Source organism: Apus apus, chromosome 2, assembly GCF_020740795.1.
Source record: "Apus apus isolate bApuApu2 chromosome 2, bApuApu2.pri.cur, whole genome shotgun sequence".
Lineage (NCBI taxonomy): Eukaryota > Metazoa > Chordata > Aves > Apodiformes > Apodidae > Apus > Apus apus.
In genome coordinates, this window is record NC_067283.1 from 30,343,517 (window position 1) to 30,462,847 (window position 119,331).

The window sequence follows — 119,331 nt, forward strand, 5'->3', positions numbered from 1 at the left end:
TGGAAGCCATTTTCTGTGGCACCAACGTGGTTTGCAAGTCGCAAGGAACACATTACGGTGTAGGTCAGTTGAGAAAGTCACACGTTTTGTTGATCCGTGACATACGTACATGCGCATAGGACTTGTGCTTTAAAAGAAACCTAAAACAAATAAAACCAAACCCCAACGAACAAAACCAAAACCCCAAACCCACACAAGGAATGTAGTTTGAAACCACACTTTTTCAGGACTGTGAGGGAACACGACCCAGGAGGCTTCCCAGAGGTAAAGCAGCTCTCCCGCGTTTCCCGGGGCCTCCTGCCCCGGCTGCCCGCTCTGGGGAGAGGCCTCGTTCCCCGTGGGGCTCCTTCCTCCACCACGCAGCCTCGTCCGGGTTACCGCCCCGGTCCGGGTTACCGCCCCGGTCCGGGTTACCGCCCCGGTCCGCGCTGCCCAGCGGAGGCTCCGGCTCCCGCCCCGCCGCCAAGATGGCAGCGCCACCTGTAACGGAACGCGGGGCACGCGCTGCCCCGGCCGTGTCCCGCGGCTCCGTCCCTTCCCGGCAGCAGGACGCCAACATGGCGGCGGCGGCGGGCAGCGCCGCGGGGCAGGTGAGAGGAGCGGCGCTCCCCCGCTCCGCGCCCCGGCGCCGTCACGGCCTGCCCCGCTCCCCCGCCCCGCTCCCCCGGCGCGGCCCCTCGCAGCCTCCCCGCCCCCGCAGCGCCCCTGGCCCGGCCCGACAGGCGGGCGGCGCCGGCCTCCCCCTCTCGCTCTGCTGAGCCGGGGGCGCGGAGGCGAGGGGAGAGCTCGGTACCGCTCGCCGGAACGGAGCCCCGCTCGGCTGCTCCCGAGGCGGCGTAAGGAGCCAACTTCCCCCGCCGCCGTGGCGGCGCAGGCCGGCCCTGCAGCCGGCGTCCGCCCTGGGGCGGCAACGGGCGGCTTGGCTTCTCCGACAGCCAGCCCGGGCTCCTGCGCGACGGCCTGCCCGGTGTGGGGAGGAACCGGCCGTCAGGAGCCGCTCACCGGGCCCCCTGGGCTGCGGGTGGCCTGGTGGAGAGCTGGGCTGACGGGGAAGGAGGCTCCCGGGGCGGGGAGGGAACGAGGCGGTCTCAGAGAAGGGAGTTTGAGAAGTCCACATCCTGGGGCACAGGCTTCCTCAGTGTGACTGACGAGCGCAGAGTCTGGGATTTCTGTTCCTGGAGTGGGTGCGCGTTCCCCACCGGTGTGTCTGGCCGCCGCCCACCTTCTGCAGACCCCGGGGCACGCTCGGGGTTGTCACACAGATGTTTCTTCTCCAGACACCACCTCCCACTCCATTTAAAGACTTGTCTGTGTGGGAAGAAAGCGATGGCCGTTTGCCCCAGGTTTCTTGCCGGCCTGACAGCCGCAGTCAGGCCGCTGGCCACAGCCGGTCCCGGGGCCGGCGGCTCCTCTCCCACTCCCGCTGTGCGGAGCGACCCGCTCCTGCCCCGTGCCGGCTCCTGCCTTCCGGGCGGGAAGGGCACCGCTCCGGCGCCTTCCGTGAGCACACCCAGTTACCTTGTGTATATTAACTACACCCCAGAAATGCAGGAGTCGTTGTGCAGCCAATATAGGCCACTCTAGACGTGTCCATCAGTGCTTCCAAGACATTGTGTATTTGCGAAGTTATTGCAATTAAGCAGTAGTAACCTTAGTGATGTTTAAGCTTAGTAACTCATGCAGTAATATTTTCTGGTAGACGTTTTGCTTTTCATCAACCAGTAGTAACTGAAATCCATAATCTTTATGTTACTACTAGCACATCAGTTTTCTGGATACATAATTTTAAAACACCATGTTCCTAAGGTGAAGTTACATTAAATAAAGTGGCAACTGTGTTGCTAGGTAAGCAGTTTTCTTGTACTGGGTTGGCTGACCTGAGTAGGAAGCCCATTCCCCACTCAACAGACATTACTTTTATTTCATGTCTATGAACTATCTATCATTCTCCACAGGAAAAGAAAAACAGTGTTTAACATAATTGTTGGAGTATTTCTATCAATTTAAAATAGAGACTGCTAATTTAATATCTCTTTATCTCTCCTAGACTGTATTACAGTTTGTGAGATGTTGTGATACATGTATTAGTTTTGGTGTGCATATTAATTTAGCACTGAATAGGCATATGCTATAATGTAATGAATCTATAATTATGCAGTATGTTATACTGATAATGTACTGTATGCTACCAGGCAGTAGAAAAACAGCTGAAGATCTGTGGATTTAAGAGGAATATGGATGTCTTAGTGTTATATCTGGCTGGACAGTAAGTAAAATACATTTCTCTTTGAATTTTACTAGAAGTAGAACACACAGTAAATGGTAACCTTTCACAGTGCTTTCTGTATCAGATACTCTCTGACCATCATTTTTATGTGAAAAACCAGGAAATCATATTTATACCTAGCCCATACATGTTGTGTAGGACAAAATGGTGAAGATACACTGACATACACAGCAGAGCTGTACTCACAGTGAAGTAGTTGACTGCCTCAACTCTAGATACACAATCCTCCATCAACCCAGAATTGCTTGAGGGTCTTTAAGTTCACAGAGGTGTGCATGAACTTCTACCACAGCGAACAGAGGAGTGAGGTTTCATGAGCTGATCTCTGCCTGTTCTAACTGGCTCGTAAGGCTCGGTGGAAAGAGTATCACGAAGGTACATGGAAAAACAGAGGACCTGCCCAGTCTAAGAACTGCCAAATTTCTCACCTCCCTGAAGATGTCTGTTATTGCAACAGTGAAGCTCGCTGATAGCACCTTTGAAATTACCTGCATCTCTACTATTAAGAGTTAAAGGGAGGGCAGGGCAACATGAAGTCAGTACAAGAACACTTGTTTGGGGCTGACAGTACTGATCAGAGAACTGATCTCCTCTGAGAGCTTTATGAAACAGATTAAGATGTAGGGCAGATGAGGAGAAGAAACCGTGCTAAGTGAAGGAAGGCAGAGCTTTCATGAACCTGTGGGTGATCTAGGTTGATAGAGGTCTGTGTTGTAGAATGAACATGCTGAGAGGCCCCCATAGAAAGATGGATACATGACAGGGCATACTTCAAAGTTTTTGAAAAGCATACTTTGAATTTCTGGCCAGGGCATAATTCCAAATGTTGCATTCCTGTCTGCAGCCTCACAACTTCATCTAGTGTTTATACAGTTGATATCATATATAAATGTAGTTTAATAATTCAGGGGCAAGTGTTGTCTAGCCCTTTTTTAGTGGAAATCAGGTGGTCTTGAAAATCTTAATGTGCCCACTGGTATATTTAAATTCCTTAGCAAATCTCCTGATTTACACTCAGAAAGTATTTGTTGCTTTGTGAAAAGAAGGCTGTAAAAGGTGTGAGACATCTAGTTACTGTCAAATTTATTAAAATGTGTACTTTAGAAAGAAGAAAAAGTCTGTAAAATATAAGGGAGAAGCTTGAATAATGAGAAAATGGCAAGATCCACATAAATATTTTCTAAACAATACAACAAAATTATTATAATGTGTAAAAGTACTAAGACTATGTATACTGTTTTAACAGGCACATTTTCTGATTTAAAAGATTTAAATGTGTGTACTCAGTGGTGTGGGGGTTTTTTGTTGTTGTTTTGTTTGTTTGTTGGTTTGCTTTTTTGTTTTGGTTTGGTTTTTTTGTGTTTTGTTTTTTTGTGTTTTGTTGTTGTTGTTTTTGTATGGAATAAAAAGAAATGTTTAGATGGCAGATCTAGAAGAGATCTGTCTTCCTTTGCAACCATTTTGAAAAAGGTGATGCAACCTGGCTTCTTTGATGATTGGAGAGAAGTTAATTCCTTTTATTCTATACCAGCTTATATAAACCTTGAACCTCAGCCAATGTCAGTACCAGATTGTGCCTCCTTAACAGTTGCTTTTGCAGTATTCTGCTGGCTGAAACAGAAAATGAAAAAAATCATAATTAAAGTCAATAAGAAGGAATGAGGTGGTATTTTTAAACCACTACTATTAAGGGGACATGAAAAACTGTGTTTTTGGACATGGGAAACTGTCATCCTAGAAAACTGCTTAACTTAGCAGTAGGTACAAAAAGAGTGCTGCAGGGCAAGAAGGATCAGTTTGTAAGAGACATGAGAAGTCTGGAAGGCACACAGAAAGGGACGGGCTCTTTTAAAATGTTAGAGGAATTAAGCTCTATCGGGGGCAAATTAAATGCCTTAATACTAGAGAAAAAACAACAACAATAACAAAATGCCACCAAAAACCAACCACAAAAATCGAACAAAACCAACCCCCCCAAAAAAACAGATAGTCAAGATGAGGCTGTTACTAGAGAGGGAGTAAAGCAAATAAAAATGTAAAGCTCTAAACTAGGTGTGGAATGGCAGAGCAAAGAATATGAGGACATTTTTGCCTTTGCTACCTGAAACATAGTTCAGGGCTGTACAGGTTGAACTACACAAAAGAACTGCATAGTAGCTTTGTAAGAGCTTCTGTATGTCCTGTCAACTTGTATTTGCAGAATTCTTTTTTATGGTTATTTGAGGAAGCCAAATAGACAATTTAACAAAGCAGAGGCATGAGGCAATCTCATTTTCAGAAACAAAGATGAATCAAAGTACAGCACCTCAACTTTGTAGTGTTTGCTCTTGGCAGATGTTTTTTTTTCAAATGCAAGATGAGAAAAGGTGACCACGCCCCTTTTGTCTGTATCTGGAGGGTTTGTTAAACCAAACAAAATGACCATGGGAAACTAGAGACTAGGCTTCACAGTGGGAAAACAGGTAGATCATTTTAGGCTGATGATGTGACGTTAGTTTTTATCACTCTTGTTAGTTCTTTCTGAAACAGTGGCCCTCATCTTGCAACGTCTTCCACAAGGGAAGTTTTATTAAGGCAATTAAAATTTGTCATGTAAAGGTCATCTATAATTATTCTAGAGGAAATCAAGAATGTTTATTTAAAGCAATGAAAAATAAGGAGGTGCAATTAGTGAAAATTACTCAACAGCTCACTAATATTCTCTGGTTAGCAGGTATTTTGTTATTTATAGTACACTAACAAGCTCAAAGTGCTAGATACCTCTACCAGCACATAGAAGACAGTTCCAGCCTCAGTGGATATGCAGTCTTATTTTAAACAAGACTGTTATTGAATATAAGTAAATACTAATTTTATATGATGACAGGTGAGAAGAGGGGTCAAAAAATGGCCAAAGATTTGACAGTATGCACTAACACAAAAAATAATAAGACATGAACATGGTTGTGCTTGGTGTCTGACTTCTGTCAGCTTCTCTGGCATTGTGGCTGAACAATCCACCATGCACCTTCAGGCAATTTTGCTTTTAGGTTTGTATTCTCAGCATGCCAAACTTCTCCACCTGTGTTCTGAGCAGTTTCGACAAACTGCAAAGTACATGGGACTCATATGCCCTGCAAAAAAAAAGTCTTCTATGAAAAAAAAAAAGTATCACTTAGTTTGTTCCTGTTTCTTTATCACCTGCTTCTTTGTTAAACTTTCAGGTGTGTAGGATGCTTAAGCTGTCTCTCCCATCTTGTTCTTTGCTTCTTTCTCTGCTATGATTTCTACAGAAGTGTGGCGTTCTAGTGCTCATATAGTATTATAGAGTTTTTAAAGGGATTAAGTATGATTAATGTTGATACATTTGTTACTTTTTTTTTTTTTTCTTTTTTCCTTCCACTAGAGGACTAAGAAGTATCCCAGGTCTGTCACGGTTTCGTAGGTTAAGGTATTTGTGGATTAACAACAACAAGGTAATAAGGCATTAGTTTAAACAGCAGATCAGTGTGTCTACACTCCCTGATTATTATTTAGTATTTTTTCTAAAAAAAAAGTTAGAAAAGGAGGTGAAACTCCTTTTTGCCCTCATGGACAAAGAGTGATGTATAACTTTTAAATTGCTTCTCCCTTCACACAGAGAGTAGCACTTTAGAGCCAGGGGTTAATCTTCTGCCATTATGTGGGTTGTTGTGTCACCTAAACATGTTTGATTTAAGAGAGATTTCCAGGCGACTTATTGGAGTATGACATTGAGCCACATCAATTTCCCTTGTTTCCAATGCACTGTGTGATCCTAAATCAGTTATACAAACCATGTACCTTAGTTTCTCCATCTGTGCAAATCTAGATTATAGTATTTATTATATCCTGTATGGGGGTTCAGACAATGCTCAGTCAAAATCTCTGTACGCTACTGTTTACAGCCATATCTAAGCACATTGTATCTTACACGAAGTCATCTACTTGACAATAGAATTATCTGATTTAGAAATTTCCAAATACATAACCAACCATTATTAAATGGTTGAATTGAATCCAGACCTTCACTGTTACCACTGGTAATTAAAATGCAAGAAAAGTGATATAAACATTAGTTTCTAATCTGCTTTTAAATATCTTACTGTACAGTAGTTTACATTACTTGCAAAATGGGCCCAAGGTCTTAAAACACCAGAATTGCTTGCTTAGGTAAATAGGTAGCTTTGTGAGTGGCAGAAAAAATAAATTTACATTCCATGTCACTTCGGCATAAATGTATATCTACTGCCTCAGGCTAACATCAATTATATAGCATCTTATGTTGACGTCATTGGAAGACCTGTGGTTATCCAGCTATTTTCAAAAAAAGCAAATATATGGATACATGAAAAGGTTGAACTAAAACCGCAAGTATAATAAGACTTTCCTTTGTATTTCTAAATGATACTAATGAATGAGAAAATGGCCTGATGACTAAGCAGAACCAGTCTTGCTGACTGTAGAAGAGAAATAAGTCTGATTTTTACACAGATGTCACTTTTCTACCTAAGTAGTCACAAACAGCATTTTTATGTTGTTCTATATAACTCAGGTAGAAATGTAATTTTCTCTATAATTCATGTGAAGAAACTACTCAGAGGCTTTTCTTAGAAGTCTCAACTAAATGCTGTAATAGAGGTGGCATATTTTCAGAAGATATGAGATCTCTCTTTCCTTAAAAATGCATCACAATAATCTTATCACAAAAAAGTAAATTTCAGATGATCCTTAAAAACCAAACTTGTCACAGCTAGAGAAACGGTGCTATGTACAATAGGTATGTGTGGGCTTCACACTATACAAGATATAATAATCAGTGTGAAGAACAGTATTTTTTTATTTGTAGAACATTGCTGTTTTCACTGAACCACATTTTTCTGAGGTGAAGCAATCTCAGACAATGGTATTATTTTGAACTTTAAATTATCTTTTCTCAGAGGATTTCAGAAAACTTCAGGAATGGAAAAACCCCTGTCGTATTCTTCCAACTTTCAGATACTGTTAATACACAGAGCAAAGCACATTTGTTTTAAAATCAGTGGCACAATTCAAGGGCTGAAATAATTCCCCCACTAACAAATGACTTTGCATCACAAAAATCAAAGTAGAGTCAGGAATAAAGTTCTGCTTGTTTTTTCTAGTAGTTAGGCTGTAGGATACCATTAGTGGATACACCATTAGTGATCCCAGTTCTCAACTATTATAATGGTCAGCTGGGTATCCCATTGCATGCACTTTACCTTGCATTGAAGTCAAGACAATATTTGAACCGAGCTGCTCCAAGCACGGGAGTTAGATGTCACAGGGACTGAAGACAAATCTTTACTGGGAATATAGCCATACATACTTTTTTTCTGTATTTGTAATTCATTCTGTAAATCTTAATAAATGTAGTTTTTTGAAATTTAAAACAATTATGTACTCTTTGGATCTCCTGATGAAGAAATAACTTTAAAACTAGATGCTGGGATTATTCCAAGGATGTATTTCAGGAGTATTCTTAAATCAGCGTAGAATTACTGCATCCTACAAGGGTGTTCTCACGATAAAATATATTAAGGATGTTAATAGAAATAAAAGAAAATGTGAAGACCAGTAATTCAATGAAATCTGTTTCCAAGTACAAACATTGAGTTTGTAGTTAAAAAAATTAGGTAAGCCTGTGCTACATGTATTTGATGTGTAACTAGTGTTTCTAAAGAAGGTTCAGCTGTCAAGAGAATCCTTAAACCAAGTCATAACAGAAATATAAGAAATACGTATAGTTACTGTACTTCTCCAAAGTTAAATTTAGACTGACGTATAACAGTTTTCCTAACTCTAATTTCAGATCCAAGATTTAACCTTCTTGAAAAAAAACTATTGCTTGACTGAGCTCTATCTCAACAATAATGAACTGACAGATATAACAGGTACCAATATTCCCATTTTAGATTTTTGAGCAGAAGCCTATAGTTTCTTTTCTGTATATTAGCATTCAAATTTATAAAAGTGGATGACAGTGAGTAACTTGATGGTTGAAAGCGCCTATGCATGCATAAAAAGACATGTTAATTACTTTCTTAGAACTTTAATTGTTCTAGTGTACTTCTGTGGCAAGAAAGTGATATGTTTATCCTGGTCTAAGGGACGAAATGTCATTACCTTTAATGTCAGACGATTGTAAAATATTTTTGCTCTTATGTGACCATATTTAGTATTGAACGTGCAGAGCTCGTTTTACATGATGATTTGTAGTCCCCTTGCTGACCAGGTACTCTGTAAGCTGATAGAGGTACCTTCTGAGAGCCATTTATGTTTATATGATGAAAAACTGATAGTAGTGTTGACAGACTTCACATGAAAATAAAAGGGTAGTAAATCAGTAAGTCATGCCACCTATAAGGTAATCACTAAGGTTCTGAAGTTTCTTCATTATATAGTTACATTTATAATCAGAAGTATCTTGCAAAATTACTGCAAAACTGTTCTATTGTAAAATTGTACCTGTCTTAATTTTATATTTCAGTGTTGCTTGCTCGTGTAGATTAAAATGGTTGTACCAGAATAGTGATGAATGGAGAGACCAAAGCATAGTAAATTTGTGTATATTCTAGACATCTTAAATGTTCATATTTTCATTTAATCTATCCCTATAAAATCTTGAGATGAGAAATGATGCTGGTAACTTTCTGTGAGATTTTGGGCAAAATGAATGTTTGAAAGAAATATATTGGCACAAGAGACAATACAGAAGATAACAGAATATGGGTAAACAGCAAGGCAAATATCATTAATAGAGAAGTGTGGATGAGAAATGCTGTCTAGAATTTGGAAAATGAGATACCTGCCCCTCATGTGGTGTGAGGATGTGAACACATAGTCTGGGTCAGCCACAACAATATTTTGTAATCACTTTTTAATACATTAATAATTATTTGAAATGGAAATGTTTTTGCCGGAATTCACTCTTAATTGCTTCTGAGGCAAAGGTAATATTAGGTAAGGGTAAAAGGAGTGAAGAAGAATTAGTCAAGCATTACTGTGGTACTGGAGGGTGGAAGGTAGGAAGAAGAGGATGCAGTTGATGTCGTTTTGTTGAGGCAAGAGTAATGGGGACAAATGGAAGGAGCTGGAATGAAAAAAATTAGGCGTATATTCAAAGGATGTGACGAGAAAGATGAAAGGAGCAATGAAATATCTGATAATTTTTTCTTTCTTTTTACTCATCTTCTCATGTAAGTTGTTACCAAAAGGCAGGCCTAGGTGGATAGACAGAACATTGAATTCAGTGTGCAGTGCAACAAATGAATTCTCTAATAAAGGCAGTCAGGTATGTTGAGAATAATTAATTGTTTTTCGTTTTATTTCAGGTGCTCTGAAACACTTATGTTCATTACAGATTCTCTTGCTTCACAACAACCAATTGGGAAAACTTGGCAGAACAGTGAAGGAATTGAAAGGAATTACAAGCTTGCAGACCCTAAGTAGTACTTTTTTATCATTATTTTGCAGAATAGCGTGCAGTGGTTTTTTAGTGTTCCTTATCAGGATGTTTCTTGTCTGTATCCACATCATTTGCCAATAGCTTTTGAAGCTAGCTATCAATTTCCAGCAAATATGACAGAAGAAAGAGATCTCTAAGACATGAAAATTTCACAGAGAGAACCTCAACTGAAAAACATCTGCCAAATTACTTCAGAAGTTAACTCATTTTGGCTGCTGGCTAACCAGTCTCCTGAATTAATAGCTTGGAGGCAGTCAAATCTGTTTAAAGCTACCTTTTATTAAGGAATTATGGGAGTACAGTGAGATTTTCACAGAGGTGGAGGGAACTGAGAAAGGATGTTACTGCTGTTGAGAGTGTGAATGATAGGCTATAGAACGCAAATTGCTGCCTCATTGTTTCTATTATTCACAGAACTTACATTCTGCATCTTTTTGGCAGACTATGCATTTCTCCAGTCTAAGCATAACTATATTTCAGATATTAAGTATAACAATATATGTTAATTACCATGCTTAGAATCATAGAATCACAGAATCATTTGGGTTGAAAAAGACTTTTAAGATCACCAAGTCCAACCATTAACCTACCACTGCCAAGTCCAGCACTAAACCATGTCCCTAAGCACCACATCTACAAGTCTTTGTCACGGTTGGACTCAGGGTCAGCAGTTAAATCAATGACAACAACACTCTCAATCCCCTCTCCCTCCCACTGAGTAGGGAAAGGAGAGAGAGAACTAGGAGACAGACCTTCCAGATTGAAAACTAAGCTAGACAGCTTTAATTAAACACTAATGATAAAAGAAAATATGTACAAATATATACAAGTATGTGCAGGAATGTGCAAAACCCTATTGCCTCCCACAGCAACTCCCACAGCACTCTCCTGAGTTGTCAGCAGTTCCAAAATGTCTCAGAAATAGTGGCAGAGCAGACGGGAGCTGAGGGTAGAGTTATGAGGGTCAGGATTGCACAGACCTAGGGATAAACAGTGATGGATAGATGAAGTCCTCCCTGGACAGTGGCCATGACTAGAAGAGAAGGGAATGGAAGAAGGGCTTGACTTCTGTGATCCTTGAATTTATACCAAGACCTAGGTGGAATACTTTGGTTTGCCAATTTTGCAGTCTGTCTAGTCTGCTTCTCGCTACAGGAAGGTTGTAGATACGACTCTTCTGCTCCTTTAGTGTAGCAAATCCGACAAGTAGAGCAAAGTGTCCTTGGTCTCTCGGCAGTACCTATAAACTGAGTGTTATCAGTCCATTAGCTGGTAAACTTGCTGTTAGTTTCAGCAGGTGTGGTGCTTAAAAGAGGGCTCACTGAAGAAAAAAAATAACAAACAACAAAACAATAAAAGGAAAACTGGCTTCATCTTGGCTTAAACCAGGACAGTCTTTTAAAGGGATGGCAACTCAGCCACTTCCTTGGGCAGCCTGTTTCAATGCTGGAAAACGCTTTTGGTGAAGAATCTTTTCCCAACATCCAATCAACCTCCGCTGGGTCAACTTGAGGCCATTTCCTCTATTTTAATCACTTGTTACTTTGGAGAAGAGACCAAGACCCACCTTGCTACAACCTAATTTCAGGTAGTTGTAGAGAGGGATAAGGCCTCCCCTCAGCCTCCTTTCCTTCAGACTAAAATAAAACAGTTCCTTCAGCCACTCCTCATAAAGTCTATTGCCTTTTTTTTTTTATATGCTGGCTGGAAGTGAAAGTAGCATAGATCTGAAATTTTGAATTAAGTTATACAAGACAATGTTGACACAAATAAATTATAATGTAAAAATTGGCTTCCAGGGAAATTAGGATTATATGCTACTAAATTATATAATGTGAAAGTGTGAGCAGTCTTTTTCTGTGGTTCCTAAAGAATGTTGTCATAGGTCATACCAAATCCTCAGTGCTTAGAGAAAACATGACACAGGTTTCACACCTTAATGACACAGGTGTCAAGCCTTATGCATTCAAATTCTGTGTATCATATTATATTACTGTATCATATATTTGCAAGTTACAATATTCAGAAATGTGAAATGGGTGTGCACTGAATATGCACTGTGTAGCTTTGAAAAGGCCTGTGCTCATAATTCACCTTTATAAAACAGAAGCTGTATTGGGATGGAAGAATTCTCACTTTTGTGAAGTAGATTATTTTTTTTTTAATTCCAGACAATCCAATTAAAAATACTTGCTAACCTTCAACAGAACCTTCAATGCGTAATAACATTTTATTATTTTGTAGCTCTTGGGAACATTAGAACTATTAAGCAGTCTAATGCACTGTTATTGTTCACTTCAGAAGTAGCATGCAGCTGCCAAAATGATGCATTTATCTTCCTTAAGGCTCTCCTGTGATTTCTAGCCACTGCCCTGCACTGAATTTGTAGCGTAACACCATTCTTCATCAGGCATTTAGGGAAGGCTCTCAGTGTCTAAAGATTTACAGAGTGGGTTGCACACAATTGCAGCCTTTTGGGAGATGAGAAGGGTTTCTTTACAGACTCACCTTGTGCTCACATATCCCTTTTGGAATCCAAGATTTTTGTTGTGTACTCTCTAAATTGCCTCAATTGATTTATTATCCACAGCTGATAACATCTTGCTGCTATACCTCAGAAAACTCCTTTTGTTCTTCAATATGTTTCTACCACAGTAGTTCCTTTCTGCCCCATGTGGGTTAGGCACACTGTTTTCCTGCACTCCAAATAGAGAAAACAGACAAAACTGTGGAGGAGGAAAGCATTATCCCCAGTTTGTAGAAGTAAAATTGCATGACCTTGACAAGAAACTAGATAGCAGCACCAAGAATTGATCCCAGATGTTTTGTAAAATAATACCATCTTGATCCATACAATGGTTGAATTTATTGTAAGAACAAGCAGCAGAAAAATTCACGTGCTCTAAAACAAACCTACAAATCAGTGTTGATGAGGAGTGATGTGCTCCAAGTAGCATCCAGATTCAGAAGCACTTAGTATCAACCTCACTCTGCCTTGGAAAAATCTCTCTTGAATCTTCATTCCAGTTCACTACCAAACACACCTGCTTTTAGAGATCTTGCTGAAACATTTTTCACTGTGGAATGCTATCACATATCCTCTTGACTGAAAAACAGACTTAGCAGATATATACTTGATATTTCTGATAAAGTCTTTCTAGAAAAAATAGCTATATAATATTTTGTTTGGTAAAAATGGAACTTTGTTTTGCTGCCACCTTGTGGCACTTACTATTTCTAAGTACAATGGTTTTAAAAAATTGTTAAATAATTAAAATATGTTAAGTTCTCTGAATCCATGGATACTTGTTTTCTGTGTAGGAGATACCAAATGTCCACTCCAGCCTTACTCCACTGTAAAAATAGCTGCTAAATCACATCAAGCACTGAGCCCTCTTTGATGGTCACACTTATCCTGAAGAACATGAAATGGCATCTTGTATTTTACAGATCTGTGTGGAATCTTTCCAGACTTCTTCCTTCTTCTGGTAGTTCTTACTTGCTTCTTTAATACCATTTTGCCCTCCCTAAATGCTAAAGTTATATACATGATTTTTTTAATCTAGAGTGAATATTAACTACAGCCTCTCCTCAAAAAGAGAAACAGGCCAGTGTAGACCTTCATAGAAGTTGTCATTATTATTAATATAAGAAATTTTTTTCTGCTATGATCTCAAGGTAGCAGCCTCTTGATTATTTTTACCATCTCAGAAGAATGGCATTTGTATAAGGATTAAAAAAACATTATTATATTTTTCTTTTAGGAAAAAAAACAACCAAAACCAACCAACCAAAAAAAACCCCAAACAAACAAAAAACACCCACAAAACCAAAACAACCCACACCAGATAACACTTTTGGTTTGTTAGCTGATGTGGGACTGAGCCAGTTTCTATTTTAATCAGAAAGCACTTTCATGAAACAAACTGGTCAGGCATGTCAGCTGGGCAAATGTGCCACATCTGGGAAAGCAGCACAGCATTGATACCTGTCTCTGTGTTGCAAAGCTTTGGTTGCTTGGGTAAAGTGAACCTGAAATAAGTGTTTTAGTCAAGTTGCCAATGAGCTTTTGCAGCTTAGTACCTCAACTTTTAATGAAAGTTAGTGGGACCCAGATTCTCAGGGCTTTTTAAACATTTTACTCTTTCAGTTTCTTGAGTTTTCAAACTCGTCATCTGTCAAAACATCAGAAGACTGGGTATTGACATTTTATATTGTGTCTATGGGATAAAAGCTTTATATCAGCTATGATAAAGCCTTAGGTGTCCTAAGCTCATACGGTTTTAATTACTCTCTCCCCCTACAAATTTTATGTCTTACCTTTAAGCTGTCACACCTAAAAGAATACTAGTATTTAAAATAGGCATCACCTAACAATACAAAAGAAAATAAAATACAACCATTTAATGTTTTTGTCTGCATATAATAAAAAAACAACTTCAAAGATTTGGAGTGCATGATGGCACCTTTACTCAGTTCTTGCCTGTGGTATTTTGCATACTATGCAGGAAGCCAATTCTTGCAGTATCTGTTTAGTTGAGTAATTTTGCATGTGTAAAGAGACTTTGTTTACTCAGCATAAGAACAATTTGAATTTGATAACATTTTGTACAAAATCTTTGGTTGTTAGTGATCTTAACTTCCCTGCTTTGCTAAGTTTTTCTTTTACTGGGTGTGTTTTTTTGTGATGTTGTTTTTTCTGTATATATTTTACAGACCTCTTCCATAACCCTCTGGCACAAGACCAGAGCTACCGGCTTTATGTGATATACTTCCTTCCTTCAGTACAGCTCCTTGACAGGAAGTGTAAGGATTGCTTTCCTCTTTTCACAAAACATTGGAAATTACTTTTGATTTTAATCAGGTTGGAAAAATAAGTGACTTTATCTTGCCTGTTCTTTTGCATGCATTTGTTGATATAGCAAAAGACCAAATGAACGGATACCCATTTATTTTTTTCAAGATTCATCAAGCAAATAGAGTTTGTATGACGAAAACAGTTTATTTTGCCAAATGTTTTTTATTTCTGTCTTTTTCTTTTTAAATTGTGTAGGTTTATCTTGTGTCTTGGTCTATATATTTTTGGGTAGGGCAGATAAAAGCCTGTGCTTAGAAACATGTACCTACATTTGAGCATTCAAATTGGTATGTTCACATGAGTGAGCATGTTGACTTAGATATAGATAATGTCCTCAGCTATCTACACATTTCTGTACAGTTTAATTAGGTATATCCACAGTTCTTGATGAGGTGCATGCTGACCGAGCTTTCAAATACAAATCTTCATACATAATCGAGATCTTTTGCAGCTTGTCTACTGTGAATTCCACCAAAAATAATAAAAATTTTCTTAAGAGTAGCCAGATGATGAATCAGTCAATCCATAAATTTGCAATGGTAGACTCAGAAAATCAACTTTGGTTATTTTTGTCTCTGGGGTATGTGATTGGCAGGAGGACTGAAAATTACTGGAGAGCACTGAGAAAGGTGTTAATTCCTACCCCAGCTCTACCTCCTAAGAAAGGAGTAAGCCAGTCCCTTTTCAGTGGTGCACTGTGATAGGATGAGGGGAAACAGCACAAAGTTACAACACAGGAGGTTCCACCTCAACATGAGGCAAAACTTCTTTACTGTGAGGGTGATGGAGCCCTGGAACAGGCTGCCCAGAGAGGTTGTGGAGCCTCCTCTGGAGACTTTCAAGACCTGTCTGGATGCGTTCCTGTGTGATCTGCCCTAGGTGTTTCTTCTGCAGCAGGGGGGTTGGACTTGATGACCTTCAGAGGTCCCTTCCACCCCCTATGATTCTATGAGTCTGTTATTCTATGAAACACTGTAATCTTGAAAACCTGCTCCCAGTCTCTAGGATAAACAAGATGCAGGACTTGCATGACATCTGCAGGTGCTGGCAGACTTGGTAGCTCTGCCATGGAAAGCTCATGGAAGGGCCATAGCTTGTGTCAGGGGTTGATGAGAAGCTGCTGGATCTGACCCCATGGCCATTTGCTTACTCATTAATCTCGCACTTGTACCTCCAGTCTCTTGAATATTTGGTCTTGTGTTACATCTGTGCTTAGCACGTCTGTCAGGCTGCTTTACTAATGATCATTTTTGACTAGGAAGCGATGACTGAAGCTTAATGGGCTGGAAAATATGTGTTGCATTCACAGCTCTAGAAACATTTCTGTAAAACTTCCTGGACTTAATCTCCTGAATACAGTTATACTGTAATCAGTCCTGGATTAAGACTTGAGGCTTTAATTTGTATCGAGCTGTACCCTGGAATTTCTATTTAGTGAACGCTTTCTCTATGATTACAAAGCTTCTTCACCATCTGTGGAACATTACCACAGCATAGTCCTGGCTGTCTCCTTTACACCAGACATGTGCTCACACTTCTGTTTCCTCCAGGCATGACTACTGCAGTTCCTTCCTAATTGGTCCCCTAGACACCATGACTTAAAAATGTCCCTGAATTCAAAGTGCTCTGCCAGAGTTAGTTACTTGTCCGAAACCTGTACAGTTTTGTCTGTAATTGACCAATGGGAATTGAACTGACCTTGAACCAGGACTTGGTTTTGCTATTCATAAAGTTCCAAATCTTTACTGACTTCTGCAGTAGATTTCATTTAAGCAGTGTGAAAAATATTGGTTTCTAGTTTCTTGGTTTAAAACTTCTGATCCAATATTCTATTGGACAGGGCTTCAACCTAAAGCCTTGGGAAGTATCATTCCATCTTCCCATTTTGAATTGTGAAACTACACAGATTTACATTGCTGTTGGTACAAAACTCGGCACAAAAAAAAGTGAATCACCCTCTACATGCAGTATCAGCTTTTTCATGTGACAGAAAATAATTAAAATGTTTATATCCCTTTTAACAGCAGTTACACAAAGAGAAAGGGAGTCAGCGCTTCATTTTTATGACCACAAAAAGTCTTCTGTCATACACTCAATAGCTTTTGGAAAGAAAGTAAATATACCCCTGGGGTACACAGTGGGATCTAGCAGATGCAGTCAACTGGCAAGAAGACTGGTGATGCCCTCAGGTATTTATAATGATGTAAAGAAAAGCATACATTTTTAGGTGATCTGAATTAGAAAAACTTATTTTCATTTATCTGATAGAAAGTTACTCGCTTTGGTAATAAAGTATAAATGCACCACTTAATGAAATTGCTTCATAAAGTAAGTAGTAGTAGTAGCAACAGGCAACAAAAGAATCCTACAAACAGCATTGTGGCAAATAAGTTCTAGTCATTCCCTGTACTTACAGAGTTGTCTTTAAAGACAGACAGCTGAACAAACAAATTTTCATTTTTTTCAGTATGTTTCTTGTGACTGTTTGTTTTTACTTTTATTGAATGAAAAACATCTCAATACACTTCTAGGCTGTCTCAGGCAGTGATCAGCAACATAGAGTTTTGATGCCCTCTAGTGAATTTATAAAATAATCTTTTGAAGAAAGTATTTTCTTCTAAACAGGGTTTGAAATTGTACATATATTGTCTAGTTTTGTAAGCAGATTCCTTTATATGCTTTCCAAGCTGATAATATTTTAAATAATAATAAAATAATTTTTAGAGTTCTTAAAACATTCAGATCTGGAAGACAGGATGATCCTGGCACAAGAAAGCAAGTTAATACCTCCTGTAACCCTGTGACTTTTACTGTCTGACAATCCTAAACAAAGCGTGAGATCCCACACAATCTCACCTGCTTTTTATGTTTCAAAGATACTAGAAACAATATTGTGCATAAATTACTGAAATGGCAGTATTTTGAACAGTCCTGTAGGTGAACTTAGGAACAGTAATAAAATACCTGCTTTTTTAAATTTATATATCACAATAGTAAATCTCAAAGCAGTGCATTTAAGAACAATTTTTTAAAGATTGGGAGGGAAAAGGATAGTTTAATAATATTAAATAATTTATTTATTTTGCTGTTAATTGTCAAAGTATGCAATTGTCTTTATCTTCTACCTTGCAATCATTCATATATATAGACAGTGGCGTCATTTTTATGTGAAAGAAAAAAATGTATGTCTATAGGAAATAAAATACAAGAACTACATAACCCCAACAGATACTTGTTTCCACAGTAGTTTAATAAATTATGATCCTGAACATTTCAAATCAACTGTTAGTTTTCAGATCATTTGAGCAAATAATTTAGGATCAGGATGGTTATCCTTAGGTATTGAAAATGCTGAACAGCCATTAATGTCTTAATTTGAACTTTCTATTATAGGTTGTGAATTTGAAAATCGCACAAATAAGTAAGTTATTTATTTATTTATTTTGAAATTTTGCATCTCTGAAGTATTTACTTGGATTCCTCTTCTTGTGCCTAAACAATTGCCCTAACCAGAGAAAACATCCAGTAAGAATCAGCTTCTGGAAAAAAACTCTGATCTTCATATTTAACATAGTTGCAAATCTGTACTATTCTGATGCAACAACCTACCCTCAGCTGTTTGAAATTTAATATTGAAAGCTATTCCACATTTGGAAATGGATATATACAAATGCTCTTAATACATAAAATCATGTACTGGTCACTAGAATAAGCACGCTTTAACTATTATAGCACCAGAATAGCTGGTCTATATTATGGTCCAGAAAACTTTCTCCTGACTGGCTGTCCAAAAATACCTGATCTCTGGAAAATATTATTACTTCTGAAATGAAAAATTTTTAGCCTATACTTGATGTTACTTTTATTCTGTTTGGTGTCAAAACCATACAAATAAATGTAAAACTTATCGCTTGCGGCTGGATTGATACAGTGTAAAGGCTGTATTTTAATGTGATGACATTTTTAGATGCTATCTTTATAAACTTTGTAAACTTGCAAACTTCAGATATCAGGCTTGTGTTTACTTTCTAGCTTTACATATTAAATATTTGAAAAAATTATTAAAGGAAATAATAAAAGCTTATGTATGATGTAAGGGAAGAAGAACTGATGTCCTCTATCTGCACTTGTGCAAAAAAATTGCTGCTGTCCCACATGACATCCTTGTATCGATATTGGAGAGACATGAACTTGGTGGATGAACCACTCAGTGGATAAGGAATTGGCTGGATGGTCACACTCAAAGAGCTGTGGTCAAGAGCTCAATGTCCAAGCGGAGAGTAGTGACTTGATGTTCCTCAGGGGTCAGTATTGGCACTGGGGCTGCTTAACATCTTTATCGGAGACATGGACAGTGGGATCAAGTGCACTCTCAGCAAGTTTGCAGATGGCATCAAGCTGTGTGGTGTGGTCAGCATGCTGGAGGGAAGGGAGGCCATCCAGAGGGTCCTTGACAAGCTTCAGAGTTGGTACCATGTGAATATTCTGAAGTTCAACAAGGCCAAGTGCAAGGTCCTGCACATGGGTCAAGGCACAAATACATGCTGAGAGGAGAAGGGATTGATAACAGCCCTGAGGAGAAGGACTTGGGGGTGCTAGTTGATTAAAAGCTCAACAAGAACCTGCAATGTGGAGTTGCAGTCTAGAAAGCCAACGTGGGCTGCATCAAGAGAATGACCAGTAGGTTGAGGGAGGTAATTCTCCCTCTCTACTCTGCTCTCATGAGACCCCACCCGGAGTACTGTGTCCAGTTCTGGGGTCCCCAAGATAAAGACAGGGAACAGTTGGAGCAAGTCTAAAGGACAGCCACAAAGATCATAAAGAGAATCACAAAGATCTTGCAGGAGCATCTCTCCTATGAAAACAGGCTAAGAGATTTGGGATTGTTCATCCTGGAGGAAAGAAGCCTCTGGGGAGACCTTAATTGCAGCCTTCCAGTACTCGAAGAGGGCTTACAGGAAAGCCAGACAGGGACTTTTTATAAGGGCTTGTAGTGAGAGGAAGAGGGGTAACTGTTCTAAGCTGAAAGTGGGTAGATTAGATGTTAGGAAGAAATGCTTTACTGTGACAAAGTGTGTTACACTTGGTGAAAATAGTCACATGGTTTATATTAGGTGTGGGTTGCCACAAGTATATATTAATGAAGTAAGTTCTTATGAGATCAGATTTCATTATTGTATCAGAGTTAAAAAGTTTTGATCTAACATGAAGTCTTTGTCTATATGTTGAGTTAGCCACTTATGTCTCCCAGACCTCAGCTGTGGCAGGGTACATGAACAACATAAACTCACAGTATTCTGGATTCAGAACTTGGAAAAGGTATATTTGCCTTGTGGCTAGTTAAAAGATCTGTGTTGAAATACATGTGCATTTGCATTAATTAATTAATTTTTACAAGGGCGTATAGTGATGGAACAAGGGGTAATGGCTTTGAAGTAGGAGAGGGTAGATCTACGTTAGCCATCAGAAAGAAATTCTTTGTGTGAGTGTGGTGAGACACTGGAATAGGTTGCCTGGGGAAGTTGTGGATGCCTCCCTGGAAGTGTTCGAGACCAGGTTGGATGGGGCTTTGAGCAATGTAATCTAGTGGAAGGTGTCCTTGCCCATGCAGGGTGTTGTAACTAGATGACACTTGAGGTCCCTTCCAACTCAAACCATTCTATGATTAATGGGTATCATATCACTATGAAATAATAACATCAGTTTTATTATTTCCATTGACTCAAAGCATGAAAAGTATACAACAATTATATTTTTTTGGGAAAAAAAGAGCGGTGAAAACAAAGTAGCATTTTAAAGCCTACTGTAAATGTATTTTAAATATTTTAAGGTATATTTTGTGTTAGAATCCTGTGATTATGACCTTTTTTCATATTGCTTTGCTTTCTTATATTTATTAACAAAAGGAAGCCTTCCAAATGTTTAAAATTCCCATATCCTCACCATTAGTGTCATTAGGACTTCTAACTTCACTTTCTACACAGAGTGGGTCAAATAAAGTAGCTCCAAAATAGTCTGGAAACCTTCAGACAATGCACATTTGCTTTGCTCTTTTTGCAGAGTACCATTTGAGAACCCTGAAGATGCCATCTTAGTACGGGCAGTGACAAGATCTCTGATGGAATTTTCCTGTCTTGACTGGAACAAAGTAGCCACTTGTCAAGAAAGACGGCTTGAAAGCAAAGCAGAAAAACCTCATGAGAAGCTGACAGTCCAGTTTAGATGAGTGCTTTCTGCCTTAAGAAAAAAAATCATTCCTCCCTTTAGTGTGAATATAAGCTTCCTAAGTAAGTTAATATCTCTAGAAAACATATATGCTAAAATGTGCATCTAATTAAATGAACTTCCAGCAAAAAAAGTAGTAGCGTAACCCTCCTTTTATCATCAGATATTTAATGTGGAAAGTGAAGAAATTAAGTAAATAAGTGATAAATAGAGGCAAGGTTACAATAAAAGCTGTTGGAATGCAATTCTTACCATATTTTTGGTATCAGAAATTGTTAAAGATAAGCAGCAAATTAATTTTTAAGAAACTAAGGATAAACGTATTCCTTATAGTTTCCACTGCAGAATTAGACTTAATGTGTTCACTAGCAGTAATTTATTTTTCTTCCTCAAAATGAAGATATGAGAAAGCAGCCACTAAGCTTTTCTCATTTCTGAGATCTAAATTTCAATCTGCTAATCTGTGTGCTACATGAATGCACTGAAACTCTTCATTTGAAGAGCATATTCCTTTAGTCTCAATGCAATGGAACCATGAGCTCTCAAGCATGCTGGTACCAACTCTTGCCCGTGGCTGCTAATACTCTGCCAGGATTCAGTGCTCTGCTTACTGGTCCGTTTGGAGATGCAGGGTTTGCCATTCATGCTGAACTGCCCCAAGGCAGCTGACAGGTTTTAACACACTCTCTTCTATCATACAACACTGTAGCTCTACAGCTGACATCTTCAGCTTTTAAAACCTGTTACCACTAAGGAAGCTCAGCTTAGAGTCAGTGCTGTCTGATGTATCAAAGCCCTTCTTCAGCCTATGGCTTGTCTTCTAAATTTCTTCTTTCTCTCCTAAGTTAGCACAGAGCCACTGGACAGTCAACTTGGCAGGGATCTTAGTCCACCTTCTTGCTGAAAGCAGGTCCGAGTTTAGCTTATTCAGTGCCCTGTCAAGGTGAGTCAAGTATTCCCAGTGAGGGAAGTACCTCCACTTCTTGGCAATCTCTTTCCATGTTTAAATGAGCTCCAGAGCATTTTTTCTTACATTCAGATGGAATTTCACCTGCAACAACGTGGGCCTGTTGGCTATTGTCCTGTCCCTGGGCATCATCCATCCTCTTTGTAACTACCTCTCATTATTATAAGACTATGATTAGATCTCCCCGAGTTGTCTTTTCTCTGGGCTGCACAAACCAAATTCCTCCAACCCTCTGACCATCACGGTGGCACACTTGCTGGACCTCTTATTTTTTTAATGTCTCTCTTGGACTTAGTTGACCAAAAGGGGACGCAGTATTCTGGTTGTGGCCTAGGAACTGCCAAGTGGGGTAATGACACCTTTGATCAGCTGGCTGCACTATACTTTTGTGTTCACTGACCCATAGCACCATTTACCTTCAGTGCTTGTTGCCCACCAGGACCCCCAGGTCCTTTTCAGCAGACGCAGACAGATCCCAGGCTGTACTGCTGCTTGGGATTACTCTATCCCAGATTCAGGGGACGGAATTAAATCTTTGCTAAATCTCATCATTCCTTTAACCTTTTTTATGTTAAGATTCCTTCCTCACCACCTTTTTTATTTCAACTCCCTATTTTTCTTGCTTAAAGGTCCATGCATCTGTAAATGCCCTTGTATTAGCCACATCTTTGTGGCTTTCAAAGGTAGATCAACACCTCGGTTTTGATTAGGTTTCAAGAACGCTTAATTTCTCAAATTGAATCAGTCTACAGAGAAGCAAGACCAAACTGAGCATTGACTGACATGTTTTCTTAAAGAGGTCCTCCCCAAACAACTGTCCATTAAGATTTAATAAGTCTAATCCCTAGTTTGTCTTCAGTCTTTTAACTCTGACAGTTGACTTTGCCTATGGAAGTAAGTCTATGATGTAATGTAAGTCTATGATGTAATCATATGATGCAATTTCACAATCCTAGAATCTGTAGATTTTACATGTCATAAAGCTGAATTTATGAGAGTTAATCTGAAAGTAGAATGTATCCCACTTGGAACTAGACTAAGGTAGTAAGCAATGTAATTTTAGAGTAAATTCCTTGGGTTTTTTTCCAATTTTTAAAATCAAATTAGAGGCACAGTATTTCTGGCCTGAAATATTTTTCTGTCTCTCTCTTGATTAAAAAAATATTACAGTGAAAAGATTGTTTCAATTTTCTGCTCAAGAGAATGCTGCAATGTAATGTTAAAACATAAAGAATTTTATTATAGAATCTTTTTTAACAACTAATATAACTTTTTTTTTTTTCAAATAATGTAATTTTGAAAAGAAAATATACATTTTACAGGAGTGACTGTTAAAGAACTTAAACATTATTTCTTGTAATCCTTTGAGCATACAGATGGGCTCAGAGGAGAAGACAATGTGTTTATACATATATAATTTTTGATGGTGAAGTCCATCAAAACCTCTTAGATTTTTTGTCCCTCCCACTGTTCCACACAAGTGTCCCATAGATTAAACAAAACCCCAAGCCCCCATACCATGGGATCCAGAAGCTCTTTTGGAAGAGCAGTTGCTATGTTCTGACATCTAGCAAAACAGCTGAAGAAGTGAGAACTCCATTTTTCCTAGTGGAGGGGAAAAATCACACCCTTGAAGGTGCAGGTGTGTCTGTTGGCTTTGCACTCCACAGCTGTCCTGTCACTAAAAACCTTGCTTAAGGAATCAGGCAATTAAAGTAGAATGAAAATTCATCTGCAAGTTCCTTTTAAGTAACACATCACACAAGATGTTTCCTCCGATACATGATATGCAACAGCTAGTCATTACCACAAGTTTATGGAGGAGCTATCAACCATGATCTTCCAATGGAAGAGCTGTCACTGGTTCCAGCTGAGGAAGACAGAGGTAGCTCTGGAGCATCATTGTGCACCAGCACCCCAACGTGGATTGCCACTGCTCTACTCTGAGACTCAGTGCAGAGATGAAAGTGTGGCAGCCTCTGCTCACAGTGACTTTGAAGGCTTTTCAAATTAGAATGAAAACGCAAGTTCATAATCTGTGTCAATGATCCCACACTTCAGACATATTTCTAATGTTTGTACTTTCTTCTATTGCTTGGGCTTTTCTTCTCTATCAAGAAAAACCCTAAGCTGGCAAAATGAAAGCAGGATTTGTGCTGTGGGTCTTACCACACTTCTGAAACTGTGAATCATTTGTCCAAGAAACCTCAGAGTAACACATCCCAGTGACACCGAAATGCTATGTGTGACTAAAGAACCAGCAGCGCTTCTGCAGTCCCAAGAGTGGATGGTGACTACATCACTACTCTGTTTCAAGTTCCAGGCATGAATCTCTTGCTTGCCAATTGTCATGAAATTAAACTTGTACACCTGAGCTGCAGGAGGCCCATGCATGTCAAATGAGAATGTCCCAGCAGGCATTGACAGATAAGGTAAACAAGAATTGCCACCCAGTTCCCTTCTTTTAAAAAACTTCACTTTATTCTTCACAATTTATTCTTCTAATCCTTGAAATTAAAACACAGGTACATTCCCTGCACAGATACATTTATGTATCATCACTCTTACAGTTTTCAGAATATTAAACAAAAACTTTCGATATATTAAATGGTAAAAAATTGACAGCATTTTTTGAGGATGGTCCTTATTTCTCCAGGTTCAAGGATACTGTCATGTTTAAAACACCACTTATTCAGCCAACAATTAGGGAATCTCAAATTTTGCCATCCTTTTGCAGCCAGCGATTTTTTTGGTTGTGGCATTCCCATTGATTTCATGAGACACAGTAAATCTGAGTGAAAACAGCATAGTTAAGGGGAGCTATGTTCTAGATAATGGTATTTACTTGAAAACATAAATGAAATCCCAGTTGTACCAACAAACACATGAATTTTCCCATTTAATTCACTGTGACCTGGTTCAGCATAAGCAATACTAAGCATCCTTTATGTTTATAAAACACTCCATAAGCAACAACCCAGTGTGCTCTAAGACACCTTTACCTGAAAACTGAGATTTAGAAACCAGTATTCTTGTCAGTCAAAATGTTTTAAATCCCTCTGATCTTCCCTTCATTAGACTCTGACAAACTTGGAATATTTCTGACCAAACCAATACTGGAATAATTCTGTTGAAACACTCATTTCACAGTCAGCTTGCGACATCTGAAATGGTAGTACCATTTAATAAAATTGCTACAATATAGACACTATTGTTTTGCACTCACTAGTAAAAAAATATTTAGTCATGTCAGGAAAAATTGAGAATTCAGATTACTAGTTTGGAAATTAAACTGCTCCTGAATTCCTTCATATAAAGCTTCATGAAGTGATGTAGAAAAGCAATTTAACAGTTGGCTTCCCAATGCTTTTAACTACAGTTCTGTGTACTTGCAGAAAAAGTATGTAAGTTATTTTAAAATAGATTTTAGGTTCTGAAAACCTTAATAATGCAAGTAAAATGCTTCTTATTTAATCTGGAAGTGTTCAAGGCCAGGTCAGACAGGACTTTGAGCAACCTGGTCCAGTGGGAGATATCCCTGCAGATGATGGGGAGTTGGAACTAGATGATCCTTAAGGTACCTTCCAACCCAAACCATTCTATGATTCTGTTTTTCACTAAGTGGCTTATTAACCACAGATACTCATAGATTTTTCCTCTGTTTACTGTTGGTATACATACAGATGGATCTTTGACACTATTTTATATCAGATAATAAATACCTAATTTGACAATCTACAACAGAACCTGAAGGATTTATAGACAAATGAGTCAGTATTTCATCTGATGATGAACAGAGACATGCTGTCTTTCAAAGGGAGTCTTGCATAAGCTATGCTGTAAGAACTCAGATGTGGTCAGCATAACAAATTCTTTAGGAACTGTGAGGTACAGGGACATAGCCAGAACACTTAGTTGCTTCCTACCCTCTTATTCCTCAGAATCTTTAATTTTTTGAAAAGCAATGTCAGCTAAGTCAGTCTGACTTTCCAGTGGACTTTCAGGATTCAGGGCTAGTGACACCGTCTCTTTGGTAAATTCAGGTTCTTCTGTTTGGTCGGTAGCACAACTTGGATTCACTTCTTTGGTAGCATCTGGACAAAGATCTGACTGTTCTTCACTTGTAGGACTACCCTCTACTAGTTGCACTTGTTCTAAACAAAAGAGAAATTGCATCATCAGTATAACTCTCATCTCATCTGCAAGCAAACATTTTTGTTATTTAAGAGTAATGAACATGAGGAAACTGCATTGATTGCAAAAGTGATTAATGTAACCACACTTCATCAAAAAAGAACCAAGATACTAGAGTTATGCTTAAGTTGCTGTAAGATTATTCTGAAACTAAACCTACACAAAGCTCTCATCTATTTATATTCAATTTTGCCATACTTCTTTTTAATATGTAGAGGAGCAGAGTAGGACAGTTACTTTGGCTTTCAAATCAAACATGCTTTATTAACACTATTATTAAAGTTAGCTTTTCAAAGAATGGCTGAAGGTCAATTAAACATAAGAGTACAGGTGCATTTTGTTTTTCTTTAAAAAAAAAAAAGGGCATGTATGTGATTACATAGGAAGCCTTTTGCATATAACAGACTGAAGAAATTATTTTCTAATGAATAGCTGACCACAATGAACTTTGGTTGAAGTAATTCTAACATTTATAACCTGACTGCATCAAATAGAATCAACTGTTGTGCCTTTATTTTTCAAGAGAAAAAAAAAGTAAAGTAATTTTATGCCTTGATTTTGCTAAGTAGGGGTTGTGTGCTGACAATTCTGAAAAGGAAGAGGAGAATGCTGAGGTGGGGGCCCATACCTTCCCATGTTGTTCATCTGGGTTTCTTATTATATTATGATTGATAGGCAGCTGACAACACTGCCCAAGCCCTGCCAAGGTCTCATCTGGCTATGGAGCTAACTGCCTTAAGCACAGGCTGAAGCACACACATCCTTAACACTCACCCTTGTACAGAAGAAACTATTAAAACTCTTGGTTTTGCTTGCAGTTTCAGCTCTGGGTTTCCTGCCCCTCCTTCTGCTCGCCTCCCCCCCCAGTATATAGGATTTGTAGTGGGTATTGTTACCCTTTTTAAATAAAAACTGCTGTTGATGTGAAAAGCTTTGAATCACCCGCATTCACAAGGTAACTTGAAGCTAGGATGAATTCACTGTCTTGCTAACAATGTATAATCTCTTAAGGTCTATAGTGTGCTGGCCATGTAGGTAAAGAAGTTAGTAAAGATTAACATGTGCAGCAGCAACACATAAAAAAATTAGCTTCCCTTTTTAGGAAGGGTGGGAGAAGAGCCATCCACCAAGATCCTGGCCCTCAGCCAGGACAGCACCTGACCACTGACTTGTTCAGTTAATATGAACCTGCAAGTGTGTGCATTTGTCACCAGTGTGAGAAGGTACCACACTGCTCATTGTTTTGCTGCATTGCTATGCAGCATACCCAGAGGTTTCTACTATCCTTGCCTCCAGCTTCCACAGTCGTCTTGATCCCATCTTGTAACAGGATCATCACAGAAAAGCTGTTGAAAGCTTCAATAATTACTTATTACTAATTTATGTTCTGCTATAATTTTACAGTCCATTTACCATTATAAGAGAAGTGTGATGTGTCCAGTGCACTTCTACAATCCTTGTAAGAAGGCAATGGGAATTTAATATGTCGTAAAAGAGAAAGTTACCCCCAATTTTTCTATTTTTTTCACTTACAGAAACATTGTATCAGAGTTAGTTACAGGTGTGTGTGATATAGTGTTTTTTCTGGCAGTATGTATTAATTATGTGATCACTGAAGGCAGAGCACAACCATTAGCAATTTCATAGAATCATAGAATCTTAGGGGTTGGAAGGGACCTCAAAGATCATCTAGTCCAACCCCCCCTGCTAGAGCAGGGTCACCTAGAGCACATCACACAAGAACGCATCCAGGTGGGTTTTGAATGTCTCCAGTGAAGGAGACTCCACAACCTCCCTGGGCAGCCTGTTCCAGTGCTCTGTCACTCTCGCAGTAAAAAAATTTTTTCGCATATTCACCTTGAACCTCCTATGCTCCAATTTCCACCCATTACCCCTTGTCCTATCACTGGTCATCACTGAGAAAAGCCTAACTCCATCTCCCTGACACTCACCCTTTACGTATTTGTAAACATTAATGAGGTCACCCCTCAGTCTCCTTTTCTCCAAGCTAAAGAGACCCAGCTCCCTCAGCCTCTCCTCATAAGGGAGATGTTCTACTCCCTTAATCATCTTTGTAGCTCTGCGCTGGACTCTCTCAAGCAGATCCCTGTCCTTCTTGAACTGAGGGGCCCAGAACTGGACACAATACTCCAGATGCGGCCTCACCAATGCAGAATAAAGAGGTAGGAGAACCTCTCTTGACCTACTAACCACACCCTTTCTAATGCACCCCAGGATGCCGTTGGCCTTCTTGGCCACAAGGGCACATTGCTGGCTCATGGTCATCCTCCTGTCTACCAGGATTCCCAGGTCCCTCTCTCCTACACTGCTCTCCAGCAGGTCAGCCCCCAACCTGTACTGGTGCATGGTGTTTTTCTTCCCCAAATGCAGAACTCTACACTTGCCCTTGTTGAACTTCATCATGTTTCTCCCCGCCCAACTCTCCAGCCTGTCTAAGTCCCTCTGAATGGCAGCACAGCCTTCTGGTGTGTCAGCCACTCCTCCCAGCTTAGTGTCATCAGCAAACTTGCTGAGGGTACATTCTATACCCTCATCCAGGTCGTTGATGAAGATGTTGAACAACACCGGTCCCAGTACCGACCCCTGAGGGACTCCACTGGTCACACACCTCCAACCAGATTCTGCCCCATTGACTACAACTCTCTGACTCCTTCCTTTCAACCAGTTCTTGATCCATCTCACTACCTGATCACCAAACCCATACCTGATCAACTTACCTACAAGGATGCTGTGGGAGACAGTGTCAAATGCTTTACTGAAATCAAGGTATACCACATCTACCGCTCTACCATCATCTATCCACCTAGTAATTTCCTCATAGAAGGCTATGAGGTTAGTCAAACATGATTTACCCTTGATAAAACCATGCTGACTGCTCCTGATGACCCCCATATCCTTGATATGCCTGGAGATAGTGACAAGAACAAGTTGTTCCATCACCTTTCCAGGGATGGAGGTGAGGCTGACCGGTCTATAGTTACCCGGGTCCTCCTTCTTGCCCTTCTTGTAGACTGGAGTGACATTTGCTATCCTCCAGTCCTCAGGCACCTCTCCTGTTACCCATGACTTACCGAAGATGATGGAGAGTGGCCTAGCAATGACCTCCGCCAGCTCCCTCAGCACCCTTGGGTGCATTCCATCCGGACCCATCGATTTATGGATGTCCAGATTACTCAACTGATCCCTAACCCAACCCTCATCTACCATGGCAAACTCCTCCTCTATCTTGACTTCTTCTGGGGATATATGAATCTGGGGCTCATGGGGAAATCCTGCAGGAGTAAAGACAGAGGCAAAGAAGGCATTCAGCACCTCTGCCTTCTTTATATCCTCTGTCACCAGGGCTCCCACCTCGTTCATCAGTGGGCCAATATTGCCTCTAGTGTTAGATTTGTTAGCTATGTATTTGAAAACGCCCTTTCTATTATCCTTAACCTGACTTGCAAGGTTAAGTTCCAAGGAGGCCTTAGCTTTCCTAATTGCCTCCCTACATCCTCTGACAACAGACCTATATTCCTCCCAAGTGACCAGCCCCTCCTTCCATGATCTGTAGATTTTCCTCTTCCACTTGAGTTTGCCCAGTAGTTCCTTTTTTAACCATGCAGGTCTCCTAGCTCCCTTACTAGATTTCCTAACCATTGGGATGCTCTGATCCTGTGCTCGCAAGAAGTGTTCCTTGAATGTTGACCAGCTATCTTGAGCCCCTTTACCTTCTAGCACCCTGTCCCATGGGATTTCCCTTAACAGTTGATTAAGGAGGCCAAAGTTTGCCTTGTGGAAGACCAGGGTTCTGATCCTGCTGGGTATTCTGTTCCTTCCACACAGGATCCTGAACTCCACCATCTCGTGATCACTGCAGCCAAGGCTGCCATTGACCACCACTTCTTCAACAAGGCCCTCCTTGTTAGTTAATACAAGATCCAGGAGCGCTCCTCTTCTAGTTGGTTTGTCCACCATTTGCATTAAGAAGTTATCATCAATGCACTGGAGGAACCTCCTAGACTGTGAAAGGCTGGCTGTGTAAGTCTTCCAGCAGATATCGGGGTAGTTAAAATCTCCCATGAGGACTAGGGCCTGTAGTTGTGAGGCTGCTTTCAACTGCCTGTAGAAAGCCTCATCAACTTCCTCATCTTGATCTGGAGGTCTGTAGTAGACCCCCACAACTGTGTCACCCACACCAGCCTGCCCCTTAATTCTTACCCACAGACTTTCAACTTGCCCCTCATCGGCCCCTGCACAAAACTCAATGCATTCTAGTTGCTCTCTCACATAAAGAGCAACTCCACCACCTCGCTTCCCCACCCTATCTTTCCTAAAAAGCACATAACCATCCATGACCACATTCCAGTCATGTGAGCTGTCCCACCATGTCTCTGTTATTGCTACCAGATCATAACCCTTAGCCCGTACACAGACCTCTAACTCTTCCTGCTTATTCCCCATGCTGCGTGCATTAGCATACAGGCATTTCAGGAAGCAAACAGAGCACTCTGGTGGGACCAAATCCTCCTCAGACCACCTACCTTCGGGCCCTGGTGTGTTCCTCTTGGGCTTGTCCCTAACAGACTCAGTTTTCTCCCCTTCCCCCATCACGCCTAGTTTAAAGCCCTCTCGATGAGCCCTGCTAAGTCCTGCCCCAAAAGCCTCTTCCCCCTCTGGGACAAGTGCATCCCACCTGCCACCATCAGGCCAGGTGTCTCATATATCAGCCCATGATCAAAAAAACCAAAACCCTGTCTTTGGCACCAGTCTCTTAGCCATTCGTTGACCTGTAACCTCTTCCTATTTACCTCCCCACCCATTCTTGCAGGAGGAATGGAGGCAAACACTACTTGCGCTCCAGACCCCCTAACTAGCCGTCCCAGGGCCCTGAAGTCTCTCTTCATTGCCCTTACGTTTCGTGTAATGATTTCGTCACTGCCAACCTGAAAAATCAGCAGTGGGTAGTAATCGGAGGACTCTACAAGATTAGGGAGTTTCCTTTTAACATCCCTAATCCGAGCCCCAGGGAGGCAACAGACCTCCCTGTGGGATGGGTCCGGTCGACAGATGGGCCCTTCTGTTCCCCTCAGAAGGGAGTCGCCCACCACAATTACTCTCCTTTCCTTCTTGATTGAAGAAGTCCTAAGGACTCGGGGTGACTGACGAGTCCTAGGTGCTTCATTAGATAAGTCTACTCCTTCAACTTCATTTTCCTGTCCCTGAATTTCTAAGGCCTCATATCTATTGTTCAAGGGCAATTGGGAGGGCGGAAGAGGTTGGGAGGATTTTTTCTTGCCTCTACGAGGTCAGACCTCCTTCCATTCCTTCATATCTCTTAAGTCCTCTGCTTCTGTCTGGTGACAGGAGGGGAGGGGATCCGTCGCTTTCTCAACCTCCTCAACCTCTTGCATCTGCCCCTGCCTCAGGGTACAACTCCACCAATCTATTTCTCTCTCACATTCTCTAATGGTCCGTAGTCTTTCAACCTCCTCTGTCAGTTCAACCACCTGCCTGAGGAGATCATTTACTTGTTCACACCGCACACATGTGTTCTCACTGTCTCCCTCCGATACCAGTGCCAGGCTCAGGCATTCACCGCAGCCAGAGACCTGCACGGCTGCGTGCCTGCTTGGGAGCTCCGTCTGAGTCCCCACATTCTTCTTCACTATGGTTTTCGGGCACGTTGCGACCATGATCTATCTAGCTACTAGTTTGCCTGTCTTGCTATGAGAAGGCACCCACTGCTCCCTACCTGCCCTCGCGCCTGCCCTCGCGCCTGCCCTCTGGAAGCCGCTGCAGCTCTCTGCTCTGCGCTGCCGCGTGCTCAGAGGAGGCTGCCAAATGGCCGCTTTTTAAACCTTGCCGCCGTTCACAGCCACGCCTCCTGCCACGTCAGCCTCCCTTTTCTCTCAGGATTCCCGCTCAGACTCGGGTCTCCTGGCTCTCTCCTGGCTCTGCCCCGGCTTCACCGTCTCCAGGAAGCCCGGCTCCCTCTCAAATCCTCAGCAATTTAAAGGAACAGCTCCCACCGCTGCCGGTGCCGCTGCCGCTCTCTGCTCTGCGCTGCCGCGTGCTCCAATTAAAAGAGTAATGCTTGCTTTCTTCATATTCAAAGTACACAACACAATTAGCTCGGCACTGATTATGCAGAAGAAAGTATCCCAGGAGAGTTAATGTCTACATTAGCCTTTGCAACTGGAAGGAATGGGCTGCTTTCTTATTATCCAACTTGTCCTAACATCTCCAACAAAAGGTAGAGTAGCATGAAACTCCTGCATGATTTTGATTAAAGATTTGGATTTTGAAACAGTGCAGTCTAAGTCAGAATACTTTAGTTGTAGACACCTATGTAACTCCAGCCTTAAAAAAGTTTAGAAATTACACAACATTTGTGAATGAAAACAGTAGAATTCCAAGTGCAGGTATGCTGCTACACTACAACAAAGATTTATTTCAACTTCAGCTGTCACAGGTTTTAAGACCTGTTGCTGTTGTTCCTTGTGGTGTGGTTAATACAGCATTAGTTTCAGCAATCTACAGATCCCAACCTTTCTTTTGCTTCTTTTCTTGTTTCCTTTTTTCTTTGGCAGCTTCTAGTTCTTGTTTCTCATGAATCTCCTTCAGGGTCTTGCAGACTTTTTTGTGGGTAAACCAGTGAATCTTCTGGCAGTTCTGGTCACAGTACATCACCTGAAAGTTATCAAAGCTATCAATTCAGCTCTATGTAAAAAACAAAACAAAACAACACAACAATATTCTTGCATTTTATAGTGTACCAAGTTAAACCTCTCTATGTACACTACTTAATGGTATTTTTAAGCAATTTGGAAGGTCATATGGAGTGATTCTAACCTATATACAATTCTATGTTAACTCTTGAAGATACAGACTCTTTTTGAATTCTTATACAGACACACATGGAAGTCCCAGTATTCCATCTGTGAATTTCAGGCATCTCTCCCAGAAGCAGATGGCTTGCACTTTTTCAGTGTAGGCATACATGTCATTCTTCATAAGTCTACACAGTTAACAGTGAAGCATTCAAAATCCTCAGCACATCAGTGATGTTATTTTTTGTTATTCATTGGAACTATTTATGGATTCTTACCATTTTACATACTGAACATCTTTTGTCTACTCCTTTTCCTCCACAAGTTGTACAAAATTCAGCATCCACAAAACCCACTTGGCCAGTAATAGCTTGTGTAAGTACAGAAAAAGCTGTAGGATCAGAACCCTAAGAGGTAAGAGAAGAGGTGATAAAAGATTAAAAAACATTATCATGAAGTGGGACACAAAAGAGAAAAACCAGCAATGCAAGTTTCTAAGCAGCTGGCTGCAGTCCCACTGAAGAGGCCGTGACTGCAAGAACATAAAACTACATCACAGAACTTCAGCTAACATGCCCGACCTAACATGTATATGGTTAATTTTTTTGTATATAAAGATATCTTACTCTTTAGCTTCTGTAGAAGGAAGGATAAAAATTACCATATTTTACTCTAAATTATTCATAACACTGTCAATGAACTCAGTATTCTTTACAGACTAGACATCTGCCTGTAGATCAGCACAGCAGGTGTTTGCAGATTAGTGGCTGTGCTGCTGCACAGACAGATATTTAACTTGTCACTGATGGACTGTTGTTCTCTGTGCACACAGATACTGCAGAGCAAATGGTGAGAACTCAGAATCTTCAAAAGAATTATTTGCATAATATTGTTAGGTATTGTTTGCAGAATCTTTCCCATGCAATAACAAGCAGTAAGATTTAGTATATTTTACTGGTAACGGTAAGCTACAACTATTCTCTTGGGCCATGATGTAAACAGTGAAAAAAAAAAAATGCCAAGTTGCTCCAGCTCTAAGTAAATCCTTAAACTGTCAGATTACCAGAGCAAATACATTATTGTAACTACAACAAGGCTGGGATGCCCAGACCAAATCCAAGTAATTGTGCATGCCAAAGGTCAAGGCCTTCCAAACAATTCAAAATTTATAGCACATCCTCCTTCCCAGTTCTGCAAAGTGGAGAGAAATCCAATGCAACAAACTGCATTTCTTTAAAGGGAGAAGGCAGGGAAGACTGAAAGCTCTTCTAAGAAAAAAGGGACAGGAAGGAAAATGTTTATTCTTAAATAAGTCTTAATGCATCATGATGATTTCTGTTTTCACACTGTGTTTATTTTTCTGACTTAGGCAAACAGTAGGGATTGCATTAAACCTCAGGACATTTTAGTAGACTGAAGCCACTTAAGATGAAAGCTATTTTTAATTCACGCAGCACAGTCCAAAAAGGTCACAAAACTGTTCCACTCCCCTAGTGTTAGTGCATGTAATGTCTAGCTCTCAGAGATCAGAGAGAACATTATTAAAAAAAGAATAGTAATTCCTGTGTAAGATTTATTATGAACTAAACAGTAGTACTGTAATGAAGAGTTGTGTTAGTAAAGGTGTCACCAAAAACTGAAGTTAGATTTTTTAATTTGTAATTTTGATTTCCTAATTTAGATACACATTTTGCTCTATACTGCATCATCTTTCCTCCCTGTGATAAAAGGAACTTCATAATGTTGTTTCTTTTTCTACCATCATGTATTACCAGCTTTTCATGTACACTAGAAATAATCAATGCATTAAATCTAGGAGATAATTCAATCTTTAATTTAACTTAGATATTGTGAAAAAGAGTGCAAAATGAGTTTCATCTGTGTCTAAATGTTAAAGCAAATTGGCAAAGAAAAACTGAACCGACATCCCCGAGTAGGGAAAGAAAGCTCTGACACAGAAACAAATGTTTCAATTTCCTTTAAAAGCTTAAGTATTTAAACATTTATAATGGGCACACAAAAAACCTACTCACTGAAGTATTTTAGAGCATTTTCCTGCAAAATTAATTAAAAAAATTCAGGTTGCCAGAGAGTTCAGGACATCAAAAAACTTTGCTAATATATCACATTGCAGGAGCTGAGAAAAAGAAAGATGGCTTAGTTTAAACTGAATTTACTATGCAAGTTGCTTAGAAAGTATATTTTTTTTTGACAGGAATAACTTACTATTTCAACAGGAGCAATACTTCTCACCAGCTGCTGGAGCAACGTAGCTTCACAGTAAGGAAACTTTCGGATACTTTCTCGAATTAGCTTCTCTTGATACACAGGGAAACCATCTTTCTCTCTCCCTTTCAAGAGACTGAATTTTTAAAAAATAAAGTAAAATAAGAAGTCACATAGTAAATATTCAAGAACAAATACATAGCATGCTGTACTCTGTCCTCTTTCAAATTATAAGGAGGTATTATAATTAAAAATAACTCGGCAGCTTCAAATTTACAAGTGTTTAAAATGCAAATTATTTTTATTCTAATGCACAATCTCAATGAAATACAAAAGAACTAAATGTGTACTCTGAAACTAATACTTACTAATTCAACCACACACTGAAAATAATCACCTACAGGTAGACTAGTATCGATATCAGACTGAAGTAGTAAAATGCTTTGTTGTGTTTAAAAATGAGCATTGTAAACAATGAAGAATGCACAATACTTTACAATACTAACTCTGCTTCACTCATGTTTAATAATGTTATAGCCCTGATACCTTTACATTTTATCTGGTTGGCTCCTGCTTTTTTATATGGAACGCTGATCTAAGTATGTGAAAGCTGACATCATAATTTCAGTATCACATAGAAGTCCACAGAGGTCTATGGGGAAAGTAATCCTTCCAAATGTCAGGCCACTTACTTTAATACTCTAAGATAAGGCAGCTGGTTTTGTTACTCTGGGTAGATTCTGGAGATACGTGTAAGTGATTTAACAGTGCAAGCCTCATCCAGAGCAAGCAGGATTTGCAGTTCTCAGCTGCTTATGTGTTTTTGAAAAAAAAAAAAGTCACCCTGTATGACTGCTGGAGAGCAAAACGGCAAGAGAAAAAGTTCCCAGATGATCTCTATGGGACATAGAGAGATTATTTTTTCAAGCCTATCATTCTTGTTTTTTCTCCACCACATGTTGCTGTCTGCTGCTTCATAGTGTATGTGTGATTGTCAAGCTTTAACCAGTTCCAGCAGGGAGCTGAAACTCTAGAAATGTTTCCCTTGTATCCCAGGAAGGGGCAATGCCACTTCAGACAGCAAAAAGGGAGCCAGTGCCACCCTGCAGTGACTGCAGCTGGGATTATTTGAAAATTTACTTGGCATAACCTTTATCCAAGACAATCCAATCAATTATTACAGCTGGCTTTTTCTGGTATCTGTAAAGCTGGTTCATACATATGCTGTCAAACCTCTCTAGAAATACATACCTTTTGATAAACCCATCTAGTTTATCCTCTCGCTCTTTTAAGAATGTAATACACTTCTGGAAGATGCAACTGATGTAGTGCATTTTCATAGCAAGTACTTCATTCATATCTTTCTGCTTCATACACTTCTCGCAAATTAGATCCAGAACCCTGTAACATTTCTGCAGTGCTTCTACTTCAGCCAATAGAGGGTTCTCTTTTACCAGTAACACAATCTATGAAACAGATTGAAGAAAAAGTAATGCAATTAGGAACCAGTATTTTTAAACTTGAGCATCAGCGTTACAGGTTATATCTTACTGTAGCTAAATTTCAGTGGAGTTTCTAATATTCCTCTACTTCCGTCTTATGCTCTCTTCCCATTCTTTTTTCAGTCATTATTTAGTATACTGCAATTCACAGTTCTCATACAAGAAAAATTTAAAATTAAGACTGGTATTAAAAATAATAAGGATTTTTTCAGAATAAGAATCTGAAGAATCACAAGTATTTCAAAAGAAGCTGTTACAGAAACTACCACACATCGTCCTAAAAATCTCTTTCCTTTTGAACACCTAAAATAAACTGAAGTTGTATGATCTAAGCAGCTTCACACCACAACACATCAACCTCATGTAATCTTAGAGTACTTCAGGTTGACTAACTAGTAACCATTTTAAGAGGAAACTGTGTACTCTACCCACTACATCAGCTGCCACTGGCACATTACTGTTTGCATGTGCTGCAAATACCTGGCTGGCAACTGTTGACAAATGCCCAACTTTGAATGGCAAGCCCAAGGAACTTGTCTTTGAATTTAGGCATATTAACTTCTCTGAACTACACAGGAGGAGCAAACAATAAAAGACATTATTTTCAGCAAATATACTGGCAGGTAAAAATAAACATCTCTTGTCCATATTTCAGAAACTGCAGCAGCAGTGGATGTTACTATGGTGAAGCAGTGCTGAAGGTAGGAAGATACATGCTGAGACAAGCACTGAGAGAACAATGAGATTTTGTGAAGATAGGACATTATTTTATGTTTCAACTTCAAGTGGGGTCAGGGAAAAAAAGAGGACAAAAAAAGCTACTGATGAAAAAAATCTCTTCACTTACAGGTGTTAGTTCAAGGTTCTGGTGTATGTGAACTCGGAAATAGCTTCATTTTTAAATCATGTCTAAATGTTGAGCCTGATTCTCATTTTCAGAAGCATCTGAATTACTGGATAATGCTTTTGATCTCAACTGGACTCTCAGCAGAACTAAATGCTTTCTGACATAAAGAAACAATTCCTATGCCAACAAACATAAAATTTACGTATTACTCCACCTTAACAGGATGCATGTTAGTAGTAGTAATAATTTTATGTAGAGGGCCAGCTAATTTTATGGGCAGTTTTGGTTCTTTATCTAAGCCTTGTGGTTTAGTATAGTAGTCCAGCCTCTCACGTGGAAAGAAGTTGTTGATGACAGTCACACAGTCATGTTGACCTGTAGGCACAAAAGAAAAAAAAACAACACACCGATGAAATTAAATAATAACCTAAAAATAAGACGTAAACCAAAATGTAATTATAAGTAATACAGGTGAGAATTACTCACACAGGAGCTCAGCACGATATGCTTTGCACTGGTAACTGGCAACTCTTGCCATTCTTTTAAATTCAGTAAGTGTAACTGACTGACTCCCAGCAGGGATTGACATCTTGAAATTTCATTTTGAGAACTCTGTCCCATTCCCACGTCCTCTTTCCCCCGTAAGCCAAAACTAGGAGAACTGGTATTCCTCCCCAGAGTTATACTATATCAGTAGTGTCATACGGGTGTTAAAATTTCTCAAGAAAAGTTCTCTAAATTTGTGTTGACACTTTTAAGATTTCAGACCTGAAGCAGACGTAGTGTATTAACCTAAAGTGGGAGAATTTAAAAGAACAGAACATGCTCAAAATTTACCAAAGGAAAAAAAAAAAAAGACTGTGATGAAAGTAAGATGAGAGAAGTTACACCTCCTTCTTGTTTTCTACATCTGACAATATGATGGACTGCTTGGCTAAAAGGAAGGTAAAACTTAGCTTCTCTAGTTCAGGACTTCATTCTTTAAATTGATTGATTTATCTTGGCACTAATCCTATTAATCAGTAGAATAAGACACAGTCAACCAAATTCCAGCATTTAAAACACTGCACTGTTTTAGAAGAGACTGTTCTAAGCTAACAAAGTACAGTGTAAGACAAACGACAGGGGAAGAACTGTCCTAGCTTCCCATACATAGACAGTTTAATTGGACAGAGAATAAAAAAGAACAGGAATGGATTCCAATGTTCAGACTTATACAGAGTAGCATATCTCAGTATGCCTGAAAATATTTATTCTACCTTAGTGACATAAAGTGATTTTAAACAAGAATTATCAGAAGTTATGCTGGAGAAAACATTCCCCATTCACTAACAACTCAATTTGGCATCACACTGGAAAAGACTCTCCAAATCCAAAGCAGAATCAATAGGAGTGGACTCCTCTGACATATTAAGCAAATAGTTAAAAGTTTTGCTGCTTGAACCTCAAGAAAGCAATGTCAATCTTTTCTGCTTTAAAAGACCTGAATGAGATACAATTGAAATTGAAAATGACTTTTCAAGGAAGTAAATCTAAATGGCAAGATAGGCTCTTGAATTCAGAGCACCTAATGGACTTGCAAGAGAGTTGGCAGACATTTAAACATGAGAAGGTTGTGTTGAAGGGAAGATAGAAGATTGAAAATGACTTTTCAAGGAAGTAAATCTAAATGGCAAGATAGGCTCTTGAATCCAGAGCACCTAATGGACTTGCAAGAGAGTTGGCAGACATTTAAACATGAGAAGGTTGTGTTGAAGGGAAGATAGAAGATTGAAAATGACTTTTCAAGGAAGTAAATCTAAATGGCAAGATAGGCTCTTGAATCCAGAGCACCTAATGGACTTGCAAGAGAGTTGGCAGACATTTAAACATGAGAAGGTTGTGTTGAAGGGAAGATAGAAGATACAGGTCCTCATTTTGAGTTGTCAGGAAGGTCATCTGGACAGCAATAGCTGAGTCCTTAAAATGACTCCACTTTTTCTGGTAATATCTTATCACGTGTCCTTGAACTAAATGGAGAAAAAGTGGTGTATTTCGCAATGTCAATCCAGGAACCTTCCAGCACTGTCAAGATGGGTAAAGAAAGGGGTTTAGAAAAAAATCCAACACAACAAAACTATGAGCAAAGGGAACATAACAAGATAAAAAAGCCTGGTTCCATATTTTGCCCAGGATCACACAGCACATGGGAACGATAAATCTTTTGTTCTAGTCAGGTTCAGGTCAGTAATACTGACTAGCTCAGAACAGGTTCCAAGCCTCCTCCCTCTCCCAAATGCAGAGGGAGAAGGGCAGGAGGTTACTCAGCCACCAGCACACAGCAGGCTCATGGCAAAGCTCAGAGGAGAGCTCCCAACACCCAGTGCTATGTTAGCTCCTTCCCACAAAAGAAACCCCAACTGTGCACTTTGTACCACAGAAGCACATACCTGCACTTCAAGCCCTTCAGATGTTACCAGCTTCCTCTTACTATTTGAGAGTGACGATGACACTGCAAAAACTGCACACGTGGAGAACAGCAGCATCTGTTCTTACAGATTAGGTAATTTGTGCTTTTACAGAACAAAGCATGGAAATAGAATACAAATTGACTCTGTTACAGGATGAGATGTGGAAAAAAAAGCTGAACTGCATCAGTTCAGAACTGGTCATTAGATAATGTTTCTCTAATAAACAAGGGAACCTAACATTTTACTTCTTTATAAATTTATGAAATTTTAATGGACTTTCACCTTACCCACAAAAGCAGCCATCTGAGCTGCTGTTCTTCCCACAGAGTTGACAACATCAGTCTCTGCTCCAGCCTCTAACATCATCCAGGTGATTTCTTTGTTTCCTGAATTTGGGGGGCGGGGGAGGAGGAATATGGGGAATAAGAAAGAACAGACCAGAACTTGTAATTCTTTATGTTATAGAAAACCAAGCAGTGAATTTCTTAAATATCAGGAATAATATCAGGCAATAAATGTCCTTAATGTCATTATTTTAAGAATGGATTAAGAGAAAGGCACAGTGCTGCCTCCTTATTTATGGTTTCAGAAGATCAAATCAAAGTAAAAACTAAATTCAGACAGGGTGTAATTCTGTTCCCTGTAATGTCCATTCAGCTCCCTGCAGAGCTTACAGGAGTCATATGCATATAACTACACAAGAGCTTGGTCCTTCTGGATAGCAGTACAGAAGCAAATTCTTCTAATCTAGTTTGACAGTTCAACTACAACATTTGCTATTCTAAGAATAAAAACAACTCCAGTACTATTATGTAGCAGGAGCACAGAGAAGAGAACAGATTGTTCCTTTCTCCACAGCAGGAACTGGGTGTTCAGACTGGGCTAAATATCAAGGAAAATGAAGCTAAAATTTGATGGGAAGATTATATTACTTAATTGGTGCCCTTTGGAGACTAATAAGGACACTTGTCACGCCTCATGCTGGTTCTGCTTTCAATGGTATTCTTACTTTATTAGTTTTTGTGCATGTGTTAAGTAAAGTGAATATAAAAAAAGAAGGGGGTGGTGTATGGAAATGAATGTTTCTGATTTAAAAACAAAGACATTGCGTCAGTAGTGCTCACGTACCTTTTGCACTCAGGGATAACAGACCTTCAGGCCAACATTCAGAAGCTTTCAAAACCAGCATGACAAGTTAAAAGCTCAGCTGCGAAAAAATGGTCAAAATCCTGCATTTTCCATAAAGCTGCAGTCATTTTACAGCCTCTAAGAGTTTGTTCCCATCTATCTGCTGCAGCTCTGGCATTGCTCAATGCTACAGAATGCTGAAGTTTTCCAAATTGGAAAATTCCAATTCCAAAGTTTTAGCAGAAAAGCCATCTGATTATCCAGTTGAGGTTCATATTCACACAGATACCTTTCTTCTTTTATACTTATGACGAAAGAAGGCTGAGTTTAAACTCTACCTGCTAAAAAAATCTTACTTCTCTAGAATCTCCTTTTTGGGCAGATGTAAGTGGCCTAGTAAAGAAGATCCTTAAAATAACCTAGTATTCCCAAATCTAATCCTTTCCCCAGAAGGAAAAATGTTTTTGGTGTAGTGTCTTTTTCTCACTCAAGGAAATAATTGTTCCTTTCACCAGGGAAAAAGAATAGCAAGAGGAAAGCTGCAAACTACCACTTGAGACAGGAGAAGATATATAGAGCTACACAGATTTTCATGAAAAAAAAATTCATGTAAAAGGAGAGGGAAAATTAATGTCATGTTTTTAGAATTTAACACATTTTTTAAAGGCCAGAAGTTTTAAAAATACTGGCTTGTTTTGACAACGGTTCACATAAAATCTAAATTCACTAAACTTAAACAATAAAAACATGTCAACATTTTCCTTTAAATTATTAATTGATGGCAAACCCATTAATGTCATGAAAATCGGTGATCTGTTGAGTAAGTAGTTACCTGAAAGCCCAGCAAACATCAAGGCAGTATATCCATGCTCATGTTCGTTGCAGTTAACATCAGCTCCGTGTCGCAAGAGCAGCCTGCACATGTCCACTTTCCCTTTGTACGCCGCGTGCATTAGGGGGGTCATGCCATGCTGATGAGAGGAAGAAGCATACAAAAAGAATTCATTGTACCTCTTGATCCCCACCCTATTAGTAATTTTCACTAGTACACACATTCAGTATAACTACCAAAACCCTAGTAACAACAGAAAAGCTTACAAAAATCTTGATGTAAAAATAGTTACTAAGGTGTAGTCATTTTCCATTCCATGTCATATTTCTGGTTATCCTGTGCTATATACAAAAAAACCAGACCACTTGAATAAATAAAAATAATTTAACACCAATTGGTCATTAGCCCTTTGTGTAAGATATTAGGGTTAAAGAGAACTAATGCTTCTGCTAGCTGGAGAAACCTGCTTTATAAAATGGTTTAGGTTCCTAAAGTTATTACTTTTCTCCTTCGTTACATGTTAAGCAACAAGAAAATCAGGAATAGGCTGCTGTTGGTTTTGCCTTTACAAAGACCTGCAGTTTCTGAAACCCACGTAGCTCATTTTTAGTTATGATTACTGGTAATTGTGCTATTCTCCTCTCTCCCATTTATCCATCCATTTTGGTAGTGTCTGTGATCTTACCTCAGCCAGAGCTCTGAAAGCCCTCGTAAAGACACACAGCTCTAGCTACAGTTTAATAACCACAGAGTTTTAAATCTTGCTTTTTGATAAACTGCACCAGTACAAAAAGGATTTGTTTCAGCAAGGGAGGCACCAAGTTTTTATTAGAGTTGCACCAGTGTAATTATAAATGCAAAGCTGGCAAACACTAGGGGAAGTTTTCAGAATCAGGGTGAATTGCAAATGCAGGCTATTCTGCTCTCACAGGGCAGAGAGAAGCACATTTCTGCTTGAGAAAACTGCATGACGTTCCATTTTTAGAATTTTATATGCTTTTTCCAACATGCTCTTTATTCTCACTCAACATCCACTCAGGATTCATGCTACCAGCCAAGACTTAATAATTGCCCAAGAACATTCACCAGCACTGAATACAAGGGAGTGTGCTTCAGTCTGTCCCTTAAGGAAATCAAAGTGGCATTTTCTTCCCTTTTTTTGCATGTTAAGGCTCTGTGCACGAATACACTCACGTACACAGTGACTGCAGCTCTGCAATGCATGCTAATGGGATACTCTGAAATCATCCAATTGTCAGCTTCAGCCTTAAAATGTTTTTTGTTTCAATTCATTTTCCTTCCTAAGAGAAATTACAACATTTAAAATTATAATAAAAATTTTTAAGTATTATTTCTTCATTTCTCATCCTAACTGAAAACAATAAAAAAACATTACTTGATGCATTGTAGTTAAGTAACCTGAAGTATTTTTGGTAAACTGCAATATAAACTGTCATTACAAAAAAAACAAAAGACCTCGAAGAACACAAACATTAAACAAATTTGTGATTAGTTTTGTTTGTGGCCCTATATAGGTAAGTAAAGTCTTTTTAGCCTAATATGTAAAATATGTCACATAGAGAGCAATTTTTATGGGCCAATCCTAGTTTGGAGTCATAGTATAGATTCTCCTCCTTTAGCATGCAAAAAAGTACTGCTGTAAGGGTGATATGAGCACATTAAGGTTTTTGACTGGAGAAGGAACATCAGGAAAACAATGACTTCAAGGTTGGCTACCTCTTGAATGCTGGTTGTTTCAATTAAAAATCTGTCTGATGATTATATAATAAAGGGGTTTATGGCTGGCATTTGTTTTTTTTTCATCTCCTCCTCCTGAGAAACTTTTTTAAGTGTTTACAGTTAAATTTTTAAAGTGTCAGGCTGCAGTGTGGATTGAAGAAATGCATCAAGTAAAAACTGTGGGCATCTGTTAGAAAATGAAAGCCACACTGATATCAGCCTTTTACATTCACAGCAAACAAAAATCTGGAAAAGCTTGGTATCCTGTACTACATCCCTATGCAGAAACTGAAATTACTGCAAATACTCTTCTCAGGCTGAATATCAAAGACAGATCCAGCAACAGGCTGTTTTCTGACTGACATTTAGATTGTCAGTACAACACACTTAAAAGACCACACTGGCAGACAGTTTCTTAAGAATATGAAGAACACAAATTGTTCTTCCAATATTAAACCTAGGATGAAGAATCTGTTTTCTGGCTGCTACTATGTCTCATTCCTCTGTCCAAAGATCCATTCTTTCAAACTCATTCTCTAGGACAAAAATGAATTTTCCTAGTTTCTTGTTTACTTCATAGGGATGTTACATGTATTACAGGGAGGAAAATTTAACATCTCCCACCTTCTGCAGAGCTACAAGTACTCCCTCTACATCTGACTGCACAGTGGGAATAGTTTGCAGTGCCTCTAGAAATTGTTTAGTACCTTCCTTGACCAGCTCATCAACTGACAGGGACTCCATGCCACAACAGCCCAGGTGCAACCAGCCTAGCTCCATTACATACCACCTTTCCTAGTTTCTGATGTTGAAAATATGCCAGGAGCAGATTAAGGGATGGGATTTCAAGAACTAAGCTGAGCTAATGCTGCCATGGCGTAGGAGTCAATTGAAGAAAGAAAAATAATGTGGGGTCAGAAGGCTGAACCAGCTCACAGGGGAAGAAAAGGACACGTGGGGAAGCAGGAGGGGCAGATGAGTACCAGAACCACGGAGGGGTTAGACTCCTCCAACAGAAGTGGGTAAAGAAGACAAGCTGTTAAGTATTTCTCTCTGCAGTACCTGGGAACTAATACATACATGCTTCTACAGGATGAATAATTTAAAAAAATATAAAGATAATAACGTTGATTTCAATAACCTTTTGCCTTCTAGGAACTACAGGGGAAGTTTTCAACAACATTGTTTCTCAGCCTTTGTTGACCAGAGGAACTGAGGAGCAGGGGGGTGGCCAGGAAACAAGAGCAGGGTCAAAACAAACAGACCATCTCACATCTCAGTGACCTGTGCGTGTTTGGCAGAAAACCTGACTATGTTTTGAGCACTTAAACATTCATGCTGACTGTGTAAGAACAGAGACATGATAAATGTGTATTATCAGAAGCCATTTTTTTGTGGCTAACATGCTGATGATTCACTACTGAAGGAGGCCAATAGACTTGCCTTACTAAAGAGAAAAGAGGGTTCCAAGTGCTTCCAACATTCAGTGCTTTACACCTCTCCTCAGTCCACCCTTTTTTAACATGAGTGATACTGAATGCTGCTAGTCTAGAAATACAGTAATTGAATTTTCAGTGGATGAAACCCTTTACAAATTTTGCCCTTAAATAATTTGAATAAGATTGGTCTTACCTACCTTGAACATACTGCAAGCAGGATTTGGATTATAGTCAACAAATACATGCACGAATAAGCCAAATATGAACTAATGAGAATATGAAATACTGCTCAGCAAGTGTAGATATGTTGATCATAGCTATAATAGTTCTTCTTTATAGTCATCCTTCTGATTTAACAAATAATTCTCTGATGATCTTTCTGTGCATCTGCATTAATGAAAAGTTAAAGTCTACATCAGTCAGTAACTTTTAACAGTTTGGCAACTTCAAAACTTCTTAAATACCAACAAGACTGAAGGAAATTTTGACAGCTAGAAAACCCATGTGCTTCTTCTAGACTGCCATTTCACAAATATCTGAAAGATTTTGGCCACATCCTGCAGATGGGTGGAGCTGAAATCAACAAACTACCAGCAAGAAGTCACAACATTATTTACAACCTCCATACTCCCAGGAGAAAGAAAATTCCTGAACACTTTCCTCAATACTACATTTCCACATTAGCAACCACTCCATCTAAAATAGGACCAAAAAAATACTAAACAGTGTCAATTTACATGAAATATATTTATCTTTATTTTGCATCCATTTTCACTTCTTATCTATTTGTCCTAATATTTTGGAACACCTGAGCTTAAATGCCTCTGAAGTTTTAAAGGTGCCAAACTGTTAAAGACAAGTTTTGTGGAAGAGCTATGTATTTTTTTGTTTTCATAAATAAAGTGATTATGCCTAAATACCTTCCCTTTCTTTATCTAAATCAACAAAGAAACAACAACAACAACAAATTATTTGGTCAGGAAAGATGCTGAGAAAAAAAAGGACTGTATCTGCTGGATATCTTCAATTTAATTAAAGGGGCCTTACTCTGATTTCAAGTAACCTATGTTCCCAGCAGAGCACTGCAGATACCACGAGGTGAATGCTGAGTGAGTCTTGGCACAAGCAGGAAGAGCAAAGAGACTTAGAGGAGTGATTTTTGGTTTTTAAATACATGTAACAACAGCAGAATGCTGAAACACTGTGTTCAGCTCATACTTACACTTTTGAAGAAGCAGCTGAAGCAACTGTAAAGTTTTCTGAAAAGAGCCATGATTATAGCTCAATTACTGAAGAAACAACAATAGTTAAAAAGTCAATGCATTTGAAAGATGTTAAAATGTAACTTGGTCCTTGTCTAAAGGTACACAAAGACTGCCTATTGTCAGTAGTTTTTAATTTAGAATAAAGCAGATCTAAGCAGTTAGAGTATGTCAAACCAAAAATTAAAGGCACATCTTATGAGTTTATTTTTTTAAACCAGGAAGTGCAATATGTAACAGCCTGCTTCTCCATGCTGTGGATTCTCGTCTGTGGAAATTATTAAATTGTAACTGCGTATTTGCTTTACCACAAATAGAGGAGAAAATTAAATGACATCCTGGTCTCCAAACTGACAAGGCATGGATTTGACGGATGTACCATTCAGTGGATAAGAGATTGATTGCATGGCCGCACCCAGAGAGCTGTGGGCAATGGCTCAATGTCTAAACAGTGGCAGGTGACGAGTGGTGTCCCTCAGGGGTCAGTACTGGGACCAGTGCTGTTTAATGTCTTTGTTGGAGACATGGACAGTGGGATTGAGTGTATTCTCAGCAAATTTGCTGATGATACCAAGCTCTGTGGTGTGGTTGACATCCAAGAGGGAAAGGGATGCCTTCCAGAGGGACCTTGACAGGCTGGAGAGGTGGGCCAGTGCCAACCTCATGAAGTTCAACAAGGCCAAGTGCAGGGTCCCGCACCTGGGTTGGCATAACCCCAGGCACAAATACAGGCTGGGGGAAGAATGGCCAAAGAGCAGTTCTGAGGAGAAGGACTTGGGAGTGGCAGTTGATGAGAAGCTCGACATGAGACACCAGTGTGTGCTGGAGCCCACAGAGCAACTGCATCCTGGGCTGCATCAAAAGAAGTGTGGCCAGCAGGGCCAGGGAGGTGATTCTGCCCCTCTACTCTGCTCTGGTGAGACCTCACCTGGAATATTGTGCACAGTTCTGGTGCCCTCAGCACAAGAAAGATACAGACCTGTTGGAAAGGATCCAGAGAAGGGCCACCAAGATGATCAAAGGTCTGAAGCACCTCTGCTATGAAGACATGCTGAGAGAGTTGGAGCTGTTCAGGCTAGAGAAGAGAAGGCTCTGGGGAGACCTTACAGTGGCCTTCCAGTACTTGAAAGGGGCCTACAGGAAACCTGGGGAGGGGCAGGCTTTTCATTAGAGAAGACAGTGATAGGACAAGGGGTAGTAGTTTTAAAGTGAGAGGAGATTTAGGTTAGATATTAGGAAGGTGGTGAGGAACTGGAATGGGCTGCCCAGGGAGGTTGTTGATGCCCTATTCCTGGAGGGTTTTAAGGCCAGGCTGGACAATGTTTTGTGCAACCTGATCTAGCGGTAGGGTTCCCTGCTCATGGCTGGGGAGTTGGAACTTGATGACCTTTGAGGTCCCTTTCAACCTTAATAATTCTATGTTAAACATTTTCATGCTCATTCTCTAGATTCTCTCATGTAAAAAGGTCTTAAAGAAAGGAAATGAACTCTTAGTTCCCAACTGAATTGTGCTCCCTTTTTAATATCTAAGCATTTGATTTTCAGGGCTGTTTCCTCATTTCTTAACAAAATAGATAGTAATATAAATAATAATGGTAAGGCAGCAGAGGAAGAAAACAAGCCCCAACACATTTAAAGCAATCTCCAGTTATGGCAACAGATTAACACTGAAGCTAATGACTACCGGATGTTTCACAAACTCTATTTATGTATAGATATTAGAATAACACATTAGAGGGAAAATGCTTTGTAACAGAAGAAATATAATTGTTGATGTGAGATGACTAACAGATTAAGAATCCTAAACAAATAAAAACCCTTTCCAGTTCACTATGCATCATTAGACACCACTCTTGGAGATAAAAAGGAGACTGCAAGAAGTCCATTGCGTTGAGTGTACTTAGTCAGATGTGAGCATTTGCCAAGTATTGTTGATATTGCTTCTTCAACAATACCCTGTGGTGTAACTCAGTTATGGTTTCTATTAATAAACCATATCCTCTCAACAGTAATCTTGCATTTTGTACTACTACTGCATCAAGGGTGCAGTCAATTAGCACTAGCTCAGCAATTACACTAAAAGATTTTAAAGTCCATACAATAACGCACACTTGCAAACATACTTACATGGTACCTTGGGTTCCTAAAGTTTACTGTAAAGCTTAGTTTGACTGATTTGTCAGAATCTTGTTGAAATTCACACATTAAAAAGCAAAGTTTAAATACTGAACTGTATTTAAAAAACAATCAGAAAATTGATCTGCTTGCAGCACAAAAAAGGTTAACAATATTCCAGGAACATAATCAGTAGATTAAGTGATGATTTTCCTTAACTTAGCATTCACAAGACCACACCTAAAACCCTGCTGCATTTTGGGCCTTCCAGTACAACAAAGACACAGTTAAACTGCATTACTTCACCAGAGTACCACCAAGACACAAAGGGAGATTGAGCACTTGGGCAGTGAAGAGAAGCTGCACCAACTGGGATTGTTCAGACTTGAGAAGAGATGGCTTTGATGGGACCCAACCACTGTCTGCCAGCACCTACAGGAAGATCACCAATAAAAAAGAGCCCAAGTCTTCAGTTATAGTGGCAGGAGGGCAAGAGACAATGCATGTAAGTTGAAATGGAGGTTCAGACATAAAGAAAAACATTTCCAGTAAGCACAGTAAGGCAGTGGAACAAGTCACCCAAAAAGACTGCGCAGTCTCCATCCTTGAAGGTTTACAAGGTCAGATAGGATAAAGCTCATAGCAACCTCATCTGACCTCAAAGCAGAAGCTGCTTTGAGTGGGAAGCTAAAATAGAGACCTTCTAGTTGTGAAGCTGGGAAAAAAAACAATTTGACATTTAAATTGTTAGACTTCAGATTGATCTAACATACAAGCTGGACAATGACAGTTTTGCTTCCATGTTACACTTCGTATTAATGTTGCATGCTTTAGAAAAACACAAAAAGAGGAGGAACTAGATATGAATATCACACAAGGTTCCTTTCGCCAATAACTTCCTCCCATCTTCAGGTAGCACTTAAGAATTTTGTCTTCTACATGTTATCACACCTGCCTCTGTAAAAGACTGGTTTTTTCCACTTCTGATCTAGCTCCTCATCCACCGAGTATGTTTATGGTTCTGCAGAGATTAAGGCTCTGGGTGATAAGATGCAAGTGTGAGATGGGGACAGGTATTCCTTATCCACATTGTCTGCTGCTGTCTATGCAGAGGGACTATGTTTTGGCAGGTATGACAAAAAGCCAGGGTGCACTCCATGTGTCTTGCTGCAGTGTTCATCTTACCTTACTGACACCAAAATTCATGCTGGAACTTGAGAGAAAACACAAACAGTGTAGTATTTTAAGTAACATTAATCTTTAAACTTGCTTTAAAAAAAACCCTCTTCAAGAATTCATTCATCTTCAGAATAATTCTCATTTCCAGGAGTCTGTATAGCAATGTTGTTTAACAAGGCCTTCAGACCTAGTATTTTCCTTGCTAAACCCAGCATAATGCTTGTACAGTTTCGCTGTACCTCATCCAAGCAATTGACACGAACATTCTTGCTGCCCAGTAGCCTTCCAGCTTCCTCGGTGTTGCCTTTAATTAAAAAAAGAAAAAAAGACACAGAGAGAGAAAAGGGGGTGAGAAAGGGAATAAATTCAGAATAAAGAGGAAAAAGATCAGTTCCATTCATTATTAGAATACAAATATTTACAGATTAACCACTTGGAATGTAGATTAACCACCCCTAAATCGATCATACTTAGAGAAGAGGCTTAGGATTGAACAGTGTTCTGTTCTAGAAGCTAGAAAGTCAAGGAATCACAACATTGAATCACAGAATCATAGAATGTGTGGAGTTGGAAGGGACTTTTAAAGATAATCTAGTCCAGCCCCTGCTGCAGTGCACACGGACCTTTTTAACAAGGTCAGGTTGCTCAGAGCCTAGTCAAGACCAACCTTGAACCCTTCCAGGGATGGGGTCTACACCACATCTCTGGGCAACCTGTTCCAGCGCTTCACCACTCTCATCGTAAAGAACTTATTCCTAATGTCTAATCTAAATCTACCCTGCTCTAGTTTAAGGCCATTGCCCCTCATCCTATCACTACACATCCTTGTAAACAGACCCTCCCCAGCTTTCCTGTAGTCCCCCTTCAGGTACCAGAAGGCTGCTATAAGGTCTCCCCAGAAGCCTTCTCTTCAGGCTGAACCATGCCAGATCCCTCAGCCTGTCTCCATAGGAGAGGTGCTCCTGCCTTCTGATCGTTTTTGTGGCCCTCCTCTGGACTTGTTCCATCAGGTCCATGTCCCTCTTGTGTTGAAGGCTCCAGAACTGGACACAGTACTCCAGGTGGGCTCTCACAAGAGTGGAGTGAAGGGGGAGAATCACCTAATCACCTCCCTGGACCTGATGGGTACACTTCTTTTGATGCAGCCCAGGACGTGATTGGCCCTCTGGGCTGCAAGTGCACACTGTCTGCTTTCGTCCAACTTTTCATACACCAGTACCCCCGAGTCCCTTTCTGCAGGGCTGCTCTCAATCACATCAGCCCCCAAACAAAGAATAGCCTGAGAGCATACACTAAAAGTAAACATCAATTTCTTGTGAAGTAGCTGATCTACACAAACACAGGAACAGGACACTAACATGTCTCTTCATACTCTGCATCAGAGCAACTCTGAATGAGTAAAATAATACTGAGCATTTTAATACCTTCTGTAGTTTAACCTCTTTTGGAGCAAAAGGAAATGATCCAATTTAAAAAACTTTTTTTTCTGGTCAGAAGGAAACATGCTTTAAAATTTATTCACATCTGCTTTCCTGTTTGAAATTGAGATTTGCAACATTACACCTCCCAGGTCCAGAAAAGTGGAAAGAATTTGCTTTTGGTAACAGAGAACAGAGGTGGAAAGAACAAGGACCAAGGTAACTTGATCACTGACATTTCTAAAAATTGCCAGTACATAAGTAAGCTGAAGTCTGAAAACAAAAAACACAACATGTGCAAGGAAAAATAGGCCATAACTTTGTATTTTTCAATTTGCTTCAAGAATCCTTACAGTTAAGCCACAGATCTAAGAACCTGATTTAAAGTCCTGTGAAGGCCTATTCAGTAATGTCAATGTAACTTCAGTAGGCATTCAAATAAATAGAAATACAATAATAATAAAAGATACAAAATGTGGAGAATTAAATTTATTGCAAATCAACACAAACTTCTGATCTGGGAGTAGTTTTCAGTAGAACATCCCAGCAAAAGAACAAGCATCAGAAACAGCAAGTCTTCAAGGGATGAGCTGTAAATTTTAATACAAGTAAAACAAACAAAAGTTCCATTTACAAGTTCAGAGTTCTGTATGACAAAGCATTCCAAATAAGACACTAAACTGACAGAAGACAGACATCTAGAGTTGGCCAGAGCTTAAAGTTGGAGCCAAGCTGTTATTAGTGGTGCATGGTAGGATGCCAAGAGACAACAGGCAAAAGCTGAGGGAAAAAAGAAGCTTCAGACTGGATATAAGGAAAAACATTTTCACTATAAGTCCAGTAAGTTAGCAGAAAAGGTTGCCCGGGGACACTATGCAGTCTTCATCTTTGGAAATTTTCAAGGCCTGATAGGATAAAGCTCTGAGCAACCCCTCCTGATCTCACAGCTTACCTGTTTTGAGCAGGTTGGCCTAGAGACCTCCTGAGGCCCCTTCCAACCCCAGTTATCCCATGACTCTAATAATAAGCATCAGGTAAGTTAGACAGAAGTGTCTGCAAGACAAAGGCCTGAAATTCTCATTAAAGTGAACCAATCAAACTGAGCCTGAACTACAATAAATTCACTACTGATTATCCTATTCTTGTATCTCTGATAGAGGAATGTTTTAATACAATTGAGAGTGAAGCCCCAAAATGAAAAATAAAATTTCTTATGGATTCATATTGCCTCAGAACTACATATAGAAGAGCATGGAGCACCTCAGTGTTCTTACTTTATCTCCAACTAACCAGCTTCACTCAAATTTTTCAAAATACTGGAGTTTCATTATTTAGAAAGGGCTGTGAACTTCATGTTGCTGGACCATGAAACTCAACTGTTACAGCAAGTGTGACAGAAAGACCCCCAGCAATAAGCATACGCACCACATAACCTGGTGAAACTGCGAAACGGAAAATAAAACAGCCTAAGGGACAGGAGGTGCACGATCGCCCTGGACAAGCTCAAGTCCTGTTAATTTATGAACATCCTGTCTATAAGGACAGCCAGGTCTGGCAACAGCACGTAGGGAAACCTGCAACAGGCTGAAGAACTGGATTACTCCCAAGAATTTTTTTTTATTATTTTTTTTTTCCCGCAGAGCACATTAATACAAGTCATTAGATAAATGTCAGTGTACTTTACCACTCTGCATACATACAAGAAAGATCTAAACTTTGCTCGGCCGGGTTATCCCCTCCCATCTGGGCTTGCGGAGCACGACCTGCACAGGGTAACCAGCTCCAAGCCTGGCAAAGCACCTCCCGTTGCCCTCCCCGGCTGACAAGAGACCTGTCCCACCTAAGCGCAGAGCTTCTGGCTTCCAGGGGAACAGCCATTTCCCCGTCTGGGAGAAGAGGGACGGGGCCCGAAGGCGGGGCTGGAAGGCAGGCCGGCCCGTGCCGCTGCCCCCCAAGGGCGGCCCGGGAAGCCCAGCCGTGCCGTGCCCGAGCGAGGCGGCAGCGCGGCCGGTAACGGCTGCAGCGCCCCCGCCGAGAGGCCGCGGCCTGCTCTTCGCCCGCCGCCGGCGGGTGCGAAAGCAAAACCCTCCGCGGCACCAGCCGGCGGGAACGGGGACCAGTGCGGGCTCGACGAGGCCGGCCGGAGCTGCCACACGGCCCAGCCCGCGGCGGCAGGGCAGGACACAGCGCTGCGCAGCCTCCGCCGAGAAGGGCGCCGGCGGCAGCCTCGCCAGCCCGCGACCAGGAGGCGAAGTCGCGGAGGGCAGGCCCGCCGGGGCGGCACTGCCGCCCAGCGCCGCGGAGGGGCGAGGGCCGGGCTCACCTGTGGCGATCACACCCAGCAAGTCCTTCTCCTCGGGGCTCAGGTCACCTCTCCTGGGGGGAGCCATCGTGCCCCCCGCAGACGGTAAGGCGACCGCAGGACGCGCCGCCCGGCGAGGCGCGGCGAGGCGAGCTCAGCGCCGTCCCGGCGGCGCCGCCCCCAGCCGCCCCTCCCTGCGGCGAGCCCCCCCCGCCCCGCTCGCCATGGCGGCTTCCTCCCGCAGCCCCGCCTCGCCAGGGGCCGGTCGCAGGGCGAACCATTACCGCCATTCGGGGGGGATTAGGTGCCCGCCCTCCCCTTCCACTGCCTTCCCAGCTCTGCGCTGCAGGAGAGAGGGAGACTGTTCCTCTCTTCTCCCTTACTTTGAAGTTGAGAAACGGATTTTTTTGTCTCTTTTGGCCTCTCCTTTCTGGCTTCCCCCGGCTTTTCCTCCGTCCCCTCCCTGGGAGGGGCCGTGAGTGGTGCGGCCGGGCGGAGGGGGCGGCCGCAGAGGCGCCCGTGTGTCAATGTGTCTGTCCTTCACTCCTCCATTGTCTCCCGCCGCCGCCGCCGCTCCCCAGCCTGCGCCCCCATCCCCGGACCGCGCAACCACCCGACAGGTGCGGCGGGCGAGCGGGTGCCCCTCGCGGCCGGGCCGCCCCGCGGAGAGCGCGGCCGGGCGGGAGCCGCGCCTCCTTCCCGCGGCTCCGCGGCTCGGGCTGCGGCGGGGCAGCGCCGGGCGGGCGAGGCGCGGGGCCTGCGCGCGGCGGCCATGGCGGGGGCCGGGGCCGGGGCCGGCGGCGGGGGAAGCCCGCGCCTGGAAGTGCCGCCGTGCGCGGGTTTAAGCGCCCCGGCCGCCCTCGTCTGCCCGGCCGCTGCGAGGAGCGAAGCGCCAGGGCGCCCGGCGGCGGGTGCGAGGGAGCCGGCTGGAAGCGCCGAGGCCCCGGAGCAGGGTGTGCGGGCGGGCGGGCTCCCGCGGTGGCCGGGCCGGGTGCCCTGCCGCCTGTCCTTCTGCGGGGGCTGCTTTGCCTTTTTATGGCATCAGTTTGCGCGGTCTTCTTGTTTTTGTTTTGCTCCTTTTTTTTCTAGGCAGGAAAAGGTGTTTATTCGGCTAAAGCGGCCGAACAAAGCATGGGTTGTGTCGCGGCATCGTGTCTGCAGAGGAGCAGACTTTGATGAATTGGGAAGGGTAACAACGCGTTTGGGGTGTTCAGAGCGGTGCCTTTTGTTAGCGCCTTTCTAAAATTAAACCGTCGGTGGAAAAACGATCTTTGTGACGGGTCCAACTTTCCACTCCTCCAGCTGGAGCTGGGTCGGCACAGGGATGATCCTGCAGATCCCCAGCGGGGCCAGACTGAGGTTTAACATCCTTGATTTCTCCGTGTTTAAATGAGAAAGAAAAGCAGAACCCTAGTACTTGGTGGTGACTTTTTATCCCCCTTTGTTCTGCTCTTCAGTGTGTAATTTTGTATGCTTTCTTTTAAAGAACCGAATTTTTCCTGTAACTATTTTTTTAAGGACTAGCCACATCACCAAGCGGATTTTTTCCTTTCCTTAGTACTTGCAGGTCATCTCATGGCTACCTCTGTATTGGAAGCTTTCTCTCAAATACTAATCTTGTTCTTTGTCTTCACATTTGTTAACTGCTTGACTGACTTTCAGAAGTAATGAAGTCCCGTTGTTTGCTTCCGGGTTCACAGAAGAGCTTGTTCTCCGAATCTAGTGTATCTTCATAAACAAAAATGCTATACAATTTTATTTTAACAAAAGAGTAACATTCTCTAGTTTTCCTGATTTTAAAAATCACAGAAATATATGTATATACCACTGTCTAGGTTTACTTGAATCAACAAGTTTAAGTAAGAGACCTTGCTTTAGGCTTCAGATTATAACAGATTCTCTTGACTTTTTTCAAGGGAAACAAAAAATGTGTGTAAGGAAATGCCCTCAAGACTGAAGTGCTTTTCAAATTATGGCCCAGAAAGATAACCCTATGTAGTGCTAGCAGAAATCTGTCACTGGCTCAACTGTGAAGGCTGAAATTAGGGTTTAAGTGGTCTTTTGTTGGTTCACTGCAGGGTGTGAATTTTACCCGCTGTGAACAGATTTTGTGATGTTACAGTACAGTGATAATCTCCGTGACACCATTAGATAACAAGAGCCTACAAGCTTCCTTTCATATTAAGAAAAACCCACCTGTCAGGCATTCAGTGTACAAGAATATGGGTAATACTTTTTTTTTTTTTTTTAATGTGAGAATGCCAGCACTGTTACTGCACCCTAGTTCAGAGTGGACAGGCAAACACAGTTTTTCCTTGGCAGCCTCACTGGAGCTCACTTGGTGACTAAGGCTGCGGGAGTGCTCCATCTGTAAGGGTAATGAAATACTTTAACACTAGTTAAAAACGTTTCTTCCTCTTACCTGCAGAAAGCTTCTGTAGGACCTTCAGCCCGGTAGTTTGCAGACATTTCACAATCTTCGGTTTATCCTTGCGAGATTGTGATGAGGTAATGAAGCAGTGTTGCCTCCATTTTATGTATAGCATTTGAAGCATGGAGGAAGCAAGTGATTTTTCCAAGGTGGTGGACGGAGTCTGTGTCAGGGCATGGAACTGGAATCTGAAGATGTATGTTCTGTACTTTGTGTCTTGCCCCTTAACATAATTTTCTTTTATCTCCTGTGTCTAGTAGTTACACATATTTAGGTTGTGAGCATTACTGTGGATTAATTAAGAATTTAAGTTGTATTACAGACAGAAAAGGACGTGTTAACCTCACTGTGATTCAATATAGTTTAGAATTCAGATTATAAGTATTGCATATTACAACAGTCCTTATTTCTGCATCAGTTTATGTGTCTGAGACTTTTGATTTGTGAAGCAGGTACAAGTGGTGACATGTTTTCTCTCTGGTTTGCTGATTCTAGTTTGTGCAGTTCTGCTTCTGGGAATTTATGATGGCTATTGTAATCCATGTGTGGGGTGATCGTAAACACCTGATGTTTTCTGCAGCTGTTGAGAGCAAGGTCCATGGAAGAAAATAACAAGGATTTCTTTCATTGAGTATTAGTAATACAATATACAATAGACTAAATGCCTTTTCTTGGGTCAAGCTGGGGGAGAAGGGACTGCCTTATGCCTTGGAGAGTACACCGTAAAACTCTCAGTCTGTGGACATGAAAGAGGGGGAAAGGAGATGCTGAACTGGTTTCAGGCTGTTTTCTGTCCAATGACTAGTCACATTTTGTGCCCTGGAGGCTTGCTTGAGTTATGGCCATGCACTCTGCTGCTCTGCTAGTGGTAGCATGGGTCAGAGATCCTGTAGCCTCTTTCTATACTAGGGCTTTGCACGGTCAGAAACTTGGTCTGATCCACTGTATTTTATCTAGGGGGAAAAACAGAAGAACAGGTCAAACAAGTACTGATATTATTTATTCTCCTAGCTCCCATCCCACTAGTTCACAACTAAGAGCTTCCCTTTATATTGGCTCACCTGTGATGGTGAATTTAGGTAAACTGCATCTGCAGCATCCTGTGGTTATAACTTCTACAGCTGCTTGAAAAATGGCCTCTTACTTGGTTTTGAACCTTCTACTTTATGGTTTCATTTGATTCTCCACACCCAACCCCCAGTTCCTGTTTTACGAGAGGATGATTAATTGTTCCCAGTAGACCCTTGATGTGTAGTCATGGCTTTACAGACCTGTATTGTCCCCTGCCAGTGTCTTTTTGCCAGGCTGAACTCTTTAAGTCTATTTAATCACTCATATAAAAAAATAATCAATTACTTGTGGCTCTTAAGTGTCTTTTTGTACAATGATTCTGCATGGCCTGGACTACGGGAAATGTTTATGTGGAGCTGAGCCTTTCAGATATCTGTTTGCTGGGTTTTGGTCCTTCTTACTCCAATCCTGATAGTTATATCCTGGACAAAGTGAATAGTATCCAGTAGGATTATTCATTAAGATCAGTTCAAGTTCATGCGAGTTCGGGAGTTTTTTGTTGCTAGAATCATCCTCTGTTTTTTCCTCTCAGATCTTACAGATACTTATCTGTGGATAAGGTTACTTTTTTCGACCTCCCTGTTGTTTGGCATTATATAAGTCTTTTACTTCCTTAAGTATTTTTATTTTATTGTGAGTTTTTTTTAAGGTTTCATCTGGTTTTGAACCTCAGGACAGCCACTGGATCTATATGAACATTGCTTAGTCTTGTTTTGTACCAAAAGGTACATTATAAAAAGATTGAGAAAGAATAATCAAAAGCAGCCAGGGACTGGCAAGCACGCTACATATTTTAACACAGTAGGTATGTCTTTGAATGACAGGGTGTTCTTGTAGCCAGGGTGTTCATCTGAGACATGCATAGAAATCTCCATCTGCTACCAATTCCCTGTGGGGCCTTGTGCAAAGTTAGGGTTTCTCTGCACTTGGAGATTTAGAAACAAATCCCAACACTTGGCTCCAGCTGTATCCAACGTCTGTCAAGGCAAGACCTCTGCTCACTTGATCTTCTCTTGAACTCTGATTTGAAGGATTCACAAGCATAAGGGACAGAAGGACCCCAAAAACATCCTCCAAAAAGATTGTCTAGTCTGGACTACTGGGTAAGCAGGGTTGAGGTAAGCAGCATCCTTCGGCAAGAAATACTGGATAGAGCAGTGCATAAGTCCCAGTTTGGGACTTGAAGGTTTATATAATGGTATGTCCTCCTGACAGCATTTATTAGTCTGATTTAGCATGTCTGTTCATGCTTTGCTCCTAGACCTAATCTGACTGAGCAGAGCCAGCTTTGATGGTTTTGCACCCAAAATATAGCCAGCATAGCAACCATTTCTGTAGAGGTTTCTTTAGAGAAAGCTGCTCACAAGTTTTTCTGTATAGGCTGTAAAGTACATTTTTTATTATGTTTGTGTGTATCTTTAATTGCTAATCATGCAAGGGCAACCCAAATAATCTTCTCACAGACAGTGAAGGTTAGCAGGGCAAAGTAGGAATTTTGAGGTGCTCAGTTATTGTGATTATGAGGGTGATGTGAGTGCCTTAGATAAATGTGCACTGTTCTACCTGGTTAAAATCTTTTTTTTTAAAAAAAAATCAGCTTCTTTTCATAACAAAACCAGATATATTTTCCTCTTGCTCCATTTATATAACCAACATTGGATCTGTAATTGAGAAAAAAAATATTTGCTCCTTTGCAGGTTGGCTCATATTTGTTCTAGATGGTCCTGATATGAGCAGCTTGCTTAGACAATACATCTGCTTTGGTTTTCATATGAACTTTTAAGTCATTGTAATTCTTTTTGATTAAGAAAAATTAAAGCTTTAACCAAAGTTTTTCATGCATATGAATTTAATGTAGGTACGTACTTCCTTTCTTTTTTAGTGAAATAGAACAAGCAGCTTTTTGCTGATGAAGGACTGAGATGTGCTTAGTGACTGCAGAGCAGTATGTATCGGAGGGCCTGCTGAGCACCCCTGCAAGACTAAGTTCTTTCCCACTCAGCGTTTGCCAGTGGTGGCCATAACCCAATCATGCATTAGCATGGCATCTGCCATTGCTTTTCAGACAGATGTTGCAAAAATAAATTCAAAACTTCAGGGATGTAAAGTAAATAAAATTATATAAAGCTGTAAAGGAAATATATCTCCATGTTGAAAAACTTTACAGCACAAATAGACCCCACTCAACCATTTGGGAGTGGTGAGTGCAATAGTGGGAAAAATAAAAGTCCCTGGGAGCATTATGTGTCAGCAGCAGTTAGTGACGATCAAACCTTTTATCAGTTGAAGAATAGTGGAGGCAGTTGGGTTAAAACCATGTAATTAGATCTAATCCAGAAATGATTTTTAAATGTAAGTTTATTTAAATTCTGCTTATGTAATACAGTCATCTACAGATACATGTACATGTTTGCAGGCTTAGGGTGATTGTTTAGGACAGAGGAATAAGATTATACATCAAATGGCTATATGCCATTAAGTTCAGATTTCTTTAAGAGATGTAATTTTTTATTCCTCAGCTTATTTTCTCTCCTCATTCCTATGTGTATATAGGGCAATAGACTGTCACCTAGATCTGTCTCACTGACTGAGTCTACACATAAATCAATTCCCTTCTGATATGTTGCGTGCAATAAATTTTACTGGTGAACTGACATGGCTGCCAGTTGAACTGTGGGTTTGATTTCTTTTTGCTTGTAATCTGTTGTTGATTAAGATATGATTACTCCCCTCAACTGCAGCAGTACTTATTAATTTAAAATAGTAATTTTCTGTTTAAAGATAACGAGTACTCAGGGATCATTCAGAGGTAACACTGGTGTATGAGAGGAAAAACGACAAATGGAAAAAATATATTGCTTCCCTCTAGAGAGAGAAGCCTGTAGAATGCAATAATATTCTGCGATGCGTGAAAACACTTTTGAACTTGCTGTACCATACTTCTCAAATCTAGCTGTAGATCTTGTGAGAGACTGCTAACATCAAAATAAAGCTAGTCCAAGATTAAAAGCAAAGAGAGAGTCCAGTGACCAAAGGGGAGGGTGCAGCAGCGTAGTGCTCCTCAAGATTCTTACATGCTTAAGCTGAGAACAAAATGAAACACCTGAGTTTCAGGGTTTAACAGGTTTAGTCTTCTGTAGAGTGTGGTTGTAAACTGCAAGCACAATAAAGGGAAATCATGTATTTGTAACATTGCTGGTAAACCTTCTAGCTTGGATCACAGTTTTACAGTGGGGTTGGAGTGGTCTAAGTGGCAGATCAGGTAGATCAGATTGCTAGATTAGGATATACTTGGTTCATACTTCCCAGGTAAAGAGAAAGTGGTCAAGAGGTAAGCTGGTCATGAGTCAGTACAGAAATTAAAACCTAAGTAATAGCAGATACACATGGTAAGAGCTTTTTTCCCGGTTCAGTCTTATTTCCACTCCATCTTTATATATGCTTTTATCACTAAGTGTGTTTCAATATTGTAAAAAAAGCCTTCCTCCTATCAGCCATATAAAATAAATAATATTTTGAGAAGTTATGTATTTTGTTTTTTAAATTCTTAGAAGTCAGGAAAATACTTCCAGGAAGCAGATCAGTAGCAATTCCTAACAGCTCTGAAAGAGCTGTTTGTTGCTATGCATCTAAGAGATTTTGAAACTGAAAATGTGGTTTTGTAGTTGCATAGTATGTAGTATGCATTTGCATAGTTTTCTGAAGGAATTTTAAAATTCATTGAGTACTTCATACATAGGCATGCTTTGCAGTCCTGTGTAAGGTTTGGCTCTGCAAAATCCAAGTTAATTCTTAAGTCAGGTGGAGAAGTTTTATTTGTACATTTTTTGCAGTTATTGCAGACTCAATAGTAGCAGACAAAGATTATTGCTTTTAGTTAGCCTGTAATAAGGATGGATTACCTGTGGTGAGAATTAGAATTGAGGACAGGTCAGGCAGTGAAAATGCTAGACTCAGTCTGGGAGAGAGGTTGGTCAGGGACACAGGAAGGAAGTACCTCCTGTAACTCCCAGTGAGTTACACCCTTCTTAGAACTCCTTCATCTACAGCAGGCAGAGCAATTAAATATGGCTTTGGGGTTGTACTTCCTTGTAATAACCCCTATTTCATATGTTTTCCTGAAGTGTGTTTTCTGTTAATGCAGAAAAAGATGTCTGAGGAGTTCAACAGCGGGTAATTTGCAAGCTTAAGTTATCCTTTCATTTTAGGTTTTGTTTCTGTAAATAAAATCCCATTTATTTTTCTTTCGACAAGGCACAGGAAATGAAATCCTAGGTACATATTACTGAGCATTAGCAGGTACAAGGCTAGTCATTTATTTTTCACTACCATTTCATGCCTCAAGTGATAGGAAGTTAGAAAAACAAAGTATGTCGTGTTTTGTTTTTTGTTTTTTTTTAATACTCAATGAGAACTCAACCCTTCAAAAAGAAGAGGAGTTAGTGAGTTTCTGCTCAGTCTGCATCCATCTCTGTACAAGCCAATATTGATATGATGAGTTTGGTTAGAGTCCTCTTGTTGATTTTGTTTAGTGTCTCTGCACCTCTCAGAGGTTGCTCCTGAAGCCGTGCTGGTAGTTTCCCTTCTGTCTTAGATCTGCTTTGACTATATTATCTTAATGCATGGTTTCCTGTGACTGAAATGTGAGGATCCCCAAACCATCAGCCAGTGCTATGAAAGCCTGATGTTGTGCTGGTGAATCCCACATTCTGTCAGAGATGTTTTTCTTCTGTATTTTGTGGCAAGAAGAAGCCCCATATAGCATGTCCTTAGGGCTGCCTGAATCCTTGGCTCTGTCTTTGAGGTTCATCATCCTATGCATCAGTCTCAGGTCACTTCCTAGCATAGGGGAACACCTGCTTCTGTGCTCAGGTATATGGATGAGGTATTTTGCCAAGTTTTTGGTTTGTGTATCTTGTTTTGCAGAACTTTATTAGAAGACTTCCTTGAAAGGAAAATATACTTATTATTTACTTTTCCAAAGGAGCCAAGGAAAAGGCTTTATATTTGCAATTGTTTTATTCCTGTTAAAATGTTTATTGGCGTAAATTGAGGAGTCATGGTGCCTTTTTCCCAATGTACCCTGTTGTCAGTAAGTCAGTTTATTTGCCTTGCTGTTGTGCATCCAAGAGCCTTTGCTAGGATAATGGACTGATTGTTTAGAGACCTACACTGCTAAATCTGCAAGGCATCAGACTATCAGGTCTATCTTGTGGTGAATTTGCATGATTCTTGAAACTTACATCTATAAGCAGTGGTCCACAGCTCCCTGAAGCCAGATGTGTCAAGCCAAAGAGTTTCATGGGTAGCTTGTTGGATGCTAGGATTAATTTAATAGCTTAGCTATCTCCCTGATTTGCTTTTGTTTTCTGGGTATTGGAAGGCTTTATTCTTTCCCCATTTCCCGTTGTCTTGTTAAACAGTTGTCGACCTTTTCAGTCTGATCTGGTAGGTGGAAGTGCTGTATGAGGAGACAACAGGAAAAAAAATAAATCTTTTGAAGCTGAGGGAGAGCAAGATGTCAGTAATGGGGAAAATGGCACTGTCTTCTTAGTGTAGACCATGATGTTCCCCATTTATTCTTTTTAACATCCTTATTAATCTTTTTTTTTTTTTTAAATCTTTATATAAATTACTCACTTCCTGTGAATAACTAGTTAATTAGATTACTGAGCAGATACCTTCATTAGTGTTCTCAGCAATTGGTTAATAAAGTTTCACATCAACTTGTTCTTAATCTGAAATATTGAATTGATCAACTGTGGTTTTGCAGCATTGTCAAGACTAGAGGAAAATTACTGCCTATTGCAAAGTCCCTGATTGAAAGTCATGTTGAATATCTGCTTACTTTTATTTTAGATTTAAAAGAAAATAAATTTAGGTTGGTATTTCTGCTGCCTTTGCATTTTATCTTCCATGCAAGGTTTTATAGTTTTCAACTGTACAGAGCATATAAAACTATGCAGAGCAACATTCAGGGTGGGATGCAAATGTGTTGGTCTGAATGGGCTTCAAGAGTCGGTTCATTGACTTGAAGAGTTTGGTTGTATCCATGACATTTTGCATTGATTTTTTTGTTTGTTTGTTTTGTTTTCCTCATTGTACAATAGATGCTGTAGCTGTTAACAGGTTTTCTTGGCTTTTGAAAAGCTTGTTTCTTTCAAAAGGACATAGGGTGTAACAGTGAAAGGTATATGCCCCCTTTTCACTGCAAGTTAATGTATCTTGTAGAATCCTTTACTAGATCCATATTCAAGAGCCCTAGGTTAATTGGCATGTCTTTGAAGTTCTCAGAAAAACCAGCCAAGCTGTTAAATGTGTTTTCTCAGTCCAGACAAAAAAAAATATCCTATAGCTGTCTCATTAATAAACCTTATATATTATTCATATCTTGCATCCTCATAGGAAGTGAGTTGTAGAAATCTAACGTAGCTTTTATTGGCACTCTTTTACGTGTGTGTATATATATATATGCATACACCTACAGACATTATGTCCAGTGGAACCTTTATTAGGTTATCTGCGGAAGTAGGTTGCTGATATTGGTCTTTCCAGTGCATGAACAATGATGCTGTAATCAAGAAAATGGACTTCCTTATTAATAGTGTCAAATACCATTGTGCTGAGCTGACACTGATACAGCCCAAATAGCCACAAAGCAGATGTGTGCTTTTTCTGCTGAAGGAAGCCAGGCTCTCTGGTGTAGTGATGTTTTATGCTTATTAAAAAAGATATTAAACCTATTCAGGTTAGAAAGCCATAACCTCGTATGGTAACCCTTGGCTTCAGAAACCGCATTGGATGCAGGTGGGTTGTTGTGGTGTAATGCTGAGCCTCTTCTCTCAGCATATTTGTGGTACACTGGATTTTGAAGCTTCTCAGCCAACAATGGGAAAATCTGTGAATCATTTCAGAAAGATAAACCTGCAGGTCTACTGAATATACTGTTAGTAATTGTTCTTGGCTGCATAATTAAATTGTTAACTCTGCCTGAGATGTTTTTAGTTGTCACTGAGCTGTAGACTTTCAAAGATTGCCAGTCTGCAGGTGTGAATTTGTGTTGTAGTGTTGTAGAAACTGATGGAGAAAGTTTGATCTAGTTCAAATATCTTAAGAGCCTGAAGGTGAAGCTGTTCACAAGAGACTCCCTTAAGATCTCAGCCATCTTAAAATGGGCAAGCAGAATATTTTAGGGAAGCTATTTTCTGCAAATATCTACTTTTATGCATTGATTGTTAAAAGAGGCAAGGGTTGCAGGGTCAGACATAGGTGACAGTCGTAATTCATATTTATAGTTAGGTCCAATGCACCCATTTTTGGATTCTGACAGTTGACTGTTCAGGAAAAGCAGATACGGGTTTTGGCTTAGCTGATTGCCTCCTAAAATGATTGAATGTGAAATAGGTAGTGGTCCTCACAACTAATGGTGTCAATTAAATTGTCATTTTATGTGCTGACTGACAGCCGTCTGTGCTTCCATTTCTAGTGCATGGGCAAAAAGCACTTCAGGAGCTGTTGCAGTGTAAATGGTACAGCCTGCAGGTGAATTTGTGATCGAGTGAGATAAAATATTCTGTACCTGCTCTGGTCTACATCTAGGTCAAGCAGATGTCTTTTGCTCAATAACTTCTACTAGCTTTTTGTAGCATGATTACACTGTTAGACACTAATACTGGAAAATAGATACAGATTAGTGATGCAACAGGCTAATTAGACCTTTTTTTTTTTTTCTAGCTTGGGTGATTTGTTTTGCTACTTTATTTGACTCCCATCCCTGGCAGTGCTGCTTAATTCTGAGATTCTGACCACCTGTGCATATAAATATAGTTTTGAGAACTGAACTTTCATTTGATTGCAATTATGATCAAAACTGCTTATAAGTCTATCTTTTTGAGGAGCAAAACTATCAAGATGCATTCATAGCATTCATAATAGGCATTGCTTGCAATGCTGTGTTTATAGATAGACTGAATTCTTTGGGTTAGTTTGATGGACTATCAAAGTCTCATGAATTTGTATTACCAACAAAAACATATTATTGGTTTTATGCATTTATATTTTCAGATAACTGTTGCATTTAATGACGTTTATGTCCAGATATCATGTGGAAAAAGATTTAGAAAGGGAGGCTTAATTGCTGAAATTGAGAAAAGATGTGGTTTCACGTGTCTGTGTGTGGTATATAGTAAAGGGAACTTTGCCATACATGATTGCTTAACATGTGGGCTTTTTGATTACCAGACCAGTTTGTTTTGATACATGAATAGTGTCAGAGTCCAATACTCTCTGACCAGCTTCTTATAGATGTTCCATAGCTGGAGGGTGTGAGGTTTAACACTTAATTTACTCACCTGAAGATAGTTGATGTTAAGTGGGACTTCTGATTAGCAGAATGATACAAAGTATTTCAAGAACATAATTGAAAAGTAAGTTGTTACATGTAACAAAATAAAGCACTTGCATTGCACAGTACCAGCATGATTCCTGTTACATCTGTCACTGTCACTGGACATCCCCAATCACAGGGAAGAAGTATGTAGAATTCTGTGCAGAACCTCAAAGCTTCCTGTTTTCTTCACCAAAGACAACTAGTTTGAATGTTTTCCCTCATCTCAAAAGAAGTAACCTAAAGTCCTTCTACAAAATTAGTAGTGCAACGTGGTGACCCAGGTCAGTCCTCTTGGCATTGTTGTGTATTTCTCCTCACCTGGCCTTACTAAATTGCCACCCAGTGCTCAGTGCTGTTGTCGTAGTACTCCCAAGTGAAAGATGCTGTCATTGGTGAGTAATGCTCGTCTTGGGTGTTCATGGATTTCAGAGAGAGCCTTTCTTTGAAGGAATGAGTAGGAGCTATGTAGGACACATGATGCCTGTAAGTTTTTTGACCTTGGACTGAAGCTTGACTTACTGGGAGAACCTGGCTTTTGGTGTAGAGTCTGGTTTCTGAAAGTGGCATGTAAAGTTGGGTAGATGTGTTAAAAAAAAAAAAAAAAAAAAAAAAAGAAGGGAAGAAGGAAAAGATGTGATTATATAAAAAGACATATAGATTGGAGTATAGGAGTGCTACATTATGTTCTTTCATGCTCTTGTCATACTGAAAGCAATTTTCAGGTCTGGAACAGTGAAGAGATGACTTTCTGAAGTCAGGCTGAGAGTGCTGGTTTGTGAGTTGCCATGCAGTGGGTAGGACAAAAAGTGTGTGCTCTCTCTCTGCGTGTTCTGTCTGTAATAGCTGTTTTTCTGACTCATCCAGGATAATAGTTGATTGTGTAGGCACCCTGTGCCATACATTGTTGGGTGGGTTTTAGTGGTGGGTTTTTTTTTATTATTCAACAATCAGCTTGTGGATATGAATCAATATCTATTTCCATGGAGTTATCTTGGCTTGGTCTGAGAGGAATTGTATCCATTACTGCCTAGAAAATAACTATTTGCAGGCTGAAGCAATCTGAGCATTGACTACTTTTATCCCCCACTCCAGGAATTTGTTCACTAAAACTAGTGTGTTCTGTCAGCATGTTCAGCCTGCTCTGAGGAGGAAGAAGCAGCTGCAGGGAACACGGGACTGCTTTTGAGTGATACAAGTCAGTTACAGATCATTTTCAGTCCAAGTGAATGTTGCTAATAGTGTAATCGGTGTTAGGTTGGTATGTTTGAAATAGCTGACATGGCGCAAAGCGTTGTGTGATTCCACTGCTGGATATCTCTGCCACTCTTTTTAGCCAGAAATAGCAGAATTCAAGTATCTGGAAGCTGATTCACTGTCCTGCAGGTAAAAAGCCATGTGTTAACTTGGTGAACTCCTTTCTCGTGTATGTGCTTTGAAGAAATAATTAGAGAGTTCTAAGATAAAACTTGTTTTACTGCTTACTGCAGTTTGTCTTCACTGCTTGCAAGTGTGTAAGAGGTGTTGGCTATTAATACATCCCTCCTCTGATTACTGTATTTAGTTCATGAAATACTAAACTGTTAGGAACTGGAAGGCATTGCTTTCTGGAGAGTGCACTCTTTGTACTAGGTTTGTTTTTTATTTTTAATTTTAACTGATATAATTTTGAAGACAATTATGGGTTTTCAAATGCTACAGCACTGTGTCCTGGAGACCCTGGTGATCTCCTGTGCTTTTTTTTTTTGCTGCTGCTGCTCAGAGCTTTGAGGTAGCAAGAAAAATGTAAGTGGTGCATCTCTGATCTTCTTGTTGTGATATTTAAATTGTAGGAGTAGGTCAACACTGTAGAAACACAGCTTTCAGTGGGCTGTTACATTAAGAAAAAGAAGCAGAGTGGACTTGAGTAGAGGAGTGGTACTCCATATAGGAAAGCTGCTCTTCCTGCCACTAGCCATTGTTACCTAACTGCTCTTGTGTTGTGTCTGATGGTCTTCATTAACAGGAAAGAGGCCTTTCTGGCAGTTTTTAAAAAATGTTTTCTTCTCAGAACTTGCATTTCTTGTTTGCTTGTTGGAGATCTGTCTCAGGGGGGCCCTATAAAATAACTCCATTAATGATTTTTTCCCAGTGTACTGTGAACAGTATCTGCTACTCCTCTCTCTGCCAAACATTAATGACGGATTGAGCTAAATTGCTGCAGTACATTTATAATGTTTTCTGCAAAATTTCAGCTGCATCCTTTTTCCTTCAGCAGCATCATCTCTTACAGTGATTGCTGAGATAGTTATATTTTTTCATGAGAAACAGCACATCCAATGTTCCTCTGAATTCAAGAATCCAGTTCTAACATCTATGCAGTCCATTGAAAGTGGTGTTTTGCATAAGGAAAAAAAAGCAAACAAGCCTTGTTATCCTTGAAAGAGTACAGTCTTCTGCCTGTTTTCCAAATTAGTTGCTTTTTTTTTTTTTTTTTTTTTGTCTCTGCTTTTTCTAAGGGATTTTCCTGCTGGCATGGCATGCAAACTAGGAGTTGGATGACTAGCTATCACCTTAAGATAAATGTTAATTGGGTATGAACTGATCTGTAGCAATACACCATCTCCCATTATCTCAGGGTACTCCAGTTAGGAGCACAGCAGCCTAAGAGACCTCCCTGCAGTCTGAGAAAAGCTTCTACTCATACCTTGCCCTTGGAGAATTGCATCTAATTTCTCCTCTTAGTTGCTGAAATAAATGTTGTTACCAAAAAGAAATATTTATGTGTCAACCCAAGTGTGTGATTTCATTTTCTTGACTTGTATTTTCATCTGTCAATGATTTAAGATTTTTTCTCTCTCTCTTTTTTTTTTAATTTTTTTTTTTTTTTTTCTTCACTGACTGCCATGACTCATACACATCTTTCATTCGGTTGCTGATTATGAGACATACGGGTCTGTTGCCTCAGTGGTCAGTGCGTCTGGAGTGTTCTGGTCGCAGGAGATTGCTGTCATTTTTTTAACTTGTTATTCAGCAGAGCTGCTTCTGTAGAAATTCTTGGTTAGTCACCTAAGAAATTCCCACTCCAGTGAAACATGTGCACTGGTTGGATCTCTTTCTTTTGCAAGAAACATCATCCCATGCATCCCAGTTTAGCAGTTAGGTGCTGAGATCTGTGACACAAATTTTGGTGCATTTGTCATCTCATTTTTATCTGGGTTTACTTATTTCTCAGCTGGATAACTACTCAGGTTACATGAGTCCTGGCTGGAGAATCTTGCATGAGCACTGTTGGGTTCTGTTGTTGTTGTTGTTTTTAATTTAATGTGAGGTAAATTTAATTCTCTTTTGGTATTTGTACATGCTGCAGAATGAAACCAATTCCACTTGTTTCATCTCTTTGTTTTCTCTCTCCCACTAGGCATACTTGTTAAAGGACAAGTACTTTTATTGGAAAGTACACTTGCTCTTTACTGGGGAAAAATGCTGTCCTATGATTAAAAAAAATAAAAAAGTAAAAAAAATTAAGTGCCTTAAGAGCTTCTGGAAGGCACTTTTGAGAGACAGAGGCTGTTCAGTGTGTGTCAAAAACCTACTGTAATACTGAAGATACTGCATATGATAGCCACTGGTGACTAGGGCATGCTTCCAAGTATGAGATCAAAGGACAGTATCCAGTTGCTTTGTGTACTGTAATGTCATAAGCAAAGTTAATCCATAATGGAAAACAATTCTTTCAGCAATAAATATATGGGTTATCAATATCGTTTTTTCAAGTAATATTAAAACATGCAGTTGGTTGTATTTACCCTGCACATTGGAATGTTACTGCTTAGTCCCTGCATGTTGCCATTGAGGTTGTTTATGCAATAAAACGAGTGAGGGGATTTAATGTGGAGAGAGCCTGGCTCCAGCTTTACGGTTTGTAATGAGTGGGACCCTTGGGAGAAAGGTTTCATAAACATTGTAATTCTGCTGGTGGCCTCTGTGGGCAAAATAGCAAAATAAATGATCCAGCTGCCAGTGCTGCCCTTCCTGCTGATTTGAAGTAACAGACCTCCAGGTTATTAGCCACAACTTTTGGGAACAGAGTGCAAGAGTCAGAAAACGGTGATGAAACAGCACAAGTCAATATGTAAAGAAAACCCAGTGTATCTCGCTAAGTGTAGGGGCTTGGTCTTGCTAGCTCCCCAGATGGGCAACAAAGGAGAGTGATGGCTTCTAAGCACTGCTGTGGTCCCATCCTCAGTGCTTGGGACCCTGGGAAGCAGCAAATAGAGATTCTTCTTATTTTTTCAACGATATCAAAGTGAGCTTTATCAGGAGGTGCGAGTGTCACCACTCTTCAGGTTGTGGGCTAGCTATCTTATGGCCTTGGGATGTGTAAATAAAGCACTTTTCCTTCACACTGACCAAACCTGGGAAATGTCAGCAGCCAAGGTGGATTTCATGTTATGAGGGTGTGAAAACTGTGTTAAAGCAGAAAATGCTTCACGGCTGTTGTGGCAGTGAAGGCTGCAGCAACCACCATGCACGCTGCCGTGACCAGTGTGCCCTGTGATTGTTCACCTCTTGCCGGCTCTTGGGAAGTGCCTTTGTAAAAGGAGGAGCTGCAAGAGTCCTCACAGGGACTCTGTGTGCAGGTGGAAAGTGGGAAGCCTGAAGAGGATTTGGCGAGAACCAGTGGCTGCTTTGCATTCGCTCTGTCCTGTCTTCCCCTTGCATCGCTTTGTTCTGCTGTACTGGTAGTGATTTATGAGTTTTCCATCTACAGATTTTGTTAGCTCATAATTTGGCTGCCTGCTGCCTTCCCAGGGAGCTGAGACAGCTGCTGCCTCTGTGCTGACATGTTTCCTCTCCATCAAAAGTGCCAGGGCAGCTCTTCCTCCATGCTGCTTAAGTTTGGTAATTTGCTTTTTTTAAGGAGTTCCTTGGCTTGTTGCTGAAAGAAGAGGAACCCTAAGAGGATGAAAACACCTAGTAACATGACTCAGTGAAAAGCACCCATTAAGGCCTTTTAATATACTGGATATTCCACTTCTTGAGAGAAAAAGGTTGACCTTGATATTTAGGTTTTGGTTTTTCTTTCACAGAAACTCCATGTATGCTTTTACTTTATTTGTCTTCACGACAAGTGCTTCTCTCTTGCAAGGGAAGGAGATGGAAATAATTCCTGCTGAGCATCTGTTCCTGGTGCTGGTGGTGCTGTGTTGGTGGTGCTCTGGCAGCTCTCTCCAGCACCCTGTCAATCAAACACCATCAGTACCAGTCCCCACAGCAGCATCCTGTGGAACAGTCCTGTTGGAGCCACCTGCCCCCCTGGGCTCCCTTGCCATTGTTAGTCTCTTGCCTACATAGAATCATTGTATCTTGGTAGAGAGTTTTATTAAATGGCTGTACTTCTTTTGATGTTGCCTGGCACTGATTTCTCTCTTGGTAGCTAGGGCAGTGAAGTTTCGCTGCTGTGAAGCAACTGTTCTTGAATTCATCGTGAGCATGGTGACATTTGAAGAATCTCAGATGATTCTGAAAGTTCAGTTAAAAGTAGTGTAAAATGATGCTTAGGAAAACAGTACTGGTTTGGATAAAGGTTTTCAGTGTTTATTTTTTTCAGTTTGAGCAATATGCTTCCAAGAACAAGTGTTTTCAGTATTTTAGCTTGTAGAAACTTCAGCCTTACCAAGGCTTTCAACAATTTAGGAATGAATCATCATAAGAATTTCCCTGTGGTATGGATAAAAGACTGCATTTTTCTAACTTATTAAGGGAGTTCAAGCTTCTTGATGCTTTGAGGTAACTTCTACTGCATCTGTTGATGGTTTTATAAATCGATTTTACCAATTAATCCTGGTTTTATTCTGTTCCAGTTTTTATTAATTGTGTGCATGAGAATGATTGGTTATATTATAGAAACTGCTCTATCCTATGCCTTGATATCTACAACTGTTAATGTCCCTGTAGATGTTTGGGGTCTTCAGTATGTAAATGAGAAGCAGCTGTAGAGAAAGCTGAACCTGAGGGCTTTGAGCAGTTTCAGGAGAATATACCAGCTCAACAACTTACATATTTTTAAAGTATGAACCTGTTTTTTAGAAGGTTGTTAACAAGAGTGGAAGCAGAATTTTGGAAACTGTTTTGTCATGCATTTCTGATTAATTTTTAGCTACAAGTTAGTTAGCAGCAGGCTTAGACATTCTGAGATTCATATGGAAAATGATCCTGTCTGGAGGTTGTGTGCCTGATCCTGCCTGTGAAAGGACTGTGCTAAGAAGGTATCATTTCCACATCTCTTGCTCTCTTTCCTGCTGGCAGTTCATACTGGAGATGCTGAGCTGCAACATATAAGTTTGACTGGTGGTTTGGGTTTTCTTTGTGAAGCTATTTCCTTCCTACTTATACCCATCCTTAAGATCTTTACTCCTGTGAAACCATTATGACTTCTCTAGGTGGCATTTCAAAATTTGCCTTTGGCTTTACCTACCCAGATCCTATACCTTTCAAAACAGAGAACAGATGCAACTGAGGTCATTCATGATTTCAAGGCTTTACAGCTACATGACATACTTAAAGGATGGGTGTCAGGAGGATGGGGCCAGTCTTTTTCAGTGGTGCCCAGTGACAGGACAAGAGGTAACAGGCACAGATTTGTACATAGGATGTTCCATCTAAACGTGAGAAGGAACTTACTTGCTTTGAGGTTGGCAGGGCAGAGGAACAGGTAGCCCAAATCAGTTGTGAAGTCTCCATCTTTGTACACATTGAAGACCTGACTGAATGCCTTCCTGTGCCACCTGCTGTAGGTGAACCTGCTTTGGCAGCTGGGTTAGACTAGGTGATCTCCAGAGGTCCCTTCCAACCCCTAACGTTTTGTGATTCTGTGAGATCTCAGAGGCAGACTGCACTGCAATACAATCAAATATACTGTGCAAGTTTATATGCTGCCACCCTGAATTTACAACCTTCTGCCATCACCTCTGTGTTGTTGGTGGTGTGTTCTTGATTTTAAAACAAACAAACCCAAACAACAACAACAAAATGTTTTTGCGTTGCATTCACTTTTGTAAATTTTAAACTATCTTCCAGGCACCTCTTGTGGTAGCAACAGCACTTTAAAATCTCATTTGCAGTACCTGGTGTTATCTGTAGTACAGATACATCCTGGATTGTCAGATATATTGCTGGGTTGGTTTTGCTTAGGCTTGTGCTGCAGCTTCTTGATGAAAGTGTTCCTGCTTGCCCTGGACCCGTACTTGAGGGAGTGCCTTATGAAGCCTGACCCTCACTCGAGCAGATTACAGTGCAGTGCATTTAAAGCTAAATATAGAAGAAGGCAGATCCTGTGTTCCTAGTAATTAACTATTCAGGACTCTCTTCTGTTGCACTGAACCTCTAGTCATTAAATCTTCCACAAGTGGTGAGTCTACATGCTTTATAAAAGTCTTGTTTGTAGCTGTCTTTTAGGGCATATTTCATATTCACAGGGAACACTTTTAACATCCAATAGTCAAGCTTCAGGTGCATGCAACTCTTCTCACAATTTAAGAAGTCAAGTGCTAGAAATCTGGCATATGCATTGATATCTTTTATAGACACTGGGAAACCATACCAGTTGAGGGGCAGGTGTCGTTCACTTCATTGCCTCCAAAGGCAATGGAAGTGAGCAGTGGTGATCCCAGCCTGACACTGTTTGTGCTCTGTAAGAGCTGTGACAAGACGATTAATTCTTATCTGTTATGTGGCTTGCTTGATACTTTATTTTCAAACCTCTTCGGGGTCCTTCTGCAATCATTGAAATTAAGGCTTTTTAGACCTGAAGCAAGGGGTAAGGTATCAGGGCCAAGCATAAAAAGGATCGGAAATACCTGGATGAATATTATATTTTGTAGCTCAGCCTCACAAATAACCAAAGGTCAGAAAGACAAACCAGATAAATATGTCAAATCTAGCCGGTCAGTGGCTAGAGGCCAGGGCTGTTGCTTATCCCTGTTGACTGCTAGATTATCTGCCTAATAAACTTGTAAAGCACCTCCTGTTTCTCTGCCACCAAGACTGCTAAGTCAGGGAAAGAGACTTTTTTTTTTTTTTGAGCTCTGCTGTGAGAGGATGCTTGGGTCCTAGGGCACTTTAGAAGAGCCCATGGTACCGTGGTTTGCCATTTTTAACTCTTTGAAGATGGGAAAATTGTTTATCCAGAAGGCTATTTAGTGTTGCACTTGTCCCTTGGTCTGTTAAAACCGTAGCTTTTGCATCTTTTTATGACTTGCAGGAAGCAAAACCAGTATTGACTCTGAACTGTACTGGCTATTTTCAGTGCATGCAGGCAGTTTTTGATTGCAGATAAGTAGTAAACCAATAGTAGAAAGCAGTGGTTTGCCAAATTAAAAATTTGAAATGATGCAGAAGTGGCCAGCTAGTGATGCTGCAACTCTTAAGAGGTAGCTGGTGAATGGGAACATACTGTCTAGCTGGAGCATTGTTAACAGAGTTGTTAAATGAACTTTCAGGGGTAGAGAGAGCATTAAATTGGATACTAATGCACAATTGGCATCTTTGTAGCCACGGAGCTTGAGTTTCTCTTTGCTCATGGTAGGAAGGGGATCCTGCTTTAGCAGGAAGTTAGAGGTCCCTTCCAATTCTGACAGTTCTGTGATTCTGTAACCATGACCTAATGACCTGCAGGGTGTGAAACAGGTGGTCTGTAGGTCTCAGCACTGACACTTGCTTTTGGCACGACAGGAGGATGACTCTTGACAATTGCCATGTGCTGCAAATCTTACTTGTATTCACTGTTGTGTGCATGCAGTTGTTGGTTTAGCTGCATTTGTCAAATTAAACTAGTTGTATCCAAAGCTGAAAAGCAGTTCTTTAGATAAAATGGCAATAGTGTATGATCACTTTCCAAATGTTTTACGTTGCATGCTGAGATTCACCATTAAGATCTGAAGTAATATAAGCCAGATGTTTTTTATATGATGTGGCATGTAGGTCCTTAACTATGTGATTATACATAAAACGGATAGGGGGGGTGAAGTTGGTTATCTTTTGTTATTTTTTACAGCACATCCAGATTTTTAGGAACTAAAAGTTCCTAAGGTGTGGTAATGCTTAGGAGAAACATTTGAGAAGGATTTGATGGTTAAAGCCTTGTATTTGTGGTTAGACTGTAGCCGTTTATTCAGAAGGGTGGTGTGTGATGGTTCCTAGTCCTGTTTCCCAGCAGCTTGGACGTCTGCAAGCATCCCCATCAGCTGCGCAGGCCACAGTAAAGGCAGAGGTTCCATCACCGCTCAGGTTTGAACCTTCAGGGTTTTTTATAAGAATGCTAAGAAGTTTTGAGAGAAGCATATCTCATCAAAGTTATTCTTGGATTGTAGTGCTCTTCATCTTTAAGACTTTTTGAATTATTCTTTGAGTATACATCGAGAAGTTGCTTTCCCTTGCACTTGTCGGGATTTGCTACACTGAAATGTTTATTTTGCCTTTAAATGTTGTCTGTAAACACCTTAGTAAAAATGTATTTCTCTCTCTTTTTCTCCAGAAATTTTATGAATAAGAATCAGAAGCCGGTACTAACAGGCCAGCGGTTCAAAACTAGGAAGAGGGGTAGGTTATGTTACATTTTACTTTCTTTTCCTTTTTGTTAAAATTACCAATGTGTAAGTTCCATTTTACTCCTTGTAATACTGATTTTCTATAAACTATGACCAATTCTCTCTTTCTTTATGTATTGTATCAGTTTTTAAAGAAAGCTAAGTGGTGCTAATTGTACTGATCATCCAGCAATTCTGTACAACCAGTGTTATCCTAATGTGCTTGTTCTTGTTATACTCAAAGTTCGTTTGTTATGGTTTAGGTGTCTGAGGTGAATGTCCAATACTTTGAGGCAGAGAACAAATACATGTAATTTTTTTTTTTTTTCAGGTAAAACCAAAAGTCTGTTTTATAAAAAGAGGGCTTAGATTTTTTGCTGTTGCAGTAGCAAACTATTATAGCCCACATATGTGGGGTTCGTGTCTGTCTTTTAACAGACTTTTTCCATCCTGACTTTCGTGCTTCTGATCAAGAGCTATCTTCTTAACTTCTTGTGACAGAAAATGTAAATAAGAGCATTTTTCTCAGTGAAGAGAGAATAAAAAGAGTTTATAGTGTCCCTCAGAAAATTACAAATTCTATCACGAGTCTGAAGAGCTGAATGCATGTTTTAAGATCTAGGATGATCATGAAGCTTGGATGAGAATTGCAAAATAGTTTGTTTTCAGTCATGTTAAAAAGCAGTACCAGCTTTCTCCTGCCTTTCCTCAAATTGCACATATCACTTCCTCAGTTAGTTTGACTGGTGTGATCTCTTGAATGGAAAATGTCCTTTCTGTGCTTCACATAAAATATTTGAAGGTAGAACTAATTAAAAAAAGAAACCTTTATTGCTTGTAATTAAATGTCACAATGCTCCAGTAATTAGTGGGATTAACTTACTATCAACGTGGTCCAGAACATTATACAGTATAAACTGTACACTGCATTAACTAGCAACAGCATGGACGTAGCTACAGGAGTGGAATTAACAATCCTTGAAGAAAGACGTCTATCAGATCAACCAGTAAAAGCAATCGGATATGCATACTGCTGAACTGATCCAATATATTATTCAGTCTAGGTCACTGAGTTATGGTATATAAGTTATTTGCTAAAATTGCCTTAGAAAACATTCTCTCTCATAAAGGCTTTCTTCTCAGTCCATGTTTTGCACGGTATTTGGAATAAGGGATCCTAATATGGATTTGGTCTTTGGCTACTACTTAATAAAAGTAATAACTAAAAAGGCACAGAATTAGAACTAAATGCTATCTCTGGAATTTCTCTTACAGTGATTGGAAGTGGCATTAGGTACTTGTTGACTACATGGAAGAAGGAAGAGACTTAGGGGGAGTCTGAAAGATTGGGGATGGTGGTTTTTTGGGGGCTTTTTTTAGAGATTACTTAAATGGGATTTGGGATATGAAATTATTTTGACAGAAAAATCTTAACATGCTAACACCTCTATATGTGCTAAAATCATAAGAGTCTCTTCTTCAGATATGGTGGAATCCTGGTTGCCCCAATATTTGAGGTTTCTGCTTAGAAAATTGTAGATACCTGTTTTCTTTCTGAAGGCAGAAGGCTTGAAAAAGAAAAATGGCTCCTAACATGTTTATTCCCTTCTGCTCGTATACACTTTTTGTATCATAGCAGTGAGACAGACTGTTGTATCTTGGATGTAGACTAGAAGATCCCATTAGGTGTTTTTATCCTGAATTCAGTATATCAGGGAGTCATGAATTTTTACCCAGGTAGGAGAGAGTGCAGTGGCAGTGGTTTGGCCATGGCATTTGAGTAGTCAGGGACTAATCTGTTGTCTGTAGCAGGCAGGAAGAGGGGTCTGAAATCAGCAAATGCTGGGGAGAGTGAGCTGGTTGAGAGATGACTGCTTGTTCTTACCAGTTGATTTGTATCCCACAATACTCTTTTTTCCTCTTCTACAGCTCCCATGAGTATTGCCATCTGAGGAAACAAGGGGGTGTGACATGGCAGTCAGACATCTAAGAAAAATAATTGTCCATTTGAACTCTTACCACTGGTCAGCTTGCTGCAGCTATCTCTGAATGTGAACAATTTCTGAACTTTCAGAGAGCAAAAATAAGAAAGACAATATTTTGAAAAGTGTGTTTAGTATCAAAAGTATTTTTAGAGAGGACTATGAAGGAAGGGTTTGTAAATCCCACTCCTTCCGTTTCTATCAGTTGACCTAATAAAAGGTGTAAGTGTTGCCTCCAGCATATATAAAACCAGGCATTAAAATCACTGTAAAAAGATTTAAAGGAAGAAAAATTGTATTGTTCTAAATGGAAAAACCTTCTGAGGTAAGGAGGCATCTGATGGTGCCATATCAAGTTTTTAGCAATCTAGGCAAATGAAACAGTTTGGTTAGTTCTTTGTATAATCTCTTTACTGGTAGAATACTGCATTTTTTGTGCAGGTCAGCAGCATTTGGCATCTGGCTGGGATTTGTGCTTATGGTGCAAATATGTGGGATGTGCATTGTATTAATTGCATTGTATTTCCACATATGCAGATTAACGTCTTTGTGTCTGAAATGGAAGAGGAGGACGTAGGAGTAGCAGAAATGCCAGTAGTTAGTAAGGAAAATGTATATATCCAGACAGCTGACAAATACCTACAGCACAAAAAGCTTCCTGAAGCATTAACAGGAATAAACAGTGTGTATTTTTTAAAATAAGCTAGCAGGCAATACCTGAGACCCAAGTTTGTTCCCATAGTGTAGATAACATAGAGTTAATATTTGATAAAATCCGTTGCAAAAAGGTAAATGGCAGCATAAAAAGAAGCTAAGCAAAGCAATGCAGGTTTTCTACTAAATATATTATCTATTAAATTAAATGCATATCTATCTATTGAATGCATATTATCTACTAAATATAGAAAATTATCTAGTAAAAAGCCAGTATTAACACCTTTACATCAACATGAAATCAGAAATCAAACAAGGCATCTAACTTTTCCTCCACAGGCATACAGCTGTGTGCCTTCTGTTTAAGAGTTGCAATTCTTAAGAAGGTGTGTGTAAACGTACTTTGTGTTTTCCTTAGAAGCGGAAAAAAAAGAAAGAAAATAAGGAAAGGAAATAAGGATCTGGGAAAATGATGAAAATGAAAAGCTCTGTATAGCACTGCTGCACTGGATATTGTATGTGTCACATCTGCAAGCTACACCTGCTTCCTCTAGCTTGTGGTTGAAACTGTCCTTGTTTAGTAATTATGTACTTGACAGCTCAACATACTGTTGCCACTTCTTGATGATGGCTTCTTACCCTGTTGTACTACATCAGCATATTCCTCTTTGGTACATTAGCTTGGTAGGAAAACATCTCAATACAATTATAAAACATTTTTCATGCAATGAATTCACCTCCTCTTCCTGTGTGAATTTTTAGATTGTGAAGGACAAGAAAATAGTAGGGTACTCCACATGAGAGGAGGATTTCTGGGGCAGGAGAAGAATCTGTTTAAAATGCTAAGAAATACTAATCATGGTGTTTGTGTTTGTACTAAGCACTGTGTACCCATGATACCAAGCATAAAACAGTTTTCAGTTTAGATGTGAACATGTTAAATTTCTAGACAAAACATAGTTGAAAACATAAAATAGGAATATTTTTTTTAACTCATCTCTTTAGATGGAACTCCATCTTCTTTCTGGTTAATGAGTCATCAAGCTTTTTTTTTTTTTTTTTTATCCTGCAAATAATACATAATTATTTGGTAATCCAAAAGAGAATAATTATACTCAGATTCTTGTTTATGGGTGGAGCTGTGTTTCTGGTGCTCAAATAAAACTTCCTGAAGTATACATACTGAAGTGCTTTCACTTACTTCAATAAAAGGCTTATGTGATTTTGGGTTGGTTGGTTTGTTGCTTACTTTTGGTTGTGTTTAGTAATTCAGGTTGGAGGAGAGCTGCAACTGAGCATTTGGTAAGTAGTCTGATACCTCAGATGGGATTCCAGTAGTATGCTTCTCTGAAGGCATTTCCCCAGAGCAAAAGCCTGTTCTTCAGTTTCCCCACTTGACACTCTCTGGTTTGTCCACCACGGGCATGCCCTGCAGATATGAAAGAGGGTTACTCAAACAGCCGATTCCAGATCTTCATCACAGCTGAAACTTGAGTTAATGTGTCTGAGAGCCTGGATATTTCCAAGGTCTAGGGTGAAGCAAAAGCCTTGAAAGAAGTCACTTGCAGTCTGGAGAAGGGGCTTATTATCTAATTTATTGGATTATGAGAGTGTGGTAGGGGAGAAGCTAGGCTGGCACTGTGATTATGTGCATCACTTTAGGAGAAGCTGAGGTTAGGAACAGGTGATTTCCTGAGTGAGTATGTGGGTATCCATGTTGTTGAGTAATCCTCAGCTTTGATCTGAGGAGGTTAGCTGCAGGGGATTGGGCAGTAAGCCACTTTGGGCTAGGTAATAGGGTCAACAAGCCACTAAAAGTTAGGTGTAGCAGGGAATGTCTGGAAAATAATGTAATAGCTCATTTTTCTAGTACTTCTGGGCACTTCACAGACAGCCCTGGAGCTGCTGTTGGCTGTGTGCTTCCAGGTCCTTGGAAGGATTGGTTGAGTAGTCCACTAAGCTTTCCAGTGGCCTGGGACTGAGTGGGAGGGAGAACTTGTGCTTTCCAGGTATGATTGTTGCAGGGTAAGGGGATGCCTTGGAAGAGGGCGAGAATGGGCAAGTTATGCCCTGAAGATGGTAGAATGAGTGCACCCCAGGTACACGCAGGGGAACAAGAAGAAACATTTCAGTTTTTGAAACAGTAAAACTAATACAAGTAGCCATTGTGTCTAAAATAGTTATCTAATTGCCTTAAGGCTGTTGTGGCAGGAGGGAAGGAATTGGGGAAGAAAGGCTATGAGAAAATAAGGTATTTTGGTAAATATTTGGGAGAAAAAGCTGCACTATGAGTCACAGGGAAAGGAGACGTACAGCCAGAGCATATGTAATGTTCAGAACATCTTCTCCCAAAAAGCCTGCAAGACTTGCAGCTGGCACATCTCAGAGTACATTAGCACATGTTTAGACAGGAATTTTAGCAATCCTCATTCATCTTAGTAACTAAAAATCTCTGGATTTATCTTCTGGTTATAACGTGCAGGTTTTTTTAAGAACTTATATCAGCTTCTGTGTTAGCAGGTGATAACAAACTAGTTTTCATTATTCTGGTGTCACAGAACAGCTCACAGTTCTGTTTCTGAAGTTCAGAGTTATTTTGATGGTAACAAGCATGTCATAGATGCCCTTATATAAAGTCAGGACTTGTTTGTTAAGAAGCTTCAAGTGTTTGTGGTAAGCTGTTAACAGCCTACAAGAAAAAGCAGCAGGAGGTATGGGTAAATCTACCTAGCTTTATCTGAAGGTTGCAGTTGTATCTGTTGTGGAGGATGGCCATGACATAGGGATGTTGTCTGGGGGTCACACTTAATCAAGTTCAACCAGGGACAGCTATAGAAAATGCAATGTGAGAGTTGCGTTTTTGTGTTCTAGTGCTGCTCAGGATTGTGAAGATGAAAGATAAATTCTTGGTTACACTGCATTACTGGGCCCCAAATGTAACACAAAAAATATTTTTATGAGTACATTCATCTCCTCTTTTCCTGAAGACTTGTCTTTTTGAAAACATTTTTTATATGTGACCATAGGTATTTAAAGAAAAGGAAAAGTGGGGTATTCGTACAGTGATATTATGCACACATAACACATTCTCTTTATTCTGCTATCATGTTTAGCAATGCATAATTTGCACACTCAATAATATCTTCAACAAGAGAAGTAAGAGTATGAAATTTGAAAGCAATTTCTATAGTTGCATTTCCTTCCCTTTATTTATTTCCCTATGTTTGTATGTGTCTTGGTTTTAAGGGTGATGATGAAGTCAGGGAAGTGAGGGTAAACACTGCAAAATTTCCAGGTGAAGTAAAAGCCAAACAAATTTCTGGTGCCTTGACCAGGATGCAAAGAATACATTTAGGTGCTATGGTCTTTTAAATTGCTGGCTGATACAGGAATTTTAACAGAAAGTTTAAAAAATCACTCTCTTTCCTTTTCCTTCTCCTTTATCTCTCTTCCAGATGAAAAGGAGAAATTTGAACCCACTGTCTTCAGGGATACAATTGTCCAAGGCCTCAATGAAGCTGGGAATGACCTGGAGGCTATAGCCAAGTTTCTGGATGCAGCGGGCTCACGGCTTGATTATCGCCGCTATGCTGACACACTCTTTGATATTTTGGTAGCTGGCAGTATGCTAGGTAACCTGCAGTGTACCTGATACATAATTTGTTGGTCAGCCTTGCTTCTTTTAAGATGCTGTCTTCTGTTACAAAAGTGGAAATTATAAGCTGTATGACACTTTCACTCATCTAGATACTTTTTGCATGTTGCATCATAGCACTGTTTACTGTATGCAAATGTGCAGTAATACTGAAGGACTTGATTGTGTGAAGGAGTCTGCAAGTACACCAAACAGTGATACTTCTTTGAGAAGCCTTCAGTCTGAGGTGGAACAGCATATAAATGCAACAGCAAAGAAAATGAGAGACACTAAGTAGGGGAAACAGGAATTTATTAGCATGAAAAGGTGTAATACAGCAATCCAGGTTATTAGCTGTTGCAAAGCTTGCATTGTAGATGTTGTAACAAAGGCTACCTACGAGGACAAGTGAAGGATGTGCTTTGTGGATGTTCATGGGATGTTCCTCCCCAGTATTAGTGGCAGTTTGGGCAAAAACGTGTCTTTCATCTTCCTCTGTATTCTGTTTAAGTTGGCTCTTTTTACTGGACACGCTGGTTTGATTCCTGCTCCTGTTTTTTGGTATGTAAGAAGAAAAGATGTTTTTATAAGGCTTGAGGTAATGCAGGAATCAAAAGCCAGTGGAAATATCCAGAAAGAAAGCTCTCAACAAAATAAGCTAGGATAAAAATTTTGTGTCAGTGTTTTGAATGATTACGTGGGCCTGGTAAGCATTAGAGGGGTTAGGAGGATGTTCCAAGTCCTGAAATTAATAACAAGGTGCTAATACTTGTCTCTTTGAAAAGGATTTACATTATCATGGTGTTAAAAGTAGTAGTTAAAATATGTGCAAGGATATACACCAGCATGTACTTATTTGATCATACTCGGTGCTCTCAGAACCAGCTAAGAATCCTTAGTGTGACCTTAATCTCTGTCCTGTGCTGAAGTGCAGCGTATTAGCCAGCTCTCTCTTCTGTCAGATGCTACCACAGCCTCACAAAGCTGGTCCTCTCTATTTTCCCCCTTCTCTCTTGCTACCTCTTAACCTTGCCTTTTGCCTCAGTGATGCTAACATAAGACTTACTAGACTTACTAAACCTTATAGAGCATTCTCTAAACTGAGAAATTGTTTCTTGGTTTTGATTTGTTTTCTTGTAGCTCCTGGAGGCACACGCATAGATGACAATGACAAGACCAAGATGACCAACCACTGTGTATTTTTTGCAGATGAAGATCATGATGCCATCCGAAATTATGCTCAGGTCAGTAAAGGCATGGTTGATTACTGTTTTCCTTGTATGTGTCAAGAGGGATTACAGTGGAACATCTGCAGACAGTCTAGACTGCAATCGGCTAGTTACAGGGCACCTGAAAATCCAGTTAACCAGTAACCTGCCCTAACCTACACATTTTAGGTAAGAAAATAGGATGTCTAAGATTTGTATTGAGCACATTTTTAGAAACGTGAAGTATATGAATGACAAAAAATAGAAAGCTCACACCTCCAGCCTTTAGTTGTATAACTAGTTAGTAATTGGCCGTATATACCAAGAGCTTTCATTTCCCCTACGTATGTGATATATAATTTCTTTTTTCAGGAATAAGGTTTGCACAAATAGCCTGTGTGAAATTAACACAAAAATTCAATGAAGCCTAAAACATTATTGAAAAGAAGCTAACATGGCATAACTCCTTAATGGAAGATAATAATTCTTTGAGAAAATACAGTAAGGATTCTATTGAAAGTGCAAAGCCACTGTGCAATTCTGGGTACAAGTATGATTGCATAAAAATGCAGTACCATTGCAATACCATTGAAATTCCCATATGTCAAAAATCTGTTGTGGTTTTTTTTTTTTAATTAACCTATTTATCTTGGGATGCTGGAGACAGTAAGTGATAGTATAAAAGCCACTGTCCCTGTTAAGGTGTTGAGAAGTGAATTGAAACTTTCTGAACTTGATTTCTTTCCCCACCACCATCCAGGCTGACAATGTTATTTGTTCCCCATATGAACCTTTTTACTTGTGACAGTGAGTTGTATGTTTTGTCCTCTTTGTACAGTAGTGAGAGCAGTTATTTGTTTAATTTCTTGTCTTTCCCTTTTCCATCTGAATGTGCCCTGCGTCTGTGCTGCTTCTGCTTTCATAATCTATGGTCACATAATTGGAAACAAATGGTGAAAACTGGAGAACAAGTGTTTCCAAGAACATACTAGTTTTAAAAGCTTTGTCATATGTTTTTCCTCTTTTCCTCAGAGTAGCATATTTTGTCCTAACCATTTGTGTTAGTGGATTTAACAGAGATCCTGCATCTACTGAAGATGCCCAGCAGTGCTACCTGACTGTCTTACTCCATCAGTTTACACCTGACAGCTTCCCCAGAGAGCTGTATTAGCAGTGGAATAGCTAACCTTCTTCTCCTCCTTTCCTCTACTTTTAATCACTGAATAGGGTGAAAAGTAGAGTAGGAATACAATTTTGAAAAATACAAAAGGCTTTCAAACTGCGGTAAATTCTTTGATTCAAACATTGCTCTATGAAGCAAGAATTGCAAAACTTGTATTTTCCATTTGTGAACAAATTAATAGAGACAGGTGTTTCGTGGTCTGCCATGTGACAGAAAATGGAAGAGACAACTACAGAAGTGTCGTTTTGCTGGCTGTTTATTTTCTGGGGACAGTGTCTAAAGGTGAACTGGGCAGTGGCATATGAGTGTGAGAAGCTAGCAGTGCTTCCTACTTTTTCTTTCCTGCTGTGGAGAGGATAAAAAGAAATGTTTGTCTTACCATGAATTAGTCAAAAATATTCTTTATGGATCCAGTAGTGGCAGTCCTGTTTCACTTTGCCTTTTTCTAAAGGCAAAGGATGGCTGCAATAGTTAACTTGAGCTAATCTGTGTTTATCTTCAGGTCTTCAATAAACTTATCAGGAGATACAAGTATCTGGAGAAAGCATTCGAAGATGAAATAAAAAAGGTAATGTTGGTGGCAATCTCTTCTTGAGCATGAATGTTTACGTCTAATATAATTGTATATTATATATATATAAAAGTAATATAAATGTATAATTTGGCACTATTATGTATTTTATTTAGCTCTGCTGGAAAAGAGGGTGAAATATACAGGTGGCATCTTTAGTCTGCAAATTTAGCTCTGTGTGAATGCTGCTGACAGCACTTGATGTAGAGTCATTTTTAATTCGTGCTTCTTTTGTATGGTTTGACCAAACGCACCTTCTTATGTCCAACTCTTTGGGACTTTGATATGCTTTGGGGTATAGTTCTTCATGAGAGGTAGTGTTACTATCCTGCTCATAGAACAGCCCTCTGTGGTTTTTTCCATGGAATAAATGCAGATCTGCTGTGCAGAATGTCACTTGATGTACGAATATTAAAATACTGTTGCATTGTGGAATGATTACTAAAGACAGGTTTTTGTAGTTGGAATCATAGATATATCCAAGAGAAAGTCATCACCACTGGCAGAGGATTCAGGACTTGCCTGTTAGACTGTGGTGGATGTTTGTGGATACTGTTTTGTCATACTAAATTCTAAGGAGAGAGGAGAAACGTGGATAGAAATTTTTGAAAAAAACCCCACAACAAAATGCAAACATTTTGCAACAAAATTTTGATTACTTTGATTCCCTAGTAACAGATATAAATATATTTTTCTAATGGCCTGAATAAGTAATCAACACTGTGCTGTAAGTTAACAGGCATGTTGGTAATGGCAAAACCTGTCCTGGGACTAAAATACCATATTTTTTTTAAGTGTGTTTCCACATTGCCATGTTATTTAAACATTAGAAAGACTGCTGCAAGAGTCAAATGAGAATAAGTCTGGAGCAGCACCACCTCTTGTGGCTGAATAAATTTGGCTCTAAATCAGACATTATTTTTGTGCTTGTGGACAGCATGCCTATTAACTGATGCTGATTGCTCAATACATCATTTTAAAGACTAAATTTACCTCTATCCCCACAGAACTCTAATGTTCTTGCTGTTAATTACTATAATCAGTGATATGACAAGTGCTGACTCATAGCATTCAAGTTTCAGAGAGTGTTCAGCATATTATGTAACTGCCATGTCAGTTCAAGCCGCCTCCTCTCTCTTCTGTAACTTGTTCGGTTTTGAATCCTCTAAGTTTCTAAGAATTCACTTTGCACACTTAATGACAAGAAACTATGGTTAATATATAATAATTCAACTCTTCAGTTGAGGAGCAAGTGCCTCTGATGTGAAGTTTAGCTGTGTGCTAGCTTGAAAGAGAGCAAAAATTGGAGGTACAGAGTGACTAGAGCCATGCTACTTATTTAAAGCCCTTGGAAGCATGGTAGCCATGACAGTGTGTGTTCACCTTTGCAGAGTACAAATCTCAATTTTAGGCACATGCTTTTTGTATAGTTTAATGTCAGATATTGGTATGACAAAGCACAAGACTAGGTTTGCATAATGGTCCCAGGTTGAGGGGAAGTTTCTCCATCTGCTTTCATTGCCACTATAAGCGAACTATACATCTACGTTTTTACATCTAAATTATTTTGTTCAAGTAATTTCAACAGAATAAAAGGATTTTTAAGTGCATTGCTCACCTGCAGGGGTTTTTTTAATATAGACAGCTTAAGTTCATATGAGCAATGCCCAGCATACTGGCATAGACCTGTGACAACATCTTGCAATAATTTCAGTAAAATTCTCAGTTCCAGATTTGTGTTCTTTCTTACATATGTATTTCTGTTCAGGTCAGTGGATGAAGAATGCAGTATTTAGCTATCTACATAGTTTATTTGCATGTTTTAGTAGCATTCTGTGTAGATTTTTTTATTATCAAAATTGGGATAAAATGCAGATAAGTACATTTTTTTGTCTTAACAGTGGTAAATATTACTGAGACATATGAGGATGTCTGAAATACTGGGTGGTGTTATGAGGTTCTTTGTTCGTGGTGCTATTTTCCTAATGAAAGCATCCTAAATCAAGCTGGGAATTATGAAATAAGAGGAGACTAATATTAAGAGGTCAAATGGGGAGTAAACAGAGATTAATTAGGTCAGCCAAATGCAAGGCAAGAATCAGTCAGAGAGTATCTGTTGTTACGTTAGCTGCCCATCTCCATTGCTGACAATTCAGTGCTGTCTACGTGTGTCAGCCTGTAAGATGCTAAAGCAACAGATTACTACAGATAATGAAGATACAGAAAGACAGCACACTACCTGTGTGGATAAAATTCCCTAATTTTCTCTATTAAGGTTTCTAGAACTCAAGAGGAGAGCAGAAGCACTTGTTTTTCTTGTATGCTTTTTATGTCTTGTGTGTGTGTTTACTTGCACATATCTTTTCTGCCCAGAATTTGTGCCCAAATCACTTTTTCTTTGAGGTAAAAAATAGCATGGAACAGCACATTAGGTCTGATCTTGTGCTTATTAGGAGGCATTCTGAACTCCTACTTAGATAGGTGGGAGTTGTTCTAGCTATGATAAAAATACAAAATTGTGAGCCAGAACTGTGCATTTTATGCCTGGAATCAGTCTGTATCTGTAACAAAGGCAGTAATGCTAGTGCCTGGCTAACAGCAGGCAAGCATCAGCTTGGAGAACTTTTCTGTGGGTGGTTTGGTACTATTCTGAAGTGACTTGGACATTTTGTGACTTCCCTGCAGAGCTTTGTAATTGCAGTGGTAAAAGAAGAGCTCTTAAAGTAATCAGCTATAAAAATCTGAAACAACAGCTTTGAACTGAACGTTTTGTTCTTTTTGATGTTTTTTAAGTGGATATTAAAGGTTTTGATTCTTCCTATCACCTAGTCTCCCCCTAAATTAGGCCATGTTTCACAGTTGCTTTAAAGTATAGAATAATATCCTTGAACAGTAGAAAATTATATGTTTAAGTTTATTTGAGCTGCTTTTTAAAAATAATAATAAAATAAAAATTATACTAGCACCAGCAATACTTAAAGTAGTCTGAGACATGTAAAAGATGAGGTTCCTTCTCAAAACATACTGCAGTGGGGTACTGTTGAAGAACAACATAATTCATATTCATGCTAAAAGACTTGCAAGTAGCAGATTTCAAAGGAAAGGGAAGAGGTGGAAGCTGTGAACTTCAAAGATACATGATTTCAGACCTTCCAAAACATTGGAACAAACACAGATTTCTCAAAACCGATTTGATAAATGTTGGGGTGTTCTTCTCTTAGAATCCTTCTCCACCTTGAATTCCATAATTCTGGTATTGCAGCTGAATTTACTGCTGTTGCTGGTTTCATGACTTAAACCTGACAAAAATGGGTATAACTGTTAAAGATCTAGTAATTACTAACAAAACCCAATGCAGATTACACCTACGAAATATGTCAAAACCTTCTTTGTCATGTTAAAGTAGGCAGTGTGACCACTTTCTAATCAAAATCCTCATCTGGTGCTTATAGAGCAGCAGAAGTGGTGTTTGGTAGCCTACACAAAAATCTAAAGCTATTTCCTCTCTTAACAGTCTCAGTACATACAGTAAAGAGCAAAAGGTCTAATTCAGAGTTTTTCCTGTGCAGATCTCATTTTACTACAGTATCATAAAGTTTTCATGAAGAAAACCTGAAACCCCCAGGTCTCCATCGTATACTAGACTTGTATTGAAATTATTTAAAAATGTTTTCAGTCTTACCATTAAATGTGACCCTGGAGTTCCTTTCCCTGCATCATTATATATGCCAGCTAACTGCTGCATTTGAAAATACAGCACGCCACTTGTTTCTCATCCATATATTTAGAAATAATAATTCCATTGATCTGCATCCCAATTTTCTTACATTTTTTTCCTTGTGAGTCACAGTTTGTTGAAATAAAATTACACCTTGAGCTTTTACAGTTTCATAATTTTTATTTTTAGCTAAAACTGCACGTTGCAATCATTTGGCTGAAGCCCTCTAAAAAAAACCAAATTATTTGTCTGTGGCTGAATCATTCAGGCTTGTATAAGCTATAATTTAAAGCTGATGCTATTATGTAAGTACTACCATATTAACAAGGGTTTTTTGGGTTTGTTCACTGATATAGAGCAGAGCTATTAATAAAATACTGCATGAGTTTTAATAGCTTAATTCTTTAGTTATATGGATTTTTAAAATATCACTGCATTTAGAAAGCTTTACAGTTAATGATAAGCCGATTAGATGTCTAGGAGAACAGCTCTCACTGTCCATGGTAACAAACAAGTGCAGGGACATGACTGATACTCTGTCCTTTTGTATGAGTAGGTTTTGGTAATTAAGAAATACCCTTGAATTGGAAAAGTGGGTGGGAATTTTCCATCAGCATGAGCTGTTCTAATTTGCTTACATGTGTTGCTCATTTGGAGAAGGAGAAAGGGTCTCGTGAAGCAGAAGGTGGTTGAAGAAGGAAACGAGAATTCCTTTTTAACTCCAGAACTGGATGTCTGCAGTCTTTTTTTCTTTTTGTATGTGTGTGTTGGTGTTAATTTTGTAAGCTAACTTCTCATGGAGTCAGCAGCTTTTTTGCAGTGAATGAAGATGCCCTTTACTGTCTAGCCTCCTTTTTCCCGTTACCCACATTGTGGTTGCTGACAACATGTTAAGAAAACATTATTGTTAACGGTAATGCTACTGGCAAAATCTCATTTGGCACAACTTTGTTCCTGATGAAGAGGAAAAGGGGTATAATGTACTTCATCAATACACTTTCAAGTAATTTATTTTAATATATGAAATCAAGATGCTTTAAATAGATTTAATTGCCAGTTTTAGACTTTTAAGGTGTAAATATGTAGTTCAGATCTTGCAGCACCTAAGACTGTGAGATTTGTAATTTTTTTTCCTCAAGCTGGTTGTTTCCTCTTGTAATTAGTACTGGGAATGGCAAGGTCTTAAAGCAGCTTTTGTTCCTGTCTGTCAATCCTTTGTCAGCTTTATCAAGAATGTCTGAACTTGAAATCTGTATTTCTTATTTTTAGCCAATAGAAGATCTGTTGTAATTGTTCTGTGCTCCTTTCCCCAAAAGGAAAACAGGAAACTTTCTCATCCTTTTATTGTTCACATAAGTCATAGCTTTTGTAAGCTAGAAAAGGAGCTGCAGCTCTGTGGGGCTTAGTCCGAAGTCTGAACATGGACATGGGCAGGCTCCTGTTAGCCTGCTGAAATCAGCAGCTCTGTGATTCTCTAATTTCTGTGAGCCACAAGCCTTTAAAATCACTTCTATTTTTACACATATATATTTGGAGAGGACAGGCCTTTATTCCCTGAGTAAGGCTGCATTACACATGCTTGTATCTTTATGGAAAGTGCAATTATAAGCAATCAGTGAAACGGTACTGCCATGCTTCAGGTCAGATTTGTATGTGATTGCTGCTAATTTTAGCAGGACTTCTTGAGAAATAAACTGCTAAAACTCATCTCTACCAGTTATCATTGCCTGTGGCTTTAATTTTTTTTCTCTTTTCTGACCCACAGCTTTTGCTGTTTCTTAAAGCCTTTACTGAGACGGAGCAGACAAAGTTGGCAATGCTTTCTGGCATCCTGTTGGCTAATGGCACTCTTCCTGCTACCATTTTAACAAGCCTCTTCACTGACAATATAGTCAAAGAAGGTAATTTGCAATATGATCTTTTTTTCTTACATTAGCTTTAACTGGAGATGGGAAACCTGTAACTGTACAACAGAAATCATTATTTTAAAGCAGAAGCATATACAGACAGCAACAGCCAGCATACTTCATGAAATCTAATGAGGGCAATTTGGCATAGGAAAAAAAACAACAAAAAGCAAAAACAAACCCTAAAGAGCTTATGTTTTTTGGAAGTTATACATGTGTGTGCAAAATTATAGAGTATATATATTATTGTGATACTTTATAAGTGTAAAGTATAGTGTAAAGTATCTATTCCTAAGATGTGCCTACGAGCATTTTTTCAAGAGTTGCAGATATCTTTTGCATGTGAGGGTGAAATGGGACAGAGAGTATGTGCAGACTAACAGGATGTTGCAGAAGAAAAAAGAAATATGCAAACCCTCATTTTGCCTTCATACTAGTAGTGATCAATGTTCAAAACAGTTTCCCATGGACCTGTATGATGAGTAGTTGTTTTTTCCATCTTAGGGTATAATGCCTATTTCAGATTACTTTTTTTTTTCTCCTTCTTTTCTGAGGGTTTTTATTTACTTATTTATTTGTAGCTAGCTACCTTGGAGTCCTGATTTTCCAAATACTTGCTCAACAGTGTCTTTCTCTGCCAGTTACCAACTACCTGAAATAATTGCACTTTTAGTGTTGAACTGTTTTCACGGAATCTTTTTGGTTTTGTTAAAGAGCTATGTATTAGCTAAGATGTATTCTAACTTCCATTAAAAAAAAAAAAAAAAAAGTGTTCCGACTTCATGTTCTCATTTTCAGAATGCTAACCATTGCGTTTGTTTTCTAAATGCTGCAGAAAGAAAAGCCACAGCTGCAGCTTTGCTCACTCATCATCCACAGCTTTTGGAATCAGACTTAAACTAGGAGAAAATTCAAACAAAAGCACTTATCCAGGTCTAGGGTGATGGCCTGCAATGTTTTTAAATCAAAATCTGTTTCTAGTTATGGGACGACAAGAGGCATCTGAAAACTCAAATTTTTAAAACTTTGTTATTTGTTATATTTTAAGAATACAGTTTTTATGTACAAATCCTAAAACAAGTTCCTTTTGCATTATGAGCTTACATTTATAAGAGTCCTTTTGTCAAAAGCTTACATATACTTTTGGTTCTTGGTTTATATATACTAAAGAGGTACCTGTGTGTTAGCATTTGAAGAAAAGATTGTTCAAGCAGTCTTCTGGAATAGATCTTTTATGGAAGAATAATTGAAGATACAAAGATAAATGAAAATCAGGAAAAAGATCAAGGCTTAAAACAGTTAGATCATATAAAAATTAACTTGATTCTTTCTTTGCTACTGAGGTTAAAATGCATGAGGAAAAAAGGGAGAGTTAATCAACATGACAGTTTATCATTGGCAAAGAATTGGCTGAAAGGGAGACAGGATGGATTGTGCTGATAGGAGATCTGTCAAGTTTGAGGACATGTATCTAATTCATTTTAGGTTTACCCTTTTCCAGTGTTGCCTTTATTTTTACCATGATGTATAAATGTGGGGAAAAAAATGGTTTTGATGGGGGTGGATAGTGTGTTTCCAGCAGAGACATAGAGAGTGTAGGCAGTGGTGAAACCTCATTGATGTTAAATGTACCCTTATTGTTACCCATGCTGAAAAAAAGTGCAAATGCAAAGAGCAGCTAATAGGGCTAATTAATAAAAGAATGGCTGAAGTTGCTTTCTTCTACAAATAGGGAAAAAAACCAGAAAAACAGAAGAGCTTTTTAAAGGAAAAGATAGTGGGGGCACATGAATAGAGTATTGGAACTGGCCAATGAAAATTTGGACTGTAAATTAGAAGTAAGTTTGAAAACATATGTGGATAGTGAAGCCTTAGAAGAACCTCCCTCTAATATTTTTAATGACATAAAACTTTCTTTGTTTTAAGCTAAAACTTGAAAAAGGGTTTAGGACATGGCTACTGGGAACAGTTCTTGGTGACAGAGACCAAGCAGTTCCATTCACATCAGATGCAGTGGACTGTGTTTGCAGATTCAGAAATTTCAGTGGATGTTACACCTAGGTCCCCTGTTGGTTGACCAGGCTTTGTCAGTCTTGACTAGTCAGCCCACAGAACTTATGGTCACTGCATTATGCCCTGCTGTACATGTAAAACATGTACAAGGCTTCTCTTGGCATGGCATTGTGCATCCATGGTTCTATTTATTACTTCTCTAAGGATTGTGCCTTATGACTTATCTCTTGAAATAAGGTTGCCAAAACTGTCAGAACAGTCCAGATCTGTAGTGAATGTTAATGAAGTTTACACTGCTCTGGGAATAATCTGTTCTTCTTTGATGATTAATTAAGTTAGTGTATCATAGAAATAAAAGAATGGATATCTATCTAGAAAGTGGCTAAGAATGACAAAGCAGCTTCCTACCAATAGATCCCATCTTGTTCTTAGAGCTTCAGGACTGTTTGGAGGTCAAACAGAAAATTATAACCATCAGCTGTAGTACAGTACACCATTATTATCAGCACCCTCAATAGCACTGTAAATGTTGATATGAGAGTAGTACAGAGATTCATAACTGGTGTGCAGGTGACCTTCCTCAGGGTTGAGCTGGGTCTCCATCTCTGAGACCTTTCAGCTTCTTTGAGTTCCCTGTACTGGCTGCCCAAAGCTGAGAAGCTGGAGCAGAGGAAATAAACTGTTGTTTTCCCTGCTGCTCTAGGAAACAGGGAAAGAGCAGGTGTGGGGATAATGGTTTCTTAGCTCCCCTGGGAAAGCTACAGCTAGCAGAGGTAGTTTGTTTGATTTTGATTTAATGCACAAAATAGTAAGTTGTGCCTTAAGGAAGGAGTTTTTCTACTTAAAATTGTATTTGTGCCTTGTCTTACCAGCTACTAAATGCCTCCTAGGAGGACAAGGTACAAAACTTAGAAGTTGCAAATGTATTTAACCGTATGGACTTGCTAAAAAGTCCTTTTTTCAGTTCCTATTCCTGACTATCCTTTATCGTTTTGTTCCTTCATTTCATAATGCATAATGTTTGCTTGCATTGGACTTGGTTTGTAAATTGGGGAGGCAGGGAAAATAGTTGCAAAGAAAATCTTTGAACAACTGAATGGTGATGTGTGATACAGAATGAAAATATTTTCAGTCTAGCATACTTCAGAGAATTAATGCTGCATTAAAGACAAAAACTGAGCAATTCAGTTCTGTGTTGGGCATTTTCATTCCATATTCTTGTAACCACTTTGTAACCTTGTCATTCTCATAGCCATTTCCAGCTCCTGTTGAAAATTGCTGAAGCATGTTTTGTGTTTTTCCTCAACCAGGGATTGCAGCCTCTTTCGCTGTAAAGCTTTTTAAAGCATGGATGGCAGAGAAAGATGCCAATTCTGTCACTTCTGCTTTAAGAAAAGCCAACCTTGATAAGAGATTACTAGTAAGTACAATATATTTTCAGTAATCTTTATCTCTCCTTGGGAAAGGGAAATAAAATGCAGATGGTAGTTTGCTGTAAGCATGTTAACTCCCCCTCAGACCCTTTTAGCGTTTTTTAAATATTTTGAATCACAGCAATATTGTTATGGCTGTAGCTTTGATTCAGGTTCAGGAATATTAAATAAACAGCACATGATTTTACATTCTGTCTCAATTTTTCCTGTAGTTAAATGCCTTCTGAAAGACTGTATGTATAGGGCTTGGGAATTAATTAAATGGAGTTTTTTCTAACCACTGCTAGCAAAACACGCCACCAGCAGCTGTGCATGAGGACTTACACTTTTTAGAATGTTTTACTTTTTTAAATATTAAAGTATAAATAAAGGGTTATGATTAGAATATAAGTTTCCAAAGTGACAGTGTTTAAAATAATATACCGAAAGCACAGTAAGCTGTTTTTCTGCAGCAGTAGCTTTCTGGGTAGCATAAATGGTCCTGCAGTGATGACAGCAGACCTAGTAGGAGCAATGCAGGAAGGCTTTTCAGCCTTTGGACTCAAAACCTGCATTCTGGGTTTGTAGCAATGGCTGGAGGTATTTAGAGTGAAAATGCAGCTATGTCATGTGCTTTTCTCTCCCAGTGTCTTTCTGAAGATCAGTAGGGGTTTTTTCAATCCTCAAAAAGGTTGCTGCTGTGATAATCCAGCCAAATGCCCTGCATCCTGTGCAGTACTGCCTCTGGGGAGAATTTAAGCAGTATTTCCTGTTTGTACCTCAATAATTTATGATTAGGCAAGAATCTTTCAAAAGTGAAGCAACCTTCTACACCCCTTCATCTCTTCAATTTGTATCTTATTTTAAGAGTCCAAGTCATAAATAATTTGCTATAAATCTGGGAAAGGAGCTATTTTTTTAATTTATTTTTTTTTATTACTGGGGGGGAAAAGCAAACTGCATCTCACTTCTATTTCAAACTTGACTGACTTTCAGCTGTTTGCTCTCATTATGCTCCTGTATGAAAGAACTATAATGTATCAGATGATGTTGCCTAGCATAGATGCCTTCATAATAGTTTCTTCTCAATCTAATTTTCAGTAAGTAAACAGATTGAGGGTCTTAAGCTTCTTTGTAAAAAAAAAATGTGCTTGCTATCCATCTCACAAATCATTGTTAGACACCAAGAACTGGATGGTAAGCAAATGCCATTGAATTCTTGCCAATACGGGACATTTGCTGTAGCAATTTTTAAGAATAATTTTAACTTTTCTAAGAAGCTGGACTTGTATAATGATAGATTGACAGTGCCTTTGAATTAGAAATGCCTCCAGGAGTTAAGTTTAATAGTACAAGCTGGATTTTGTGATTTTCGTTAAATGATGCATTAGTGGTAATCATTGCTCAGCACAGCAGGAACATCAGGCCAGGGTGCCTGGGCCACACACATGTTGCTAAATGTGCATTTCTTAAGGGGTACAGATATGGATGCACTGGGAGGGCATAGTAAATGTGCTTTGCATATAGTGACTTTACCATCTATTCCTTTGTACTTCCCCTATGAGACACTTGGAATCTGGAAGAGGTTTCTCTGAGGACTGTTTTGAGCAACATCTTAAGCTGACAGCTATTCTTAAGTACATGCACTTTATGTGGAGAGGGTGTTAGGTTTTTTTATAACTGACAATAATTTTTCCCTCCACTATATCAAAACACAACATTATGAATGAAATACTGGCTTTTCCAGTGTTAATACAAGCAGTGATTTTTTATTTTTTTTTTCTAAATGCAGTGCCAGGCGATTTCCACTGTTCATTCTTTTAAAATACTCTTTCCATTCTGTCAGGAGTCAAAATTGGTTATTTATTTAATAGAGAGCATTCCTGTCTTTTTAGGAACTATTTCCAGCCAACCGGCAGAATGTGGACCATTTTGCCAAGTATTTTACTGAAGCAGGTCTAAAAGAGCTCTCAGATTTCCTTAGAGTTCAGCAGTCACTGGGGACTCGTAAAGAACTTCAAAAAGAGCTACAAGAACGTCTCTCTCAGGAATGCCCAATTAAAGAGGTAAAGAGTGTTGTGTTTGTTGGGTTTTTTTTAACAACCTTTTTATATAATCATAGTCAAAGACTTAAATCAACAATAGGTGCAGAGAAACAGATATGAGGAGGCCACAGATTCCCTCTTTTTATCTTGAAATTATTTTAATTTATTCATCAGTTCTCTCCATGGTTAAGACTAAAGCAACAAAACTTTCTCTGGATTTGCAAATGCAGCTGACTGTGGGGTGATGAGTTTTTTTGTTCCGTTATACTTGATGAAAATGTGTATTTAATTTTAACTGCATTACCTGTTAGTTTGGAGGGGAGGGACAAAACTTGTAGTCAAATAATAGTAATGTTACTAATTAAAAACATGATAGATGCTTCCTTTTTATTATTCTTGTTCTAATTTTGTTTCTTATTACTTCTATACCGTGGTGTTACTTGTAAATGATTGCAAATATTTGGCATGTCAGCATTGTTTCTGGTTGACAGCAGTTTATTTCCTACTCCAGATAGTGCTTTATGTAAAAGAGGAAATGAAAAGAAATGAGCTGCCTGAGCCAGCAGTGATTGGTCTCCTATGGACCTGTGTCATGAATGCTGTGGAATGGAACAAGAAAGAAGAGCTGGTTGCAGAGCAAGCCCTCAAACATCTAAAGGTGTGTGCATGGGTGAAGTAGGGAAGGGTTGTATTGCTAATTAACAGAATACATTCTACTGCCATTAAGTTTTTACCTGTTTAAATCCAGGAGATTTAGAGTTTTGAGGGCTGACACTGAACACACCAAGCATTGTGTGTAGTCCCTCCTCCTTTAGGTCAAATGAATGCACACAGTGCAGAGAACCAGGGCAAACAGAAGTGGTCACAGCCTGAGTGCTTCTGCCTTGTGCTTTCTTAGTGCACCAGATCCTGAGAGTCTCCTTGCCTTGGGGAAAACACTAAGCATATGCTAAGACTCAGCTCTGTTGAGACCTGACTAGTAAGCCTGCAGGAGCTGCCTTTGCAATATCTTTGCCAGAAGCAAAGAAGTTTTTGGAGCATGGTAAGGCAGCACCTATGCTGACTTTGCACGGGGCTGGTTAGATCCAGGCAGGACTGCTGAGCTCAGAATCTGTGAAATGGTTGTTGTTAATGTCAACTGTGGGAGCTGGATACTCGGTGACTTGTCTGCTAATGAGTCAGGAGCTGTATGATGTGATTCCTCTCTGATCCAGGTACTGTCCTTGTGGATGAGAGAAATGAATGCATAGAAAGATGGGCTGTAGTTTGCTAAGTCATTGCAGTATCACAGTTGTGTGTTGGTACAAAAACTCTTATGACCTTGCAGTGGAAAAAAAAACCCAAAACCTAAAAAAAAGGCAGAGGCATTGTAGTAATTGCTATGGTTAGTAGTCCTTATCTAAGTCTGAAGGAATCATGCCATGCAAGACACTTAATTAAGAACAAAGGCAGAGGGGCTTTTCAGCAGAATTAGTGTTTTTAAACTGGTAAAGACAATACTCCCTAATAGCCAGAGCTGCATAGATTTTCCCTAGGGCAGAAGCAATCTGTACTTCGTTCTTTATGGTAAAATGGGTCTTAAGCTTGATCTGAATTCCTTTCTTCTTCATGTCTGGATGCCTCTCTGTACTTGGAGTTCCCACATTGGTTTAGCTCCTACTACTGCTGTCCTTTTATCTGAATTTGCTTTCCCATTCAGTCATCCTAGAAATGCAGCTTGGCATCTTGTATAGTCTTTGATGGTAAAATGGAATGCCTTGAAGTCTTCTCAAGTGACACAAATAGCAGTAGAAAGACAAGATAGTTTCCAGAAAGAGGAGAGACATTGTTTTTCTTGTTCTTTTGATGTAAAAATTGATCGTATCTCTTTGAGTTGTAACAGAGTATCCATTGAGATTTATTGTCTAGTACTCCAAGGCAAATTAACAAACACTTTTTGGAATATTTGAACTGGAAAGCAGGAACATAACTGGCTTTATGAATATTGTTGACTGGATGCTTAGTCCTATGCATCTCACTGACTCGGGCTATCAGCTGTGTATGTAACCTCACTAAATTAGGCAAAGCATGTTGCCTATATAAGAAAGGCATCTTTGTGGGTGCCTGCACTGTCTAAAAATAGAGGATAAATTTGTATGACATATTTACTCTTTGCACTTACAGGTAAGATTTTAACAGAAGCAGCAGACATAGAAATTCAGACTGTTAGCTGCTGCTTTACATTTCAGTGTTCAAAAATTATTAGTGTTTGTTTCTTATCCTTCTTGTATGGATAGGTAGAGACAGATCTTGTATTCCTCCCTTTGTGCTCTTAGCTGACCCAGTGCATGAGCCCAACTCCAGAAATCAGATTAATGCTGTTGATGTGATGCAGAGCCTGGTTCCTGTGTGTCAAGATGCCCTGGAACTATCATGGAGTTGTTTCCCCCTGGTGGCATGAGTCAGGATGCATATAAATACATACTTGATGTGGGACATGCTGAACCTAGTTTACAGTTCTTAACAAGCTTTACTGGATGGGTGCCTTCCTAATGGAGATAGTGGGCATCATAAAAGCCCATAATGGAGTCATAAACCAAATGCTACATTTGCCATCAGCTTGGCAGGAGTGGCAGGACCTGAACTCAGGAGGAGAGAGGGCAAGCTGTTAAACCCTGAATCTTACCGGATAAGCTCTTCATTGTCCCTGTAACCTCACTATGACACTTGGGCCCTGGGCCACCGCCACCGCGAGAAGAGACCTTATCTGTGGGTGGGGAGAATCCTCCAGACAGTTCACACTGCAGGCAGGGGTGTGGTGTGAGCTTTGTGGCACAGCAGCTCCTGATCTGCTGCTACCTAACCAGAGGCAAATGGAAAACAATGCCACTGAGCTTAGCCAGCAATGAGAGGAGGCTAATTTTACAGTTCCTTAATTGATTAGATGCTTGTGAAACTTACCATTGTAAGTCTGTACCAGTTGAGGAGTAAGACAGGAATGCAGAAAGGAGTCAGTCACATCTGGCAAAATGAAGGTATCTTACTTCTAAACTGAAAAGATGTTTGGTTTTGGTTTTTTTTTAATAAAATACTTAAAGCTTACAGCTGCACTTCACAAACTTGTGGTTGGAAGTGGGTTTTACTGATACTATTACATGAACTGCAGTGTATATTGCCCCACTTCCCTGCAACTTGCCTAGCTACCAGCTGCGTGCTTCAAGGGAAAAAGAGGGAGTCTTGTTACCCAAAGCCTGCAGAAATTTTGCAGTGCTTTTACCAAAACAGTAACTAAAGATGTGGCTATACCTGACAGAAGTAGAAAAACTCAATATCTGGTGTTAGCTACAGCTAGTAATTTCTCATAGTTACTTTGTAAGGAAGTTTCTTCCAAAAGCAGTAATACTGTCTGCTGTCTAGCTGCTCTTGTTACAGTTGCTGTGTGATTTCTTGCTCTCTCTTTCTGTAAATTAGTAAATGATAATTATTTTGAAAAGCTAAGAGGAAAGGAAATTGGAGAGATACTGATATAAACACTAGTTTTTGAGGAAAGAGTGAACAGGATATGATCCTTTGACATAATCTTTTATTTTAAGATCTGAAATTAGAGAAAATAAATTAATAACAAAAACATTTTGCTTTGTCTTTTATTATATTAATAAACCCCAGGAAAATACAATGAAATGTACTGCTACTGTCTTGTCAGAATAATTGTGCTTTGAAAACATTTCTGTTCACCAAAGCAAAGGTTGTTGTAATACTCAGGTGGTGATAATGAGAAAAAATAATGACACGTGGTCACAGCTGACCTGGAATAATTTAATTCCATTTCCTGGGACTACTGAAACGCGTGTGAAATTATAGATTTGAGTTTCATGTGCTTCATTTTTGGGTGTCTTATGTTATGAACATCAGTAAAGCATCACTCGTAAATCAGCAGCCTGCTACGTTGTGCAGTGTATGAACAGCAGTACTCCAAGTCCAAGATGTGGAGTTTATAAACTGATTTTACAAAATTCAGTATCTATAAGTGGTACTTAATTTTCTCACAGCATGTAGCATGTCTTACAAAAGCTCATGGATATTTATGTATATGCATTGCATTTGTTTAAGTAAATGCAGTTGGCAAGTAACTCTAAGGTTTCAATGAAACAAATATTCAGAAATGATGCATCAATTTAAAAAAATGTTTATTTTAATTTTCAGTATACAGACATGCATTTTGTTTTTTACCCTCTCTTCCTTTCAGCAATATGCCCCTCTGCTTGCTGTATTCAGCACTCAAGGCCAGTCAGAGTTGATTCTTCTCCAGAAGGTGCAGGAGTACTGTTATGACAACATCCACTTCATGAAAGCCTTTCAGAAGATAGTGGTACTCTTTTATAAAGGTAAAAGTCTGTATCCACTGTTGTATGCCGTGCATGGATTCTCTGTGCTGACCACTCACTTACAATGTAACAGGAAACACACATTCTCTGGGTATTGCATATAAGAAGGTTGTGTTGGGAGTTGAACTCTGAAGTACCTTAATGCTTTGATGGTGGAAAGGAACATGTGGCAGCAGAAAAAGCTGAAGCAAGCCCTTCTCTTTCTGTTGCATTTATCCTGTAGCATGAGAAGGTTGCAAGCACCATGCACAGTCTGTTCAAGTGCAGTTTAGTTCTTGTATAACATCAGCTCTAGGAAGACATTTCTTCAAGTTCATGGCAGATTTTAAAAGTAGACTAGAGCTTGGTTTTAAGAAGCCTTGAGAGTGCAAACCCTTTTGGAAGGAACATTTTTAGGGTAGTTATTTTTATTATCTCTCCCTGCCAGTAGGAGCTTTCCTTCTTTATCTTTTCCTTTCCCTGCCAATTTCTTGCCATAGTTTGAGGGATTTGATTTTTATTGTGAAGTTGACTTCTTTGCAAATTTATTCTGATAGGGTTGTCACAGAGACTAATGGTCTTGCACTGTGTGTGATGGGTGGATGCCAAACAGTTTGTTTTGACATTCTTGCTATAAATAGTTGAAGGAGAAAAATCAGCTGGATTAGACACCCAGTCCTGGTCTTTGTTCACCCTGTTGTATCCAGGTACATGTTCAAGGCAAACAAGTTCAAACTGTTAAAATAATTCTGCTTCAGAAGGCAGAAGTAAGTGAATCATGTGGATTTTTTTCCATCCTTGTGTCAATATAGCATGGCCTCAATGATCAAATGAAAAAGCAATACACCAGTCCCTCTGCCTTCACATGCTACAATCTGTAAACACTATTAATGACTGAGGACAAACTTGAAACTGCAGCCTGCAGCAAACACTTTATTTAGTTTTCTTTGGAAAAGAAGATTCACTTTGGACATGATGAATGTGCACCGTAACTGCTGTGCACTCAGACCATAAGTGATAGTTAAACCAGAAATAGTCTTGTGTAGGATTCCCTTCAAAATTTTTGTAGATTCATTACTGAATTAGCCTGCAAGAGCAACCCTGACATTCCAAAGTATTAAAAAAAGAAGAAAATAAATCACGACATTGTACATTAAACTTAATATGCTCCAAGAACTCAGTCCCCTCTACTCTGCTCACCCCACGTGCTCTTGCTCTGACTCCAGAGATGTACCCAGGCAGGCTTGTTAGGAAGGGTGAGAAGACTTTAGCCTCAGCACTATAGGTGCCACAATGTTGTTTAGGATTCCCATGATGTCTGGAAGCATGTTTGGAGCTACGTACTGTGTGGCCTGTCAGTGGAAGCCGTAAGTTCAGTGTGTCCAGCATGTGCCATACTTCCCATTCCCATTTCTAGTGTTCCTTATATGGTAGAGAGAAAAACAAGCTGTCCAGTTCTGTACTGATGCCTGGCTATGATGTTGCTTCTCTGATTATCCCTTAAAGGCAGTGCAATTGTAGATCTCCCAGCTGCATTTTAACCAATAATCTAAAAGCCAGTTGCAGAATAAGAACTACTGAATTATCCTGAGTAGTAGATACCTAATAACCTTGCCAGCATCCTTGCTAGTTAGGCTTGCACTCTAAGATGTGTATTGGTTTTTAGTCCATTCCATATTGCAATGTGCCCCTTAGCTGTGGGTAAAATAAGCATTGTTGTTACTGGATTACATGCTATAATTCATATTCACTTGTAGAATCTCCTTTATTTTAGTTTGTGTCCAACCTGGAAATCTCGGATGCTATTGAAAGTAATAACCATTCCTTTCATGACAATCAGAATTTCTCCCTTTGAACAGCAAACACCCTTCACAGGCACAAAGCCTCTGCGTACTTTTGTGTTAGAATTCAAGACAGTGTTTTCAAATACCAAAAAACAAAACAACAAAAAAACCCCACATTAATACAAGCACATATGAAGTAGTACTCTGGTTCGTGGCACCTAATTAGGCCTCAGTGATACTGTTCTGCAGTACAGAGATGTTGTAACCAAACATTAGAGACTGTCTTTTAAAACACTGCAGGAATCCTGTGCTGACAAGAACTGAATCTTCAAGTTCCACTCAATACATGGGCTTTGTTTTTTGATGAAACACAATTATCTTTAAATATCTTTATTATTCAAGTACTTTCTTTTGGTACTGGATGCAAAATTCTAACAGCAAAAAACCAAAATCAAACCATAAAGACTGTAACTGTACTGTGGGTGACATTCCTTGCATTGAAAGAGCCCTCGCCTTAAGGCTCTGTCCTCCCAACTGAGTTAGCTGCAATAGAGTTGGATTTTGCAGATTGATTGACTGTGGTGGCAGCTGACAGGGTGTGCTTTTCCCTTTACTGCCGATGGCTATGCAATTTGAGTTGAAAGCAGAAATTCATTCCAACTGGGTGATTTAGTACAAAGCTGAGACCTGAACTTCAAGTATCGACACTGGGCATTTCAGTCTCTCTGCAGCTTCTTCTTTTCATGAGGGACATCCCTAGAGGCTTTGTCTGTGGGTGGTTTGAGTGGTAGTTGGCTGCACCTGCAGGAAAACCAGCTCTCTCAGGCTGACATCACCTGGGACTGCAGTGAAAATGATGTGCACACACCCACAAACCACCATGTTCAGCTTCAGCCATTAAAATATATCTATAATCAGCTTTAATGAGGAATAACTATATATATACAAAGTGAATCACTCCCTTTCTCCTCCCATCCCCCCCAGTGTTCCCATTGCTTCAAAGCAACCTAGAGGTATGATTAACTACAACCTGTCCTGCATGATTGTTTAATTGAGCATCTCTATGCTAACAGAATATAATTTCTTAGGAGCACTGGGGGCATGAATATATTACAAGTGATATTGCTCAGAAATGAGAGTTGCAGTTGTCCTTTTTGTAGTCAAATGCTTTTTGTTCCTCTCTGTTAGTGTAGGAGGCTTATTGCTATGGAGTTACATACAGGCAAATTTTTCATCCACCTGACTTGAGAATGTTCTAATCTTTGAGGCACACAGTGAGATTGTATGCTGCTGTTTTCACATTTGGGGTTTTGGGGAGGGAGAAGTTCCCCTTCCTTTTTGTCAACAAACCCACTTAGCTTACAGTCTGCAACTCAAAAAACTAAACTTAAATCCTATTAACTCTTGGTCTGAGTTTTGTGCCTACCCAGAGGGGCTTCTTTGTACAGGATTGTAATAGGAACTGTAATGCACCAATGGACTTCTGCAGCTTCTCTATACTGCAACTTTTTTGTGTTCTTACATGTCCACGATAATGTCCACAATGCCCAAGAGGTAGTTTGAGCTGGGGAGAAGGTTGCTTTATGCGCTTTTTTTTTTTTTTTTTTTTTTTCCCCTCTCGATGTCTCTTGATTTTCTTTGCCTCACCCTAAGGATTATAACGTGTCACACCAAGGGTAATCCTGCAGATGTAGTTCTGTAAATTGTCAGGACTCTGTAGTGAACATGAGCTTTCTACATACAGATTTAAACAGCAGTTTCATGAGAGTCTGTGAAATATTTTCAGGTTTGCTAAATTAAAATCCTGATTTGATAAATGCTCTAAGGCCTTTAAGCTGCTGCTAAAGACTGCTAGCAAGTATTTAATGCAATGTATTTGAAACTTCTTTCTTAGCTCCAGTGTTTCCAGTCTCCCATGGAGAAAAAGTTGATTGTGGTGGGTTGTGATTTCAGGAAGATCTGGCTTTATGTGCCACTTGCAGGGTTCACTAAGCACAATTATATGTACTGAACATAGCCCAGAGCCAGCACAGTCCTGTTCTCTTTTCCCTGTGTTTTCAGCTTACTGTCAGTTGCAGCAAACTGCAGAAGAGATTTTATTTTGGAGAAGTGAGAGACAAGGTTACTTCCAGTCACATGCATTCACTAAATTCCACATTTTCAGTTTTTTTCAACTTTTATTCAGTTACTGTTGGATGTCTTGGTGTAGTCTTGATAGCTTTCAAATGTATCCCTGGTTAATTTCATCTGTTTATTACTCAACAGCATTTGTGAAATGTGTCTACTCTCTCATTTGATCAGATGCCTTGGGGTTTTGGTGTCATTTGTTTCAGTTTGCCTTCTTCCCTTCCCTGCCACATCTGCTAGAACCTTTCAGCTGAAGCAGAAAGTGATGGTCAGGTCGGTCCTTTGGCAAGTGAATGGGTGGGATGGCAACAAGGAGCTCAAGAAAGCAGGGAAGAACTCAACATAAATGTGTTGATTTTGCAGAGCAGGGGAGGATAGTTTGTTCAACAACAAAAAGAATGGAAATTTTAATGAGATGTAGAAAGCTGTCTTTAGTCTTTTTATAGAACAAATACAGTTGGATTTTTTGTTGCCTCTTGCATTACGTAACGGACAAAATGCCATTGTGGATCCCAGATTCTGCCTCCACAGCCATCAATTACTGAGATATTTAGCTTGGCTGGATCACAGAAGCTTTGTTCCTGGGGCTAGAGGTCTGTTGCTAGACCTAAATTTGCATCTGTTGGAAACAATTAAGTGCCCTCGCTGTTTACTTGGATTTCTTGATTCTAAATCTCACTCAGCCTCACATTCCCTCACTAGCAGCTATTTTGTTCTTGATGCTTGACAGAAAAATATCAGCTGTGCTGTACATCTGAGCTGGTCCCTTAAAATGGGTGGTCTGAATAGTGGCCTTACAACTTACTAGCTAAAAACAATATGGAACCTTTAGTGAAAAATGATTTGCAAAAAAATCCCTACTAGTTGTTTTTTAGTTCTTCAGTCAGGAGGTGAATGATGTTTCCAGTTTCTAGAGCCATGCACAGTTCTGTGGTCGAACAGCAAGAAAACGCATGGTATTTTGTACTGTGGTAACTTCTAAAATGTGCAGACTGATACTTAATTATTTTCATCCACTCACGTGGTGTATTTAAAGCAAGATGAATAGAGAACTATCCTCTACAGAAGCACGATATTTAGTAATTTAAGTCTAATACATTACACATTTTATTGCATCTGGAATCCCTTATATGCATCAGGTATTTTGTAGTTGTAGCCTAATATAGTTCATGCAAAGCTTGTTCCACTGCAATCATATTAACATTTTTCATGCTGCTTTTATAATAAGTCTTTCTTCCCTTGTGTTCAAAACCTTCTAACCTTTTTTTTTTTTTACAAACACTGATCTGTATTACAGCTGATGTGCTGAGTGAAGAAGCTATCCTCAAGTGGTATAAAGAAGCGCATGTTGCTAAAGGCAAAAGTGTTTTTCTTGACCAGATGAAGAAATTTGTGGAGTGGCTGCAAAACGCTGAAGAAGGTACAGATTCATTTAAAGAAATACGGTAGTCTCTTGGCAAATCAATTTTCTTTTCCAGATTTTAGTTCTACCAGGCTTACACAGACTTAGAAATACACAGACTTAGAAAACAGCAGTCGGGACTCCTCCAAATTGCATCCAGTTATGCCCAAGCCTAACAATGCTCACTGCTTTTTAATGTTTGTGGTGTCTGTGTGAAGTCCTTAAGTCATCAGGTATTACTTGTCTGTAGATAAATTCTTTAAGACTCTGCAGGGAGGAATGCTGCACTGATGACAGCTTGAAGTACCTTGGTGTTAGCATGTACAACCTAACAGTTTCTGTATCAGTGCCTTTTCTGCTGTTGTCATCTGTTCTGGCCACATGAGCATAAAGCATCAACCTGCCTCTGTCACTGACTGTCACTGCAGCTGAAATTGCTTTTAGCTGAATGTTCAGGCTAATATTTGTGGTCTGCTTCTTGAGTCACTAATTTTGTTTTTCTCATGTTCTGTATAGGAAAATACTTTGGTTTGTACTATATAAATAATCTTTTTTGCATGGAAAAAGAATGCCACCTCATTTGGGAAGAGCAATCCATGTATAATAGATAATGTTCATTTGCATCCATTTAATGTAATTGGTTTTAGAGGGAATATGTAGTAATGCCGAGGAGCAGATAAGACTGCAGCAATTTACATGTGCAGGTAGCAGCATAAAAATGGTAGGTCCTTTACCACGTGGGACTTCTGACTAGCAATCTTGATTTAATTAAGCATTTTTCCCTTTTTCTTCTTCTGCTTGTATGCCTTTCTGTTGCTCTTTATTTTTATCCTTTCCTGCATGTCCCCTCTGCCAGATGACCTTACTTGCAAAGTCAATACAAATGGAGACAAAATGGTACTGTAAGAACATCTAGACCATATTTGCTCTGAGCAATCTGATCTGACATGTAATATTTGCTGGCACCAAACCCTTTCCTGTCAGGTGAACACAGACAGAAATATAGTATGATGCAAGGTAGTTCTAGGTGACAAAAACACCATGTATGTTCCTTCTAAATGACTTCCACTTGTCCTACTTCTCCTCCTTCTCCTTCTAAATTACTTATATCTTATGCTGTACAAATAATAATCTTTGTACAGATTTCATACCTGCTGTAGGATATGAAACACCACATTAATGCCTTTGTAGATAGGCTGTCTGATGATGATGATTGATATTTGCAGAGCAAGTAGTTTAAAGAGTGCTTCCTGGATGACAGCTGTACAGCCAGCCTACTCATAGAGATTAGAAGAATGAGCAAATAATGCTCATCTAAAATAAACTCAGCTCAGATACACTTTGCATGGATCTGCAGATGAGGACCAGAATAATTCATAGTGATCTGGTTAAATTCTAGTGCCAGATCTGTAAATGAAGAGCTCCACAGGAGCAGAGTAGATCTTTGTCTTCTGAAGCTTGTGTGTTTCTTTCTGCCTTACTCTGTTTAATCTGCCAACCTTTCCTAGGAAGTACTAGGTGTGATGAAAATTTTCATTTGAATTTTGGAAGGATATCTTGTTATTTCTATAGAATTACTTGCATCGCTGTCTTTGTGCAACTTACATGAAGTGTTTTATTTCTCTTCTAGAGTCGGAGTCTGAAGGGGAGGAGAACTGAGGCGGTTCAACAGAACCCAGTCTCAATCTAGGTTAATGCAAAATGCGCTTCGGAATGCTGTACTGTTCAAGCAAAGAGGCTTTACTTCAGTGTCATACAGAAAATTATAGGCTAGGCTTTCCTTTTGTTTAGAAGAATAAAGGTTTTTAATGGAGCCCTGAGGCATTAGATGCTTTACTTGGGACTCTACCTCTGGCTCATTGTACACTAACTTAGGTAAAGACATTCAGCAAGGAGCCATATAGAAAAAGTGAAATGAAATACTTACGGACTCCTTTTTATTAACAGCCTTTTTCAGGTACTATGGTATATGAACACTCCAATTTCTGTTTATAGAACTGTTTGGTCTGTGTTTGTAGCTCAATATTGGCTTGTGTATGTGATTTGACACCACCACATTTTTTGAATAAATGGCTTTTATATCTTAGTTTCATGGTGTTAGTGTGTATGTTTTCTAAATTTGGTTTGTCAAACTTTTTATGTTTCTTCAAGTGAAAATAACACAAGAATGTCAAGACTGTTTGCTTTTTAATCACAAAATTAGCATTGGTAGGTAACTGGAATCCCTGTCTAATCTTTATTCCCATATTTCCATATAGGTTTGGACAGATTAGCCAGATTCCATAGCAAATATTGATTCATTCAATTTATTAATTTAAAGAAAATGTACAGGAACATATCTGCAGAGATATACAAAATTGATGCAAATGGTAAGCAGAATAATCTGCTGTTCTCAGTTCAGACTACACTCAGTTATTGGTGATGGCTAAATTTTGCAAGAGAAAACATCTCATTTTAGAAGTACTAGCTTCAAAACATGCATGAATAGAAGTAATTGCATGTGAAATCTGAAATTTATTTACATCAATGTGATGTTACTAGATGTTTGACTGAAATATATATATATATATGAATATATAAAACTTCTGAAGACCCATCCTACTTTCTTTGATATTCCCCTCATGCCTTGATGCGATGCCATTTGTAGTTCCAGTGCCTGAGACATGCTTAGTATGCTGCATAAACAGAGCCAATGTGCAGGTTTCTACATGCACACAAGTTTTGAGAAACCTAAGCCCAGAGCTAGAGGTCTAACATTGTGGGAATACCAGGCAGCACTTGGAATCAGAGTTCCTGGAATCCTGTGTTGTGTCTCATGGATGTTAACTCAACAGCAAAGATCTAGTGCAGCACCAGCTCCAGACTTGCACTTTTTTTCACACAGCAGCTGATCAACAGTTGCTGCCAGGTTATTTCTCACAGGTCGGGTTACTTTGGAAGCAGTCTTCTCCTGCCTCACTCCCCTCTTTGCTGGCCATGCTTCTGACCATGCTGGTGGCCCAGACTGACTAGGGAAGCAAGTCAGCATGGTGATAGATCGCACAACTCTGGTTCATCTTTAAGAATATATGACTTAAAACACTCTGCATTCTTCCCTCTAATTGTAGAGTTCACATAAAATATGACTGATTGGATTAGTAACATTTAGAAAAGACAGGCTTGTATTCTTTTAGAGGAAAAGCATGAAAGAGCATAATTAACTAATGAAGTGGTGTATTTGTCATCAGAAACCAAATAAGCTAACAGACAGTACAGATTTTTCTGTGGAGAAGTCAACACTTTGTGGAAACCACAGATCGTATGGTTGTAAATATCTTTTTTCAGTACATATCTAGATTTACTGGAAACAGCAAAGAGCAAGTGGAAATCAAGTGCTGTTGAATGCCAGCTTTCAGTGTAGAACAGCCTTTATTTTTGTAGCTGGTATTGATCATGGAAAGGGGAAATGTGTCATGTGGTTATTTCCAGTAACTTAGAAGAGAAAGTAAAATAGTCATACTATAAATCAGAATTGATGCATTAGCTGCATGCTTTTCATTTCAGTCTTTGTAATTAAAAAATAAATTCTGCAGGCACTACTTACCTGGAGCCCTTGGTTTACAAACTGCAGCTGTGAAGTGTTGATATTTGAGTCATCATCGATACAGAGCCACTTGCTGGTAACATTTCAAATGGAAAATTGCAGTTTTCTGAGGTACTAATGAATCTTCAGTTGGGTGTACATAAATCTACTTTTCTGTATCACCTAAAACTAGGACTGATTTCAAAGGTGCTGATCTAGAATAACATGCAGAAGACACTATGAAATGGACCTGCAGTGAGACTGCCAGGTATGGTGAGAAGGCTGGCTGCGGGCTAGCTGGGCCATCTGCTGGAGAGAAAAAGCAGAAGCAGCAGGAGGCACTTTGTGGCACAAGGCAGCATATCTTGGATGCCCTCGGCATACAGAGGATATAAACTAAGCTGTGTCCCATGCTTGGTGGGATCTGCTTCACTGAAGTTCTGGTACCTACAAGCTAGGCACCCATTGAGTTGGATTTGATGATCCTCATGGGTCCTTTCCAACTTGAGATACCCTGTGACTGCTGATGCAGTTCTCCCAGGTTCCCTTTATGGTTGTTGTGTTGGAGAGAAATGGGTGTTTTTAGGACAGGGCCACTGCCCAAGCTAAGACTTGAGATTTACAGTGGGGTTAGGAGTTGCATTCTGAACTGACAGTAGTTGTCCCATTTTCAGTCACACAACTCCCAAAACCCAACATCATTGGTGTTTGTATCATATCTAAAGTTTAGCCCCTGGGAGCCCCTCTCAGCTTGCCCTCACCCAGCAAAATGATTTGTTATTTTGCTGAGGCAGTAAATATTTCTGGCTCTAGTTTTCAGGAATTTTCCCCTCTTAATCTTTGAGATCAATTCAGCTTGGGACTTTTCATGCACGTGGGTATTTTCATCTGGCATTTTAAATATATGCCAGAAAATTAACTAGGTAGGGGCATGAATACAAATAGACCTAGTTTGGATCAAACTGAATTTCAGCACAAACATGTAATGATTGGGCATTGCAGTAACCCTGTGGTTTAGAAGCTGGGCAGAGGTTTTGATGTGACTGTTCAGGCAAAGTACCCTTCCCTGGAAGCCTTCACAGAATCTACATTTCAGTTAAAATGTCCCCAACCCAACCAACCATGGAATTAGCATATCTCTGCTAGAGAAATGAAAGCTACAGTATACACTAATTATATGCTTCAAATCTAGAGTCAGTTGTCTTATAAAAATATTTCATAGCAAATGTGCTTCTCATACCACATTTATTTTTGGAACATTGGTGGAATGTAAATGTCAGAACTGTACATATCTCTCAATAATAAATTGCAATAGGATGCACTTTAAAATGGAGGCTATTGAATTTGAAGGTGATTATTCCCTCTTGGCCTCTCCCTTCAGAAACCACACAGGGATTTTAACTGAAACCCATTTATATTGCTTTAAAACATTCTTCTGGCATGCAGGTGCTTTCCAGGAGAGGGACTGAGTCTCCTTGGGAATACAACAGTGAGACATGTTTTACAGGCTCCTCCCTTAGAGCACTGGTTAGAAATCTGAAAGGTGTCGATACAGTTTCCTGCTGCTTCTACTACCTAATTGCATTGCAGGGATGTCTGTGTTGGTACACAGACAAAGATGGCTCCAACCCCCCAGCGGTTACTGATGCTACAGATCACAAACCATCATCAAGCCAACACTCCCTTCAGCATTTTCAGCAGCAGCCCTGCTTTCACCCCTACTGCATTTTGGCCAATAAAGAGATTTTACACCCAGGACATGTGATGATGATCTTCCATGCAAGCATCCCTCTCACATGCTTGGCCAGCACATCTCAAACCCAGAGGGCAGACCTGTGCCAAAAGGAGCAGTGGAAAAATTCCCAGGCTCTCCCCTGGGACAGCTGCAGGCTGGCACTTAGTGCCTGGAGAAACCTGCTTTCTCTGCAGGGACCTAGGGTCCAGTCTGTTACCATGCCTGGGAGAGGGAGGGATACATGGAGGAGGGGGGGCAATTCAGATTTTTTTCACAAAAGTGGTTTTTGACAATCCTAGCAATTTATTAACTGATTAAAAAAATTAAAGAATTTAGCTTTTCTCTTTGTTCAGTCTTACAGATTTAAGTAATATTCTAACAAACCAATCACACATCCAGCAGTTACATATATATTACAATAATGGCCAGTTACTATTTTAATATTAAAATATTTCAGAACATAGGAGATACTGGTGAACTGATTCAATTGCTCATTCAACAAAGAACCCTGACCTCTAGTAATGACTTCTTTCTAATTAGGGTCTTTCCACTGATGCTGTTGTCAAGACAGATTAAAAAAATGAAAAATTATTTTGAACATTCTTTTTAATTATAAATAAAATACTATTTTAAGATGCTTACTATAGTATCCTCAATGTAAATAATATATAATAATGCAAAAGAGAAATGCACTTGTCAGTCCCAGCTATCGCTGCACAGCACCACATGCATAGCTCCATTTTGCAGACATACAGGACGTGTCCCCTACCCATTGGCGAGGTGTTGGTGGACTGCATATGCCAAAATCTACCATCATCTCCCAGTCAGCAGAAGGAAAGAGGCCAGTGCTGGAACTCCTGATATGACACAGTGGCAGACTGACAGGTAAGGTTTTGGTACTTGGATCTGTCATTTCCATGGCTTCAGGCTGCCAGAAACTCAATTACTTCAGTCCATGTTTCTCATTTAACAGTTCAACACTAATGACTGCCTCTTCTCCTACCCTCATCACCAGCAGTTGATTACAAGATGCAAGTGTCTGCTTCCATACTGTCCAGCACCCTTCACCTGACAGGACTGCAGGGGAACTGTAAACTGCTCTGGAACTCCACTAACAGGGAGAAACACATCCATGAACACAAAATTTCTCTGATTTAGGAACACACAGCAATTGAAAACAAACAAGCAAAAAACCCAACACACACACACAAAAAAAAGGATTTGACCCAAGTGACTGTATCGTGGCAACCTCATAGAGATAACATGCATTTATGTCGAGTGTCTGCCAGTACATCAGCTGCCCGAGATATTTTCTGTTTATTGTTCCCTGATGAAGTTTAGTAACATTGCTGACAGCCAGCATAACTCTCTAAATCATTACTAGTTATTGCTGGGATATTTGCATAATGCTGACAGCCATAAATTATGCCAGAAGAAACAGTAAAACAGTATTGTTTCCAAGTATCCAAGGATATGACCGAAACAAGGTTTGTAGGCAGACCTATGTTATTAGACCCACCAGACTAGGCTGGGAAAAATCAATAAGCTTTCAAGTACACTAGTCCTTCTCCAGGTCCAAAATAGAAGCAGCCGCCTTGAAAAAAAACAAAACAACAATTGAGAACTGCTCTAAAACTTAGTTAGATATGTATCAATAAGACCACCCAAGGAAAAACAGATGCTATCTGTGATATTGAAGGATATTCTGAAGGGAAGTGGGCAGCCAGATAATTTATAGTTTATGGATTAAGCAGGACATGTCAGTGGAAGAAAAGGTTAAACTATGCTACAGAACCTCTCTCTTTTACCATGTTGATGATCTAAAGAAGTTTAAATATAGGACATTCAGACTTTTCCACCTTTGCTCAAGGGCCACAGACAGCACTACATTAGCTGGGAATAAAAGCCTTTACTCTGTGGCTCAGTGCCCATCTCTGCATCAAGTCTGTCCCCAGTGCAAAGACACCTCAAGGAACCCAGAGATGAGGCTGTATTTCCACAACTAGAAATTCCTCTTGTGTCAAGAGATGGAAACAGTGTATGGACAGACCCAGAAGATAACATTTCCCAAGATTTTCTGTGGTTTTATTGCGACAGTGGGATTCTGGGATTAACAGAAACAGTATTATATTTCTTCTTGCTATCACAGACTTTGCTTCTGCATTTTGCCTTGAGCTTAAGCCATTAGTGAATTCAGAAAGATCTGAACCTGTAAAGCTGTTCCAGAAGAAACTATCAAGGCTGATGTGGTGCTTAGGGACATGGTTTAGTGGTAGCCTTGCCAGTGCCTGGATAACTGTTGGACTCGATGATTTTAAAGGCCTTTTCCAACAAAAATTATTCCATAATGCTGTGATTTCTAATCAAAAGGTATCATCCTGTACCCAGATGAGAACATCCTGAATTCTCTTTCCCCTCACAAAACACACGTAACTCAGTAAGTATCTAAAAAGGAAATGCCTTCTATCCCCAGAAAGATCACCTCTCACCACGCTATCTCACCTTCCTCTCTCTATATCAGGTTGGCCCAGGTTTCCTAAAAGACTGGGAAAACATTTTGTCACCCTTGGCTCAAGTTCTGGCCCTGAAGTCAGAGGCATCTGCCCTCCCATTGCAAAGTATCTCCTGCAGCCCCTTGCCCAGGGTACAAAGGAGAATCCCCTTCACCCCAGGGGCTGGGGGAGGGACCATAAGCCATTGATTCAGAGCCCCCTGGTGCCACTCCAGCCTGTGCACAGCCTCCTTGCCAGGCCCAGGGCAAGCAGAGTGCACGAACCACATCTGTTGGCACAATTCTACTCCTTGGGGAAATCCGCATTGAGCCCTCAGATAATCCCAGCAGACAGATTTGTAGGGACACAGTCTCTAGAGATCCCAAATAAGCCAGTGGCTTGTCAGGAGAAATGTCAGCACTTGGAAACACTGCAAGGCAGAGAGAGAGAGGAGTATTCAGTACCAGCCCTGGGAGAAGTATGGGATACAAAAAACAGCACAGAAAGATAATTCAGAGTAACTGTATAAATCAAGGTCACATGCTGGCACTTCTACATAAAATAGCACATAGGTACTACTCTCTCACATGCTGCTGCTCTTCCAGTCACACTCAGGTCCCTCTTACAGTCAGTCATCAGAGATCACTTTATCTCTGCTTCTTTCCTTTCATTTCAGCTTTCAACTACATCTTGTGCATATTCACATTCACAGTTTCCTTATATGTCTTCTTAAGTTTTCTTTGAATGGGTGAGTTTTAATACATTTATAAAACTAGTTATAGTTTAGTGATTTATGTAGCAGCTCTGTCATTATGTTACACTTACAATTTAGTAGCTGTCATAGCAACTGAAATTGCTTTTTTTTTTCAAGAAGCCTTCCTGAAACAGCAGTTGATGACACCCTTTTAAATGAAGAATGATACAGGCACACATCTAGATGATTTATTTAAACTTAAATAGCACAATCTTCCCTTTAAGGACTAAAAAAGCAAATTAACATTTGTTTATACTCTGCCTGTACACAAATTCACCTGTATACATTACTGAACTTGAGTAGGACAGATGAAATAAAAGAATCAGACGCAGGCAAAAAGAATCAGAATGGATACATCAAAGATATACGAATACTTCTGCTAAAGAGGTTGAAAAGGTTCTCATGACCCTAAACTCCAAATGTTTTCCACAGGGTCTGGGAGAGGTTTGAAAGCTGTAAGTGGATAAAGGCAACTGACTGAAGAGGAACACATGGTGGTGCTGATGTTGCAAAGCAACCCTGAATTTTTAACATGAAAAAGGCACAGAAGAGCAGGGTGGTCTTCTTGGAAATGCTAATCCTCAGAGGAAAAAAGGACAACTTCCCATATCAAGGGAAGAATCCACTAGGGGCAACTTTAATAGTATAGATGGGAACCTAAAAGTAAACTAGAAGAAAAGCAGAAAAGCACTGCTTTCTGCAAAGAAAAATGAGAGCGACAGCAGAGCAACAACCTGCCAGTTCAAGTCCTGCAACAGTGGGATGATCTGAACGATGCTGCAGATGACATTTAAGCTGGAATTTTGTTTCCATTACTAAATTCATGCTGTTCTCACAGAAAGTCACTTAAAATACCAGGAACCTTGACATATTCTGGAATTCCCAAAGGTTCTTAATCCACCAAGATGCAGGTAAACAGAACTAGAAACTCCTTTGAGCTTTGAAGAAGGTATTTGGAGGAAGTATAAATATATTACCGATCCACCTCTCACCAGACATCCGCTGCTGCTGTGCTAGCCTGTAACAAGCAGAAATCTATTCCTCTTCAAAGGCAAAAGAAAGAGCCAGAAATCACCCATTTCAGTAAAATAATATTAAACAGATCTGATAAAGCACTGTGAAAAAATCCTGTCTATTGAATACAAATATCAAATGTGCTCTGCTCCCCAAATGCAGAGGTGTCTACAGTGTTTGGTTAGTGCAGGACACATACCTTTAATACAGTAATGCCAAATAAAACAAGCATACAATTTAAAAAACTTGTCTTAGCAGCTTCTGCAGTTAAGAATCTACCCAATGTTTGGAGTAGACCTTGTACTTTTGAGGGATCTTCTGCTTTGTTCTGAGATCTTTGACCTTCCCATCCTTTAGCTCAGAGACAGAGAGGACAGATATCAAGCATCGACATCAAGGTACCTAGGAATCCTGTATGAATTCTGACAGCAGAGATCTACGGGGATGAAGTGATGCAGTTTCAGATATAGGAATAGGAAGCAGTGGAAAAAGACCTAAGTCCGCTCCTGCTGGTCATCACAGAGAAAAACTTTCTTAGCACAAACAGTCGGAATCAAGTCTGGAAACAAACAGTGGCCTGCTGTTGACAAAGAGAGAGCCATAAGGTGTACCTGGCTTTTGTTGACCTGCTTCTGTCACAGGATCACTTGCTTTATCTAATAGCACTCAGTATCTGTTGTCACATCAGCAATCCCACAGAATGGCTGCAAAGAAGCACTGCGGTGCTTTCACAGGTTCTCAGTGCCCCAGGTCTAGCTGCTCCTAGTATGCCTGCTTGCTTGCACTACCTAAATGACATGAAGAAACATTTCCTGTAGAAAAGCAGCCTTTGAGACCAGTTTATTTCCAGTATAGCACAAACATTTAAGGCTGGATCCTTTAAAGACAGGTTCATATTTACAATGGTTTGCTACTGCTGAAACAGCCTCATTTTTCAGCAGCATCCCAGATACTGCTTTGTCAGCTGCTCCGTCTCTCTCAGTGGCACCAACAAAGCAAGCAGCACCAAGTATGCTGTGAGCTGCCAGGAGCTGGGCTGCTCTAGGGAAACTGTGCTATTACACTTTCAAAGGAAAAGTCACTCCTATGGTGACAGGCTGGCAGCTTCCAGAGCTGATATCTCTCACCCATACATAGCAGATGGATACAAAATACAAGATGGTGTCAAAAACACTTTCTAGCTCATACTGGGAAGTAAGCTAATTATGTTTAACTTGAAAATCCACCATCATTTAAAATTCTCTGCAGAATTAAGCTTAGATTTACATTTATGTTTCCTCAGAATCCAGTGTACTTTCTGTAAAGCTCAGTCACTGCAAATTGTATCTTACTTTGGGATTCATAACTCATTAATTTTCTTTAAAAAAAGAAAGAGAAGAAAATAGAACAGCATAAACCCCTCCATGTCTTTCTTTCATTCCCTACTGTTTGCTTATTTTATTATCTTGCACAAGAGTTCTTCAACCATGTGAAAGTGCATAATTAAATGGAAACTCTATTAACACTCTGGCAGAACACTCTTCTCTTTGTCTGTGTAAACTGTACAGAAAAAAGCAACTGCATAGAAAAAAATGAGCAAACCAAAGTGAGTACCTGGCTGGTTGAGATCAAACCATTTTTGACTGATGGCTGTCTGAACCAGCAGCAACTAGAACATGAAAACCCACAGCTTCAAAAGGGCAAACCCTAAACTGGGAATGCAGGCTGGCAAGCCAGACAACAGAAAAAGGCAAGTCTTGGAACTTTGAGAAGAAACTTTGTTGAATGATAAGATATGCCCTATCACCTTTATCTTTCTTTTCAGGAAATTGGACCAAGCAAATTGAACTGACAGAAAATTCCTGTGTGGTTAAGGAATTAATTACTTACTGCAGATACAAGTATCTCACTGTCAGCTTGTGTAATGTCCCTAATGTGGATGTTTGGGCACTGATAGCAGAAATCACTGACAGTAGACTCGATAAGCAGCTAACCTGTAGGATAAAACATGCAGCTAAGTTTTAATGCATAAGCCTCTATATTGCTTAGCTTGCATGATGTCAGAAACACACCCCACAGCAAGACAAACAGGCTGATTTTCATAGTGATACATCTGCTGTTGTACTGGAGCTGGACATACAGCTCTAGAGCAAAGCAGTAAATTCAAGTTAAGCACAAGCAGTCAGGGTTTCACTGTCAAACTCTGGGTATCACCTAACACTGCAAGTAACAAACAAGGTTTTTTAATTCTATTTCATAGTTACTAGGTACCTATTCTACTGCTAGTGTCATCTGCTTGCACGAAGGCTACTGGAAAATAAAGAGCTGTGCTCAGAGATGAGCATACTCCTGAGTGCTCATGTTGCTTTACATTTTTGTACAAGGGCCTGATACTGTTTCAGTGCTTTCAAGGGAAAACACCAAATCATGAAATTGCTTCCCAGCTTGTGCACAGATGATGCTGGTGATGCAGCAGAACTGGCTGTCAGCCACAGGTTGCTTTCCTAACTAGAAGAAAGAGTCATAGCTTTTTCTTTATGCTTCTCAGGCCCACTCAGAATTACTGCATTCACACTATAGCAGCTCATGGCCTTCTCTTTGCAAGAAGCCAGGCTGCTCTAATACTTAAGATTGTTAGAGACACAGAGCATTATTACTAAACCAACTTCTTCAAGATGTATGTCAGGCGTCTAAACTAGTTACGATGCTGGATTAAGATTAAGAAAGGAACCAGGTTCTTTAAATTTTCCTTGAGAATTTTGAGCCATTTACTGCTCATGTTTCAAGGTTTTGCTCACAACTAAGTTGTTTGTTTCTGAAAGATTCTCACATCACCACAGGATTGCAGGAGCTAACATTCCTACAGATAAGCCAGACCGATGGAGCTGGGTAGGCATATTGACTGTGCTTCACAGAAACCATAGAAAGAAACAATGGATACACCAACATTTGGCATTCTGTCTTCTTGGTGTGAATTTCTTTCACCTGGGGATTGCTGGTTTGGCCCAAACATCTCACAAGTGATCTATCCTACATCATCAGGAAGTCAAAGGAAAATACCAGCTAATGATGTCATGGGGAAAAATAAACTGCTCTAGCTCCTCAATGAATGAATGGCACAGGAATGACGGCAGCTGGGGGCAGATCTGATTGCATTCCTCAACTCTCCAGGAACTTAAGTGAAGACAGAGCCAAACTCTTCTTAGATGGACACAGCAAAAGTACAAGGCAATGGCCGTAAGTTGCAACAAGATCTTCAGAAAATCCCAAGAAACAGCTTCTAAACCTAAAACTTAGTATTTGCTTCTTTTACTGTTTTTAGAAGACTGACCTCTGAAATAACACTTTCCCTTTAAAGTCAGTAACCTGGTGCTATCTTAGTTTTGTTATCTTTAACTCCCAGCTGCCCTCTCACCTGTCTATAAGCAATAGAGCAACAAACTTCACCAAGTATATCTTTTGCCTGGCAAGCACTATTCAGGGGGTGATTCAAAAGGCATGGACATAAACTGAATTAACAAGTAGCCATGCTATTGTTACCCTCAAAATCAATTTTCATCCACTGCATGGTTAATTCAGTGGGAATTATAAAGAATGGCTTTAAAAGCAAGTCTAGATATCCAGAACTGTGGTTTCATATTTGCCCGTAGTTGCTTGTGCTTGAAAAGACTCTCCTACCTAGTTTTCTAACAGTGATTAAACTTTCCAGGCTTAATCCAAGAACTTGATGTCATTTTGATTTTTGTCCGAAAGTTTCTCAAATAATATATTCAGCAGCTGTCTTTCCAAGAGCAAAGATTAATTAACTATTTTTTCATCAGTAGTAATTCGTAACTACTTACATTTATTAAACTTAACATTTGCTATGTCTTTGTGGTTTTGGAGGAGCTAGTTTCTGACCCAGCTGAGGGCTGCTCTAGCCACTGTACTTAAATGGCCTGTTTTCTTGTCCTAATTTCCCTTTCTCAATCTACAATGCTCCACTTCATTAAAAAAAAAATAACATAAAAAATCCCAAACAGGTTTGTACATTTTTTTCTCCTCTGCAGAGAAGAACCTTCAATACAAAGAACACAGGCAAGTTTACTCTGTATGCCAGAATCATCTCTCCTTTGTGTCTGGCTTGTAATGACCACCAACATGAAACCACCACAACACCTTATATGTCTACCTGTAAGAGAGCAAAGACCCATCCAACACTTACGCTTACCTGTGCCATTCCTCACTGCCTGGTGCCAGAAAGGGCTGCTTTAAGATTAGAGGTTTAATGGCACAAGCACAACAGCACTGTTGGGAAACTGATTTTGCCCAGGAAGTGGAGAGGAATTCATGACTAGATGCAAACACCGTGGCACAGCCAGTTCATTACTAGGTGAGTCAGTAAACGACTGAGGTATGTCCACCGGACATTAGCACTGAATTCAGTTTTTAAAAGAAAATTTTTATTGTTACTACAGATAATATTCTAACTGTATGTTTTATTGACTCCCTATATTCTATTATCTGCTGTGTTATTGGTAACTAAGGTGACTGACATCACTGACTAAATGAGGTGATTCAGGTGACCGAGATGACTCGGACTTCTTTTTTCAGTGACACAAGAAATGGCTGGACACAGGAACCTGCTTTCCATGGAGAAATAGTTGATCATACACAGACAGTGTATTATAAAATGTTTTACTTCGCAGATTTTCTTTACCGTACAGGCATCAACCTTCAGACACACAGTCCAAGCACAGGAACACGCTTCAATGGTCAACTGCCAAGGTAGAATAAACCCTTTATTTACTCTAAACTAAGCTACCCAAAACACTACCCCTTTGTGGATATACACTATTCACCTCAATGCTAACATCCAAAAATGTTAGCTGTATACAAAACCCACTTTGAAACAATTTAGACAAACAAGAGATGCTTGGCTTGGTTTTTAGGGCAGATACAGTAAGCTTTAAAAACAATTCTATGGGACCTTTCTGCATATGTAAAAGGAAAATGAGAAATTCCCTAGATGCAACATCATCATAGCAAAACCCACAATATTACTGATTTTAACAGTAATCTGCAG

The 119,331-nt window shown here is 39.7% G+C and overlaps 3 protein-coding genes across 10 annotated transcripts; 2 read left to right on the plus strand and 1 right to left on the minus strand.

Annotated features, from left to right (window-relative positions):
• The first annotated feature begins 458 nt into the window (after nucleotides 1-458).
• On the plus strand, nucleotides 459-21,112 carry LRRC72 (leucine rich repeat containing 72). Of its 5 annotated transcripts, none has more exons than XM_051610797.1 (9): nucleotides 459-590; nucleotides 2,193-2,266; nucleotides 5,673-5,742; nucleotides 8,118-8,199; nucleotides 9,640-9,753; nucleotides 14,490-14,579; nucleotides 16,656-16,820; nucleotides 18,025-18,052; nucleotides 20,692-21,112. In XM_051610797.1, the coding sequence occupies exons 1-9, from the start codon at nucleotides 468-470 to the stop codon at nucleotides 20,855-20,857; spliced, it is 912 nt and encodes a 303-aa protein (XP_051466757.1). In that variant the 5' UTR covers nucleotides 459-467; the 3' UTR covers nucleotides 20,858-21,112. The 5 variants fall into 5 exon arrangements, with proteins under 5 accessions (XP_051466757.1, XP_051466758.1, XP_051466761.1 ...); XM_051610798.1 differs by having other exon boundaries at nucleotides 16,659-16,820; XM_051610801.1 differs by lacking the exon at nucleotides 16,656-16,820.
• A 3,170-nt stretch (nucleotides 21,113-24,282) lies between these two features.
• Nucleotides 24,283-53,469, minus strand: ANKMY2 (ankyrin repeat and MYND domain containing 2). Of its 4 annotated transcripts, XM_051609915.1 has the most exons (10): nucleotides 53,312-53,469; nucleotides 49,810-49,874; nucleotides 41,836-41,974; nucleotides 40,163-40,261; nucleotides 37,640-37,800; nucleotides 36,328-36,542; nucleotides 35,077-35,212; nucleotides 33,129-33,257; nucleotides 32,569-32,710; nucleotides 24,283-25,977 (listed from the first exon to the last, which is right to left on the minus strand). In XM_051609915.1, the coding sequence occupies exons 1-10, from the start codon at nucleotides 53,376-53,378 to the stop codon at nucleotides 25,754-25,756; spliced, it is 1,377 nt and encodes a 458-aa protein (XP_051465875.1). In that variant the 5' UTR covers nucleotides 53,379-53,469; the 3' UTR covers nucleotides 24,283-25,753. The 4 variants fall into 4 exon arrangements, with proteins under 4 accessions (XP_051465875.1, XP_051465876.1, XP_051465877.1 ...); XM_051609916.1 differs by lacking the exons at nucleotides 49,810-49,874; nucleotides 53,312-53,469 and adding an exon at nucleotides 46,237-46,915; XM_051609917.1 differs by lacking the exons at nucleotides 49,810-49,874; nucleotides 53,312-53,469 and adding an exon at nucleotides 45,212-45,981.
• A 325-nt stretch (nucleotides 53,470-53,794) lies between these two features.
• On the plus strand, nucleotides 53,795-106,816 carry BZW2 (basic leucine zipper and W2 domains 2). The gene is made up of 12 exons (XM_051610327.1): nucleotides 53,795-53,910; nucleotides 74,696-74,760; nucleotides 80,839-81,015; nucleotides 82,158-82,261; nucleotides 83,911-83,976; nucleotides 89,463-89,598; nucleotides 92,928-93,037; nucleotides 94,925-95,095; nucleotides 95,586-95,732; nucleotides 99,300-99,438; nucleotides 104,626-104,748; nucleotides 106,361-106,816. Exons 2-12 carry the CDS (start codon nucleotides 74,703-74,705, stop codon nucleotides 106,387-106,389), a joined length of 1,260 nt encoding a protein of 419 aa, XP_051466287.1. The 5' UTR covers nucleotides 53,795-53,910; nucleotides 74,696-74,702; the 3' UTR covers nucleotides 106,390-106,816.
• Nucleotides 106,817-119,331: the final 12,515 nt, after the last annotated feature.

What these genes read in the sequence shown, in the direction of transcription:
- BZW2 (XM_051610327.1), top strand. Translation starts at nt 74,703, where the DNA reads ATGAATAAGAATCAGAAGCCGGTACTAACAGGCCAGCGGTTCAAAACT. An exon ending in GTTCAAAACTAGGAAGAGGG is followed by an intron (nt 74,761 to 80,838) that starts GTAGGTTATGTT and finishes TCTCTCTTCCAG; the next exon opens with ATGAAAAGGAGAAATTTGAA. An exon ending in TGACAATATAGTCAAAGAAG is followed by an intron (nt 89,599 to 92,927) that starts GTAATTTGCAAT and finishes TTCCTCAACCAG; the next exon opens with GGATTGCAGCCTCTTTCGCT.
- ANKMY2 (XM_051609915.1), bottom strand. Translation starts at nt 53,378, where the DNA reads ATGGCTCCCCCCAGGAGAGGTGACCTGAGCCCCGAGGAGAAGGACTTG. An exon ending in GTGTCAATTGCTTGGATGAG is followed by an intron (nt 41,975 to 49,809) that starts GTACAGCGAAAC and finishes TCCTCTCATCAG; the next exon opens with CATGGCATGACCCCCCTAAT. An exon ending in GTATTGCTCCTGTTGAAATA is followed by an intron (nt 33,258 to 35,076) that starts GTAAGTTATTCC and finishes CTTACCTCTTAG; the next exon opens with GGTTCTGATCCTACAGCTTT.
- LRRC72 (XM_051610797.1), top strand. Translation starts at nt 468, where the DNA reads ATGGCAGCGCCACCTGTAACGGAACGCGGGGCACGCGCTGCCCCGGCC. An exon ending in TGAACTGACAGATATAACAG is followed by an intron (nt 8,200 to 9,639) that starts GTACCAATATTC and finishes GTTTTATTTCAG; the next exon opens with GTGCTCTGAAACACTTATGT. An exon ending in AAGACTGGTGATGCCCTCAG is followed by an intron (nt 16,821 to 18,024) that starts GTATTTATAATG and finishes TTTCTATTATAG; the next exon opens with GTTGTGAATTTGAAAATCGC.